This window comes from Cervus elaphus, chromosome 21 (assembly GCF_910594005.1).
Source record: "Cervus elaphus chromosome 21, mCerEla1.1, whole genome shotgun sequence".
Taxonomy (NCBI): Eukaryota; Metazoa; Chordata; class Mammalia; order Artiodactyla; family Cervidae; genus Cervus; species Cervus elaphus.
This window is the reverse complement of record NC_057835.1, coordinates 51,940,568-52,084,746: the sequence shown is the minus strand read 5'-3', so window position 1 is coordinate 52,084,746 and position 144,179 is coordinate 51,940,568.

Sequence of the window (144,179 nt, the reverse complement as noted above, 5' to 3'; positions counted from 1 at the left end):
CTACTTATTTAGGTTATATGCGGAGTACATCATGCAAAATGCTGGGCTGGATGAAGCACAAGGTGGAATCAAGATTGCCAGGAGAAATTTCAATAACCTCAGATATGCAGATGACACCACCCTTATGACAGAAAGTGAAGAAGAACTAAAGAGCCTCTTGATGAAAGTAAAAGAGGAGAGTGAAAAAGTTGGCTTAAAACTCAACATTCAAAAAACTAAGATCATGGCATCTGGTCCCATCACTTCATGGCAAATAGATGGGGAAACAATGAAAACACTGATTTTATTTTCTTGGGCTGCAGAATCACTGCGTATGGTAACTGCAGCCATGAAATTAAAAGACGCTTGCTCCTTGGAAGAAAAGCTATGATCAACCTAGACAGCATATTAAAAAGCAGACACATTGCTTTGTTGAAAAAGGTCTGTCTAGTCCAAACTATGATTTTTCCAATAGTCGTGTATGGATGTTTGGAGTTGGACTGTAAAGAAAGCTGAGCGCTGAAGAATTGATGCTTTTGAACCATGGTCTTGGAGAAGACTCTTGAGAGTCCTTTGGACTGCAAGGAGATCCAACCGGTCCATCCTAAAGGAAATCAGTCCTGAATACTTATTGGAAGGACATATGCTGAAGCTGAAACTCCAATACTTTGGCCATTTGATGCAAAGAACTGACTCATTGGAAAGGACCCTGATGATGGGAAAGATTCAAGGCTGGAGGAGAAGGGGACAACAGAGGATGAGATGGTTGGATAGCATCACTGACTCGATGGACATGAGTTTGAGCAAACTGCAGGAGTTGGTGATGGGCAGGAAGGCCTGGCGTGCTGCAGTCCATGGGATCACAAAGAGTTGGATACGACTGAGTGACTGAACTGAACTGGCTACTTATGAAATAAACTTACAAAATATATATTAACTTATGTTAAAGTAAATACACATGTAATTTTTACATTCTAATTAACATTCAAATTATAGCTGAAATTTTAATCCAAATACTGAGAGATTTTTAAAAATACCTTATCTAACATTTGAACTGTCTAAAAATATTCATATTTTGCTTTATTTAAAAAAAGTGCACCCTATAATTTAGAAATACTGGAATTAAGGTGTTCTCGAAATATTGATGCACTAATTACAATAATGTCATTTAAAACAGAGAATAATACTTTTTTTCTATATCTTCTGAATCCTATAATTTTAGGATGATGGAGAATTAATCAGGAGCAATTTTAGGTGTTTAAGGATGTGTCCAGAACACATCATTAATCCAATAATCAATTATAACAGAAACATAGGAGGCCATTAAAAGTTACAAAATTTTTTTCTTTTTTTTTTTGTACCTTATATTTCCTGTTTTTAGATTACTTGCTTAAAATAAATATTGGGGACAGCTTTAACTCAGAGAAGCAGAATTGGGAAAGTATATATCCTATCCTTATACCAAGAAAAAAGCTAGACAAAAGTGAATTAATGACTTTTTGTAAATCCATCAGAGCACTGAGATCATAGGATAAACTAGTGAGGAGGAGCAGGGATGTGCACTAGACCAACCACTGTAACAGGAAGAGGCTCAGAGCTCTTGTGATGATCACAGGACCAAGAATTAGGCTCACAATGCTATCACAAAACAGGTTTAATCTGAAGTCGCAGATCCCATGACCATGCTTACAATATAGAGTGAAAATAAGAGTGGAATGCAGCTATATGAGTACAAGAGACAGATCTTATTGGTGGAAGAGTGGAAAGGGAAACTAAGCAGGATGCAGAAATTAGAAAAACCCTCAGGCCAACTCACCCATCCTTATAAGTGAGGGTTTGTATTCTTCTATTTAGGAGCCCAGCTGGGTTTAAACATCGTGGTTGCTATGGTTACCTGCAGTGCATCATAGGCTCCAGGGCTTTTGAGGGAAATATCTGATTATAGGGGTAGGCACAATACAAGCCAAGCCTGGAGCACCCTTTAGGGCCAGGAAGAGAGAAAATACTAAAAAGATAAATGGATGGTCCAGGAGGGACACAGGAGACAACTTAAAAGAGTGGCTGAGGCTGAAACGATTTGAGCAATAAACAAGTGATGGCAGCTGGGCCATAAGCAAAAATTAGAAAAAATAAATGAATGAATAATTAAATAAACTGGAGAAAATAATTAAATGAGAATGAATAATCACATTAATATAAAAAGAAACAATTTTTTCTTGCAGAATAATTTTAGTTAACAAAATTGGAAGAAATGAAGGAAATAAAAATTACCATTAAAACAGCATAATAATCTCTGCAGGCACAATACATTGAAGAATGCCAAAACTGAAACAGAGAAACCTTAAGATGGATGATATTTGCATATCCACAGGTTATGTTTCACAAAATATTTATTAATCACTGTGGTGATTTTATCAAAGTCCACAAAATATTTGATACTTCTCCCTCCAGAAGGTGGGATTTAACATTCTTCTCTTGAGCCTGGGCTGGATTTAGTGATTACGTCACACTGCAACCTTAACAGTGGAGAAGCCTTATAGACACAAAGTTAGCCAGTGATTAACATTAAACTCACCAGTGATACCTCATGTTGATATGCACCCCTCTAACACAATATAATTTAGGAAGGCACATGACCTCTATAGTTCTTTTCCCAAATCCATAACCCCAGTCCAGTTAGGAGATAACACCAGAAAACACAAAATTCGCTGACATCCGATAAAATATTGGACTAGCAGTCTTCAGAAGTGTCAAAGTCAAGAAAGATGTTGTATGATCTAGAAACTGTCACATGTTGAAGGGTATTAGGAGATGTGACTGACAAATGCAACATGGGCCTTTGGATGGGACTCGAAAAGAAGAAGCCTACTAGTGGAAAAATTGAATCCAAATACAGTATCTAGTTTAGGTCATGAAATAGTATCACTGTTAATTTATCAGTTTTGATCTATTGTGTTAACGGTACATAGCCAACCTGTACTACCATTGCAATTCTTCCATACACCTAAAATCATTTCTAAATGTATTCTGTGTATGTTCTTTAATAAAATGAATTAATGGTTCTTTTGATAATGTGGCTGCCTTGAAAATTCTTAACAGTGATGTCTCTGATAAATATAAACGGAAATCTTAATTCACAGAAGTTGACCCTTGTGCTCAATGAGTTAGAGCTTTAGGAGGGATGAAAGTCTAGAAATTGTAGGAAGATATCACCTGGAGTAGAAATTGTAAGTTCAAGGTAATTAATGCATTGCTGATGGTGGGTTACACCCTAAGTCATGTCTGACACTTGTGACCCCATGGACTATAGCCCTTCATATTCCTTTGTCCATGGGATTTCACAGACAAGAATACTGGAGTCAGTTGCCATTTCTGTCTCCAAATCAATGCGTTACTTACATACTAATCACGAAACATTAGAATGCATTAGCTACTTGAAAATGATCAATATTTTTATGTAGTTATTTTTTTCATGCTAAGATATTCTCTAAAACCAGTTACTTTCAATAATCTTTCCAAGCCAAAAATACTTCATTAGACTAAATATTACATGAAAAGAAAAACATTAATGTATAAATATATGCATAATTTAGTTTCTATTAATTAAAAAATGCATTGTGATAGGCAGAATTCTAAGATCAGCCATAAGATTCTCTATACTCTAGAAAATACACACCTCTTTCAAGCTATTCAATGAAATGCTAATCTGGGTGCCATACGAGGGGATTTTGTAGGTATAATCAATCTCCCAAGTTATTTACCTTTAAATTAGGGAGATTACATTCACTGGATCTTATCTATGATCCTTAAAGAGATTGGTCTATCCTTGGAGGAAATTGTACCAGTTGTCCTATGTGGAGATTTGAAGTATAAAAGGGATTTGACTCAAGAAGGATTATCTATTGCTAGCTTGGATGATGGAGGAGACAAAAAATGCTGATAGTCCACAATGGCATAGGATTATTAAATCTACAATTTACAAGGAAGTGAGATCTGCAGAACAAGAATGACTTTGGAGGGACCTCCCTGGTGGTCCAGTGGCTAAGACTCCAACACAGAGGGGACTGTGTTCCATCCCTGTTTTTGCAGCTACACCCCACATGCCACAACTATGAGCTTGTATGCCATTACTAAGATCCAGTGTAGCCAAAATAAATAATCGCACATTTGATTTTGAAAAACTGCTTGGGAAGTGGATTCTCCCCAGATACTCTGCATGGGCACTCAGCCTGTTCTACACATTGATTTCAGCCTTCAGCAGTGACTTAGCAGCAGGAGCAGGAGCAGCAGAAAAACCAGGCATTCCACACTGTTTATGATGTACAGAACTTAAGCAAATAAGTAGGTGTTGTATGAAACCACAAAGTGTGGCAATTTGTTACACAGCAAAGGAAACAAACACAATAAATCGATGAGAATGAATCTGTATGGGAGCAAACATTTGATAAACAGTCTTCTTAATGAAGTTTTCAATCTTGTATCAACCTAAATAGCATTTCATATCTCTTTTCAGTTGCATCATTTTGAAAGAAATCCTGATTCATATACATAGGAAGTTTTGAATGCTTACTATTTTTAACTGTTTTTTTTAACAGTTCACATTGAAGTGTTTATGCTCGTCAATTAAACTGATCTGAACGTTCGGGGAAAAAAGCAGCAGCAGAATATTATTTCAAGCGCAGATCACTAAAAGTAGTTTAACAATGCTCATATCATTTAAGCAGATACACATCTTATAGATATTTACTGATATGTATCATTCATAGCTTACAATAAGCAGAAAACCTATGTAGTATAATACCATTTCCAATTATGCCTAAGTCTATTCTGCAAAGCTTATTTTTATGTCATTATGAACTGAAATGTTATTTCTAAATTGGCTTCACCACTCAAGATGTTAAAAATCAATCAGGTGATCTGAAGAGTTTGGAGTCATTTTGAAGAAATGCAGATCATGACAATAAGCATCATGTTGTATGACTGTACAACATGGATATACATCATGTATGGATGTGAGAGTTGGACTATAAAGAAAGCTGAGAGCAGAATTGATGCTTTTGAACTGTGGTGTTGGAGAAGACTCTTGAGAGTCCCTTGAACTGCAAGAATATCCAACCAGTCCATCCTAAAGGAAATCAGTCCTGAATATTCATTGGAAGGACTGATGCTGAAGCTGAAGCTCCAATACTTTGGCCACCTGATGCAAAGAACTGACTCATTGGAAAAGACCTTGATGCTGGGAAAGATTGAAGGCAGGAGGAAAAGGGGACAACAGAGGATGAGATGGTTGGATGGCATCACCGACTTGATTGACATGTGTTTGAGCAAGCTCCAGGAGTTGATGATGGACAGGAAGGCCTGGTGTACTGCAGTCCATGCGGTTGCAAAGAGTCGGACATGACTGAGTGACTGAACTGACTGAACGGTTGTACATTTTTACGCAAAAAGTTTTGCACGTCTGAGTTTTTTAAAAGTCAATATAGCAATACCAGCTCCATAGTCAGTTATTTATGAAAATGAAAGGCTTACATGTATGCACAGTCTTGGCTGAGAAATGTTTAATTCCAATGTAAGTGCACAAATGCATTGAATTAATTGCGTAGTAAAAAAAAAAAATTAACCATTCATGTCCTAAAACTTGGTATCTATAGTACAATTAAATGTACTTATTTTTTAATTACAACTTTTAATGAATAAAATATTTAAATGAAATTTGAATCAGGTATTGTGGATTCCCTGAATCTTCTCCTTGCAAATGCACTTTTAAAAATCATTGACTTAATCCATGCAGAATACAAACTCAAACACAATAGTTGAGGAGCCCTGGAATGAATTATTGACTAAACATGGATCACTAAACCAGAGCTGAAAAACCTCAAGGGACTAAAAAAAAAAGAAAATCCTTGTAGGTAGAAGATGTGTATCTAAACAACAACACAGATGGTTGCTCTTTTGCTGATTACTTTTAGAGACAATGCCTCTATAATCTTCATATCCCTAAAATTCACAAAGCCCTGCACTGTAGTCTAATTTAACCTCTTCTATTCCCACTCCAATATTCTTGCCTGGAGAATCTCATGGACAGTGGAGCCTGGTGGGCTGCACTGCATGGAGTTGCAAAGAGTTGGACACAACTGAGTGACTGAGCACACACACATGTAATTTACATGTGTACCATTTCTTGTCATTCAAAAAATTTTAAGTGCCTTTTCAAGTTTCTTCCAATAAAGCTGTTATTTTTTGAATTGGTTTTCATATTCTTCAGATAAATAACCAGAAGTGTTATAGTTGTGTAGCCAAAATATAAAAAAAAAAACTAAATGTCTATAAATATATGAATATGGATAAAGAATATGTAATATACATATATATACACACACATGTATATACATGTATATGATATACACACAATGGAATACTACTCATTCATTTAAAAGTATGAAATTTTGACATTTGAAACAATGTGGATAGACCTTGAAATAAACTTTCTATGGAGAAACAGATCCAAAATTTGACCACTTTCAAACCCCCACCACTACTAGCCTGGTTCAAGTGATTATCATCTCATATCTAGAGTTTGATAAATCTCTTTTCTCCCAGCTTCTGTTTATACAACATAGGGCATCTGCAGTACAGAAAGTAAGCTTTCCAAAAGTAAATCACATCCATTGTTATTCTGCTCAAAACTCAACATTCCTATTTTATTTAGCATAAAAGCTGAAATCTTCACAATGGCTACAAAACCCTATATGACCTGCTCCACTCCTTATTATCTCTCAGATATTCCCTCTTCACTCACTCTCCTCTAGTTAGGTCAGCTTTATTGCTGGTTCTCAAACAGTTTAGAAATTCTTCTGCCTTAGGTCTTTTGCACCATCTCCTCTTAGGACACACTTCTGTTAAATTTTAGTATATTCTTTTTTATTTTTTAAATTTTTTTTTTCCATTCATTTTCACTAGTTGGAGGCCAATCACTCCACAATACCACAGTGGGTCTTGTCATACATTGACATGAATCAGCCATGGAGTTACATGTATTCCCCATCCCGATCCCCCCTCCCACCTCCCTCTCTACCCAATCCCTCTGGGTCTTCCCAGTGCACCAGGGCCGAGCACTTGTCTCATGCATCCAACCTGGGCTGGTGATCTGTTTCACTATATATAATATACATGTTTCGATGCTATGCTCTTGAAACATCCCAACCTCGCTTTCTCCCACAGAGTCCAAAAGTCTGTTCTGTACATCTGTGTCTCTTTTTCTGTTTTGCATATAGGGTTATCATTACCATCTTTCTAAATTCCATATATATATGTGTTAGTATGCTGTAATGTTCTTTATCTTTCTGGCTTACTTCACTCTGTATAATGGGCTCCAGCTTCATCCATCTCATTAGAACTGATTCAAATTAATTCTTTTTAATGACTGAGTAATATTCCATGGTGTATATGTACCACAGCTTCCTTATCCATTCGTCTGCTGATGGGCATCTAGGTTGCTTCCATGTCCTGGCTATTATAAACAGTGCTGTGATGAACATTGGGGTGCACGTGTCTCTTTCAGATCTGGTTTCCTTGGTGTGTATGCCCAGAAGTGGGATTGCTGGGTCATATGGCAGTTCTATTTCCAGTTTTTTAAGAAATCTCCACACTGCTCTCCATAGCGGCTGTACTAGCTTGCATTCCTGCCAACAGCGTAAGAGGGTTCCCTTTTCTCCACACCCTCTCCAGCATTTATTGCTTGTAGACTTTTGGATAGCAGCCATCCTGACTGGCATGTAATGGTACCTCATTGTGGTTTTGATTCGCATTTCTCTGATGATGAGTGATGTTGAGCGTCTTTTCATGTGTTTGTTAGCCATCTGTATGTCTTCTTTGGAGAAATGTCTGCTTAGTTCTTTGGCCCATTTTTTGATTGGGTCATTTATTTTTCTGGAATTGAGCTTCAGGAGTTGCTTGTATATTTTTGAGATTAATCCTTTGTCTGTTGCTTCGTTTGCTATTATTTTCTCCCAATCTGAGGGCTGTCTTTCACCTTACTTATAGTTTCCTTTGTTGTGCAAAAGCTTTTAAGTTTCATTAGGTCCCATTTGTTTATTTTTGCTTTTATTTCCAATATTCTGGGAGGTGGGTCATAGAGGATCCTGCTGTGATTTATGTCAGAGAGTGTTTTGCCTATGTTCTCCTTTAGGAGTTTTATAGTTTCTGGTCTTACATTTAGATCTTTAATCCATTTTGAGTTTATTTTTGTGTATGGTGTTAGAAAGTGTTCTAGTTTCATTCTTTTATAAGTGGTTAACCAGTTTTCCCAGCACCACTTGTTAAACAGGTTGTCTTTTGTCCATTGTATATCCTTGCCTCCTTTGTCGAAGATAAGGTGTCCATAGACAATATAACAATTATAAATATATATGCACCCAACATAGGAGCACCGCAATATGTAAGGCAAACACTAACGAGTATGAAAGAGGAAATTAATAGTAACACAATAATAGTGGGAGACTTTAATACCCCACTCACAACTATGGATAGATCAACTAAACAGAAAATTAACAAGGAAACACAAACTTTAAATGACGCAATGGACCAGCTAGACCTAATTGATATCTATAGGACATTTCACCCCAAAACACTCAACTTCACCTTTTTCTCAAGTGCACATGGAACCTTCTCCAGAATAGATCACATCCTGGGCCATAAATCTAGTCTTGGTAAACTCAAAAAAATTGAAATCATTCCAGTCACCTTTTCTGACCACAGTGCAGTAAGATTAGATCTCAATTACAGGAAAAAAATTGTTAAAAATTCAAACATATGGAGGCTAAATAACACACTTCTGAATAACCAACAGATCATAGAAGAAATTAAAAAAGAAATCAAAATATGCATAGAAATGAATGAAAGTGAAAACACAATAATCCAAAACCTGTGGGACACTGTAAAAGCAGTGCTAAGGGGAAGGTTCATGGCATTACAGGCTTACCTCAAGAAACAAGAAAAAAGTCAAATAAATAACCTAACTCTACACCTAAAGCAATTAGAGAAGGAAGAAATGAAGAACCCCAGGGTTAGTAAAAGGAAGGAAATCTTAAAAATTAGGGCAGAAATAAATGCAAAAGAAACTAAAGAGACCATAGCAAAAATCAACAAAGCTAAAAGCTGGTTTTTTGAAAAAATAAACAAAATTGACAAACCATTAGCAAGATTCATTAAGAAACAAAGGGAGAAGAACCAAATTAACAAAATTAGAAATGAAAATGGAGAGATCACAACAGACAACACTGAAATACAAAGGATCATAAGAGACTACTACCAGCAGCTCTATGCCAATAAAATGGACAACTTGGAAGAAATGGACAAGTTCTTAGAAAAGTATAACTTTCCAAAACTGAACCAGGAATAGAAGATCTTAACAGACCCATCACAAGCAAGGAAATCGAAACTGTCATCAAAAATCTTCCAGCAAACAGAAGCCCAGGACCAGATGGCTCCACAGCTGAATTCTACCAAAAAGTTAGAGAAGAGCTAACACCTATCTTACTCAAACTCTTCCAGAAAATTTCAGAGGAAGGTAAACTTCCAAACTCATTCTATGAGGCCACCATCACCCTAATTCCAAAACCAGACAAAGATGCCACAAAAAAAGAAAACTACAGGCCAATGTCACTGATGAACATAGATGCAAAAATCCTTAACAAAATTCTAGCAAACAGAATCCAACAACATATTAAAAAAATCATACACCATGACCAAGTGGGCTTTATCCCAGGAATGCAAGGATTCTTTAATATCCGCAAATCAATCAATGTAATACACCACATTAACAAATTAAAAGATAAAAACCATATGATTATCTTAATAGATGCAGAGAAAGCCTTTGACAAAATTCAATACCCATTTATGATTAAAATTTTAGTATTCTTAACTCCATTATTTTTTAGGTCTTGGTTCAACTCAACATTCTAAATGAGGCCTGTTCTAATTTCCCCATTTAAAATTGTAAAATGTTCATCACATACTCATCTCTGGCATCTCAAATCCTTTTTTCTTTTCCTATATTTTAATTTTTTTTTCTTCCTTCTTTCCTTACTCTCTTCCTTTAAAAGTAGAACTTCTTATGTCCTACTATACTATGCAGTTAATCATGTTTTTTGTTGTTTACCTCCATTTACTAGAATTTAATTTCTACAAGGGTAGAGATAATAGCTACTAAAATAGTCTCTGGAATATAGTAGATGTGCAACAATAATCTGTGAATGAATAAGTAAATATTGGGGAGAATTTATGAGAAAAGGGCCACCTTTTCCCTGTCTGGAACAAGAAGGTAGTCATTTTGGGGATAAGAAGCTCTAAAAACTACTGCAAGTTTTATGGTGTCAACTGGGGGGAAAAAAAGTCTATTTATGTGAAATTTCCAAGCTTCCAGATAAGAGGTGCACAATGAGGTTGACAGATTGAATGAGAATAGATTCTACAACCATCAATAAACACAGTGGGGGAGCAAAATATGTAAGAATAGCTAGGACAATCCCACAGCAATCCATGAAGCGGGCAGTGTGCTATCTCAGACCTCCCTGAGACACCATGCTTCCCATTTGAACCAGAACTTTCTTGGAGGCAGAAAGAAGGCACTGACATTTTAATAAACACAAAAGACCAAGAAATTCTAGCTTATTCTTTCTTATTCTTCTTAGCCAATTGGTTATACTGAAAACAATGATAGAGAAGGAAAAGAAAAGATAGGCCAACCCATAGTGCATTTTCCTTTCAGTCATTCCTTACTCATTGGCAAGCCAAAAGAAGTGTGTTGGTATAAAGTGTGCAAATCAGGAAGTTAAAACAGTTTTCATCAGCATTTCTACCAGGCCACAGTCCATGGGGTCGCAAAGAGCTGGACAAGACTGAGCGACTAAACACTAGTGCTACTACTCTATCGGTAGGCATAGAATACATAATCAGATACACACTAAGAAAAACAAATTGTACAAGTTGGGTGATTCTGCATGCGTGTTAAATGCTCTTATACTTGCCTTTAAAACAGACATGACACAACATAAAAATGAAATAAAATGCATAGAACTATATTAAATAAAAGCACCATTAAAAGTCAAGACAGACCATGGAAGTGAGGGAAAAAATATATTTTAGTAAGATTAATGGCACTTTTATCTTGCTTTTTAAAACTAGGGGCTCCATATATTTCATATTTTATCTTGCTATTTAAAACAAGGGGCTTCAGCATTTTCAATGCTTCATGGAGAGCATGGGGCTCTACAAACTATGTAGCTGTCCCTGGTTGTAGAGGGAAGGAGTAGAGACATGATAAAGGTCACCAGAAAAAGCACAATAAAGAATGGATTATCTCTAAGAAGGCATTCGACTGTAATCCCACTGAGTGAACCAGGGAAAATGTCCTTAACATATGTGTAAATGTGTTCCTCTCTTTTCCTGCCATGAAGGCTATCAACATTCATCATTTTTGTTCATTATCCTCAAGTTATAGGGTCTCTCAAGGCATCTGCCTCAGCTGTTATAGCTAAAAATCTTTTAGTTAAAATTGCAAAATATACATATATATATAGCTTAAGAAAAATATCGATAAATAGTTTTAAGTTTATTTTTCACATATCTGGACAATCTAGATTCAAATGTTATTTTTCCAAAGTGAAACTGACTTTTCTCAAACTCTTGGCTGGGCTTTCTATCTTGACATTTTTATCAGGAATTCCCGTGTAAAAACTTAACTATGGAAACTCTTATCCCACAGACTCTTAGGTTCAAATAGAAAGATAAGACATACTTCTTCAAATATTCCAATACTTCTTCAAAAAGTTCTGACAGTCATTAGACTTTCTCAGTTTGTATGCTCATCTCTGAGGCAATCACAGTGAACAGGATGTAAAATGGACAGAAAGACAATATTGGAATGCTTTTCCATCCTGAGGGAGTAATGGGACCCCATGTTAAGTATTTTCACTATGCCCAATGGCCACACTATCTCAAAAACTACAGGGTATGCCAATTTTTGTATCTATTGTTTCTCTAGTCCATTCCTCCCCTTCTATGTAATGCTCTATGTATTGCAAGAGCTGGGACCATTAAAATCTATCATTCTAAGGCATAGTTGGCAACTGGCTTCCAGTTAAGATGATTAATGGATGGCATCAAGAAGGGCTTAGTAGTCAGGAGATGAGATCCAAGCTATGTTTTTCATCTCTTTACTTCTTAAAGACTCTCTGGCAAAAATAGGTTGCTAAGTCTCCAGAGACCCTTGGTGATTCTTTCCAAGACAGCAAATGATGCCTGATGGGGATGTAGGCCCCCAAACATGAGCATTTTGAGCATGGATTAAACAGTAGCAGCAGTCTCCAGTATATAATAAGGGCAGTTATATGTTATGAAATCATGACCCTGTTGCTTTTCATTTAGTCTTAAAACTGAAACGACTTCCTGAAATTTCTAATATTCCAGTTACCGTCTTTATTTCTGCCCCCCTCAGACCTGAAATACTTCTGTACCCAGCAACTGTTTCTGAAATGCATAGCACATTTTCACTCTTCACACCTGACTGGTGTAGTAGCCGCTCCTAGTTATCAGCATAATGATCATCAGGAGACCAACAACAAAAGTTCTTACCTTTGCTTTGAAGAAGATGTTGTAAGCTGATGGCTTCTCAGATTTTACAAATAAAGCATGAGAAGGTTGAATTTCAAAGAACTATTGGTATCTGTAATTATCATCTGTGTAATTCAGGGCATGATGAGACAGATCTAATACTGTCTATTGTGTGACTGTTTAATTGCAGGTTTTTAAGTATTACATTAGTGACAGGGCCAGCATACAACTTTATATTGCAAACAACTATGCTTTTATGTTGACAGAATATCAGAAAGACTGTGTTTGTGCATCTTTTCAGTTACATGCTTTCTCTTCAGGAGACTTGAAAATAAAAGCAAACTTGTAGAGAGTCAGTTTGAATCAATTACAGATAATGAAGGTAAGAAGATAGGTTTACCAATCTGTAACGAGAGTCCATGTTATCATTTAGCTGTGGTTAACATTTAGTTCTGACAGTATTAAATCTCATACAATTTTAACTATCCTGGTATTTAAAATTTTTGAAACTTAGATGTTTGGACAGATATGAGACTATACATTTTTTTTCATTATATAAAGAATGAATAATGTCACTCAGATAATTTTAATATTTTACAAAATATTTTTAATATATAGGTCATTATCACTTTTAATAAATATAGCAATAATAGCAACACTAATTTGATTAATTAGTAAGCAACAACAAAATTTTTCTATAAGACTGGCAGATTTCACCAATTAAGACACACTGTTTCCTTGTAAGGTCCAGTTTGCTACTTGCATTGACAGGAAAAGCAAGATGCAGTCAGGGATAGCTCCCTACTATATCCCTTGTCCTACAGGATAACACAAAAACAGAAGGGGCCAGGTAACACGGCAATGAAACACACACATGGTTGGGCCTGTATTGTTGAGGAATTAATTCTGTGCTATAGGTAAGCAGTTTTATAGCCTGCAGCTATACTGTAAGGTGGGCCAGGCAGAAAGTCTCATACCTCATCAGAACTCTAGAGGTGATAAGAAACTGTCATGACAGCTGTCTGGGAATGGAAGGAAGTGAGTAAGAAATGGCCTTGCAGCAGCTCCTCAAAATCTCCTGTTCTCAAGTTCTGGAAGAATTATGGGTATTCTGCTAAGGCTCATGTCAGCTTTGATTAAACATTGTCTAGATGGTCTATGTGGAGACATGAAACATCAATATAGTGACATAGAAAAGCCATTCTCCTACAAAAATTACAAATATACCAAATGAAATAGTGTGTTCTATGATTACAAATAATTGCACACAGGGAAAGATACAAGAACATGTCAATATGTAACAGATTTGGTAGTTAGTTAGAACAGGAAAAAGGAGTCCAAAATGCCAGTGACTGAAGAACGAGGAAGGGAGAAGCTCCCAAAAATGGAACAAAGGAAGGTCCAAGGACCGGAGTGAAAACCTCAGGTGAAACAAACAGCCCTCCTTGACTAGTCCAGCTTACACAGGGCAGACTCAGGGGGAGGAGTAAGAATATAAAAAGTGAGCCAAATTTGAGCCCCTCTCTTCTTTTGGGTTGAATTTTACTTGTTGTCATCTTGGACCCATTTGATTTTAATTGGTTTATGTTATGCCCTTGGGCTATGTCATTCTTTCAAAGGTTGTACCCTGCCCGCTTCCCTCCTATTTCATGATCTTCTGAGCCCTGTCTGGGCCCATAATGTCACCTTTACAATCTTCTGCAGGGACAGCCAGAAAATAACTGGCCCTTGGGAGGGAAATACTGTATAGTATCCAATCCCTCTAGCTATTCAGGCCTTCATCTTCCATGTTTCCTACAACATGTACAATAACAGCACCTCTCAGTGAACCTGCTAAGGTGGGTGACAGGCATACAATGCCTGCTAGAAGTCCATCTGTTGGTGGCATCTTTTCAAGGGCAACTGGGCTCCAAGAGATAATGTTTGCCACTTTGGGAGTAAGCCCTGCAGGCCATTTGGGCCCAAACTCTTACCACTCTTCTCTTAAAGATACAAACATAAGTGAGAAGTGAAAGTCGCTCAGTCATGTCCAGCTCTGCAACCCCATGGACTATACAATCAATAGAATCCTCCAGGCCAGAAATACTGGAGTGTGTAGCCTTTCCCTTCTCCACAGGATCTTCCCAACCCAGGTATTGAACCCAGTTCTCCTGCATTGCAGACAGTTTCTTTACCAGATGAGGCACAAGGGAAGCAAAGTTATAAACATATGCCTGGATCAAATCTCCATTCCACTTTTATGGAACATCTGGTCTTTTGCCTCTTATCAATTTGTTCTTAAACCACTTACTAACTTCTACAACCAGGATCCTGCCCCCTTGTAGGCAACAGCACTCCACCCAGCTTATTAAAATACTCTTAATGCCCCTAACAGGACCAGATAACCCACTCCTTTATCATTACTTCTGTTATTACCTAGTGGGTCTTTGACAATGAAATGTTTACCATTGGAAACACCCTAACCTGCTCTTATGGAGGACTAGGGGAGGAAATCAGTGACTTACATTCCCTCAGAGCAATAAGAAGATAAGGCTTATGGCTACTTCACCAGGTTCTCAGGGCACAGGCTTGGAATGCTTTACATCATGGTATCTGTTCCCATCCATGGTGGACAAACTGACAATGAGTTATGATTACAACCCTTAATCCTATCCAGCACTAGTCATGCTAGAGACCTTGGGCATGCCAAACTCCAGACTGGGGTCCCAGGAGTTCGACCTGCCTCAGCCTGTCTAGGGATATGGTCCTTGGGATGTTGTCATGCCTCAACCTGCTTACGGATCCACCAGTCCAGGGATCCCAAATCAACATGCCTCAACCTGCCCAGGGATTCAATCTCCAGTAGGTGGGCATGCTTCAACCTGCCTGGGGATCTGCACACTGACCTGGGGATGCCTGGCTCTCAGGTTGCAACAGTACTGGGTAGGATAAGTTTCAGAAAGACTCACCCTTAAGGAAGTCCACCGATGGAAATAAGAGGAAGCCTATTACTTGTGAGGACTGTGCCCGGTCTCAGCAATAACTCAGGAGCACAACGAGAATCCCATTGCCTTTCTGGAAAGGCTAAAAGAGGCCCTCCAAAAGTTTACCAATCTGGACTTAGACTCTTATGAGGGACAGGTGATTTTGAAAGACAAATTCCTGTCCCAATGCGCATCAGACATCAGGATAAAGTTACAACAGCTACAGCAGCAGGACCTTGCTGCCTCTTTAGATGAGATGGTCCAGACAGCCACCAATACCTTTTATAACAGAGAACAAGAGAGGGAGGCCAAGGCCCAGGAGAGGGAGAATAGGAAAGAGACAAGGCATGCCCTGATGCTGGCAAACCCCGAGTCCTTAAAGGAGAAGGCACGAGGCAAATGCCTAATCTATAGACAGGCAAGACATTGGGCCAAAGAATCTCCAAACCGTGACAAGTCTCCTAAAATGGCTTGCTACAAATGCCATCAATTGGGACATTGGGCAGCACTCTTCCCTCAGGACCCAAGAGCCTCAAGGTCAAGCACCAAGCCTTCCCTCATGATGGGTCAACAGGACTGAAGCGGCCTACTCCAGCCAGCCCGCCTGTCACAGATAACCACTACAGGGCTGGAGCCAAGGGTGCAACTGGATGTGGCAGGTAAGTGCGAGAATTCCTGGGTTGACCCAGGAGCTCCTACTCTGTCCTGACCTCCTACTCCAGAGCCGTGTCCTCCCAAACCTCTACCATTTTGAGTGCTACAGGAAAAACAAACATAAAGATTCACCTGAGCACTTCTTTGTTGCTGGGATGGACAAATATTTTCCCACCAGTTTCTGATAGTCCCTGAGTATCCTATGCCCTTATTGGGAAGAGATCTTCCCCTGCCTTTGAAATTTTGCAGCTATTGCAATCCTGGTAGAAGATGCTATAAAAAACTCCCTTTGGGGGGCAAACTAACTATTTTTACCAGTCACCAAGTGAAATAACTCCTGAATGGGAGAGGTCATTTATGGATGTCTGATCAAAGAATCCTCAGATTATCAAGTAGTGCTGATGGAAAATCCAGGCCTGACTATATCCCCTTCTGAGGTTCTTAACCCAGTTACCCTCCTGTCTACACCCGAGGGCTCTCTCCCCTTTCACTCTTGACTAGAAACCTTGGACCCCGGACAAAACCCTGAGAGGGATTGTCAGATCCTCTGAACAATCCTGAGGAAATCTAGTACACTGATGGAAGCAGCTTTGTCTTGGATGGAAAAAGAAGAGCCGGATATGCAGTAGTCTCCAATTTTGAGACCATAGATGCCACTAGGTATTTCAGCCCAATTAGCTGAGCTCATAGCCCTGACTCAAGCTTTAGAGCTGGGAAATGGAAAAAGAGTAGCCATTTACACTGACTCCAAGTATGCCTTTCTGGTGCTACATGCACATGCTGCTGTTTGGAAAGAAAGAGGCCACTTGACCACCCATGAGTTCCCAATCAAAAAAGTTGATCAAATTCCTAGGCTCTTGGAGGCAGACCATCTGCCCACTGAGGTTTCAGTCTCCTATTGTAAAGGACACCAAAAAGGGGGCATGGAAGTGGCACGAGGGAACCAAGCAGCCTACCAGGCAGCTAAGAGAGCAGAGTTACAGAATAATGACCTAATAGGGGTTGCCACTTTAGTTTCACAGGCTAATTTGCCAGAAACTCCTTCATATACTGAAGGTGAGACTCTTAAAGCTAAGAGTGATGGCTTTCAAGAAGATCACATGCAGTGGTTCCAAAATGAGGGACTGCTTTTTCTGCCTGGGAACTTCCGATGAAAGTTGGTTAACTCCTAACATGCCACCACTCATTTAGAGGAGCAGGCCCTCTAAAGATTACTAGAAAGGCCCTTCAGAAGAACAGCCCTCCAAGCAACCATAAGGCAAGTGGTCTCCTCTTGCCCCACTTGCCAATTAAATGACCTCCAAGAAGCTCAAAGACCCCAGTTGGCCCAGCCTGTCCAATGGCATGGGACCCACCCAGGAGAGGACTGGCAGATGGACTTCACCCAGATGCCAGTTTCTCAAGGGTATAAATACCTACTACTCATGATAGATACATTCACAGGATAGATTGAAGGCTTTCCTAGCTGGAATGAAAAGGTTGAAGAGATGGTAAAAAAAAAAAAAAAAAAAACTGCTCCATGAAATCATTCCAAGGTTTGGTTTGCCCAGGTCATTACAAAGTGACAAAGGGACATCATTTACTTCTAAGGTCACCCAAGGGGTCTCTAAAGGATTGAGCATGACTAATTATCTCCATTGTGCCTGGAGGCCTCAGTCTTCAGGAGAAGTCGAAAGAGCCAACCAATTCTTAAAATCAGCAATAAAAAGCATAACCCAGGAGACCTGGGATGGAAGGAGGCTTTACCAATAGCTCTCCTCCACACCCATCTTGCCCTTAAGGAACAGGTTGGTCTTAGTTCTTATGAGATGCTATATGGAAGCCTTTTTTTATGTCAATGACCTCTTCCTAGATCTAGAGGCTCAGACCTTCCAGTCTTATACCATGGCCATTGGTCAACTCCAATAAGATATACACTTGTGGGATATACACAAGTGTAAGATATACACTTATCAACCAGGACCCAAAAGATTCTAAAGAGCCACTACTATATGCTCCAGGGACTCAAGTCTTAATTAAAGTCTGGAAAGATGGGTCCCCAAAGGCTCAACTCCAGCCCACATTGGAGGGCCCCTACCCTGTAATACTTTCTACCCCATCAGCATTCAAGGTACCAGGACATAACTCCTGGATTCACTACTCACAAGTCAAGCTGTGGAAACAAAAGAGGACACTCAATATATCTGTGAGCCCTGGGAGATATCAGATATCTATTCAAGCCTACAAATGAGTGCCATTCTAATGAATACCCCCAAAATTAAGTTTCTGGGGATAAGATTTCTCAGGTTAGCTCTAAAGAACCAAAGCAGCTTGACACAGGTTGTACTCCAAAACAGACAGGAGATAGATCTCCTGATCCCTGAACATGAAGAAAACTGAGCTATCTTTAATGAGACATGTTGTTTCTGGGTAAACAGCTCCAACCAAGGTAAAGAAAGTCTCATGGTCCTCAAGAAAAACATTCAAATCCTACAGGATTTCAAAGAACAAGCTGGAGAGTTCTCAGGGTGGCTACAATCTCTCCTTGGGGAATCCTTCTCCTGGTGAGAGGGAATTTGGAGTTGGCTAATGCCCCTACTAATCCCTGTTATCACCATATTGATGCTGCTTATGATTGCTCCATGTAGTATCAATTGTCTAATCCATTTTGTCTGCCCAGGTCAACAAGCTACAAGAACCAATGCCAGTTCAACAAGGATATGTAAAACTACACCTGACCACTCACCTTAGATGGACACTGCTATAAAGGACTCTGAGGATTGAGACTAGCAAGAGGGGGAAGCCCAATGCCCCTTGCCATCCCAGCTCAGCAGGAAGTAGTCAGAGAGACCTTGACTCCTCTACTTCCAAAGAATTGGGTCTCCTATCTCTTGAGGGGGGAATGTTGCGTTGTTAGAATAGGAAAAAAAGAGTTCAAAATGGTGGTGGCTGAAGGACGATGAAGGGAGAAGCCCCCAAAAATGGAACAAAGGAAGGTCCAAGGACCAGAGTGAAAACCTCAGGTGAAACAAATAGCCCTCCTGTCTAGCCCAATTTACATAGGGCAGGCTCAGAGGAGGAGAAAAAACATAAAAAGAGGAGCCAAAATTGAGCCCCTCTCTTCTTTTTGGTCAGCCTGCCCACATGCCTCGAGGGTGTATTTTCCTTTGCTTTCCAAATAAAACTGAGCTGTAACCAAGCTGTAACACTGGTCTGCTGTTTCAAATTTTCACTGCAGTGAGACAGAACAGAGGAAATTACACACTCCCCCAAGGTATCTGTTCGGTGTAAGAGATAATCTGTTCTAGTTTCTCCTTATCTTTTTTATCTGGTTATGGGATGACTAGCATCAGTTACAACTTGCTGAAGTTAATTCTTTCCCTTGGTTTTGAGGAGGCACTATGAGGTTCTTAAAAGGGCTTTTTGGCTATGAAATGGTCAGAACTCACCGCTAAGTTCATCTTATGCCCAGTTTCTACTATGCCCCTGACTGTAGCCTCAAAATGTGCCACAAAGCTACAGTAATGTAAATAGCATGTTACTGGCATAAACACAGATATAGTTGAAATAAACAGAATAGAGCCAGAAATAAACCCATACATATATGAGCAGCTTATCTTTGACATGGGCTATAAGAACATACAGTGGGGAAATGATACTCTGTTCAACAAATGATATTAAGAATGCTAGACATCCATACTTTAAAATTTGAGAGGTTGAATCCTATTTGTTAACTCAGTTTGTTGTTTGGACTTTAGTAGAAACAGTTAACATTTTTATCTGAGATTTCTTCTAGTTAATATTAATTGATTAATATATAAGAAAATCAAAATATTTTACAAGTTTTGTTATTTCTTGCCATTTACTTAATTTCTCTAGATAACACTGACATTCTATTATGGCTTAAAATTGTAATGTATATATTCTGATTATTTATTCATAATTATAGATTAAGTAAATTTAATGAGCATTACAAGCATTGTATACTACATGAGATATTTAGTAGTGGAAAAAAGTCTTCCCTCTTTGTGAAATTTATGATTTATAAGGGAGAAAGACAATGAAAAGATATTAATAAAATTATGAATTGTGACACAATAAAATGGAAAGCATATTATAGAGTATATTAGATTAAGGATTTATGTAGTCAAAAATTTAATATTTTTGAGAGAGAGAATGCAACTAACAAGGATATATAGAAGAGGCAGACAAATGGTATCATGACTACCAAAATGAAATAGTGTATCATAAAGGAAATGATGCATAATTTTTCATTGCTGTAAACATAGCTTTTAACACAAAAGATAAACATTCATCATTAAATTGAGCAACAAGAAGCATCAGTTACCTTAAGATAAATACTCATTTTGGATGACAAAATGCATGTGAGAGTACTTAATAAAGAATGGATGGCAAGAAATTAAACAAATTTTTAGACAGCTTTGTTGAGAATCTTTCCTTTATGAAGGGGTGCAGAGATTTAAGGTGGTATCTGCAGAAAGAATCAAGGATCGTGAAAAATATTTTTTTAAAGATACACATTTTCACATCTAAAACTTAATTAGAATGGTTCATCAGAGGTGGAAAGGCAGTGCAACAATAATGTAGAGGAGCTAAGACTTGAAAAAGTAAGCAGGATGGGAATTGATAGCACACATGAAATGAATGGCCTTAAATAAGAGGAAGGAGATTTGTAGTGAGACAGTAAAAAAGATAATGGAACAGATTACTTTATATCTGTAGAACTGGGAAAATTAAGGATTTATTTTTAATGGGTTCTATTTTCTCAATAAACTATGAAGTCCTGGTTAAATTTACCCAGGTTTGAATTTTTCAGATAAATATATAGAAGTGAAATATAAGAAACTTCAATATTTTGGCCACCTGATAAGAACAGCTGACTCATTTGAAAAGACCCTGATGCTGGGAAAGATTGAGGGCAGGAGGAAAAGGGGACCACAGAGGATGAGATGGTTGGATAGCATTACCGATTGAATGGACATGGGTTTGGGTGAACTCCGGGAGTTGGTGATGGACAGGGAGGCCTGGTGTACGGCGGTTCATGGGGTCGCAAAGAGTCAGACATGACTGAGCGACTGAACTGAACTGAAAATATAAGAAAGGGAGCTGAGGTTTTTTGTAAGGCATTGTTTATAGTAATAGATTATTAAATATAAACTTGGCAAGGAAGAAGGTGTTCTGATTGATGGTGGAAAATTGAAAGAAACAACTAATCAGAGGTCTTGATAAAGTTAAAATATTGATGAATAAGGCAATTTATCCAAGTAAGCTTTAATTTAGGGTAATTGTGATGAAAATGTTTAACGATTACATTTATGATTTAAGATTGGTACCATTGCTTGTGATGACAGAGATTAAAGGCTGTGTGGGTGATTGGTATTAAAAAGAGAAACTTTTCATTGGATATGAAGGATTCTAGAAAATGAAAAGTGGATTAATCTTATTAAACAGCCTAAAGATCAACTGGGGTGTTGTCAATTTCCTGTGGTGAATCGAATGTGGTAAAATCTATGTACCAGTCCTCTACAGTAGGAACACATATAAAAGATGATGCTTAAAGTTAGTTTGCCAACTATAACCAGAGTTTGTGGAAATTTGATAATTTAAAGATACTATTAATAAAAGAAGGTTGGAAGAACACAGTTTCTATAAATTTGCATGACATTTAATAATTTGACAGTTATTTATTAATAAAGCGCATTTTATTTGATAGTGCATATTTGTAAAAAAAAGTCTGGGGAGGAGCCAAGATGGCAGAGGAATAGGACAGGGAGACCACTTTCTCCCCTACAAATTCATCAAAAGAGCAATTGAACGCTGAGCAAATTTCACAAAACAACTTTTGATTGCTAGCAGAGGACATCAGGCACCCAGAAAAGCAACCCATTGTCTTCAAAAGGAGTGCTGTATAGTTGGAGAAGTCTTGAGACTACTGGAAGAATAAAACTGAAATCCAAAGGCAGGAGACTTAAGCCCAAAACCTGAGAACACCAGAGAACTCCTGACTACACGGAACATTAAGCAATAAGAAACCATCCAAAAGCCTCCATACCTACACCGAAACCAACCACCACCCAAGAGCCAATAATCTCCAGAACAAGACATACCATGCAAATTCTTTAGCAACACAGGAACATAGACCTGAGTGTCAACATACAGGCTGCCCAAAGTCACACCAAACACATAGACCCATCTCAAAACTCATTACTGGACACTCCATTGCACTCCAGAGAGAAGAGATCCAATTCAATGCACCAGAACACTGACACAAGCTTCCCTAACCAGGAAACCTTGACAAACCAATCATCCAACCCCACCCACTGGATGAAACCTCCACAATAAAAAGGAACCACAGACCACCAGAATACAGAAAGCCCACTCCAGACACAGCAATCTAAACAAGATGAAAAGGCAGAGAAATACCCAATAGGTAAAGGAACATGAAAAATGCCCACCAAGTCAAACAAAAGAGGAGATAGGGAATCTACCTGAAAAAGAATTTAGAATAATGATAGTAAAAATGATCCAAAATCTTGGAAACAAAATGGAGTTACAGATAAATAGCCTGGAGACAAAGATTGAGAAGATGCAAGAAATGTTTAACAAGGACCTAGAAGAAATAAAAAAGTCAATTAAAAATGAATAATGCAATAAATGAGATCAAAAACACTCTGGAGGGAACCATGAGTAGAATAATGGAGACAGAAGATAGGATAAGTGAGGTAGAAGATAAAGTGGTGGAAATAAATGAAGCAGAGAGGAAAAAAGAAAAAAGAATCAAAAGAAATGAGGACAACCTCAGGGACTTCTGGGACAATGTGAAACGCCCCAACATTCGAATCATAGGAGTCCCAGAAGAAGAAGACAAAAGGAAAGGCCATGAGAAGATCCTCGAAGAGATAATAGCTGAAAACTTCCCTAAAATGGGGAAGGAAATAGCCACCCAAGTCCAAGAAACCCAGAGAGTCCCAAACAGGATAAACCCAAGGTGAAACACCCCAAGACACATATTAATCAAATTAACAAAGATCAAACACAAAGAACAAATATTAAAAGCAGCAAGGGAGAAACAACAAATAACACACAAAGGGATTCCCATAAGGATAACAGCTGATCTATCAATAGAAACCCTTCAGGCCAGAAGGGAATGGCAGGACATACTTAGAGTAATGAAAGAGAATAATCTACAACCTAGATTACTGTACCCAGCAAGGATCTCATTCAGATATGAAGGAGAACTCAAAAGCTTTACAGACAAGCAAAAGCTGAGAGAATTCAGCACCACCAAACCAGCTCTTCAACAAATGCTGAAGGATCTTCTCTAGACAGGAAACACAGAAAGGTTGTATAAACGTGAACCCAAAACAACAAAGTAAATGGCAACGGGACCATACTTATCAATAATTACCTTAAATGTAAATGGGTTGAATGCCCCAACCAAAAGACAAAGACTGGCTGAATGGATACAAAAACAAGACCCCTATATATGCTATCTACAAGAGACCCACCTCAAAACAAGGGACACATACAGACTAAAAGTGAAGGATTGGAAAAAAATATTTCACACAAACGGAGACCAAAAGAAAGCAGGAGTCGCGATACTCATATCAGATAAAATAGACTTTCAAATAAAGGCTGTGAAAAGAGACAAAGAAGAAACTACATAATGATCAAAGGATCAATCCAAGAAGAAGATATAACAATTATAAATATATATGCACCCAACATAGGAGCACCACAATATGTAAGGCAAATGCTAATTAGTATGAAAGAGGAAATTAATAGTAACACAACAATAGTGGGAGACTTTAATACCCCACTCACACCTATGGATAGATCAACTAAACAGAAAATTAACAAGGAAACACAAACTTTAAATGACATAATGGACCAGCTAGACCTAACTGACATCTATAGGACGTTTCACCCCAAAACACTCAACTTCACCTTTTTCTCAAGTGCACACGGAACCTTCTCCAGAATAGATCACATCCTGGGTCATAAATCTAGTCTTGGAAAATTCAAATAAAAAAATGAAATCATTCCAGTCACTGTTTCTGACCACAGTGCAGTAAGATTAGATCTCAATTACAGGAAAAAAAAATATTAAAAATTCAAACATATGGAGGCTAAACAACACGCTTCTGAATAACCAACAAATCATAGAAGAAATTAAAAAAGAAATCAAAATATGCATAGAAATGAATTGAAGTGAAAACAAAACAACCCAAAACCTATGGGACACTGTAAAAGCAGTGCTAAGGGGAAGATTCATAGCATTACAGGCCTACCTCAAGAAACAAGAAAAAAGTCAAATGAATAACTTAACTCTACACCTAAAGCAACTAGAGAAGGAAGAAGTGAAGAACCCCAGGGTTAGTAGAAGGAAAGAAATCTTAAAAATTAGGGCAGAAATAAATGCAAAAGAAACTAAAGAGACCATAGCAAAAATCAACAAAGCTAAAAGCTGGTTTTTTGAAAAAATAAACAAAATTGACAAACCATTAGCAAGATTCATTAAGAAACAAAGGGAGAAGAACCAAATTAACAAAATTAGAAATGAAAATGGAGAGATCACAACAGACAACACTGAAATACAAAGGATCATGAGAGACTACTACCAGGAGCTCTATGCCAATAAAATGGACAACTCGGAAGAAATGGACAAATTCTTAGAAAAGTATAACTTTCCAAAACTGGACCAGGAAGAAATAGAAGATCTTAACAGACCCATCACAAGCAAGGAAATCGAAACTGTAATCAGAAATCTTCCAGCAAACAAAAGCCCAGGACCAGATGGCTCCACAGCTGAATTCTACCAAAAAGTTAGAGAAGAGCTAACACCTATCTTACTCAAACTCTTCCAGAAAATTTCAGAGGAAGGTAAACTTCCAAACTCATTCTATGAGGCCACCATCACCCTAATTCCAAAACCAGACAAAGATGCCACAAAAAAAGAAAACTACATGCCAATATCACTGATGAACATAGATGCAAAAATCCTTAGCAAAATTCTAGCAACAGAATCCAACAACATATTAAAAAAATCATACACCATGACCAAGTGGGCTTTATCCCAGGAATGCAAGGATTCTTCAATATCCGCAAATCAATCAATGTAATACACCACATTAACAAATTGAAAAATAAAAACCATATGATTATCTTAATAGATGCAGAGAAAGCCTTTGACAAAATTCAACATCCATTTATGATTAAAACTCTCCAGAAAGCAGGAATAGAAGGAACATACCTCAACATAATAAAAGCTATGTATGACAAACCCACAGCAAGCATTACCCTCAATGGTGAAAAATTGAAAGCATTTCCCCTAAAATCAGGAACAAGACAAGGGTGCCCACTCTCACCACTACTATTCAACATAATTTCGGAAGTGTTGGCCACAGCAATCAGAGCAGAAAAAGAAGTAAAAGGAATCCAGATAGGAAAAGAAGAAGTGAAATTCTCTCTGTTTGCAGATGACATGATCCCCTACATAGAAAACCCTAAAGACTCTACCAGAAAATTACTAGAGCTAATCAATGAATATAGTAAAGTTGCAGGATATAAAATTAACACACAGAAATCCCTTGCATTCCTATATACTAACAATGAGAAAACAGAAAGAGAAATTAAGGAAACAATACCATTCACCATTGCAACAAAAAGAATAAAATACTTGGGAGTATATATACCTAAAGAAACAAAAGACCTATACATAGAAAACTATAAAACACTGATGAAAGAAATCAAACAGGACACAGATGGAGAAATACACCGTGTTCATGGATTGGAAGAATCAATATCGTCAAAATGTCTATACTACCCAAAGCAATCTATAGATTCAATGCAATCCCTATCAAGCTACCAACAGTATTTTTCACAGAACTAGAACAAATAATTTCACAATTTGTATGGAAATACAAAAAACCTCGAATAGCCAAAGAAATCTTGAGAAAGAAGAATGGAACTGGAGGAATCAACCTGCCTGACTTCAGACTATACTACAAAGCCACAGTCATCAAGACAGTATGGTACTGGCACAAAGACTGAAATATAGATCAATGGAACAGAATGGAAAGTCCAGAGATAAATCCACAAACCTATGGACACCTTATCTTCGACAAAGGAGGCAAGGATATACAATGGACAAAAGACAACCTCTTTAACAAGTGGTGCTGGGAAAACTGGTCAACCACTTGTAAAAGAATGAAACTAGAACACTTTCTAACACCATACACAAAAATAAACTCAAAATGGATTAAAGATCTAAATGTAAGACCAGAAACTATAAAACTCCTAGAGGAGAACATAGGCAAAACATTCTCTGACATAAATCACAGCAGGATCCTCTATGACCCACCTCCCAGAATATTGGAAATAAAAGCAAAAATAAACAAATGGGACCTAATGAAACTTAAAAGCTTTTGCACAACAAAGGAAACTATAAGAAAGGTGAAAAGACAGCCCTCAGATTGGGAGAAAATAATAGCAAATGAAGAAACAGACAAAGGATTAATCTCAAAAATATACAAGCAACTCCTGAAGCTCAATTCCAGAAAAAAATGACCCAATCAAAAAATGGGCCAAAGAACTAAACAGACATTTCTCCAAAGAAGACATACAGATGGCTAACAAACACATGAAAAGATGCTCCACATCATTCATTATCAGAGAAATGCAAATCAAAACCACAATGAGGTACCATTACACGCCAGTCAGGATGGCTGCTATCCAAAAGTCTACAAGCAATAAATGCTGGAGAGGGTGTGGAGAAAAGGGAACCCTCTTACACTGTTGGTGGGAATGCAAACTAGTACAGCCACTATGGAGAACAGTGTGGAGATTTCTTAAAAAACTGGAAATAGAACTGCCATATGACCCAGCAATCCCACTTCTGGGCATACACACTGAGGAAACCAGATCTGAAAGAGACAGGTGCACCCCAATATTCATCGCAGCACTATTTATAATAGCCAGGACATGGAAGCAACCTAGATGCCCATCAGCAGATGAATGGATAAGGAAGCTGTGGTGCATATACACCATGGAATATTACTCAGCCATTAAAAAGAATTCATTTGAATCAGTTCTAATGAGATGGATGAAACTGGAACCCATTATACAGAGTGAAGTAAGCCAGAAAGATAATGAACATTACAGTATACTAACACATATATATATGGAATTTAGAAAGATGGTAATGATAACCCTATATGCAAAACAGAAAAAGAGACACAGATGTACAGAACAGACTTTTAGACTCTGTGGGAGAAGGCGAGGGTGGGATGTTTCAAGAGCATAGCATCGAAACATGTATATTATCTATGGTGAAGGAGATCACCAGCCCAGGTTGGATAAATGAGACAAGTGCTCGGGCCTGGTGCACTAGGAAGACCCAGAGGGATCGGGTAGAGAGGGAGGTGGGAGGGGGGATCGGGATGGGGAATACATGTAAATCCATGGCTAATTCATGTCAATGTATGACAAAAACCACTATAATATTGTAAAGTAATTAGCCTCCAACTAATAAAAATAAATGAAAAAAAGTCTTTGATCACATATATTTAATAGAATATTTGACATCTATTTTCAAAAAAATGTTCAAGAATGAAGAATTCAGGAATCTAATATATTAATAAAGTGTAATTAAATTTAAGTATATATTTTAATATGTTAATTTAAATGTATAGTGATTTCAACTAGGGGTGATTTTACCCACAGATTGCATTTAGGAATGTCTGGAGGCAATTTTGGTTCTCATAATCGGGAGTATGCTACTGGGTATAGGCTAGGAATATGCTAAATATTCTACAACAAGCAGAACAACTCCTACAAGAAAAAATTACTGGTCAAATATGTCAGCAGTGTTAAGATAAACTCAAATAGAGTTTGGAATAAATTATCGAATGAGGCTATGCTGAAAGACTGAAAATAAATTTGAGAATATAATATCATCTTGCCCATTGTAGATAAAAGTTAAAAGTGAGTATCTTGAGCCTATTGCAATTTCTTTTAAATCTCTTCTTTCAAGACATCTTAGTAATAACTTTCTTTACATGAGTGTTTTTAACAATAAGGGAGTTTAGATATAAACAATTTCCCACAAATACCACTGATATTAATCCAAGTGTGATTAAATAAATTTTAAATATAATAATTTCAATTGGCATATTAAAATTTTGAATATCAGTATGTTCTGGAATCTTCAGCCAATGGCCAATGATTTAATCAAACATGACTGTGCAATGAAGCCTCCGTAGAAACACAGAAGGACTGAGTTCACAGAGTTTCCAGGTTTGGGAAGCAGAAAACTACCACACGCCTCTTGCTACCCGCACCCCCCCCCCCCCCCGCCAAACTCTGTGAGGACATAAGTTTCTTTATTTGGGACCTACCATTATGTATCTCTTTCTTTGGATGTTGAGTTTGCTTTCTCAGACTTCAATTTATAATTCCTGGGAGAGCTGAAAGAAAAACAGAACCCTGGAATCTAAATACCTTAGGTCATCCATTTTCTATTGACCCCAAAGCTACAGAGAATCTGAAGTGACCCATCTCTGCCACTGATTCCAGTGCCCGTGAGCACTGGACTACCAAGACCACTGGAACACAAGCTGCCACGGAACCCCTGGAACTGCACTGTCAGACGGAACCCAGAAGCCAAGGTCATCCAGTCTGCTTCAGACTTTCCCAGAAGCACTACAAGAAACCTAAGGGAGAAAAGAAAATGTGGGGCCCAGAGGGATGAGATGGCAGAGTCGAAGGACCTTGAGCTCACCTCCTCTCATGAACACACCTAAATCACAACTTACTACTGAACAACCATCCATTAAAAAAGCTTGGATCTAGGCTTCCCTGGTGGTCCAGTGGCAAAGAATCTGCCCTGCAATGCAGAGGACACTGGGCTGATTCCTGGTCAAGAAAGATACCACATGCCACACGGCAACTAAGTCCACCTGCCACAACTACTGAGCCCACACTCTAGAGCCCATGAGTTGAAACCACTGAGCCCTCACATGTCATAACAGCTGACGTCTGCGTGCCTAGAGCCTGTGCTCCGCAACAAGAGGAGCCTCTGCAGTGAGAAGCCTGAGCACTGCCACTGTGACAGAGTAGCCCCTGCGCATAGTAACAAAAGACCCATCACAGCCAAAATAAATTAAGATTTAATTTATTGGGGCTTACCAAATGATATTTTCTATGTTCAAAGACACAAAGAGGAAACCACAAGATGGTAGGAGGATCACAGTCACAACATAATCAAGCCCCATACCATCCGAATGGGCAACCCACAAAATGGAGAACATTATATTACAGAAATCCTCCTCTGAGCCCTACATCATGCTTCCCAGCAGGGGAAGAGCCCCTAAGTATTTGGCTTTGAAGGCCAGTAGGGCTTGATTGCAGGAGCTCCCCAAGACTGGGGGAAACAGAGACTCTTCTTTTGGAGGGTGCAGTAGGGTCTCACATGCACTGGAACCCTGGGCAAAAGCAGGTGACTTCATATGAGCTTGGGATAAACCTACCTGCTGGTCTTGGAGAATCTCTTGGGGAGAGTGGTACTTATCCACCCTGGGCCCTCAGGCTGTCATCTAAGCTCACATCAGATCATGGCCAAAAGCATGAAGAAATATCCCTTTGGTATGCTGATGTAGTTGAAAAGGTCTTGTGCAAGAGATATCCCAATAAACCACAAATGTGACAAGTACACATAGACACTCTGGAATCCTGCAGAATCACAGGTTGTTGGTCATAGTTCACATGGTCAGTGAGAAGCTCACCAACACAGGTTTGTAACAATACGTTAGTAGTGATAAAGTTGGAAAAAGTAGTTATTGGTAAGGCTGAGTCATGATTAAACTCAGGTGTGAATAGTTCATCAGATAGGCATTGTACCATACATCAGTTCTTTATACCGTGCATGAAAATCACCTGGGACTTTTTTTTTTTTTTTTAAACAATGTGGATTCTAACAACTGACATGAGGCCTGAGGCTTTGCATTTCCAACCAGCTTCCCTAATATTCTGAAACTACTGATCCTCAGATTGTACTCTGCATACCAATCCCATAGACCTCCTTGTCACAGGCTTAAAAAGGAAAAAATATAGTTAACTTACTTAGACCTAAGTTATGCATATAGCTGGCATTAGAACCTTCCAGAAAAGTTGCATGATTTTACCCAAAAAAGTAATTATTCATAGAGGAAAAAGATCCAGCACTGAGTCTCAGAGCATGTGGGAGATGGAGCCTAGCGTGGATGGGTCTGGAAACATATTGAAATCAAGAGAGGGAAAGAATGGGCAGTAGTCATAGAAATAGTAACAACATTTGTTCAACTGAATAAATGCTCCATATATGAAAAGCAGAGAAGGTAGCCTAAGGTATGTGAAGTCAGGCCAGGGAATGCCAGACCCTGGACACTCGACTCAATAGCACAGAAAAGGCAAATTTCAAAGTCTTAACAGTAAACAATAGAAATCAGTGCAGGCAAATCAAAAAACGCGGACTGTAGGGTCACAAATATCCAAAGGCAACAAGGTAGATTCCCAGAGGTGGGAAGTGAACTTACCTGCTCATCTTCAGTTTCCAGCATGAACTGGGCAAGGGAAATCCCGGTGTCCTAGTCTCAGAAGAAATAGTATGTCCAGTGAGGAATCCAGGAATGGGGAAGTCCAGGAGCTGGAAAATTCAGCAAAAGTTCAGCTCTGCTACCTGCATGAAATCTGTTGAAAAGTTACCTCCTATTGAACCAGTGAAAGACCTGTATTCCTCCTCCCTACATAGAGCAAAATCAACTTGTGAGTTAAGTGACTCTAGCTGTGAAAATTGGCAAGCAATATGAGTCAGGAGGCATGCTGGGAGAGCCCCGAGTCTCAAAGTGAGGTCCCAGATCAGTGGTATCAGCATCACCTGGGAACCTGTTAGGAAATGTAAATACTCAGCCCTGCTCCAAACCTATTAATCAGAAACTATGGGGGTGGATCCCACAGCCTGTGTTCCCACAAGTCCCCCCACCCCAGGTGATTCTCATGCATGCTCACTGCAGTAGTCTAGAGACAAGGCCAGGTATGGCAAATGACAGTAAAACCTGTTTAAAGAATACCCAGTAGAAAATGCATAAAGTTGCAATTAATAAAACATGCTCAATGATCAACAAAATTGGGCAATGATATTTCCTGATAAAGTTTCATCAATGTGAAGGAATTATGCAGCCATGTGTAAGACAGCAATGTTTTGCTGCCCATAATGAGAGACATCATGAGTGCCAAGAGGGGTCAATTCACAATATGTGTTTGAAAATTCTCTCATATTTTTAGTGTCTCATCAAGAAGTGCTATTTGGTGCCCAGGCTTATGAAGAGATCTTCTCAGAGGGGAAAAACACATTTGAGAAAAACAAACATGGTCTAATGGGATCTGTTTGACAAAAAGCATTGAGTAAGAACTTTGTTTTAAATAAGCACACAAGATACAAAACCCAAGAAAACATGTAAAGACTTTAATTACAGGCACGTTTTGTTTTACTGTGCTCTACTTCATCGTGTTTCACAGATCCTGCATTTTTTTCACAAATGGAACTGTTTGAGTTAACCTTGCGTCAAACAAGCCTGTTGGCACCATTTTCCACCAGCATTAGCTCGTTTTGTGTCTCTGTCTCACACTTTTGGGATTCTTGCAATATTTAATATTTTTTCATTATGGTAATATTTGACATGGTATGAGTGGTCTTTAATGTCACTATTGCTAAATAGACTGCAAGGAAATCAAACCAGTCAATGCTAAAGGAAATCAGTGCTGAATATTCATTGGAAGTACTGAAGCTCCAATATTTTGGCCACCTAATGTGAAGAACTGACTCAGTGGAAAAGACCCTGATGCTGGGAAAGACTGAAGGCAGGAGGAGAAGGGAACAGCAGAGGATGAGATGGTTGGATGACATCACCAACTCAATGGACATAAGTTTGAGCAAGCTACAGGAGTTGATGATGGACAGGGGAAGCCTGGCGTGCTGTGATCCATGGGGTCAGAAACAGTAGGACACAACTGAGCAACTGAACTGAACTGATTGCAAAATGATTGCACCTTGCTAAAAGCTCAGATGTTGGTGAGAATTTTTCAGCAATAAAGTAATTTTTAATTAAAAATATATTCCATGCTTTTTGAAAGTATGTGTGTTCAAAAGGCAGAATAGTTATTTTGCTCAGAAATATTTGGTCAGAACTGAGAAATGGCAAAACTACATTTTAATAGTGATTTTCTATTCTGTTAGCACCTAGCCACATTGACCATATTAATTTATTTTTTTTTAACTTCAGTTTCTTAGTCATACTGGTCATATTTTAAGTGTTCAATAATTACATGTGGCTAGCAGCTGCTGTACTGATCAGCACAGATATAGAATATTTCTATATTCTATATTGTCCAATATGCATTGGACAATACAGCTATATATTAATTATCCACACATATTTCAATACAAAAGATATATTATTCTTAAATTTATTTCTTTATCCTGTATTCTGTTTCTGCTATACTTAATGAAAAAAAAAATGTATCCTTTTTGAAATGAATAGAAACTGAAGTTGTAAATGATATATATTTTTTATTTCCTGATAATTTCTCTTTTTTGTGTTTTAAAATAGTATCAGTTTGCAGTGAATTGTAAGTTGAAAAGAGGGAAAGGAAGGAGAGAGGAGAGAGGTAGGAAAAAAGGGAGGAAGAAAGAAAACCCAAACCTAGTCTTTTGCCACAGACTGTAAGAAAATAGAAGCCCTAGTCTAGAATATCCTGGGCTCAGAAAGAACATACATAGAGATCCATTAATAAATCTAAATGAAATATGATGAGCTCCTAAAGGATAGAAACTTGGTGTTAGCACCCACATATAGTTGAAAATAATGGATGCTTGATGATGTTAAATTGCATTCCCAGTTTTTCGTTCTACAAATTCAGGTCCAATTGTGGTCATCAAATTGTCATTAATAAGCATCACTATGATTGCTTTTTATTAATCAATAAAATATTTTGTATTATACACAGAAAAATTCAATCAAATTATGGTCAAATCATATTCTCCATATCATAAAACAGATATATAAAGTCCTATTTATAGTGACATTATTAGTATAACAGCATCAAGCTGACATTTTATAGGAGTTTACTATATATGTCTCCTTGGAGTGAGGATATTCATTGATGTTTCATGAAGTTTACTGCTGTATCTGGAGGACAACCAAAACTCTTATTTGTGATCTGAGAGTTAGAAAGACACAGAGTAATGCAGGGCTTTCTCTTACTAGAGAAATGATGGGGAGTCAATGCTTGCTGCATTAATTGTTACAGTTAACATTAATACATTTCAGATAAAATAAAACAAATTATAGAAAAATTACAGTAAACATATGTGTATTAGAAATTGAAAATAGAGAAGTTTGATGCTATACTGGATCTCAACAACTTCTAACTTCTTATGCTACAAGGAAGCCCCAAATGTGAAAGTGTGTAGACTGGAAAAAACAGGAAATGGTGTTCTCTGCTGGGTATAGTTTTCTAAACAGTATGTGCGCATTTTGTTCAAATATGCCAATTTATTTTCCTGTTTGATTTATCTTATTATATTATGGTAACATGTTGATTATTCCACCAGCCAGGCAAGAGAACATTCTAAGCAACTTTGGGGAAAGGAAGCAAAGCATGAGGAGTAAATATTTAGACTACTTGAAAGTGAAAGTGTTAGTTGCTCAGTTGTGTCTGATTCTTTGTGACCCCATGGACTGTGAAGCCCAAGGGCTCCTCTGTCCGTGGAATTCTCCAGGCAAGAATACTGGAGTGGGTTGCCATTCCCTTCTCCAGGGGATCTTCCCCAGCCAGGGATTGAGCCTAGGTCTCTGGCATTGCAGGCAGATTCTCTACTGTCTGACCCACCAGGGAAGCCCTTTGGGGAGCAATTAAGATAGCAAAATTAGGATGTTTATTTTACTTTTTGAGCATGATAAATACACATTGAGGGTCTACTATGGCAAATTACTTATTTTTCAAAATACACAAGAAGGGTTCCCATATTTCTAGAAATTAATTAGTAGGATGAAATGATGCATATATTACTCTAGTAATAGACTGTAATAAACTAAGTGCTTTGTCAGAGGGACAGTTGGTATTTGGCAGACTATGATCAGAGTAAAATAGACAAACTAGAGTTTATCCTCAATTTTAGCTTTATGAACAGAATTTTGATACATGGACAAACAGTCTATAGAGATCTACATTCTTTTAAAGATATTTGGCAATTTAGAGTATTGTTAAATCACCAGCTTATCCTTATTTTTCACACATAAACTTGTACCACATACCTTTGATTTCATTCCCAAGAAGGAGATACACTGTATTGCACTGATCCAATTATAATACTTGAAAAATACATATTTTATATATATACAGTGTCAGCAGCACTGATACATACTTGATACACAAATAAATGTAATAACAATCAAGACATCTTTCCTATTCACCTCTATTTAAAATGCCTGCCTACCTATATATTTCCTTCATGAATTGCAGCCTTTTTGTGGCAAAGGGGTTTGTGTAACTCAATAAAGCTATTAAATATGAGTCATGCCATGCAGGGCCACCCAAAACTGATGGGTCATAGTGAAGAGTTCTGACAAAATGTGGTCCACTGTGTGAGGAAATGGTAACATATTCCAGTATTCTTCCTAGAGAACCCTATGAACAGTATGAAAAGGCACAAAAATATGATGCCAGAAGATGAGTCCCAGGTCAGAAGGTGTCCAGTATGCTAATGGAGAGGAGAGGAGGGCAATTATGAATAGCTCCAGAAAGAATAAAGTGGTTAGCAAAAGAGGAAATGATGATCAGTTGTGGATGTGTCTGGGGGTGAAAGTAAAGTCCAATGCTATAAAGAACAGTACTGCCTAGGAACCTGGAATGTTACATCCATGAATCAAGGTAAATTGAACAAGATCAAGCAGGAGATGGCAGGAGTGAACATTGACATTTTAGGAATCAGTGAACTAAAATGGAGAGGGATGGGCAAATTTATTTCATATGACCATCATATCTACTACTGTGGGCAAGAATCCCATAGAAGAAATGGAGTAGCGCTCAGAGTTAACAAAAGAGTCTGAAATGCAGTACTTGGATGCAGCCTCAAAAACAACAGAATGATCTCTGTTCATTTCCAAAGCAAACAATTCAACTTATCAGCAATCCAAGTCTACACTGCATCCACTGATGCTAAAGAAGTGGGAATTGAATGGTTCTATGAAGACTTACCAGAGAAGGCAACGGCAACGCACTTCAGTACGCTTGCCTGGAAAATTCCATGGCCAGAGGAGCCTGGTAAGCTGCAGTCCATGGGGTTACGAAGAGTCGGACACTTCTGAAGCGACTTAGCAGCAGCAGCAGTAGCATGAAGACCTACAACAATGTCTGGAACTAATACCAAAAATATGATGTCCTTTTCATCACAGGGGATTGGAATGCAAAAGTAGGAAGTCAAGAGTTACCTTGAATAACAGGCAAGTTTGGCCTTGCAGGGGCTTCCCTGGTGGCTCAGACAGTGAAGAATCTGCCTGCTATGTAGGAGACCCAGGTTCGATCCCTGTGTCAGGAAGATCCCCTGGAGAAGGAAATAGCAGCCCATTCCAGTAGTCCTGACTGGAGAATCCAATGGACAGAGGATCTTGGCAGACTACAGTCCATGGGATTGAAGAGTTTTGTCAAGAGAACACTGGTCACAGCAAAAACTCTTTCTCCAACAACCCAAGAGATGTCTCTGTATTTGGACATCATAAGATGGTCTATACATTAATCAGTTTGACTGTGTTCTTTGGAGCCAATGATGCAGAAGGTCTATACAGTCAACAAAAACAAGAACTGGACCTGAGTGTTGCTTAGATCATGAACTCCTTATTGCCAAATTCAGGCTTAAATTGAAGTAAGTAGGGAAAACCACAATGCCATTCAGATATGACATAAATCAAATCCCTTATAATTATATAGTGGAGGTGACAAATAGATTCAAGGGATGAGATTAGGTAGATAGAGTTCCTAAAGAAATATGGATAGAGGTTTGTAACCTTGTACAGGAGGGAGTGACCAAAAACTTCTCAAAGAAAAAGAAACGCAAGAAGGAAAACAAACTGATTGTCTGAGGAGTCTTTAAAAATAGCTAAGAAGAGAAGTGAAAGGCAAGAGGGAAAGGGAAACATATACTCACCTGTATGCAGAGTTCCAGAGAATAGCAAGGAGAGATAAGAAGGCCTTCTTAAATGAACACTGCAAAGAAATAGAGGAAAAGAATAGAATGGGAAAGACTAGAGATCTCTTTACAAAAATGGAGATATCGAGGGTAACTTTTACACAAGGGTGGGCACAATAAATGACTGAAATGGTAAGGATCTGATGGAAGCAGAAGCAATTAAGAAGAGGCGGTGAGAAGTTTCATTCCAAATCCCAAAGAAGGGCAATGCCAAAAAATGTTCATACGCAAGCAATGTAATGGTCAAAATATTCCAAGTCAGGCTTCAAGTGTACTTGAACTATGAATTTCTGGATGGTCAAGCTGGATTTAGAAAAGGCAGAGGAACCAGAGATCAAATTGCCAACATCCGTTGGATCATAGAAAAAGCAAGAGAGTTCCAGAAAGACATCTACGTCTGCTTTATTGATTATGCCAAAGCCTTTGACTATGTAGGTCACAACAAGCTATGGAAAATTCTTCAAGAGATGGGAATACCAGACCACCTAACCTGCCTCCTGAGAAATCTGCATGTAAGTCAAGAAGCAACAGTTAGAACTAGACATGGAAAAACTATTGTTTCCAGACTGGGAAAGGAGTACGTGCAGGCTGTATATTGTCACCCTGCTTATTTAACTTATTTGCAGAGTACATCATGTGAAATACCAGTCTGGATGAAGCACAAGCTGGAATCAGAATTGCTGCAAGAAATATCAATAACCTCAGATTCACAGATGACACCAGCCTTATGGCAGAAAGTGAAGAGGAACTAAAAAGCCTCTTGATGAAAGTGAAAAAGGAGGGTGAAAAACCTGGCTTAAAACTCAATATTCAAAAACCGAAGATCATGGCATCTGGTCCCATCAGTTCATGGCAAATAGGGAAACAATGGAAACAGTGACAGACTTTATTTTTTGGTTTCCAAAATCACTGCAAATGGTGACCCCAGTCATGATATAAAGGACACTTGCTCCTTGGAAGAAAAGTTATGACAAACCTAGACAGCATATTCAAAAACAGAGACATTACTTTGCCGACAAAAGTCCATCTAGTCAAAGCTATGGTTTTTCCAGTTTTCATTTATGGATGTGAAAGTTGGACAATAAAGAAAGCTGAGTGCCAAAGAATTGATGCTTTTAAACTGTGGTTATGGAGAAGACTCTTGAAAGTCCTTTGGACAGCGAGGAGATCAAACCAGTCAATCCTAAAGGAATTCAGTCCCAGATATTCATTGGAAGCACTGATGCTGAAGCTGAAACTCCAGTACCTTGGCCACCTGATGTGGAGAGCTGACTCATTTGAAAAGACCCTGATGTTGGGAAAGATTGAATGTGGGAGGAGAAGAGGATGACAGAGGATGAGATGGTTGAATGTCATCACTGACTCAATGGACATGAGTTTGAGCAAGCTCTGGGAGTTGGTGATGGACAGGGAAGCCTGGGTGTTGGTGATGGACAGGGAAGCCTGGCATGCTGCAGTCCATAGGGTCACAAAGAGTCAGACACTAAGAGGGACTGAACTGAACTGATACAAGAAAGATCTTAATGATCTGGATAACCACAATGGTGAGGTCACTGACCTAGAGCTGGATATTCTAGGGTGTGAGGTCAAATGGGCCTTAGGAAGCATTACTATGAACAAAGCTAGCAGAGGTAATGGAATTCCAACTGACCTATTTCAAATCCTAAAGATGATGCTGTGGAAGTGCTGCACTCAATATGCCAGCAAATTTGGAAAATTCAGCAGTGGCCACCAGACTGGAAAATGTCAGCCTTCATTCCAATCTCAAAGAAGGGCAATGCCAAAGAATGTTCAGACTATTGCACAATTGCAGTCATTTCACATGAGAGCAAGGTTGTTCTTAAAATCTGTCCAGCTAGGCTTCAGCAATATGTGAACTGAGAACTTTCAGATGTACAAGCTGGGCTTAGAAAATGTAAAGGAACTAGAGATCAAAGTGTCAACATTTTTTGGATCATGGTGAAGGCAAGAGAATTCCAGAAAAACATCTACTTTTGCTTCATTGACTATGCTAAGGCCTTTGACTGTGTTCAGCTCAGTTGCTCAGGCATGTCCGACTCTGCAATCCCATGGACTGTGGCACGCCAAGCTTCCCTGTCCATCACCAACTCCCAGAGCTTGCTCAAACTCATGTCCATTGAGTCAGTGATGACATCCAACCATCTCATCTTCTGTCATCCCCTTCTTCTCCTGTCTTCAATCTTTCCCAGCATCAGGGTCTTTTCCAATGAGTTGGTTCTTCACAACAGGTGGCCAAAGTATTAGTTTCAGCTTCAGCATCAGTCCTTCCAATACTCAGGACTTATTTCTTTATGATTGATTGGTTGGATATCCTTGCTGTAGAAGGGACTCTCAAGAGTCTTCTCCAACACTGTGTGGATCACAACAAACTCTGGAAAATTCTTAAAGAAATATGAGTACCAGACCACCTTAACTGTCCCTTGAAACCTGTATATGGGTTCAGAAACAACAGTTAGAACCTGACATGGAACACCTGACTGATTTAAAATCGGAAAAAGAGTATGACAAGGCTGTATATTGTCACCCTATTTGTTTAACTTCTATGCGAAATGCCAGGGTGGATGAATCACAAGCTAGAATCAAGATGGCCAGGAGAAATATCAACAACCTCATTTATGTAGATACCACTCTAATGGCAAAAAGTGAGGAAGAACAAAAGAGCCTCTTGATGAGGGTGAAAGAGAAGAGTGACAAAGCCAGCTTCAAACTCAACATTCAGAAAACTAAGATCATGTTACCTGGTCCCATCATTTCATGGCATATAGAAGGGGGAAAAGTGTATGCAGTGACAGATGTTATTTTCTTGGGCTCCAAAATTACTATGGACAGTGACTGTAGCCATGAAATTAAAGCTTATTCCTTGGAAGGAAAGCTATGACAAACCTAGACAATGTATTAAGAAGCAGAGACATCACTTTGCCAAGAAAAACTCACATAGTCAAAACTATGTTTTTTCCAGTATTCATGTACGGTTTTGAAAGTTGAACCATAAAGAAGGCTGAGCACTGAAGAATTGATGCTTTCTTATTTTGGTGGTGGAGACGTTTCTTGAAAGTCCTTTGGACTCCAAGGAGATCAAATCAGTCAATCCCAAAGGAAGTCAACCCTGAATATTCATTGGAAGGACTGATGCTGAAGCTGAAGCTCCAGTATTTTGACTACTGGATGTGAAGAACCAACTCTAGAAAATACTCTGATGCTGGGAAAGATTGAAGGCAGGAAAAGGGGATGACAGAGGATAAGCAAGTTGGATGGTTGACTCAATGCACATGAATTTGAGCAAACTCTGGGAGACAGTGGAAGACAGAGAAGCCTGTTGTGCTACAGACCATAGGGTCTCAAAGAGTTGGGCACAATTTAGTCACTGAACAATAGAAAACTTATATATCATCTTTATCTTTATATATTGTTTAATCAATTGTTTCAGTCATTATTTGCTACAGTAACGGGTAACCTATTATCTCAAAGACTTACAGCAAGACATTATTTATTGCTCTTGTTCCTTGAAAACTGCTGGTTGACTGAATGTCCCGTGAGTTGACATGTCTTACCTGAGGTCAACTCACCTTCTTCTCCTTCCAGAACACAGAAAAAAGGAGCTGATCTCATTTGAAGCATCATATTCTCTTATGAAAGTGAAGAAAAGAGGCAGAGCCAACTGTGAAAGCACAATTTAAGTTGCTTGCTTAAAAACGGAGTATACCACATTTGCTTATATTAATATTTCATTGGCCAAAGCTAGTCATTGACAGGGCTACACAGGTGATGTGAGAAACTATGTTTTCCTTAAGGGAATTGTGTTAAACATAGGAAGAGAGTAATCATGAATAAATAATAATATATTCCATATATCTTTATAAGTATTTTTTAAGTGATTCCTTATAGATTTTTACCTGCTTTTGAAAATTGCTTTTTTAAATGTGTCATGTACACTATTTCATATATATTTAATTTATACTTTAAGATCAGGCATCTCACAGTTTGTGTATGTATGTATGTGTGTGCACATATTTAATTGAATATCCACATATGATAAATAATTACGTTGCCTTAAAAATGTATTAGGGCAAATAGTGTAGCAGGAGACATCATTAAACATATATGTACTTTCCCGTATGACTGACATTACTAGAAGGATTCCTAAAGGAAAAATTGCTGGATTTAAAGAAGTACACATTTAGAAATACATTTTGAAATACAGCATATAATCCAAGTAGTGAATATAATAGAAATGTTGAAAAGTGGAAAATATAATAAAGCAAGCACCTATTTAACCAATACCTGACTAAACTATACTCTTCACATCTTGGAAATTTCCCCTACTTTTTGACCCTCCCAAAATACAATCCTCTCCATCCTAATTTTTAAATAGTTCTTTTTTTTTTCCTTATAGATTTAACTTAATAATGTCTATATCTCTAAATAATGTGTTGTTAAAATTGCCTGTTTAAAAATTTTTGTAAAATGGATGACTGTATTTTTGTGACTTGCACTTTCTTTGCAATAACATAATTAGAGATTTACTCACATTGAAACATGCACATGGCAGTCCCTTCTTTTCCACTATTGCACAGAAGTTAACTACATTAATATAACATGTTCTATGGGGCTTCCCTCGTAGTTCAGTTGGTAAAGAATCTGCCTGCAATGCAGGAGACTTAAGAGATATGGGTACAGTCCCTGGGTCAGGAAACGGCAACTCACTCCAGTATTCTTGCCTGGAGAATCCCATGGACAGAGGAGCCTGGCAGGCTACAGTCCGTGAGGTCACAAGAGTCAGACACAACTAAGTGACTAAACCACCAGCAACATGTTGTACATCTATATCACTCTTGTTGATTGTTTACATTATTTCTGTTAGTGACTATTAGCAACAATATTTGAACAACTATTTCTGTACATTTCTTCTGATATATACATATAAGACATACCCTATGCATATGTTTTGTTAATACCCAGTAGTTTTCCAAATAATAATGCCACTATATATGTTCAACAGCACTGTATGACAATTTACTTAGATCTGCATCCTTGATCATTGAGGTTATTATCAGACTAAAAAATATTAATCCAAGAAGGAGAATATTATGTTATTGTGGTTTTTACTTTGCATTTCCCCCAATGTTAGATTGTGTCTTTTATCATATATATGCCTTTAATGACCCTGTCCTGTGAAATGTCCTTTCATGTATTTTGCCCATTTTTATATTTTAATTATTCTGATGTGTTATTAATTATTCTGTTGTGTTGGAGAAGACTCTTGAAGAGTCCCTTGGACTGCAAGGAGATCAAACCAGTCAATCCTAAAGGAAATCAGTCCTGAATATCCATTGGAAGGACTGATGCTGAAGCTGAAACTCCAATAGTGTGGCCATGTGTTGTGAAGAGCTGACTCATTGGAAAAGACCTTGATGCTGGGAAAGATTGAAGGCAGGAAGAGAAGGGGATACAGAAGATAAGAGGGTTGGATGGCATGATTGACTCAATAGACATGAGTTTGAGCAAGCTCTGTGAGTTGGTGAAGGACAAGGAAGCCTGGCAGGCTGCAGTCCGTGGATTCGCAAAGAGTCAGACATGACTGAGTGACTGAATTATTCTGATATTTTAAAATTTATATTTCTGTCATTTTTTTCTGCTACACAATCATTCCTCAGTTATAGGTATTTAAATATAGTATTTCAATATTTTCACCCTATATGTCTTAAGAAACAGAACTCAAATAGATGATCTCAATTTGTTTCTATATCATGGCTATTATAAATAATGCTACAATAAACATAGAGATGTATTTTTAATTTTCTTTGGACAAATAGCCAGAAGTGAAATTGATAGATTATATGGTAGTTCTATTTTTAATCTTTTTGAGGAAACTTCATAATATTTTTCATAGTGGCTGCCCCATTATACATTCACCCAAACAGTGCAAAAACTTTTCCTTTTCTTTACACTCTCACAAACACTTGCTACCTCTTATCTTTTTGATGAAGTCATTCTAACAGGTATGAGATAATAGCACATAATAGTTTTAATTGACATTTAAAAATTTATTGAAGTATACCTGCTGTACAATATTATATAAATTGTAGGTGTATAATATCAGTTCAGTTCAGTTCAGTCGCTCAGTCGTGTCTGACTCTTTGCAATCCCATGAATCGCAGCACACCAGGCCTCCGTGTCCATCACAAACTCCCGGAGTTTACTCAAACTCACACCCATCGAGTCGGTGATGCCATCCAGCCATCTCATAATCTGTCGTCCCCTTCTCCTCCTGCCCCCAATCTCTCCCAGCATCAGGGTCTTTTCCAATGAGTCAACTCTTCGCATGAGGTGACCAAAGTATTGGAGTTTCAGCTTCAGCATCAGTCCTTCCAATGAACACCCAGGACTGATCTCCTTTAGGATGGACTGGTTGGATCTCCTTGCAGTCCAAGGGACTCTCAAGAGTCTTCTCCAACACCACAGTTCAAAAGCATCAATTTTTCGGCTCTCAGCTTTCTTCACAGTCCAACTCTCACATCCATACATGACCACTGGAAAAACCATAGCCTTGACTAGATGGACCTTTGTTGGCAAAGTAATGTCTCTGCTTTTTAATATGCTGTCTAGGCTGGTCATAACTTTCCTTCCAAGTAGTAAGCATCTTTTAATTTCATGGCTGCAGTCACCATCTGCAGTGATTTTGGAACCCAAGAAAATAAAGTCTGACACTGTTTCCACTGTCTCCCCATCTATTTCCCATGAGGTGATGGGACCAGATGCCATGATCTTAGTTTTCTGAATGTTAAGCTTTAAGCCAACTTTTTCACTCTCCTCTTTCACTTTCATCAAGAGGCTTTTTAGTTCCTCTTCACTCTCTGCCATAAGGGTGGTGTCATCTGCATATCTGAGGTTATTTCTCCCATCAATCCTGATTCCAGCTTGTGCTTCTTCCGGCCCAGTGTTTCTCATGATGTACTCTGCATAGAAGATAAATAATCAGGGTGAAAATATACAGCCTTGATGTACTCCTTTTCCTACTGGGAACCAGTCTGTTGGTCCATGTCCAGTTCTAACTGTTGCTTCCTGACCTGCATACAGGTTTCTCAAGAGGCAAGTCAGGTGGTATGGTATTCCCATCTCTTTCAGAATTTTCCACAGTTTATTGTGATCCACACAGTCGAAGGCTTTGGCGTAGTCAATAAAGCAGAAATAGATGTTTTTCTGGAACTCTCTTGCTTTTTTGATGACCAGCGGATATTGGCAATTTGATCTCTGGTTCCTCTGCCTTTTCTAAAACCAGCCTGAACATCTGGAAGTTCTCGGTTCACGTATTGCTGAAGCCTGGCTTGGAGAATTCTGGGCATTACTTTACTAGCGTGAGAGATGATTGCAATTGTGCAGTAGTTTGAGCATTTTTTGGGATTGCCTTTCTTAGAGATTGGAATGAAAACTGACCTTTTCCAGTCCTGTGGCCACTGCTGAGTTTTCCAAATTTGCTGGCATATTGAGTGCAGCACTTTCACACCATCATCTTTCAGGATTTGAAATAGTTCAACTGGAATTCCATCACCTCCACTAGCTTTGTTCATAGTTATGCTTTATAAGGCCTACTTGACTTCACATTCCAGGATGTCTGGCTCACAATTTTAAAGGTTATAGTTTATTTATAGTTCTTAGTATTAGTTATATATTCATATATATATCCCATATATCCTTGTAGCTTGTTTTATACTTAATAACTTGTACCTCTTAATCTTCTACCCCTTATATTCTCTCTCCTCTCTTCCTACTGCTAACCACTAATTTGGACTCTATCTTTAAGTCTGCTTCTTTTTTGTTATATTCACTTATTTGTTGTTGTTGTTTTTTTTTTTTTAGATTCTGCATATAATGATATGATACAACAGTTGTCTTTCTCTGTCTGACATATTTCACCTGGAAAAATGCTCTCCAAGTCCATCCATGTTGCTGCAAATGGAAAAACTTCATTATTTTTATGGATGAATAGTAGTCAGAACTTTCTAATTCCTTCTTGGTGGAATGATCCAACTCTCTATTCTAAAAGTAGAAAATAAAAACCATTAAGCAAATCATAGAAGAACAAAGTGGCTAGTGATTAAAATAGAGATATATATTGTGGACCTGATAGAAAATCAAATGTACATAATTTCCAAATATCTTTTTAAAAATAAGTTTCATAGGTGTTCTGCTTGGAAATTTTCTGGAAGTTTTCCCTTCAAGAATTACTTAATTATTTATATCTCCATAAGAAAGACTCACAATAGGTAAAATAAAAAAGGAAACAAACAGTAATAAAAAAAGATCTTGGGAAATACTAAACATCCATCAACTCCATTTTTCTCATTAATAAAAAAAGAAAATAACACATATCTAACAAAAAAGTAAAATGAAAAAAAAATAAAAATAAAGTGACATTATATAATTAAAGGACCTGGAATACAGTCTAATTATTAATTTTATTCCCTTCAGTATGTAGTCATGCAAACTTGGTGATGACATTTTCTTAATCAAAACTTAGGACATATTCTGACAACTTTTTCTTTTAATTGTGAGTATTGATATGAAAATTCTAGGAGAAAAGTTGAGCTGTTAATTATATTTAGTAATTAATATAACTGATCTATTCCAAGTTAATCATACACAATCATACACATACATAATCATACACATGTCTTTTCTAAATTATCTGTAGCTGCCAATTAATAGAGGTGGATTAGAGTTTGCCACTCCCACTAACTTCATTATCAGTTCAAAAGGAAAGAAACTTCAGATCTTATTCTGTTTCATTACAGACATTCATAACTAGATAGGTATAAACTGTCTCATATTTGTTTCTGTAATTTAGAATGAAATATCAGCTCTTATTCCTTGTGGTAATCTAAGAACATCCTCCTTGAAATAGTCACTTGATGTATATTATAAGAGTGTATGTAAGATTGGGCTGGAGAAAAAGAGGGGCTAAAAATTGCCTGAGTCAGTAACTGAGCTCAAAAACTTTTAGAGGCTAAGTCCTTTAGCATAAGGGTCAGGGTTCACTTGACTTTTATGCCCTGACCATGTAGGTGGCGCTAGTGGTAAAGAATCTGCCTGCCAATGCAGGAGACTTAAGAGATATGGGTACAGTCCCTGGGTCAGGAAACGGCAACTCACTCCAGTATTCTTGCCTGGAAAATTCCATGGGCACAGGAGCCTGATGGGCTACGTTCCACAGAGTTCCTCAGAGTTCCGCTGAGTTGTGTACAACTCAGCAACTGAGTACACATACACTTGTAGAAGTGTAGAGTTTCTAGGAACTATTAAAAAATAAAAACATAGTTTGAAAAATACTAGTGTTACCAATGGATTCATTTTCTCACACCCACTATGCTAATTTGCAAACTTTCTATTGCTGAGTCAAGAAACAGATTGTGGAAATTCTTGCGATACTATCTCTGTAATGCAGTCTTTCTGTTTAAATGCTAGCTGACAATCCCTGGAGAATAAATTCCAAACTAGAGCAAATGAAAGAACTTGTAGTACAAACAAAGGCACACACTTATTTCACATCATCCATTCTGAAATGTAAATTAGTGACATCATATAAATTTGTCCTTAATCATTTTTGTTTAAATAATCAAGTCATATAATCAGGACTGCCTTGGGACATACATTAGCTATGTGTCCATTGGCTATCCAATGGATATATAGAATTTGCAAGTGGCAAATCAACTTGGTTACCTAAATCAAATACTACTATAAACCTGGAGTATTGTAAACATGGCAACCAGTTGTCTGCTCTGATTTTCTCTCATGTCAGTGGTTCTCGAAGACACACATACAAAAAAATGGTTAGTGCCAAGCAAAAAATGCTATTTTATGGAAATGCTGTAATAAGGTATTGTTTATAGGAATTGACTGACCAATTATGTCTTTTTAAATAATTGCTCTATGTAAAAATAATAGTAGTTAAATTTTTGAAGCCTTACTTATGTCAGACATAATTGTATGAGCTTTTGTCTTACTTTACTCTTCAAAATAACTTCATAGATTAGATTCTATTATTATTGTATTGTGTAGATAATACACAAGGCAGAGAGATAGCAAGTAATTTGTCTAAGATCAATACACTATAAAATTATGATAAAATGGATGCAAACTTAGGCACATGGCTCCCATGGCCATAGTCTCAACTGGACAAGGTACTGACTCTGTCAGGGTATATGGTCAAAGTTCATTTCAGGGCATTGATCTGTGCAGTTGCACAGGGTCCTACCTGTATTAGGTTCAATGCTTACATTGCTAAATTCATGCTTAGTTTATAAACTTCACCCCTACCACCATGGATACACGTTCTTGAGTCCATTGTGTGAGAACAAGGGAGAATGTCAAAGGAAGTTGGCTGATACAAGCAAAAGATTGAACTTTCTGTCTGCTTCATGTAATCCCCCCGAAACTAAATCTTTGCCAGTTATTAATGCTACCTAATAAACTGTCCCAAAACTTGGTGGCAAGAAAAACATTATGTTCACTAATTCTTTAACTTGTCTAATATCCCTGAAGTCTGAGACTCAGTTTGTTAGGTTTGATCCAAGGGGACTACTTTACAAACAATGAAAGAAAACTCAGTCGTGTCTGACTCTTTGCAATTCCATGGATTGTAATCCCCCAGGCTTCTCTGTCCATGGAATTCTTCAGGGAAGAAGATTGGAGTGGGTTGCCACTCCCTTCTTCAGGGGATCTTCCCAACCCAGGGATCAAAATCAGATTTCTTGCATTGCAGGAAGTTTGTTTGTTTGTTTGTTTTTACCATCTGAGCCACCAGGTAAGCCCAAGCAGAGACTGATATAGTCCAGAGGTCTCTTTACTCATATATCTGGTTTTTGAAGCTGGAGGTCATCTGGAACTGATGTTGTTGGGGTTGTTGAGCATTTTCACATGGTCTCTCCCTATATCCTGGGATTCCTCACAGCATATATTGAATTCAAAATATTCAGATCTCTAACATCAGAGACTTCATAAAAACATCTTACATAAGCAAGTGCCCCAAGACAACCAGATAAGCTGCTGGCCTTCTCTTACCTAGACTCAGAAGTTATCTAGCATAATTTCTACTGTGCTTCATTGGTTAGAGCAGTGGCAAATTGAAGGGGAGAGTACAGAGTCTCAACCTGTCAATAGGAGAAGCATGAAAAAATTACACCTCAATGAGCATCCTAAACCATGTCTTATAAACTCAGAAAAGCAGGGGTATCAACCCACAATACATTTGGAAAACCTCATTTGGCTTTGCTAAGAATCTATTTTCTATAAATGGATCTGTATAAAGTTAGTGATATAAAATACTCTGACTTCAGAGCTGACATTCAAAACAGCACAGAGCTTGACATGTAATTGGTGCTGAGTAAATATTTGCTATTGTTGAATTAGCATCTCTATTTTCATTATTGCATTGAATATTTATAAGGGAATAATAATACAAGAAGAGTTATACCTGGAACACAGGTTACAAAGTTAACTAGAGGATCAGAAAATATAAGGTTGATTAGCAGAGATTTTTCCAGGAATCATAGATTTTAATAAAATCAAGGAAATAGATAGTAATAAAGGAAATTGGCCCCTGAAAATGTTATAGTGGAAATTGGAGTCAGAGGATGAGAGAATTATGGATTTATTAGACAATTATTTGACTTCTTTACAAAAGGCAAAGTGAATTGAGTTTTATTGGATGCAATTTAAGTTAATTCTGTTTTTAAATGCAGGCAGATACAAACTGTTTATAAAATCTGAAAGTATCGTAGCATGAGAAATGTTTACCATGGGCATGAGAAAATTTGGATTTTCCATCTGTTGTTTTAAATATAATAAATTAAATTAAGGCTTTCACAAAATAATTTAAAACTCAGTTTCATCAGGAAATGTCATTCCTATTCATAATTTATAAAGTATTTCAAATCTTGTTTATTTAAGTCAGATTGGCAAATTTAGCAAACTTACTAGCCATGTTTATGAAAGCAAAGGGAAGAATTGAGACAAGTTTTTCCATTACACATGTAATCTGATTGACCCCACAGTGATATCCATTTCAGGAGCTACTATTGAGACACAGTATTATAGTAATATTTCTAGACATTTTGTATACTATATAAAATAACAAATAGTCTCTATATTACCTGATTATCTTTTTTTTTTACTTTTCGTAGATTCTTTTTTTTATTCTAAAGAATGAATGGCAGTTCAATATTCTGTTTCCAAAAATATGTGTAAAATTAAAATATAAAATATAAGATATTCTTGGGAACTTCCCTGCATTCCACTGTCTAGGACTTTGCCTTCCAATGTGGAGGGTGCAGGTTCAATCCCTAGTCAGGGAGCTAAGACCCCACAGGCATTAGAGCCAAATAAGCAAAACATAAAAAAATTGTATTCTTCAAGTATAATTATTTTTATCAGAAGTTAGATGCAGAACTCATTAGTATATTATAATCAAATTAGAGAACTTGGAAAACATTCACTCCCTTTTTAGAGATTACTTATGAATTGTTTTTCATTTATTATGAATATAAATCTAGATATAGCAGACACTACTATATGTAAGACAGTCCAGATTTGCAAATTTTTTTTTGGGGGGGAAGCAAAACAAACAAACAACAACAAAGCAACAACCTGAATATAATGAGATGAATGATATAGTTTGGTAGAAGCTTGTAGAACACATAGGAAGGGCATTATAACCAGACAGAGGATTCCACATAAAAGCTTCCCAGAGGACAACTTTGAGCTGAGACATGAAGAATGTACAAAAGGACTTTCTTACAAAAATGATCTTAGATTTTTGAGTGAGACTATTTCCTGCTGATTCATAAATGACTGTAGAACATTTTCCTATGGAAATACTACACATAATGCATGTAGTCACTGAAGTAAGAATGAACAAGAATGTAATGCAAAATTTAACATTGATGCTTCCTGTATTTAAATTGGAAATTTTACACAAAGACTTTCAACTGAAGAGTCCATTCATCCTAAAATATTTGTTTCTCTTGGTTCTATATGTCAAAACGCTCATAGAATATTGGATCAAAAGGATTGCATAAGTTGTTGACACGTTTTTCTGATTTTAGACACTGCCTTTATGTCACAGTGACAGTCTTTGCTTTCCTTCTAGTGTTACACCCTCTAGCATTAGTTGACGTTGTGTTCTATAGAGAAACGAAGTCACTATACTTTTTCTCAGTCAGCGTTTAATATTGCCATCTTGACCTTGATACAATATAGTATGTGTAAGGTTCTTCAGTAAATAGGGACCCTGTGCTTCTGAATGTATATTGTATTTCTACAGGCATGGAAAAAGAACTCTATTTTCTTATCTCTCCTTTCATCTGAGTCCAAAGTTCTTCTGATAAATCTTCCTTTCCCACTGTCAGCTCCAAATGATGCCAAGCAACACTTTTCGTAACTGTGATTAAAAACTATGTGCATGCACTTGTGGTGAAAAAGGAAGAATGTTCCTCTTCCAACCTAATAATTCTTAGGTTCAGCTTGAACATTCTGCTAAGCATTTAAAGACAATTCTAAAATAATGAAAATATGTGACAATAGATGTACAAATGTAGAAAGTGATAGACAAACTAAACAAAAATTCCCCTCGTGTTTTAAATTTTGAAACTGTCAGAAGCACTTTTATTAAACATCAAAAAGATGAGATGACAAATTAGACTGCTTAAAAATCAGAAATTGCACTGAGATTTTTATAGCGTATGTGAAAAGCAAGCATAATTCTAGGACTGAGAACTCCAAGAGTTCACTATAAGTTCAGGTATAAGTAAAGTAATTAACAGTAAGTACAATTTCTGAATTATTACTAGCTGTTACATGTTACTAGTTGTTATATGTTAAACATTCTCATGTTTCATGAATTCCTACAGTTATCTAAGGCATTACCTACATTATCCAATTCATCTACATTTAAAAGCTTACAATGAAGTTGAATAAAAATCCCAGAAGTAAAAATAAATTTACAGAAAACAGAGACCTTATTATTTTGTATTAAATGACGCAAAAAGCATAACAATTATAATGGTGAACAAAGCATAAAAAATTTTAATTTTGCTGGAGATTGAATTGATTAATCCAAGATTATTTATTTAAACAACACTCATTAATTCAGCTTGCTTTAGTGCAAAGAATATGATATTTTACAGCGCAGCATCTAGATGACTGAAGTAATTTATTACACAGCTTTTATCTCTTTCAGTTTGTCCTGTATTTACTACAGGTTGCTCAGAATGAAAGTGGCTCAGTCATGTCCACCTCTTTGTGACCCCAAAGACTGTACAGTCCTTGCAATTCTCCAGGCTGGATACTGGAATGTGCACCTTCTCCAGGGGATCTTCCCATCCCAGGGATCGAACACAGGTCTCCCACATTGCAGGTGGATTTTTTTACCAGCTGAGCCACAAGAGAAGTCCAAGAATACTGAAGTGGGTAGCATATCCCTTCTCAAGTAGATCTTCCCAGCCCAGAAATCAAACCAGGGTCACCTGCATTGCAGGTGGATTCTTTACCAACTGGGCTATGAGGGGGGCCCACAGGGTTGCTCAGAGTTAGCGTCTATGATGCAAATTCTTCACGCTCAGGGAAACAGGGAAATGGGGCTGACTTTTCAGCATACCTGGGCTTGAATGAGAGTGTCTGCTCTCATTGCTACACCTAATGAACTACCAGCAAATACTGTTCTTTCTGTCCTCCAAGTTCTGAGCTTTGCTGAGTTTGAGGTTTCAGAATTAAAAGGAGAAATGTTTCCCAAAAGGGACCCAAGCATGTTACCATAGTATTAGAAGTTGAGATCACATCTCATTATTTTATGCTTATTGGGCCAGTGAAAGAGAGCAAACGAAAAAAAAAAAGGAAAGGAAATGCGCTAGAATGTTGGTAGGTGTTAAGATCCTGAAATTAATGAGGAAATAGAGTGGATGCTGTAAAATCGAGCTAGAAGTAAGGAATCAATAGGACTGAAATATTAATATCACATTGGTAAGTTTGTAAGATCTACAAATACTTAGATCCCTCAGGAAAGATTGTCAATTCATATGTATAAATACATACATACATAAATGGCAACTAAGATGGAATAAAGTATAAAGGGGATAAGGAAGGTGGTAGAGAACACAAATATTAGCTATAAAATCTCAAAATCAACAGCAAAAACAAGAAATGTAGTATTTACTCATTTTTCTATGCAGTGCTAGATATATATTGTATATATTAACTACTTCTGCAAAATTAGCACATAGATTATAAACTATTAAGGAAGAATTAAGAGATAACTCTACAAAGAAGCAGTAGTATCCAGAGAGTAGATTTTGAGCTCAATAAGAAATCTCATGAAACTGGTTCTCATTTGGATAGAATAAGGATAGGATGTTTTTAGTTACCAAAGAGATTTTTATATGATGTTAAGCAGAGGCACTACTGTACTGTTGCTATTATTGTTTTCATGGCTTGGATGTTTGAGTATGGAATAAAGATGTATATTGATGTTAAGCAATCAAAATGGTGGACCATAGCATATAATTTTTATAGTTTTGGAGTGTCTAGAATCTTGAAACACTCTGTACAAGTGTGATAAATGTCTAGATCTTTTTATTGTGTCTCTCTTTGTTTGAAATCAGAAATGTACTTTCCCAGCCTTTCCTGTAGGCACTTGACATGAACTCCATCACTGTAAACTGTTTATAATAACTTCAAAAGAGATGTGAGCCAAAGAAGTAGAGTTCTTTGAGTCTGGCAAATGTAATGTCATATCTAGCTTCACATTCTAAAAATATCAGAAGTTCTAGAAAAAGTATCTACTAGAAAGACTTAAGAGTATTAACTGTGATTATCTGTGCCCCATGATCCAGTGATGATAGCACAAGTGTCTTTGCTGAAGAAGTTATATGCTCTAGACTGGACAGTTCTAACTGTTTAATTTCCAGCTTGGTCGCTGGGTTTCTAGAAGATTCTAAGAGTTATCGAATATTCTTTCTTCTTTTTTTTAAAATAAAACTAGTCATAGTAAGTCACTCATTTTCAATTATGAACTTGCTGCACATGCCCCTTAAGTGACAAAGTGACTAAGCACAATGATGTATTTCATTTCTTGCATGAGAAAGGGATAAAAGCTATGAACAAAACAACACACATAAAAGATTTCATTATCTCTTACTCTTCCATAGTAGTGAACACAAAACATACATTAATATTTCAAAAAGGTATAACCTGGCCTATGAATGTAAGTTTTCATGTTATCAGGCAGGAGGTCTCATTTAAACCTAATCCCAAATCCCTCCATTTAATTTTTGAATAAAATGGGTAAATGTCAACATTTTCAGAAAAAAAGAAGCTGGAAGCACATGAAAGAAAAATAGTGCATAAAAGCAGTCTTTTCAAGACATGCAGTGATTTTAGATTTGAATGGCTGTTGTTGCAAGACAAAAGCAGCTAAGAAAACAACTTAGGGGCAAAAAATTCCCTCTTGTTAAAAAAAAAGAAGGTACCTTGGCAATTCAATAATTAGGTCTAAGGCAGAACAAAGTTTGAACCTGAAAAAAAAAAGAAAGAAAAACAAGATAAATAAGATGTTAACAAGGGAATAAGGAAAAAGATGGAGTGGACTTCAGTGGTTTTGGGTTGGGACCCAGTGTGTCAATTTGGGGGGTTTCCCATCTGGGGAATTGCTATGGCAACATAATTTCTAACAGTAGATGGGTATTTAGAGAAGGATATTACTGTTTTCCTGATCTCCAAAAGGCACAGTATGGACATTCTTCCAATTGTTGAGTAACTAGCAGAGAGAAAGTGTTCCCAGATATGAAGAGGTAGACACCCAGCAAATTTTAACATACAGAAGTTTCCTATAGGGTTCAGAAACTGATTCACAGATCCTGAGATTTAGAGATAATTGGGGAGAATTAATGAATAGGACTGTGGGCTACATTTGTCTTGCATGTTGGCTTTGAATCAGATTGTAGGGTCATGTTAGGATATAAGATTTCTCTGAGACGATTTCTTGCTCAGGTTCCTAAAGGACCAGAGTCAATGAGATCACCCTAAAAATAATCCAACTATTCCATGGCATTTGTTTCCTTCAGGAACACTAGGGTTTCAATAAACAGATCTAGGTTCCTACATATAACAGCCTTGTTTTTGTTTTTGAAATCTCACCACACCAGCTCCATCAGTGAAAGAAGACATACCAGAGGATGAGATGTTTGATTTTTAAAGAATAAGTCACCTCTCACATCTAGTAAAAAAAAAAAAAAGAATAATTTGTAAAAGAAAAAATATACTTTATATGATTTTATGTGCTATTTCAGGGAGACTTTAATTTTCTTTAAAAGCATTTAAATATTTGACTCCTTAAAATGTCTCCAAAGCTGCAAAACTTTACATTAGCATAGAGAAACATTTAAAGCAGTTTTGTTTCAAATTTATATTCATATATGCAAGAATGTCTTAAACTAAGTCTTTCTGTAGGATTTTGAGATATTCTAGCAGAGTGGAGAAAAATCAGTTTCTGAGTTAGTGAAGTTTCTTATTACCCAGAGAGTAGAAAATCATTTTGGTATAGTGAATTAAAAAGGAGCCCATACCTCCCAAAATTACTCACTTTAAGTGATATCTAGAATCATCTGCTTTCAAGATAGAATTGGTAATCTAGGTATTGGCAACAGGTAATTTCAAAATAATGCTACGACTTTGTATAAAATGTACATTTGATGGAGTCTACAATGGAAAATAGATCATTTTAAAGATCTCTTTCAGTTATTTACATATTTATTAAGAATTCATTTAATAAACTGTTGATGTGTGTGAGGTTCTATCTTAGCTAGCAAAGAAGATATAACATGTTATTATTTCAATATTTTCCTTCTCCTAGAATACAAACTAAAACATATACATAGATAATAATGCATGCTTTAGTGTATAATAGAAGAGTTAAACCTCTACTGTGATAAAAATAATAAAATTTCTCCTCTGGAATATGTGAGTTCTGTTAAGTAGGAAGGGGAACAGAATTCAGATGGACAATAATTAAAAAGTTCACTTAAAGGGAATTTTGTCTGCTTTCTAAAATCAATTCTAACTAACAATTCCAATTTTCATATGAGGAGGGATTGGAACCCACTATTAGGCCTGCACAGATGTAGAACACAGAATCTGGCCTAAGGCCATCAGTCGTTCCATTCATAGGTCTACATTGTTTGATTCAACGGTAGCTTGTGATCTAATGAATATCAGGAATGTTCTTAGGAAATTTACTCTTTTCCTGTGGATTCAAATTTCAGATTAAAAAAAAAAAGAATTAATTGTGAAAAAGAGTTGTAAGAAATATATGCAGAGAAAGTTGTTTGGGGAAATGTAGATTAAATCCTGCACTGAGCCATATGTAAAACTAAACTTACCTCTCTGTTCAGCTATATGAACCAATAAAGTCTCTTTAGTGCTATACCTAATTTTAATTGAAATTTTATTAATTGCAAAGAAAAGCAGAGGAAGAGGGTTCCTAATCGCCGCAATCTATACATTTTAAAACATAAAACCATTTTTGTTACCTAAAGTAAAAAACAAGAACTCTGATTCAGATGCTATTTCCTGACATTGTGATTTGGGGCACTTTACTTATTCCTTTCAACTACAATTTCTTCGCTTTAAATTTAAATAAAATAATTCCTTACCTATAGAGTCATTTTGTTTGAAATGATATAGTATATATCCAAAGCCTAATATATGCTAAGAATATTTAAAAAGCTATCAGAACTACTTTAAAGATTACAAGATTGAAATATAATCACATTTCAGCTAAGTAATGGCCCACATTATAGAAAAATTGATGATCTGGGTCAAATGACTTACATGATATGATTTTCCTATGCAGACTTTAGCAGTTTGTAGCACAGGCTGAATTTGAATCCAGATCTTTTGCGTGCAAATTCAGTGGCATCTCATTACTCAGACACTAAAACACTATTTTTTCTTTATTTACTTATTTAATATCCACAGTTTTCTATTTTCAGTTACCTATGTGAATACTTTTTCACAAAGTCAGATCACCTTGGAAATTATTTTTTAAATAAAGACCACCTGGAATTTCTCAAGGTGATATCTATTAACATTCAGATATGCTTCCTTAGCATTAAAAAAGCCTCTTCTTTTTCTTCTCCTAAAATTATCTGAACATTATGAGAGGAGGGGAAAAGATAAGGAAGAGAAATACAAAGATATGAAAAAAATTTCTCATGGAATATCACTTATATGAAATCAATATTAGCATAAATAATTCAAATAAAAGTAACATTGAAGAACATATGGACATTATTTTTGTAATCAAGAAGTCAATTCTGCAGTGTGTAATTTGTCAACATTCACAAAGCGCACAGGGAAAAGATGAGCATTCTCTCTTAATAAAGACAGAAGAGGAGAGTGACAATGTTATGGCCTGCAGCTCTTTGTTTATGCATGCTTCTTTTGGTGATTTATGTTTTTCACAGCAAAAGTCGAGAGTCACAGCTAATATATGAATATATTATAGGTGTCAAAAGTGAAATACATTCTTGCTGAAGAATAAAATAAAAAGCCATTAGTAAGGAAGAGTAAAGAGTGTTCAGAGCAGGCTGTTCACTTCTCACTCATAAAATCATCTCAAACAGAATGTGATGACTTGTAAACTTTCAAAATATTTGCAAGCTATTGTGCAGTTGTAACTTAGCAGTTTCAGAACCTATAATTATTCATTTTCCTTCTTAAATTTAAACATAAAGAAATCAGAAATATTTAAATATATGTATTTATGCATTATCATATACATATATCTCAGAAAAAGTTTAAATTTATGTTTCAAACAACAAGTAATTAAAAATTTATACAAAATTGTTACATAAGGTTTGGTTTCAACTAAAGGGGCAGGAAATCAGACAAGAGTCTACTCTTCAAAAATTAGGAGATAACAGATAAAGAAATCAAGTGGTGAGATAGAGAAAAGTTCAGTTCAGTTCAGTTCAGTTCAGTCGTGTCTGACTCTGCGACCCCATGAACTGCAGCATTCCAGGCCTCCCTGTCCATCACCAAATCCTGGAATCCACCCAAACCCATGTCCATCAAGTCAATGATACCATCCAACCATCTCATAATCTGTTGTCCCCTTCTCCTCCTGCCCCCAATCCCTCCCAGCATCAGGGTCCTTTCCAATGAGTCAGCTCTTCACATCAAGTGGCCAAAGTATTGGAGTTTCAGCTTCAGCATCAGTCCTTCCAATGAACACCCAGGACAGATCTCCTTTAGGGTGGACTGGTTGGATCTCCTTGCAGTCCAAGGGACTCTCAAGAGTCTTCTCCAACACCACAGTTCAAAAGCATCAATTCTTCAGCATTCAACTTTCTTTATTGTCCAACTCTCACATCCATACATGACCACTGTAAAAAACATAGCCTTGACTGGACAGACCTTTGTTGGCAAAGTAATGTCTCTGCTTTTTAATATGCTGTCTAGGTTGGTCATAACTTTCCTTCCAAGGAGTAAGCGGCTTTTAATTTCATGTCTGCAATCACCATCTGCAGTGATTTTGAAGCCCCCAAAAATTAAGTCTGACACTGTTTCCATTGTTTCCCCATCTATTTCCATGAACTGATGGGATCAGATGCCATGATCTCAGTTTTCTGAATGTTGAGCTTTAAGTCAACTTTTTCACTCTCCTCTTTCACTTTCATCAAGAGGCTCTTTAGTTCTTCTTCACTTCCTGCCATAAAGGTGGTGTCATCTGCATATCTGAGGTTATTGAAATTTCTCTCAGCAATCTTGATTCCACCTTGTGCTTCATCCAGCCCAGCGTTTCTCATGATGTACTCTGCATATAGCCCTGGGTTGGGAAGATTCCCCTGAAGAAAGAAGTGGCAACCCACTCCAGTATTCTTGCCTGGAGAATCCCATGAACAGAGAGCCTGGTGGGTTACAGTCCATGGGGTCGCAAAGAGTCGGACACAACTGAGCTACTGCACTTTTACTTACTCAGCATATAAGTTAAATAAGCAGGGTGACAATATACAGCCTTGACGTACTCCTTTTCCTATTGGGAACCAGTTTGTTTTTCCATGTCCAGTTCTAGCTGTTGCTTCCTGACCTGCATACAGGTTTCTCATGAGGCAGGTCAGGTGGTCTGTTATATCCATTTCTTTCAGAATTTTCCACAATTTATTGTGATCCACACAGTCAAAGGCTTTGGCATAGTCTATAAAGCAGAAATAGATGTTTTTCTGAGAAAAGGGACAGATTCAAAACTGTAATTATGAAACTCATTGATTCAATGTTATGCTGCCAGAAAGATCAGAGGAATGAATTAACAATAAAGTTAGCATGAAATATGTTGTGGTGTAATAATTCAATCAATTGGAAAAATAAGTGAAGAAGTTCAGTAAGGAAGAAGAGATATAGATGGTAGGAGTCATTAGCATTTATGTAATATTTAAACTCAAAAATGCAAATGAAATCAACTAAGTGGAACATACCTTCTTAAAAGAAAAGAGGATGGATTCCATGGGAAGTTATAAGCCAATATTCTGCATTTTCATCCTGAGATGTCTAGCTCCTATGATGATGCCTCACACAAATTTGGGATCCATATACCTACAAATGTTCATAGAACAAATGACTACCAAATTTATAAAACAGGCAGAAACAAGTGAATTAATTTAATACTGAAACAATGGTGTGGGAGATACTGGGGGGAAAGGTACAGTTTCTTGGCAATGAATGGCACTTGAGAATTTCAATAGAGTGAAAAACTGCAGAAAATTCATCAGGAAAGTATGATCAAATAAAGAATAAAGATAAGTTATTTGGTGGAAAACATTTGCAAAAGACACGTCTGATAAAGGAGTATTTTCCAAATATACAAAGGGCCCTTAAAGCTCAATAAAGACAAAACAACCTTATTAACAAGTGAGCATAAGACCTGAACAAAGACCTTGTTAGAAATACAGAAATGACAAAAAACATAAAAAGATAATAAATTCTTGTGTCATTAAGGGATTGCAAATTAAAACAATGAGACACTATTACACACCTATTAAAAAGATCAAAATCCAGAACACTGACAAAACCAAATATGTGCAAAGCTATGGAACAACAGGAGCTCTTATCCATGGCTGGCAGGTCTACAGGATGGCACAGCCATATTGAAATATGGTTGGACTGTTTTGTACAAAACATGCTTTTACCGTTGGATCTAAGAATTGTGCTTCTTGGGATTTACCAAAGGAATTGAAAACATATGACCCCTCAAAATCCTTAACACAAACATTTATACCAGAAATATTTATCATACCATCATGATTATCTGGGTCATGAAGATCTTTTTTGTACAGTTCTTCAGTATATTCTTTCCACCTCTTCTTAATATCTTCTGCTTCTGTTAGGTCCATACCATTTCTGTCCTTTATTGAGCCCATCTTTGCATGGAATATTCCCTTGTTATCTCTAATATTCTTGAAGAGATCTCTAGTCTTTCCTATTCTATTGTTTTCCTCTATTTTTTGCATTGATCGCTGAGGAAGGCTTTCTTATCTCTCCTTGCTATTCTTTGGAACTCTGCATTCAAATGGGAATATCTTTCCTTTTCTCCTTTGCTTTTCACTTCTCTTCTTTTCACAACTATTTGTAAAGCCATTTTGCTTTATTGCATTTCTTTTCCTTGGGGATGGTCTTGATTCCTGTCTCCTGTACAATGTCACGAACCTCCGTCCATAGTGCATCCACCACTCTGTCTATCAGATCTAGTCCCTTAAATCTATTTCTCAGTTCCACTGTATAGTCATGAGGGATTTGATTTAGGTCATACCTGAATGGTCTAGTGGTTTTCTCCACTTTCTTCAATTTAAGTCTGAATTTGGCAATAAGGAGTTCATGATCTGAGCCACAGTCAGCTCCTGGTCTTGTTTTTGCTGACTGTATAGAGCTTCTCCATCTTTGGCTGCAAAGAATATAATCAATCTGATTTCGGTGTTGACCATCTGGTGATGTCCATGTGTAGAGTCTTCTGTTGTGTTGCTGGAAGAGGGTGTTTGCTATGACCAGTGCATTCTCTTGGGAAAACTCTGTTAGCCTTTACCCTGCTTCATTCTGTACTCCAAGGCCAAATTTGCCTGTTACTCCAGGTATTTCTCGACTTCTTACTTTTGCATTCCAGTCCCCTCTAATGAAAAGGACATTTTTTGGGGTGTTAGTTCTAAAAGGTCTTGTAGGTCTTCATAGAACCTTTCAACTTCAGCTTCTTCAGCGTTACTGGTCAGGACACAGACTTGGATTACCGTGATATTGAATGGTTTGCCTTGGAAACAAGCAGAGATCATTCTGTCATTTTTGAGATTGCATCCAAGTACTGCATTCTGGACTCTTTTGTTGACTATGATGGCTACTCCATTTCTTCTAAGGGATTCCTGCCCACAGTAGTAGATATAATGGTCATCTGAGTTAAATTCACCCATGCCAGTCCGTCTTAGTTTGCTGATTCCTAGAATGTCGACATTCACTCTTGTCATCTCCTGTATGACCACTTCCCATTTGCCTTGATTCATGGACCTAACATTCCAGGTTCCTATGTAATATTGCTCTTTACAGCATTGGACCTTGCTTCTACCACTTGTCACATACACAAATGGGTGATGTTCTTGCTTTGGCTCCATCCCTTCATTCTGTCTAGTGTTATTTCTCTACTGATCTCCCGTAGCATACTGGGCACCTACTGACCTGGGGAATTCATCTTTAAGTGTCCTATCTTTTTGCCTTTTCACACTGTTGATGGACAGGTCATGGTGGAGAGGTCTGACAGAATGTGGTCCACAGGAGAAGGGAATGGCAAACCACTTCAGTATTCTTGCCTTGAGAACCCCATGAACAGTATGAACAGATAGACAAGGTGATGCCATTGGGAGAAACTGGATGAAGGAAATATAAAATCCTTCTGTATTAATTTTTGCAGTTGTTTATGAACCTACACCAGAGCTTCCTTGGTGGATCAGATAGTAAAAACCTTTCTTGCAATGCAGGCAGACTGGGTTCAAGCCCTGGGCCAGGAGGATTCCCTGGAGAATGGAATGGATATCCATTCTAGTATTCTTGCCTGAAGAATTCCATAGTTTGGCAAGCTACAGCCGATGGGGTCGCAAAGATTCAGACATGACTGAGTGACTAACACTTCCACTGCACTTTCATGAACCTACAGGTATCTCAAAATAAAAATTATATTTTAATTTCCATAGCTTAACACATTTATGTATGTCATTAAAGAATCATAGGTTGGTTTCAGTGTTTAAAATATTTCAATTGTTACATTCATTTTCCACTCTGCACACATTCTTTTTTTTTTTTTTTTTCACTTTTCTAGAAGCTTTGAGTCCAGGAAATGTTTTCTCCATAAACCAATGATCAACTTTAAATTCAAGAAATTTCTGAAAAAAAAAAAAAGAAATTTCTATTGTTTTTGCTCTTCATCTCCTCCTGTGTCTCTTAACTTCCATCTGACATAAGCCCAAAGGACAATTTTTTTTTTTTAGAAATTCCTCTTGCAGGGGTCTGCTAGTGGTGAATTAGCTTAGTCTTGATTTTATTCTTGAACAATAATTTTAATGGATATGAATCCTACAATGGGAGCTGCCTTTTTTAATATTTCAATGATATAATTTCATTAACTATCTTCCAATTTTCTGTTGAGAAGTAAGCCGCCAGACTGAGTTCACTTTTTGTTCCTTTAGGGTAATCTCTTTGGTCCCCACTGTGGTTACTATGTAGATTTGCTCTAGTTTTTTTTTTTTTTTTTTCTCCTTTAATTAGATTTACTATAATGTATTTAGGAGTGTTCTTTTCATTTATGTTTATTTGGTTTTGCTAGAATGAATTAAGATATTGCTGTTTTTTCAGCAATTTTGGAAAGTTCTGAATCTTTGTATTCAATATCTTTATTGTTTTTGCTAACATTGTTTTTTTGTTTGTTTTTTAGCTTCTTGAATTCAACCTTACAGACCTTGTTTATATCAGCTTTTGTTAGGCTATAACATATTTAAAAGTCCCAAACTCTCAGTTATTTAATTTTTTTTTTCTGTTAATATCAGCCTTTAGCTATGGCACTGCTCCATGTATCTTCGTTCTGATATCCAGACTAGTGGAGTCAGCTCCTATTACCAGAGAATACTTTTATTGTTTCAGAGGGAAAAATTGTACAACCATGTCCTGCCTCTTAAAGATTCTGCCAGAAGTGAGAAATTTTCATGCTGACAGCCTTCTATTGTCCAAAGCCAGTTTAACCAAGTTTGCATTGAGTAATAACAAAATGAAACCTGTAGGTGAACTGTAAAAATAATGCAATCTAAAACATACTTTCTCACAATATCCTTTATATCTTTTGGTGTTTTTCAGTCACTCAGTCGTGTCCAAATCTTTGCAACTCCATGGTCTGCAGCACACCAGGCTTCCCTATCCTTCATTATCTCCCGGAGTTTGGTCAAACTGAGGTCCATTGAGATGATGATGCCATCCAAGCATCTCATCCTCTCTTGTCCCCCTTCTCCTCATGCCCTCAATCTTTCCCAGCATCAGGGTCTTTTACTGTCTGCTACCTATTTTAATTCTTTAGTTTTTCCATACTTCTGTATGAATATTTTGACAGCTAATTTACTAATTCTCTCTTTAGTGGTGTCTGGTTTGCTTTCAACACATATTTTGAAATAATATGATTACCATATTTCCTAGATCTAGAATTTCATTTGTATATAAATAATTTTCTCATCGTCACTCATTCTTTTCCATTCTCAGCCCAAATTTTCAAGCTTGATTCTATCTCTTTGAACATGTTAAGCATCAATTTCACCATCTGTCTCTGATAATTCCACTGTCTGTGGTTCTAGGCATCTGTCTCTGTTGTTTGTTGTTTCTGGATGTTTTCAACTCTTATTGTCTTATCTCCTTGTGGGGCTGATTATCTTCAATTATGAACTTTGATTTAAAAGCTATTTATAGGAATAATTTCAAACCAAGAAAAATGTTATTTTTCTCAAGATGTTTGCTTCTGCCAGATGCATGGGAAATTTACTATCATCATTTAAATTCAATTATAGTAGTATAAGATTTTGGGAGGGAGGGCTCTGAAACAGCTTGAAGCTGATTAGCAGTTCACATGGGAGTACGTTGACTTCTTGCTTGTTTTACTCTGAGGACAAATCCTTGTAGCCTTCACTCTCAGTGTACCCTGGACTCCAATTTTTTTCTCTCTTCTCCTACAAGTTTATCAACATTAGTGCTCGTACTTCCGGGTCCTTATTCAGAACTGGCAAAAATGAACTTCCAAGACCAAACTTTTACATGTGCATTTTGGTTTTATCTCAGATCTAGTGAGTATTATTTTTAGCTTTCAAATGTTTTTAAGAAGTTTTTCATAAGTATTTTTATGAATCTTTTAGTTGTCTCCAATGAGAGAACTGATCTGAATTACATATTCTGACATTCTAAATTGTCAGTTTTGATCTACTAAACTGATTCATGCAAAACATTTGCTTGAAATATTTTGATGGTGAAATAGTTTCTTTATCTAAATGTGTTGCCTAAAATTATACAAAATATTATTTTAAAAATTAGCATCTTCTTCATGTAGATGAATGTTACTCTTCCAACTTACAGCCAGCTCAGCCTTTGGAAAATGCAATCTCAGTGCTCACATCACAGGGTCAACTGTTGTCTTTTAGGTGGCTTCTCCTGCACCTGGAGTCCAGACATTCTTTCTAGGCAAAAGCCAGCATGATCATAGGCTTCATTTTGTTCTCATTTTTTTAGGGTTCATAGCCTGTGCTACCTTTTATCCAATGTCTGAAAACAGGTCTTTCATGTACTTAGTTTGATATTCGAGTTATTTCTGGCTTAAAGTTAAATTCAATCCTATTTAGACATCATGGATCTTTTTCACTTAAAAATTATTTTGTTATTATTGACTTGTAAGAGATTTTATCTATTTTGGATATAAATTATTTGTTAAAAATATACACAAAAATATTTTTCAACCAATTTGCAGCTTGCCATCAATTTTCTTATGTTGAAGAGATTAAGAAATGAGTAGACTTTATAACATTAATAAGATTCAATGATTATTTATAGCTAAACTTTTAATTTTGCAATATATTCCATGATTCCCCCTCCTCCCTGGATTTCTAAAGCCAAATAAGTGAATGGATATAGAAGAAGCAACAAATGAAAATAACTCATATGGTTATACTAATTACACCAGCTGCTGACACCTAGTGCTAAATAAACACAGAATATTTCATTTCTGGAAAAAAGGCAGGGTGTTTAAGTAAAGCATTCACCCCAATACCAGCTCAAATTTGAACTTAAGTGCGTGTGTACATGTGTGTGCTTGTCCCAATACAGTACAGTACAGTATATATATGTAAGTACTGATACAATTTTATATTACCAACTTTTGACTGGGCAAGGTTACTTCCTGATTTTCATTTTCTTCACTTGTAAAATGGTAATATTATAATGTTGCTTACTTTTCAGATTGTTTTTAAACTATAAATTGCAAATATGTAGTGTAGTGTGTAGTGGATTATCAATATTGGATCTTAAGCTGAGTTTCCTAGGTAGCAAAGGTAGTCCTAACTTTTTTTACTTCATTCACTCAACTTTTAGCTGAATTGACTGAGACCACAAAAAAAAAAAACAAAAACAGAACACACAAATAGAAAAGCTAAACAAATCCATCAAAAAAAGAAATAAAACAGAACCTAACTTAAATCCCTCATTTGATAAACTCTATAGTTTACCAATTTGCTGACCCAATTCTAGACTTCTGCACATGCAAATTCATTGAAAAGTGCTTGAAACTCCAATTCACCCTTTGACTATACTTTTACTGACATAATCAATATACTTTACATTCTAATGTGATTGGTCTCAATGCTTGAAATACAAAATTCTCTCAATTTTTCTATGGATCCTTCTACCTACATGTGCCTCTCTGAGATCTTGCAACTTGTTACTGCCAGAAAGTTGGATCCATATTCCATTTATACTGTAATGTACAAATGCTCCTTCTCAATGCATTTCAAAGGCTTTTTATTAGTGGAACTGTTGAGTATAAACATATGCAAAACAAAACTCAATAAATAAAACATTTTTCATTGTTGCTTAGTCACTAAATCATGTCCAATTCTTGCAGCTCCATGGAGAATAGCCTGCCAGGCTCCTCTGTCCAGTGGTTTTCCCAGGCAGAATACTGGCAAAAATAGTGGGTTGCCATGCCCTTCTCCAGGGGATCTTCCCAACCCAAGGATCAAAACTACATCTCCCGCATTGGTAGGCAGACTCTTTACCACTCAGCCACTGATACATTCTGCCAAACTACCTGCCAAAAAGCTGCATCTATTTTTACTTCCATGTGCTGTTTATAAGCCTATAATGAACATATAATTAAAGTATACTCAAATAATGTATGAAATCTTTATTTTTAAATTTAAGTAATAATGAAAGCTCTTTTGTGAATTTTGAATAATACAAATTTATAAAAATAAAATGTGAACCATATAATTGCACCATTTTGAATGCTAAGGCTGCCAATATTTTGGTGTATTTCTTTCCAAACTTGCATTAAGTGTGAGTGTATATGTTGGTATGTAGGCATATAAAATATAACTAAGTATAAATTATTTATATTTCCTATTTTTCTTTTAAAATTAATATTATACCTTATATGCATATTTCTATTATGCTTTGAAAATTAAAGAATGCTTATATCAAAATAAATTTACTGAGAAGATTTTATAGATTTACTGAGAATTTTGCACTTTATTCTGAATACAATATTAATTTCACTAAACTGCCACTTAATAAATTCAACTTTTTGGGTTTTTAAAGTAAACCTTTATAAACACCACTGATGCCATCCCTTATATGTATATTTATGTTCAATTAAAAATGCCTAGTCAGCCAAACAAAAGCAAAAAATAAAATGTTTATTTATGAGTTCCTCACAAAGTGATCTATAGATTAACTTTAGACCTTTTAAAAATTCACAAATAAAAATGTTTCACGTCTTTGCAATATGCTTTAATAAAAATCAAAATGTCTAAACTATAACAGAAAAAAGATGATAATAGGGAAGGCAAACATTTCCAAATAAAATAGTTTCCACCTTTGAAACTTTGAAACAAATTCAAAGCAAATATTTTTATGATTAATAAAGTTTGATTTTAAATTAAAAACAATGTTCTTGGTAAAAGCATAAAGCTAGATTTCAGGAGTTCTGGGTTCTTTGCTTAGATCTGCTACTTGTTTTTTCCAAGTTTGGAGGATATTTTGGTTTCAAAATCTTTCAGGGTTGCAGCTCAGTTTCTACTACTTTCAAAAATCTAAACACCATGGAAAAATACAGGGCACATTGTCTACAATTTTTAAAAAGAGAACTTGTTTTAATTCAAGGCCAAAGAAATGGAGAAAAATAGCAATGTTTTACTCAAGAAAAATTATTTTATCTGACTTTAATCCAGAAGTGGTCACTATGTTTCCTCTTGTCTTAGTTTTGAAAATCTTAGTTTATCCCACTTGAGATGTTATGAGGGTCTTGGTACTAATCTCTCAGCACTTGACACTCAACAAATCAAAGACATTTTACTGGAAACACCTGGAAAGCTTGTTGCAGCATGTGGCCTGAGCAAGTTAAAGTTCTGCAAGGTCACTCATGATGAACTGGACTTGATGAACCAGTATGCTAGCTTTCTATCATGGCTGAGAAAACTCAGAAACATCATTTACATTTACATTTACATCATTTACATTGTTTCTTGGATGTCTGAAAAAGTGGCTTTACTTCTGTTTCTCACTCCTTCAGCTCCCTTCCCAATCCAAATTACTTTCATTTGAACTCCTGTTCCAAAATTGGTTTCTGAGGGAACCCAACCCAAGCTATTCCTGATGTGTTTTCAAAAAGATTTAAACACCCTGTTTATCATGCAGACTTTGAACAGCCACATTTGACCTGATAACATGATGAATATGAAAATTTTAATCAACTTTCTTACAATTCAAGAGTATCTCAACATCTCAAAATTTTATTAGGCTTATACTTACGATATCAATAAATAATTTTTAAAACAGAAAATCATATGTGTGTGTGCAGCTCAGTTGTGTCCATCTCTTTGTGACCCCATGGACTGTAGTGCACCAGGCTCCACTGTCCATGGAGTTTTCCAGGCAAGAATATCGGAGCAGGTTGTCATTTTCTACTCCAGGGGATCTTCCCGACCCAGGGATCAAACTCATAGTTCCTGTGTCTCCTGCATTGGCAGGCTAATTCTTTACCACAGAGCCACCTGGGAAGCCCTAGAAAGTTGTATATATAATATCTTCATTGTTGCCATACTGCCATTTGCATGAAAGGTTAAATAGAGTAGCAATTTGAAATAATGGAACACTTCTACTGTGTAATTTTCACCTCTGCCCAAAATACTGCTTGAGAATCAGCAAAAGTCATTGCGTTCCACCCCCCACTCCCCGCCCCCATTTGGTATTTAGTCATTCTAATGTGAATATTGAATAAAGTAGATAATCCAAACAATTTTGCTCTCAATCCCACTCTCATGATATTCAATTATTTGTTGAGCTGGTTCAAAGATATTAATCAAAGGCCACATTTAGAAGCTATCTTAAAGTATTTTTCTGGTTTTCCATTTTAATTTGTTCAGTGATGCTGTGATAACAGAAACAAATCCCTCAATAACATATTTCCTTCTACTTGTTTTAGTTGTAACTTTAAACATTCCCAAGGTTTTTACTAGACTGCTAATAAGCAAACTTTGAAAAGATATAACATTGAGTGTATCAATTTCATGGCATTTCATTCTGGCCCTTATTGAAAAAGTCAGTGGAGGAGGCTAAGAAACCCCAAGCAACTTAATTTAGATACTGTCAGCTCAGCCAACTTGATGCCACAGATGGGGGTAGGTCTTTGCTGATTAAGTTAGAACAAAGCTTCATGAAAGGATAAACTTTGCTTTTATTACTTACCACCATCCCCCTATCAGTTGAATAAATGAACATCTAAATTAATTAATGTATAGCTTGCTTATGACCAGAAAATAATTTTTATTTTGTTTTCTGTAATCTATATAATTCTGTTTAAATATTGCATTCTCCTTTTCTTTAGGCATATAACTAGTGAACTGTTATCTTCTTTCCAGATATATGTGACTACACGACAAAGTTCTCAATGGAATATTAGTAGGGATATGTATGGCAATTTCCACATCTGGTCTATGAAATTCTCCAACAAGACCTTCTTCAAGATAGGTTCAGGACAGCTGCCCCACTTGATCAGTCATCCAGAGAAGAAAAAAATTTTTTCTATAAACTAATAAATTTTAGAGTGTAGGGCTTCGGAGTTGGATCAAATGGTAAAGAATCTACCTGCCAATGCAGGAGACATGGATTCCATACCTCGGTGAGGAAGATACCCTGGAGTAGGAAGTGACAACCTGCCCCAGTATCTTTGCTTGGGAAATCCCATGGATAGAGAAGCCTGGTGGACTACAGTCCATGGGAACATAGAGAGTTGGACGCGACTGAGCACACATATCTTAATTCAGCTTAGACTATTTTAATGAATATATTAAGTAAGTATAAAAGCAGATTTAAATACAGTCCATTGAGACTACAGCTAGGGCTACATAAATCAATATAACATATTTACATATATATGTATATGTACTCATACATATTTTTTGAAAGTTATTTTTAGGGCCAAAGTGTTATTTTAGACTGATTTGCTATTTGTGGCTTATATCTGTTTCATTTTATTTTTGTATTTTATCAATTTTATAGGGATTTTAACTTCAAACTTTCTTCCTGCTGTGATGTGAACTTCTTTTAAGTCAAATATGCGCTGTGAACAAGTGGGTTTCTTTATTTGTAAAAATCATGTTAAGATCTTTTTTCCAGTACTTATCTACATTGCTCTTTAATAGATTGCACAAAGCAAAAGGATGGCAATTTTAAATTATCCCACAGATAATTTTTGGATAAAAATCTCTAAATTACTTATGAATGATGACATGAAGAATAATGGTAAACTTAAAAATTAGAGAAAGCTTAGCCTTGAGGAAGGTTGTTGCTTTATCTAATTATCAGCTCCAAATTATTTTACTGTCTACTTTAAAGCATTTCAGTTGAGTTCAGTTCAGTTCAGTTGCTCAGTCGGGTCACTCTTTGTGACCCCATGAATCACAGCACGCCAGGCCTCCCTGTCCATCACAAACTCCCAGAGTCTACTCAAACCCATGTCCATCGAGTTGGTGATGCCATCCAACAATCTCATAATCTGTTATCCCTTTCTCCACCTTCCCCCAAACCCTCCCAACATCAGGGTCTTTTCCAATGAGTCAGCTCTTCACATCAGGTGGCCAAAGTATTGGAGTTTCAGCTCCAGCATCAGTCCTTCCAATGAACACCCAGGACTGATCTCCTTTAGGATGGACTGGGTGGATCTCCTTGCACTCCAAGGGACTCTCAAGAGTCTTCTCCAACACCACAGTTCAAAAGCATCAATTTTTTGGCGCTCAGCTTTCTTCAAAGTCCAACTCTCACATCCATACATGACCACTGGAAAAACCATAGCCTTGACCAGATGGACCTTTGTTGACAAAATAATGTCTCCGCTTTTTAAAATGCTGTCTAGGTTGGTCATAACTTTCCTTCCAAGGAATAAGCATTTTTTAATTTCATGTCTGCAATCACCATCTGCAGTGATTTTGGAACCCAAGAAAATAAAGTCTGACACTGCTTCCACTGTTTCCCCATCTATTTCGCATGAGGTGATGGGACCAGATGCCATGATCTTAGTTTTCTGAATGTTAAGCTTTAAGCCAACTTTTTCACTCTCCTTTTTCACTTTCATCAAGAGGCTTTTTAGTTCCTCTTCACTTTCTGCCATAAAGGTGGTGTCATCTGCATATCTGAGGTTATTGATATTTCTCCCAGCAATCTTGATTCCAGCTTGTGCTTCTTCCAGCCCAGCGTTTCTCATGATGTACTCTGCATATAAGTTAAATAAGCAGGGTGACAATATACAGCCTTGACGTAACTCCTTTTCCTAACTGGAACCAGTCTGTTGTTCTATGTCCAGTTCTAACTGCTGCTTCCTGACCTGCATACAGGTTTCTCAAGAGGCAGGTCACGTGGTCTTGTATTCCCACCTCCTTCAGAATTTTCCGAAGTTTATTGTGATCCCCACAGTCAAAGGCTTTGGCACAATCAATAAAGCAGAAATAGATGTTTTTCTGGAACTCTCTTGCTTTTTTGATGATCCAGAGGATGTTGGCAATTTGATCTCTGGTTCCTCTGCCTTTTCTAAAACCAGCTTGAACATCTGGAAGTTCACGGTTCACGTATTGCTGAAGCCTGGCTTGGAGAATTTTGAGAATTAAAGCATTTAGGGATTTATAAAAATAGGTCTTTTCTGTAGAGGTTTATCTTTTTTTTTTTTTTTAAAGGCTTGTAACTGACTAACTTCCAGATACAGTAAATTTCATCAAACTACATGCATGGTATATGTAATTTTAAAATAATATCTATTCCTTCCACTGAAGAATTGTTTTATAAATTTTATTTTGATTAATGTCTTTAAATGCAACATGACCCTTCAACTGAAAATTACAGTAAATGGTGATTCATTCAATTTCTGAGACTCATACTGTATCTTCTAGAGAATATTAAAAAATACTATGAATGAATAAATCTGTATACCCATATGCCAAGGCAATAGGAGATCTCTACTGCTCTTTCTTATGAGTCTCTGTTGGTGCTTTGCGTTCCACTTTGGTACACCTTCTGTAAGAATAGGGCAATTTAACAGACTAAATCAAGTAAGCTTTGGCTCTTGCTTTTGGAATTAATTGTAGATTTGAGTAAGCATCATATGGCTGGAAGTTCTCAAACATAATGTGTCATATAAATGTCATCCCCTGGTATCTTAACTTCTATGAAAAATTGTCCACGTCAACTTGGGAAATTTAATAACCAAAATTGTATCTCTGTAGTCATCACCATGAAAGTCTTTAAGGGGAAAGATTTTGGCTGACACTTCAGATTGTAAAAAAGAAAAGAAGATAGCAGACAATATTAAAAAAAATTAAAGAGTTTTTGAAAACATAAAACTCTAATAATGGTATATATAAAGTATCCATAGGGCTTCCCTGGTGGCTCAGCCATAAGGAGTCTGCCTGCCAATGCAGGAGATGCATGTTCCATCAAGGGAATGACAAGCCACTAAGGTATTCTTGCCTGGGAAATCTCTTGATCTGAGGAGCCTAGCAGGCTATAATCCATGGAGTTGCAAAGAGTCAGACATGGCCTAGCAACTAAGCCACAACAATGATAAAGTATCCATATGTGTACACACCATATGTATACTATTTAATGTTATAATTAGTAAAATGTACACATCAAAATGTGGAAATTGAGACTAAATCTTCTCATTTTGCATTTCCTTCAGTCACCAAAAACTAAAAAGGAACTAATGTCATTCATCAAAATTAAACAGCCTTCTTTTATGTTTTTTAATTGAAAAACTAATATTCCTTTCATAAAAAACCAAAGAGCTTAACTCCTTATTATAACTACATAACATCAAAAAAGAAAGACCGTAACAAATAAAATACATAATGTGTCTGAAGACTATTGAGAAACTTTAAATGGAAAACTGAGATTTAGAAATCATTTAATTGATATAACCTATTCAAAATGTTAACGAAACTGTCAACCACACTACCAAATAAGGAATTTTTTTTTTTTTAAACAAACAATTTCCCTTCAAACTTTAAAGTCTGCATTATTTAATCAAATCTCACCTCAGTAGCAGGGAACTGAAAGCCACATGTTCTTCAAAACTGGTTGCATTTTATGTATGAATGTGTATACATGTGTATGTGTGAATAACCAGACCCAAACTAATCCAAATAAGTTACACATATTAATGCACTCATAGCAAGTTACCAGTTATAGAAAACTGAATGATTGCCTTTCAATTTTATACAAACTCAAATAAATCTAAAGTAGGTAGACTCATTACTGCCAAGAATAGTGCATGCCTTCATTCTCAGAACTGTAAAAGATGAAATACCATGCCCAGGAGTATGTTAATTTACCTAGTTAATGGCATATGCAGATATTTTAGCTGTTTATTAATTAGTTGACCTTAAGATAGATTCTCTTTGATTATCTGGGTGGGCCCAATGTAATCACATAAGCCCTTAAGAGCAGAAGAGAAAAACCATAGGGTGAAGTGGAAAATAGCAGAAAAGAAGTCAGAGAAACAAATTATGTCAGGGATTCTTTGTTGCAAGCCTGAAGATGGAGGAGGCCTTGTGCAAAGCATTAAAAACATCTAGAAGTAAAAACTGGCTCCACTAACAGCAAAGAAGCAGAGACCTCCATGCTACATTGCATAAAAATAAGTTCTACCAACAACTACATGAGCTTAGGAACAAAAAACTTTCCTAGAGCCTTTAGCAAGTAACTCAAGCTCTAACCTTGATCTTGGTCTCATGATTAATTTTTCACAAGGGTAAGGATGGAAATGGCTCTGTGGAAGTAATACTTTTCTTGGTAATGAGAAATGATAAAATGTCTCATAATTTGGTTATATTTAAATATTTAATTTATATCTTTTAAAATATTCTAGATAAAATTATTTAAAGAACCAGGTTGTATTAATGAAGTCTAGCATATGTCTATTTAATTGGTAATGATAAACATTCTTTTCTGTTGAGGTGATAAGTTACATTAAATTAGTAATGTGAAGTCTGTTCCCCAGGAATTAGCAGTTCAGGAAAACAATCAGAATTTTTTTTTTTTTAAATATAGGTGGGACAATATAATCTCCCATGACCTCAGGAATATATGCACAATAATGATAAAATATATGGCTAGGCATTTAACCTGTCCATAATTTAAAATAAGGAAAAGGAAAGTTACTCTAGTTAATACTGTGGATTTTAACTGCCAGTAGGTCAATATTTTTAATATTTAATACTTTTCAAAAAAAAAAAAGAAAATAGGTTTGTTTGTTTTTCTAATTTTAATTTTAGATTTTCTAATCTAAATCAACTCTGCTGAGTTAGGCTCAATTCAAAGATTTGTTTTGTTTTTACTCTGTAATTAGATTACTTCCTACAGCTTCACACACATGTTCTCATACCAGCTTGCAGGCCCCTTGTTGTTGTGTTCAGTAGGGCAAGGTTATAACTATGCAAGACTGACAGGATCAGAAAGGAATTGCATAATTCTAGAAGAAGTAAATACAACAACCAAGCTCTTATAACATTAAAGACTTATCTCATTTAACCCACATCAAAGATAAAAGGTATTTAACTACAACACGCGAGAAGGAAATGGCAACCTACTCCAGTATTCTTGCCTAGAGAATCCTGTGGACAGAGGAGTCTGGTGGGCTGCTGACCACGGGGTCACACAGAGTCGGACACGACTGAAGTGGCTTAGTATGCATGCATGCATTGGAGAAGGAAATGGCAACCCACTTCAGTATTCTTGCCTGGAGAATCCCAGGGACAGAGGAGCCTGGTGGGCTGTTGTCTATGGGGTCCCACAGAGTCGGACCCAATTGAAACTACTTAGCAGCAGCAGCAGCAACTACAATATTTTTTGAAGACATTCAAATGCAGAAGTTGTTTTGTGATTATATTTATAACCAGATCATATAAATAATCAACAAAAGAGAGCATTCAGGTATTTTAGAAGACAGTAAATTCAGGCTTAAAGTATTCCATTGACCTCAGTACAATGTTCAAAGTTTATACAAAATGACACATAACCCATTCTACTATGTTGGAGCAGAATTGATTCCTTAAACATTTTAGTCAATATCTATATTTCTTTAATAGTATTAGGCCCTAGGTTGGCTTTCTCAAGACTTACACTATAAAAATTTATTTTTCTTTGACCATTAGTGAAGCTTCTATTCATTACAGTGGTTATGTTAAAGACAGCTGATATGAAGTATGCAATTTTTCTGATAGAGGTTGCAAATGAACATAAACTTAAGATTTACTCATAAAAAGAGGTACGGCGACAGAGAAGAACCACTTAATCAACTGTATACTTAATTGTGTTGTTATTCTTTTGGCAATATATCAAATTAGTTTGGTTGTAAGTTAAATTGGAAATCATATATGTCAAGTTTTAACTATTTTTCTCAGTACATTCTTTGAATCTGGAGCCGTTTTTTTATCTAGCCTAGTTTATATCATAGAAATACTTAATACTTAAACAAAATGTGGGATATGATGTCCTAAATTGCAAACGTCTTCTACATTCTTGATGATACTGGGTATTGCCTTGAATGCCAGTAAAAGGTCAAAACATTTATTGTGCAATGTGCACATTTGTGAAATATCTAGGTAACTGGGTTTCAATCTTAGCCACATGTTGGAAATACCTAAAAAATTTTTTTAAATACAACCTTATGATCAGCTCATAAGCAGACTGGATCAGAATTGGGGGGAAGAGGTGATACTTAGGATCAGTTATTTGTTTTAAAATTCCTCTGATAATTCTAATGAGCAGATAAGAATAATGTATAGTGATGCTATCCCTGTTCTTTGATAATGTGTTGCCATGATAGATATTAAGTTACAGAACTATAGCCACTTATTTATGAGCAACTAAAATGATATGGTTTTACAGATTAGGTAAAGAATCATAAAAGCACAAATAATAAGATACTCCTCTGCAAACTTAGCCAGACAACTTGAATTATCACTGAAAGATAGTCCATTTGGGTAAGGCAATATGAATTCATTGTCCCCTGCTAAAGGCATATATCCTTTAGGAAACAACATATTTAATATCAATATTCATTTATTTATTCATATATTCAATATACTTCACCATATATTCATATGTGGTGTCCTAGTATGTCTCAACATGGTATGGGTATTCAATTGTAAATAAAATGTGGATATTGCCTTTAACATGACCAGGTATATTAATACTAATTATAAGTAAAACAATATATGTTCTTAAAAGACAAAGATGTGAGTGATCAATTCTCTTTTAAAATATAACTTTAACTGGTAATTTGTCCTTGAATAGAATGTATTCAATGGGTTATCCAGGAAAAAAAGAAGAGTGCCCACCAAAGCATGAAGACTCAAAAATGAATCTTATATTTGATGAAATCCATCTAAAAGAATTGGTCGAGATACTTTTGTATAAAGTAGGTTAAGTTATACATACACACATATATATGTATATTGTGCAGTATATCTATATATCTATATGTTTTTATTCAAAACTTTGAAGTTGTTTTTAGTCTGTAGACAATGCGATAGGCCCAGTATATGTTCACAAATAAGAAATCCATGGTATATATTGACATTATTGTAGCTTAAAAAAATCTACAAATAAAATGGAATAGAAATAATATAGGGGAGGAAGAGAATAGGATGTGACAACTAATGTAATACATTTTTGCTTGTTTGTTTGTTTATACTCAGGAACCTAAGTAAAAGGTAATAAAAGTCTGGACAAGGAGAGGGATGGTTGAGATGATGAAGTAGAGTGAAATCTGTAATTCTTTGGAAGATATATTGTATAGAAGTTAAATATAGGAGATGAACATAAAGATGTGGGAAAGAAGAGTTAGAAATGTATCCCATTATTCTAAGTAGATGAGTGCAAAATAGGGCTAACATTGAGATTAAAAAACTGCAAAACAAATTTGAAGAAAGACAGTGAGTAGTTTGGAATATTCTGAATTAGAGAAAAATTGTATGTCATACGGTAAATGGTAGATGGTGACCAATCTAAAATGTTACAAAACAGAGATAGCAGCAATAACTTTAAGAGAAAAATTAAATGTGTAACCTTTTCTCAGTAATGGAGTGAGACATTGTTGACAATAGAGTCAGATGAGAAGAAAGCTACCCCAGTTATTACATGGTGATTAAGATTGTAGCTATGAGGATTACAGTTCTACGAGAAAAAGTAAACTAAACTAAATCTCAAGTAAATTTACTCAGACTGACATTCAAACTCAATATATTTTAAACTGAATTCCTTATCTTCCGTTCCAAACCTCTTTTACATGCTTAGTATTCCAATTTCATTTTATGGTACTTCCTTCCTTCTTATTTCTTAGACCTAAACCTTTGAATCATATTTGACTCTCATTTTCCTTCTTCAATCAATAGCCAACCCATTCAGAAGTCCACAGGCTTCACATTCAGTATGTCTGTAGTCAGACTACTTCTCAGCACCCTCACAGTTAGCCCCTTGAGCTGGGTCACCGTCCTCTTGTCTGAACTATTGGAGTTGCCTTTGATTTCCCAGCTTCTCAACAAAACTGTCAAAGTGATCCCATTAAAATATGTCAGATTATCTCACTGATATTCTCAGAACCTTTCCGTGAAACACCTCTATGGTAAAAGCCAAAATCCTTACAGTGGTCCCCAGAGCCAACCAGTATGACCCTTTCTTCTCTCACAGCACCTCTTTCCCTCTGTTTTAGTGACAATTCGTTCTTTGCTTTCCTTTGTCCATCAAGGCACACTCACACTGCAGGATATTTGCACTGGCTCCTTTGCTTGTCTGGAATGCTTTTCTCCAAACATCAACACCGTTAGCTCATTTCCTTACTCTTTGCTCGCAGGTCACCTTTCCCACAGGCACTGCCTTATCTACCCTTTAATATTGCAAACTAAATTTTCGCTGCTCTCTCCTCTTTCAGTCCTGTTTACTCAATTTTCTCCATAACATCACTAACCGTATCACATTATTTATGTTGCTTATCATTATGGCCTGTCACTCTCACCAGAAAGTAAGTAAGTTCTCAATAAATATTTGTTAATAAATGCATCCTGCCAGCTTCTCTGGTAATTATCATAATTAGAGTAATACTTATAATGACCATGTTTATCCATAACAGCAATGTAGCAATGGGTAATGTCTATATTACACAGCTTATATTTTCCTACTTGTTAATTTCACATTTATTCCACTTCAAAAACTGTACTCATATAGTCATTGAATGGACCAGAATTTGTCTTTTCCTAAGCTTTGAATTCTGAAATTATTTTCTTGCAGACAAATTTTGTCTTTCATGGAAGTATTTTTTTGTGTTTTAGCAAATACTTCCCCAGTTCCTTCCACTTCTTGGTTCATGTTAAAATTTTACTTCCCTTCCCAATTGACCATATGACTTGCCTTGGTCAGCAAAGTGTGAAAAAAACATTGTATGTCACTTATGAATGGAAACTTTCTAAGCAGTGATTGATTTGCCACCCTGTCTCATTTTATTTGCCACAGCAACAAGAGATATGCCAGGCAGTGGCTGCTTCGTCAGCTTGGGTCTAAAAGAGAAAACAATGTGAAACAGAATCATAGCCAATTTTCCATCAATACATAGCATGAGTGAGGAAAATATTAATGTTTTAGCCACTAAGATTTTACAATTAATTATTATTTCAACATAAGTTATCATTGTGATTGATGTATGCTTTCATCTCACCAATGAGCTCATTCCCACTTAACTTGGTCTTCATCATGAGCCTTTTGGCTATATATCTTTCTCCATTGAGTCTGGAACCTGCAACTGATGCTTTCAACTGTGTTTTTTAAGTGATAATTTATTTACCCAAGGTTATTAACTTGGTGTGGATAGAATGGTTAAGGGAGTATACAAATAAACCTAAATGTTACTCTTTTAAATGTAATGAAGCATAAGTATGGAACATATAAGACCTAGAAAAGAGTGATTTGCCTTTGTCAAGGAAATCAGAGAATATTTCCTGGAAAAATTAAAATGGATTTGAGGAATGAATGAGAAGAATTAGCAAAAGAAGAGGAAAGAAAGCACATTAGAACAAGATAAACAGTGAGTGTGAGTTACCTGCCAGTTAACTGCAAACAAGAAAAATAGCTGAGTTTGGTACAAAATAAGATTAGGGGAAATCCAGTTTATATACTCTTATAGTCCCTGTTAAGGAGTTTTAGTTTAATTTCAGAAGAATGCAAAGCTCCTGGAGAATTATAAACTTGGAAGAAACACAAATTGATCTGAAATTTGAAACTGTCACTCTGGCTGCATGAAGGGAGAGAGTATAATTCAGCAAGAGTGAGTGCAAGTAGCCCTAAAAGGAGGTACTGGATTAATCCAGAAAAATTTGCATCAGCTGTGTAGTGGAGACTTACAGATGAGAAAATAGATCTGATGGGTATAAGGGAGGTAGACTTAGGGAGAGACTATCTATGACAGTGAAAGAGACAAATTACTTTGGGTTATTTTCCCGATTTCTAAAGTGTGTAAGTGAATAAATCTTATGGTACTTCATTGAAGTAGGAAAAATTAAAGGATCACCTTAAGAAAGACAATCAGATCACAGGACTCTCAAATGCTTCTAAATTTATATAATTACTTTTAACTCTATAGATTATTTTCCAACCAGACTGTGAAATCTTTATGCTTGGAACTATATGATTTACTTATTTCTTTATCCTAAAATAGCTAGTACCTCAATATACTCTTCGGTGTGCTGTGTTTAGTCGCTCAGTACTGTCTGACTCTGCAATCCCATGGACTGTAGACTGCCAGGCTCCTCTGTCCATGGGAATTCTCCAGGCCAGAATACTGGAGTGGGTTTCCATGCCTTTCTCCAGGGGATCTTCCCAACCCAGGAGTTGAACCCAGGTTTCCCACCTTGCAGGCGGATTTTTTACCATCTGAGCCACCGGGGAAGCCCACACTCCTTGGTAGTATGATATTGTTTTAAAGAATTTGCTACTCATTTTATTTAAATTTTTGCAACATTTATTCCTTTGTGCTCTTGTTTCTTCCCTTCAGATTATAGCATACAAGGAAGAAACAAGAGCATAAAGGAATAAATGCTGCAAACATTTAAATAAAGTGAGTAACAAAATACTTTAAAACTTGAATAAGGGAATAAAGCTAGATGGGAACATTTTACCTGGATGAGATCACTGGAGTTTAGCACTTGGTAAAAAATAAAAAATGTCATAATTGGAGGAAAACCTAAACTTTCCATTGTCATTTATGCATGCTGTTTCTGCTAAACAGTTTGCTATTTGATTTAATAATATTCATAATTATTATAGCAATTTCTTGACATATTTGTTCTGAAGATCATAGGAGGAAAAAAATCACTATTTAACAACCGGAGCCACACTGTGCCCTGGTTCTTGAATTGAAAGTTGACACTCAACCAAGAGTTAAATTTGTTGTTGTTCATTGGTCGGGGGTTTTAAAAGAAATCATTATTAATCATGTGATGTCTGCCTTAAAGCACTTATTTTAATTGCTATTTTTTTCTCCTAACTATTTGATAAAATATCAAGCATTTTATTGAAACATATGGCAATATAATACTTGAGTCTAAACACGGGCATCTGACAGATCTTGTTCCTTGCTGAGAAATAATTATTTCAACATAGTTTGACAATATGGCTTTTTCCTCAGACATTCTATGCTTCATTTTTTCCCCTGAAGTAAGCATGCTGTTAAGAAAATTTATTCACACAGGATTCTTTACTCAACCTACAGTCATAACAATAAACTGTCTTTCTCCTAAATCCCTCCCAGATTTCCCTCTAGTGACAATAAGGATACACTGCATCTACAGATTTAATAGATTGTTTTAAATTTTAAATGCTGAAATTCTTTCTTTGGTGTATTACCTCCTAAGAGTAGAATGAACCAAGCTTCTATTTCATCTAGTACATAGGCATCTTTCCATAATAATAACATCTGCAGTTAATCTATCCATCTTTTTATGTGCAAATGTTTTTGATTGTAGAGTGATTTTGATACAGGTTTTATCTTAGTTCTTTGAGCTTTCTCTCAAATGGCATGCCATGTTTTCCCTAAAACCTGGTTTAATAATATATTAATTGTACTTCTATTCAGTCAAGAAAACTATATCTAAACAATTAATGCAGCTTTAACTTTCAAATTGACTCAGAAAAAGATTAAAACATGTCCCTTGTTCACCTACCATAAAAAAATATAAACATCAAAGTTCTCTTTGTTCTGAATTTATCCTTATGCAACTTTGTGTCTCATATATTATCCTGATGCATTTTCTATTTTACTGTCCTTGTGCTTTAATTAATATATTTTTCTCAATATAAAATGCTTTACTCACTTTGAAAAAATACAGATATTCCTAAGTCTGTGCTCAAACCTCAATTTAGCAGATCTCAATATTCACTTTATGCATCCAATTCATAAAATAGGTCTGGTAGAAAATATCCACTTTTCCTAACATATTGAAAACCTATTTTATCCTGTCATCTCATCTGCCTTCCTTATTAAAGTGATTACTCCACTGCTGCAAAGGTCATAATTAAAACAATGAATACGCTAGATGTTCAATGAACAACTGTGAAATAGAACTAACCTACACAGGAAGTATCTGTAGCTTCCTTATTAATGATAAAAATTTGCCAAAAATAAAGATGTGTTTTTAGTGTCAATGGAGTACAGGTTATGTGAGTAAAGAAATAGAAGTAAACTGCATTATCTGTCACCTGACATCATTTAGTATCTCCATTTTGACTACTCAAATCCTTTAATATTATAGGAGAATACAGAGGTATTTCTCACATATGGTCAAAGGTAACCATTCTCTTAGTGGAATTTTGGATAAACACATGTTATTAATTTTAATGAAAACTCTTTACAGAGATTTTTGTTACAGTTAGTGTGGTATTTGTTCTGTTTAAGAAATCATTCCTATGTCAAAACCATAAAGAAGTCCCTTATGTTTTCTTCTAAAATATTTACCTTTACATTTAGCACCATAATACATCCAAATTTAAGTTTTCTATTATTTGAGAAATCATGTAAAGGTAAACTTTCTTGTCCTATATAGAACATCTAACTTAACATTACATAATGAAAATAGCACCCATTCTCCATGAAGGTGCAAGGTCTCCTTTGTAATAACAGGCAGACTAATAATTATTGATATTAGCTAATGTATAAATATAAACTTTGATATTTACAAGCTGGATTTAGAAAAGGCAGAGGAACCAGAGATCAAATTGCCAACACCAGTTGGATCATAGAAAAAACAAGGGAATTCCAGAAAAACATCTGCTTCATTGACTACACTAAATCCTGACTGTGTGAATCACAACAAACTGTGGAAACTTCTTAAAGAGATGGGAATACCAGACCACCTTACCTGCCTCCTGTGAAACCTGTATGCAGGTCAAGAAGCAACAGCTAGAACTGGGCATGGAACAATGGACTGGTTCCAAACTAGGGGAAAGGAGTATGTCAAGGCTATATATTGTCACCCTGCTTATTTAACTTATATGCAGTGCACATCATATGAAATACCAGACTGGATGAAGCACAAGATGGAATAAAGATTGCCTGGAGAAATATCAGTAATCTTGGATATGCAGATGACACCACTTAATGGCAGAAAGCAAAGAGGAAGTAAAGAGTCTCTTGATAAGGGTGAAAGAGGAAAATGAAAAAGCTGACTTAAAACTCAATATTCGGAAAACCAAGATCATGGCATCTGGTCCCATCTCTTCATGGCAAATAGTTGGGGAAACAATGGAAACAGTGACAGACTTTATCTTCTTGGGCTCCAAAATTCACCGCAGACAGTGACTGCAGCCATGAAATTAATAGACACTTGCCCCTAGGAAGAAAAGTTGCAATAAACCTAGACAATGTATTAAAAAACCAGAGACATCACTTTGCTAGCAAAGGTCCATACAGTCAAAGCTATGGTTTTTCCAGTAATCATGTATGGATGTGAGAGTTGGACCATAAAGAAGGCTGAGTGAAGAATGGGTGCTTTCTAAGTGTGGTGCTGGAAAAGACTCTTGAGAGTTCCTTGGACAGCAAGGAGATCAAACCATCAATCCCAAAGGAAATCAATCCTGCATATTCATTGGACGGACTGATGCTGAAGCTGAAGCTCCAATAGTTTGGCCACCTGATGAAAACAGCCAACTCTTTGGAAAAGACCCTGATGCTGGGAGCTTAAGGACAGGAGGAGAAGGGGGTGACAGATGATATGGTTGGATGGCATCATCGACTCAACAGACATGAATTTGAGCAAGCTCCGTGACACAGTGAAAGACAGGGAAGCCTGGCATGCTGCAGTCCATGGGTCTGCAAAGAGTCGGTCATGACTGACTGACTGAAAAATAGCAACAAATATGAAAGATCTGATTGCATTTCTGATCAGATTCTTTCAGTTGAAGAAAAAATTTAAAGTCTAGATTATTAGAGTAGGACTAGTAAAAGTCCAAACAGATAAAACTGAGGAACATGGACACACATATTTTCCTTCTCTAAAAATTGCTTCTTCTCTTGCTTTTGTTAAAAGTGTGAAATGTGTGCCATCATTATTCACGGATTTTAAGAGCATAATTTATCACATTTATTATTTCTGAAGTTGAGATTCACCAGTCTTTGACATCTTATAAGAAAATAGTATTTTTTTTCTTTCTTAGAGGCTTTTCTTTCTTATAGGTTCTTGAACTAGTGCTGAAGCTTAAATTTAACAGTTGTCATAGATTTGATGACATAGGTATGTGATTTCATCTCCCTGACCATAGATTACTAACTTGTTCATCTGACCCAAGACAATTCAGAAACTAGACATGGTCTCTCTCTAGAATCTATGCTAATATACATAAGACAGTAGCAAAGTTGGTGGCTAATAATATTGTAATATTATGTAGTCTCAGCAATAACATCAGTCTCACGGCCAGGGCATGAATATGAAGAAATCATTTGAGAGAACAGGAGAGAAAACTAGGAGAATGGTTGAGAAGAGAGATCATGAGGCCCATAAAAAAAAAATAGTGTGACTTTTCTTTTTCTTTCCAGAGGCTACCTGACTCCAGCTCTTACCATTCATGAATGTATTTCAGTACTCATAATATTGTCTACTGTATTATAGAAAAAAATCTTTATATTTAATTTAGTTTAAATGAATCTCTCTTTGTAATTCCAGGAGCTCAGGCTAACAGAGAGTATATCAATATTTCCAATTTCATTAGATCCATCTTTAAATAGGGCAAAGGTACAAATTACTTTTTAGTATAATAAGAACATACCACATATCATTGCATACTACTTCTATTCATTTTTTTTGCTTATAAAACTAGAGTGTAAAAATCAATAAAATATCAGCATGTCTGAAAGGGTTTGCACTTTGTATTTTCTTGAAAGTACTTCAAAAGATTAAAAATCAGGTTGTCAGTGTTACAGTTTTCATTTGCTGTTCCATTTGAAAAATAAAAGCCAACTTCTAAATTTTTCATTGAATATGCTTAATTAAATATCATGACTTTTCAACATTTTCAAGCCATATATAGTCAATGATTGAAATCTTTTATTAATAAGGCCAGCTTTTCTAATACTGTAAAACTAAATAAAATACCAAAGAATAGTTCTCTTAGTTCAGCATCTGTTATTGGTAAATAAAACCAAACATAAAAAACTTTGAAGAACCCAGAAAATGCTCTAAAGAAAATGCAAGATGATATAATTAGATGTATATGTCAGATTAATATGTATAATTGTTGGTTTACTATTAAGAAGTCCCTTGATATTTTTAACTGAGATACTTCTCACGAGCCTCAGAGCCACACATTCTACCAGGTGGGCATTAGTTCCATGAATGACATGCTTTCTGCCTAGTTGTACAATTGAAGAATTTAACATTGTCTCCAAGTTTCTCTATCACATTCAATCACCAAGTCCAATATTATCCACCTTCTGCATGTCTAATTTAACTATTTTTATTCAACTCCAATTTTCACTTATCCAATGTAAGCTATACTCTCTCAACTGTAACCATATTTTTTTCAGCTCTACTGTCCCAAAGATGTTCTTCAAACTATTGCCAGAGAAAGCTTTGTAAGCTTTAGATTGTATTCCAACACTTTCACCCTTAAAATGCTTTAGTGGACTCTTGTTATAATTAGGATAAAATCTAAATTATTTAATGTGGTTTATAAAGCTTCGTATAATCTTTATTTTGTATATTTCTAAAGACATATGTCTCATTATCTCCTTATTATGTATTGTTTTTTAACACATATATTGCTTCCCCAGGGATTTTTTCTTCCCTCACCTCTCAATTTTTGGTGTGCCATCATCCTGTGTCTTTCATAACATGCTATAAACTCTCCTTGCCCTGTATTTTGATAAAACACTGTTGTTATTATCTCTCTGCATTTCCTTATAGTTGAACATCTGTCTACATTATTCAACAGTGTGATTCAGCAGTGTTTGCAGAACATAGAACCATATAAAGTGTTTAATAAAAATGGTTTGAGTACATTAATAAATATCTTCTCTGCTTTAAAAACACTACTTGACTTGGATAAACATATTTCTGATACACCACACATTTGAAAAAATAAGGTTGAAAACAAATTTGTTTCACTGAACATTTATTTTTAAAATACTACTATTACTACTTAGAAGTGTGTGTTTTAAAACATGTTTTCTTCTAATTAGTATAAAGTAACATTGACTTTTATTTAAAGCTTACTCTTGCTTGTAATTAAATGTTAATGAACTCCTTGAGATAAACTTTTTCATATGACAAGCAAAGATTTGAAAGAATAGTGTTAAAATATGTGTGGTTGGTTGTCAGTTTGGCCTCACAAATTTTTTAAAAAAAAAATGAAAAAAGTGTTTGGGATTGCTGGAAAATGAAAGATCTCTAGCACATCCAAAGAGAATAAGAATGTTTTTGGTTCAGTTCACTTAGTTAGTTCAGTCACTCAGTCGTGTCCGACTCTTTGTGACCCCAATGAATCGCAGCGCGCCAGGCCTCCCTGTCCATCACCAGCTCCTGGAGTTGACTCAAACTCATGTCCATCGAGTTGGTGATGCCATCCAACCATCTCATCCTCTGTCGTCCCCTTCTCCTCCTACCCCCAATCCCTCCTAGCATCAGGGTCTTTTCCAATGAGTCAACTCTTCGTATGAGGTGGCCAAAGTATTGCAGTTTCAGCTTCAGCATCAGTCCCTCCAATGAACACCCAGGACCTATCTCCTTCAAATGGACTGGTTGGATCTCCCTGCAGTCCAAGGGACTCTCAAGAGTCTTCTCCAACACCACAGTTCAAAAGCATCAATTTTTCGGCACTCAGCTTTCTTCACTGTCCAACTCTCACATCCATACATGACCACTGGAAAAACCATAGCCTTGACCAGATGGACCTTTGTTGGCAAAGTAATGTCTCTGCTTTTTAATATGCTATCTAGGTTGGTCATAGCTTTCCTTCCAAGGAGTAAGCATCTTTTAATCTCATGGCTGCAATCACCATCTGCAGTGATTTTGGAGCCCCCAAAAATAAAGTCTGACACTGTTTCCACTGTTTCCCCATCTATTTCCCATGAAGTGATGGGACTAGATGCCATGATCTTAGTTTTCTTAATGTTAAGCTTTAAGCCAACTTTTTCACTTTCCTCTTTCACTTTCATCAAGGGGCTTTTTAGTTCCTCTTTACTTTCTGCCATAAGGGTGGTGTCATCTGCATGTCTTAGGTTATTGATATTTCTCCCAGAAATCTTGATTCCAGCTTGTGCTTCCTCCAGCCCAGCGTTTCTCATGATGTACTCTGCATATAAGTTAAATAAGCAGGGTGACAATATACAGCCTTGATGTACTCCTTTTCCTTTTTGGAACCAGTCTGTTGTTCTATGTCCAGTTCTAACTGTTGCTTTCTGACCTGCATACACGTTTCTCAAGAGGCAGGTCAGGAGGTCTGGTATTCCCACCTCCTTCAGAATTTTCTACAGTTTATTGTGATCCACACAGTCGAAGGTTTTGGTGTAGTCAATAAAGCAGAAATAGATGTTTTTCTGGAACTCTCTTTCTTTTTCGATGATCCAGTGGATATTGGCAATTTGATCTCTGGTTCCTCTGCCTTTTCTAAAACCAGCTTGAACATCTGGAAGTTCTCGGTTCACGTATTGTTGAACCCTGGCTTGGAGAATTTTGAGCATTACTTTACTAGTGTATGAGATGAGTGCAATTGTGCAGTAGTTTGAGCATTCTTTGGGATTGCCTTTCTTTGGGATTGGAATGAAAACTGACCTTTTCCAGTCCTGTGGCCACTGCTGAGTTTTCCAAATTTGCCGGCATATTGAGTGCAGCACTTTCACAGCATCATCTTTCAGGATTTGAAATAGCTCAATGGGAATTCCATCATCTCCACTAGCTTTGTTCATAGTGATGCTTTCTAAGGCCCACTTGACTCACATTCCAGGATGTCTGGCTCTAGGTGAGTGATCACACCATTGTGATTACCTGGGTCGTGAAGATCTTTTTTTGTACAATTCTTCTGTGTATTCTTGCCACCTGTTCTTAATATCTTCTGCTTCTGTTAGGTCCATACCATTTCTGCCCTTTATTGAGCCCATTTTTGCATGAAATGTTCCCTTGGTATCTCTAATTTTCTTGAAGGGATCTCTAGTCTTTCCCATTCTGTTGTTTTCCTCTATTACTTTGCACTGATCGCTGAGGAAGGCTTTCTTATCTCTCCTGGCTCTTCTTTGGAAACTCTGCATTCAGATGGGAATGTCTTTCCTTTTCTCCTTTGCTTTTCGCTTCTCTTCTTTTCACAGCTATTTGTAAGGCCTCCTCAGACAACCATTTTGCCTTTTTGTATTTCTTTTCCATGGGGATGGTCTTGATCCCTGTCTCCTGTACAATGTCACGAACCTCCGTCCATAATTCATCAGGCACTCTGTCTATCAGATCTAGTCCCTTAAATCTATTTCTCACTTCCACTGTATAGTCACAAGGGATTTGATTTAGGTCATACCTGAATAGTCTAGTGGTTATCCCTACCTTCTTCAGTTTAAGTCTGAATTTGGCAATAAGAAGTTCATGATCTGAGCCACAGTCAGCTCCTGGTCTTGTTTTTGCTGACTGTATAGAGCTTCTCCATCTTTGGCTGCAAAGAATATAATCAATCTGATTTCGGTGTTGACCATCTGGTAATGTCCACGTGTAGAGTCTTCTCTTGTGTTGTTGGAAGATACCCTTCATCCATGGTAAGGACCAGAGGCTACACTTTACTGGAACAGCTGTGAAGAGAAACCCCAAGTCCAAGGTAAGAGAAACCCAAGTAAGACTGTAGGTGTTGTGAGAGGGCATCAGAGGGCAGACACACTAAAACCATAATCACAGAAAACTAGCCAATCTGATCACAGGACCACAGTCTTGTCTAACTTAGTGAAACTAAGCCATGCCGTGTAGGGCCACCCAAGACAGTTGGGTCATGGTGGAGAGGTCTGACAGAATGTGGTCCACTGGAGAAGGGAATGGCAAACCACTTCAGTATTCTTGCCTTGAGAACCCCATGAACAGTATGAGAAGGCAAAATGATAGGATACTGAAAGAGGAACTCCCCAGGTTGGTAAGTGCCCAATATGCCACTGGAGATCAGTGGAGAAATAACTCCAGAAAGAATGAAGGGATGGAACCAAAGCAAAAACAATACCCAGTTGTGGATGGGATTGGTGATAGAAGCAAGGTCTGATGCCATAAAGAGCAATATTGCATAGGAACCTGGAATGTTAGGTCCATGAATCAAGGCAAATTGGAAGTGGTCAAACAGGAGATGGAAAGAGTGAATGTCGACATTCTAGGAATCAGCGAACTAAAATGGACTGGAATGGGTGAATTTTACTCAGATGACCATTATATCTACTACTGTGGGCAGGAATCCCTTAGAAGAAATGGAGTAGCCATCATAGTCAACAAAAGAGTCTGAAATGCAGTACTTGGATGCAATCTCAAAAATGACAGAATGATCTCTGTTTGTTTCCAAGGCAAACCATTCAATATCATGGTAATCCAAGACTATGCCCCAACCAGTAACACTGAAGAAGTCAAAGTTGAATGGTTCTATGAAGACCTACAAGACCTTTTAGAACTAGCACCCAAAAAAGATGTCCCTTTCATTATAGGGGACTGGAATGCAAAAGTAAGAAGTCGAGAAACACCTGGAGTAACAGGTGAATTTGGCCTTGGAGTACGGAATGAAGCAGGGCAAAGGCTAATAGCTTTGCCAAGAGAATGCACTGGTTTTTGGTTTACTGAAGTATAACTTAAAATTAAAATTTTATACATTTAAATTTATAATATGATAATTTGATATACATTGTGAAAAGTTTTCCACATAGGGTTAAATAAGTATCCATTCATCACCTCACATATTTCTTTTTTTTTTGGTGAGCATGTAAGAGTTACTCTCTTGACAGATTTAAGTTATATAAAACATTATATCAACTATAACCTTCACACTGTACATTAGATCCTCAGACAGACCTTATGTATCTTATAACTGACATTTATATACTTTTTATCAACTTTTATACATTCCCCTTTCCCCAACATCTACAACCACCATTCTACTCTAATAGTTCAACTTACATTTTTTTCATATTTCTGTATAAGTAATACATAGTATTTATCTCTATCAAGCTTATTTCACTTAGCATAATGCCTTCAAGTTTTATCCATGTTGTTGCAAATAGTGGAATTCCTTTCTATTTTAAGGTTGAATAGTATTTCATTATATATGTGTCTATAAACACATACTCACATATACTCCATTGGTAATATATTCAGATGTGAGATTGCTGGATCATGTGGTAGTTCTGTTTTTAATTTCTTCCAATTTGGCTGTTGCCATATCCTTCTCCAAAAGATCTTCCCCACTCAGGAATCAAACTGGAGTCTCCCACACTAGGGGCAGATTCTTTTCTGCCTGAGCCTCCTGGGAAGCCCATAATGGCTGTAGCAGTTTACATTCCCATTCAAATTGCAGAAGGATTCCCTTTTCTCTACATCCTCACCAGCACTAGATATTTCTTGTCTTTTTGATAACAATCACCTAACAGATGTGAGGTGATATTTCATTGTGGTTTTGATTTGTATTTCCCTGAAGATTAGTGATTTGGTTCCTTTGCCCATTTTTAAAAGGGTTATTTGGTTTATTTACCACTGGGTTATATGAGTTCTTTGTATGTTTTGAATATTAACTTCTTATCATGTATATGTTTTGCAAACATTGTCCTGTATTCCATAGGTTGCTTTTTCATTTTGATGATGGTTTCCTTTGCTATGCAGAAGCGTTTTAGTGTAATGCAGTCCCACTTATTTATTTTTGCTCTTGCTGTCTTTGTTTCTGATATCAAATTATTCCCCCAAAGTATTGCCAGGACCAGTATCAAAGAGATTACAAACTATATCTTCCACTAGAAGTTTAATAAATATCCAAATGAAAAATTGGGAAAAGGACCTGAGTAGACATTTTCCCAAAAAAGATATAAAAATGGCCAACATGTACATGAAAAGATCCTCAACATCATTAATCATGAGGGAAATACAATATGAACCCCTACATGCACACATACATATAGGATTTGAGACATACAAATTTGTATTCTTATATAGCACCATAGGTAACTTGTAGAATGACAATTTCTGGAATCCATAAGGCTCTATAGGTACACATTTGAAGACAGAAAATTTAGAAAGTCTATTATAAGCTTGGCCAGAGATCTAAGGTTTTATTTTTTCTCTTGTTCCCCAGGAAATTTCTTGCCCTTAATCCTGAGTCAAGAACCTCAGGAATTCAAATAAATTTTCCTAGTATCTTAATGGCCACGAATTGCTCTCTTCTCTCCCTCTGCTTACTCTCTAATAAAAGCACTTCTGAAGGGATTCCAAAATTAATCAGTGGTTTGAAAATGCATACCTCTTTCAACCTCATCAATACACTTCAGAGAGAAGTTAATGGAGTCCAAAGATAGAAGGGAAACTTCTATTCCTGGAAATATGAAAGATTAGATCACATGAAAAAAAACCACATGGTTAAAAAAAAAATCCAAAAAATGCTGAACAGGATAAGAAAAAAATTCTTTCTATTAAAATGTTATTTTTCAAAGTAAGGAGTAGAATATATACTCTCATAAATATATACAATGAACATGCATCAACAGGTAACTAACTGACAGAGAGGCAGTAAAATGCTAATGGTTCAAAGAACATTTGAGGAAGACAGACACAGTCAGACAGAAAATTCTTTAACATTAGAATAGTATTGCTAGCATTACATACAAAACTAGTTTAAGTACTATGTGGCAATAAATTATAGCCTCTGGAGTTATCTATTTTACTGAACAGAAATTATTTTTATTGCTATATGACAAGAATTCTTTTTATAGATTGACTTGCTGTAAGTTATCCTCTACTCTTGAAGAGTTGAAAAATATTTTATTCAATAATGAATAGAAAGCCAACCAGATAAATAGACACCCTGGAGAGTCAAATAATTTCTGTCAGACAACGCTCAGCACTATAATGAAAAAAACACTCCACCAGCCCATTTAGCCAACTTCAAAGTTTTCCATATTTTTCTCAACACTGTTTGTCCTTGGAATCCTAAGTAATTTTCAAAAAAATTATTATTCACCATAATAAGAAAATAAAATAGAAAGTACAGTCTCATTATATGTTGCCCTGATTCATTTATATAGGCATGAGAAGGGTTAATTAACTTGTACAAATCTTCTATTGCTCAACAAACATAGAACCATTTGGTGTTAAGCAACTATTAGAGCAGAAAATTAACGTCTGTCTGGAGTTTTAATAAGAAATCTAGGGTTATATTTTCAATGGGATTTATTATTTGCTCTTCTATATGAGGAAATCAAGTCCAAGAAACAAGACTCTGCTTCTTCTCAAGGTTCCCCAAATTCCCCAAGTTTCCTGGCTTGCAGAGAAATTACCTTTCTTACTATGAGACTTGGCTCCAAATTATTCCTGGAAGAGGTAATATGCCAGCTACCTCCAAGGGCTTTGTTGGCACTTGTTCCACATAAAAAGTGCAGCACATGATCCTTATAGGTGGGCTTATAACCTAGTGGCATTCTCAAATATGACACTCATGGCCTTGGTTACACAATTTATTGTCCAGCTGTTAGTCGTTCAGTCATTTGGACTCTTTGCAACACCGTGGATTGTAGCCTGCCAGGCTCCTCTGTCCACGTAATTCTCCAGGCAAGAATACTGGAGTAGCCATTCCCTTCTCCAGGGAATCTTCCCAACCCAGGGATCAAACCCCAGTCTCCTGCATTGCAGGCAGTTTCTTTACCATCTGAGCCACCAGGGAAGCCCATTGTCTAATCATATCCTGTTAAAAAGGAGGACACAGTCTAATTGAGACTAACTGAATAATTATATTGCCATGAAAGTGACAAAGGCTCAGAAAAAATACTTATTTTTCATTTTGAGTGTCAATGAGAGTCATATAACATTTTTATACATTTTATTTCAGTTTGTAAAATCTCGGTCTACTGATTTGTGGGTTAACAATAAAGAAGAAAACTAAATCATATCCTTATTTAACTCATCAGAAAATGGACCATAACAAATGATAACAGCTTTGCAAAACAATTATAAATTGAGTTTTCTAATCAGTTTACTCAATACTGTGTAATTCTTGTTTTGTTGAGTCTTGGGTCAGCAATCAGCTTATGAAGTTGTCTATGTCTGGACAAAAGAAATACAGAAATCATGATGCAGTTTCTTAATACAATCTGATAATTTTCTAAGAGAAGTTAACACACTAGCACACATGCACATATTCAAAATCATTATTTGAAGCATCAATTATTAAAAACCTTTCACTAATTTTTTTTTTCTCCAGAAGATCCAATTTCTAGCTTGTAGTGCATAGCAAAGTTTTCAGGCACTAATCAGAGGATAGAGAAAACCAGTTTGCTAAGATGTTCCAGTTGCAAAAGTCTGTTCTTTTCAATGGTCTTGATAGATTTTCTTAATTGCTTTATGCTAGCAAATAAACAAATAATATATATGGTAATCACAACAACCACACAAAAATTATTTAAAACCCTATTTCCTTTCCTCTCTCACTAAACCGAGAACAAAACCCCATTTCTACTAACAGATCACCAAACGGTCAGATTGCAAAGCTCAATTTCTAATCCTTGTTGCTGTTAATGCAGAAAAGGTCAAAAACAAACTGAAACCAGAATAAAACTTAGCAAAGAACCACAAGAAAATAAAGTCATAAAACCAGAAACTAGCAATCTCCCTCAGGAATCACTCAGGAGCCAAGAATTCTGGGGTTAATAGCACATAAGGTGTTCTCATTCTTCTTGGGCTGCATCTTAATCACCCTGAGTAGTCAGTCATCATGAGTAACTTGGTGGAAAAACCTGAAAACATTTAAAGTATAAGATTCAAAAATCTAAAAACATGATTCTCTAACACATGGAAAATTAATGCATGTCAAAGATTTATTAAATACATCAACAAGGGAACCAGCAAGATGACAAAGCTGGTTCAAAAGCATTTGTGAAGAGGGCAAAGTTTAAATAGAAACTTTTTAAATGGTAGGTTAAGATTGCCAAATGAGATACAAAATGGTAAATGCTTTTGAGAGGGAATATAGGATGACCTTTGAGATTATCTTTTCAACAGGACAACTATCATTTACATGGGTCTCAGACAAGAATAATTTGCATTGTAATAAGTCTTCCACAAGTTAACCTCTAGTCTTAGAAAGTTGTAGAATATCCTGCGTGTATGCCTGCCAAGGCAGGTCCAATTCTTTGTGACCCCATGGATTATAACCAGCCAGGCTCCTCTGTCCATGGGATTCTCCAGGCAAGAATACTGGGGTGGGTTGTTATGCCCTCCTCCAGGGGAATCTTCCTGACCCAGGGATCAAACCTGTGTCTCTTAGGTCTTCTGCATTGGCAAATGGGTTTTTTTTTACCACTAGTGCCACCTGGGAAGCCCATAGAATGTCCTAATCAATAAAAAGTCAAATAAACTCCATGGACCTAGAAAATTAGACATCCTCAGCACCGTGGTCATCAAGCATTCAGTAAACCCTTTCGATTATTTCCAAGTTGATATTTTTTTCTCAGTACTTCTCATACATATTTGAACTCAGAGTAAGTGAAAATCCCCAGGATCAACCCCCTCCAAAAAAAGACAGATGGTGTATCAGTTTGCTGGGGCCACAATAACAAAAAGACTGGGTGACTTAAACAACAAAGACTGACTTTCTTACATTTCTGGAAGGTGGAAGTCCATTATCAAGGCGCCAGCAGGTTTGGTTTTCCCTGAAGCCTCTCTGCTTGACTTGCAGATGGTCAGCTTTTCCTGTGTACTCACAGGGTCTTTTCTTCTTGAGCACACATCCCTGGAGTCTCTGTCTTTTCTCATAATAAGGACATCAGTCCATCTGGATAAGGACCCCACCCTCATGATCTCATTTAACCCTAATTATCTCCTTAAAGGCTCTATCTCTAGATATAGTCACTTTGAGAGTTAGAGTTTTAACATATGAATTCCAGGGGCAAATAATCTTTCTTTAACTGCTGGAGTTAAAAGCAGTAAAATAAAACTTAGGCTTTATCTGACTTATCATTTGGTCATCACATTATCAAAGAAATTTGCATTTTAATTTCCCTGAGAAAGGATTCAGGTCATGAGTCCTAACAAGATGTAAACTTGTAATGGAGAATGCTGCAGATAACCAATACTCTCAATGTTTTCACTATAAGGAAAAAAAAAAAAAAACTAAAAAATAATTGCTGGTAACAGAGACAGGAAAAGTCTGTTTGAGAATAGATTCTATGTTAAAAAAAAAAAATTTCACTCAGTCTCATATGTTCACAAGAATTTGGGATTTAGATATCTACTGACAGTGTAACTAAGAAAAGTTAAAGTGATTTGGAGTGGTATAAACTGATATAAAGTGATCCTAGTTTGGCAGCATCACTGGATACAAGGTCAAAACAAACACAAATCCTCAGGATTTGTATCTTAAACTAGATAGATTGCTAATCAGATAAACATAAACTCACATCTTTAAATTATAAAACGCACTAGCAAACAGTCTGTAACAATAACAACAACAACAACAAAAACCCAACAAAAACCAAGAAAATTATGGAAGACTTCCAGAAAATGTAATTATCTGGTGTAGATTATGACGAAAGCATGTTTAAGACATTTAAGAAGTATTCAAAAAATTTAAAAGGAAATGAGTTGCTACTTATAAAAAATCAAGATAAAAAATACGTAAATGAATGAGGTCCTAGAAATAAGAGTGAAATTAATTAGTAGTCCATTGAATTGTTAAACAGTATTATAGACAGGGCTTAAATGGCAACCCACTCCAGTATTCTTGCCTGGAAAATCCCATGGACGGAGGAACCTGGTAGACTACAGTCCATGGGGTAGAAAAGAGTCGGACACAACTGAGTGATTTCACTAAGGAGAATTAATAATTGTAAGAGAAACCTGAATAAATTAGTTCTACAAAAACTGGAATATAAAAACCCCAAGATGGAAAATCATTAAGTAAAAAAGAATCTGAAGGATAAACTAAAACTAATATTCACCCCACTAGAGTTCTTGAGAAAAGGAACAAGCAGTAATATTTGAAGATATGGTGCTTTAAAATATTTTAGAAATATTGAAAGAGATATATTCAGATTTGATAAGCAGAATGAATCTCAAACAAAATACATAAAAACGTGTTCATAGACACGTGACTCTAGAAGAGGGGAACACCAAAGACAACTAACTGAAAGCAGCTGGGAGAAGACAGCTTCCTTACAAAGCAGTTATGATTAGACTGTCAGCAGGCTCTCACAAAGTAAGCGTATAAGCCATAAAACCAATTAATAGTGTCATCAAATTTGAGAGGAAACTAACTGTCAACCTTCATTTCTGTATCCTAGAAAAACTTGATTATCCAAGTGTGGGCAACTGTAAAGTTATTTCTGCTAATGTGCCTCAAGGATGTAACACTTAGAAAGATTAAGGAAACTTTGCTCTTTGAAAACATACGAGAGACTATCATACCAGAGTAGGCCAGGTTTGAACTAGAGAAGTAGAACGTACTTTATTTCTATTATTATTACATCAACTCCAGCTTGGATCATCAAGCATTAGATACCAGAGGTTGGGAACCCTTGGTTTAATGGATGATGGAGTTACCTGTCAGAAGCAAGGTCCTGGAGAGACAATCCCCCTAGTGCAGCAGTCTGCGAACAGTACACAGTGACAGTCTTCCTCTGTGGCTGGGGGAAGGGGGAAGATTGCCAGTTATACGGGGAATTACAAATTACATAAAGCAGGCTCATTAGTTACCAGGGAAACCAGCAGAGGTGCGTGCACCTCATGGCCCCTTTGGTAAGAACAATATGCAGCTGGGTCCTGGGGTACTCACCTGAGCAGGCTATAGGTCAAGCAGTAGTTGAGCAGGGGATGCACAGAAAACAAGAGAACAGCCACCTTGACTAGACAGACCAAACAGCCACAAAATATGAAAGGATAATCTTGAACATTTTAATTAAATTTTATTTTATAATGTTTACTTTAAGCCCTTGAACCATCTCCTTGACTTTCCCCAAAGTTCCCATTTAACAGGTAATTATTATCATCCTGGCAATGCTTAGGTTTCACCCTGTGACTCTCACCCTTATTTTTTTTTAAAAAAGGATGTTCCTTCCTCATTCATGACATCCAAAAACTTAGCAGAGAGTGTGTGCTAGAATGAATTTACACTGTCTTACAGGATCTGACTTACTCATCTCTCTTCCAGGCTGCACCCACTGACATCATGTTGCTAAAATGAAATTGAGTATTGAAGGTATATAAATCAAACCTTTATAAAATGAAAGCTAGTTGTTAAACATAAATCACTATGCAAATAAAATACCAGATTATGTAGTTTGCTAAAGGCATCTTCCTATTAATTCTCTATTCTTGTCTTAAGACATAAACCATCAACAAACCATAATCAGTATGGAATTTCCACAAGGGTCTTTAAAGTCTGTGTCGTGAACAATTCTAGAACAGACGCTAAGCGGTAATAAGCTTTCCCCTCTTCTAATAATGAAAAGATAACAGCAGTTTTTTAAAAGTGTTATAATGTTATGTAAAAATGTATTGAGTGCTTCCCAGGGACTCAGCGGTAAATAATCCGCCTGCCAATGCAGAGGCAGTTCAATCCCTGGGTCAGGAAGATCCCCTGGAGAAGGAAATGGCAACCCATTTCAATATTCTTGACTGGAAAGTTCCATGGACAGAGGAGCCTGGTGGGCTACAGTCTGTCGGGTTCCAAAAGAATTGAACACAACTTAGTGACTAAATAACAACAATAAAATGAATTTGGGATAAAGTAATTGAATTTCATGTTTGTTTGTTTTTTTTTTACTAGCCATTTGCCTAGTAAACAGCTGGCATATTCAGTATGCAACGAAGTCTTCATGATTTCAGAGATCATCAAAGTTAAAAACCAAGTTTATATTAGGTCTCCACTCATTAATATGCAGTTCTTATTGCCCACTTATTCATAATCTGATGATGGTGGTTTAGTCTAATCATAGATAATTCAGACATTGATTTACCTGTATCCTTGTGTAAAAATCTAACCTAAATTGAAGATCTCCAGGAAGTACTAGATATTACTAATTTCTATTTATGTGTGTAGAATTAGTAGGATTCTTATCAAAGTTCTCAGCAAGGCTCAATAGAAAAAATGCTAATAATACCTTATCCTAGTTCTTGTAATAAGCTAATCCTCCAGTCAAGAAACCAAGTGGACAAGGATGTAGATTTATTCATAACTTCAGGACCACACACAAAAACAGTAATTCCTTATTTCCATACTTCTAAACACAAGTATTATTTTATCTTTTGTGCCACTTGTAGCTGTATCTTTTATAATCATTAATCTGTGACTATAAAAATTCAGCTTTCCTTAGTACCCTTCTAGACTGAGATTGTCAATACCCAGTACCTTTCCCAGAAAAATCATTGGCATAAGTAGACCAGCAACTGTTTACTTCAAAATTTTACTGAGGCACCCTCTAATTGTCATGAGACCTTACATAGGACTTAAGAGTCACAAATTTCCTTTTAATGTTTCTATTTTTTCAGTACATTGAATTCAATTACTTTTCACATTGTTATAAAATGAGAACAGCTCTAAAACAAATTCCATCTACTTGCTGATTTGGTCCAGTTTAAAAAAAAAAAAAATGTTTTTTTCCAAAGAGAAGTTAATTTGCCATAACAAAGTGCTTACACCACTTTTTATTTATCCCAATGACATAAATCCCTCACTTTTGACAGACTGTAAGCCATTCAAAAATTTCCCAGATCAGTCACTAAGAAAAATTGAAATTATTCCTCTATCTTCATGACTATCACTACAAATTAGAATTAGTAGTATTACTAATTTGAAGTATTTCTGAAATTATCACATGACTATATGACTTAACTAAGTTCCTGGTAAGCAAATCACTTCCTTTGAATGAAAATTTGAGCAGCCACTGTGATTTAAAATTACCTGTCCAATAACCACTCACATTTATTATCACAAACTGTGTTACCTATCCATACATGAGAAGTAAGGACCATTGATATTTTGGCTAACTGTCAAGGGCGTGGTCAGAGATTATGGGTTAATTAGTCTTTCTCTTCTCCTAAGGCCAGTTTTCTCCACTTTACATCAGGGCAGTAACAGCTGCATTTTAGCCTGTGGAGACCCAATACAAACTTTTTAGTTCAATGACCTTTTAAAATTGGCTGAACACTGAATATACAAAATAGTTATTATTCAAGTAGCCTTACTGCTTATAACACTGATTACTTTCTCCAACACACAATTTCATATAACATTAAAAAAATGAAACTTAAAAATTTGCTGTTGTTCTTTCACTGCTATTTAAAAGAGAGAAAATTTCATTACTGCCCAGACTCTGTTCTAAAATTGTTCATAATACAACCAGACTTTTTAAAGTCTCTTGTGGAAATCCCACATGTATTATTGCTTGTTGATAGATTATATCTTAAGAAGAAAAAGAGAATTACCAGGCTGTGACCACCTTTGCATATCTTAATTTCCTTGGTAGAATAATAGGAGCAAAATCAACTTGGATGATAATACTCCTTACACTTACAAGAGCTTGCAGATAAGCAAGAGATAGATGACTTAATATGTATAATGATAACATGTCTATGATTTTGGAATACTTCAAAAAATTGAGTGCTCTTCACCTCACAGGCCCTACAGTTAGAAAAGTTAAAGAGATGAAAGAACTCTTAATGTTTCCTGAGAATTTGACTATCATGGTACAAGCGGCACAAAAAGAGATGACAAAGAGACTAAGGAAAATCACCCCCACTGGTAATTATGCCAGACAGATAGCTTTTACTAAGACCTTCAGATTCATGTTGCTGCTGTCTAGTCAGTACGCTGTGTCTGCCTCTTTTGTGACCCCGTGGACTGTAGCCCATCAGGCTCCTCTGTCCACGGGATTTCCCAGGCAATAATACTGAAGGGGGTTGCCATTTCCTTCCCCAGGGGATCTTCCCAACTCAGGGACTGAAACTGCATCTCCTGCATTGGCATGTGGATTCTTTACCACTGAGCCATCAGTCCCTCTCCTTGAATCTGTAATGGCACTCAAAGGCTGAATCTTGGGAAAAGTGCAAAGAATCAATTATGGAATGACAGTGATTGGCTTTTGAAATAGAAAAAAAAAAAGATTAATGAAAATGTATAAAAATAAAATTATATGAAATAAATTTCCTACACCTAGGAGAAGTGATATATACTTAATATTTGAGAGGAAAACAAAAAATGCTGAGCAATTTTCTGGTGCACAGTTCACTTGTTACCAATATAGTCCTTCTAAAGGTGACAATATCGCACATGGACAAGATCTTAAACTTCAGGATTCTTGATCATCTCTAAACAAACTTAATACTCTACTCCCATTCCCATAATGGATTTTGAAAATGAGCCACTCACTGCTTGATTATTCACAGAGTGGTCTAAAGTTCTGCCTGGCCAGAGAGTTACACAAAAATACTAGATTCAGTGTTACTAACCTTGATAATTTCAACCCACCCAGTGATGAGGATGCACATTATGTTGATACTCTTATTAAGCTTTGAAAACTTTGCCACTTTCTCAGAAACTTCACTATCATGTCACCTCTAAAGTTTGGGAAAGGTGCAAAAAACAAGCAGACTACTAAAATTAGTGATATTCTCCTAAGATTCTTGACCTTCCCTTACTAGGATATGCTACTGGCTCTGAGGATGGGATTGACTCCTTTGATGTTCACCAACTCTCTCTCTATTGAGTTAGTTACAGTCAAAATCAAATAACCACTAATTCCACTTTCCTCTTAGAATGCTTGCTGCAAACAGATATGACAAATATTGCAAGGGGTTTATCTAATAAACCTAGTTTTATGCAAAGGACACACCATGAACAAACAGCTTTTGCCCACTATATTCCTAAACAATTTCAGGTTGTAAAACCTAAGAGGTAATATCCAGTCTTCTAGAAGAGACATCAGGAAAAGATAGCATTCAAACTTTAAGAAAAAAGCATGTTTTTGATGTACTAGTACACCAATGGATGTACTAGTCACATGGTCACACCTTGGATCCACATCTTTCTAAGAGATACAATTAACACATTTCATTTCTTTGGTGCACTTTTATATTTTTTGACCAATTCTGGAAGTAAAATTTAAATAACTTAAATAAAGTTATAGAAGAAATAGCTCACCACGGGAATGTTGACCTTGCTTCCTTTTGAGAGAATCTAGATATACAACATGACCTAAATCAAAGCCCTTATGATTATACAATGGAAGTGAGAAATAGATTTAAGGGACTAGATCTGATAGACAGAGTGCCTGATGAACTATGGACGGAGGTTTGTGACATTGTACAGGAGACAGGGATCAAGACCATCCCAGTGGAAAGGAAATGCAAAAAAGCAAAATGGCTGTCTGAGGAGGCCTTACATACAAGAGAAACGAAAAGCAAAGGATAAAAGGAAAGATATACTCATTTGAATACAGAGTTTCAAAGAATAGCAAGGAGATATAAGAAAGCCTTCCTTAGCAATCAATGCAAAGAAATAGAGGAAAACAATAGAATGGGAAAGACTAGAGATCTCTTCAAGAAAAAAAGAGATACCAAGGGAACATTTCATGCAAAGATGGGCTCGATAAAGGACAGAAATGGTATGGACCTAACAGAAGCAGAAGATATTAAGATGAGGTGGTAAGAATACACAGAAGAACTGTACTAAAAAGAACTTCATGACCCAGATAATCATGATGGTGTGATCACTCACCTAGAGCCAGACATCCTGGAATGTGAGTCAAGTGGGCCTTAGAAAGCATCACTATGAACAAAGCTAGTGGAAGTGATGGAATGCCAGTTGAGCTATTTCAAATCCTGAAAGATGATGGTGTGAAAGTGCTGCACTCAATACGCCAGCAAATTTGGAAAACTCACCAGTGGCCACAGGACTAGAAAAGGTCAGTTTTCATTCCAATCCCAAAGAAAGGCAATGCCAAAGAATGCTCAAACTACTGCACAATTGCACTCATCTCATACACTAGTAAAGTAATGCTCAAAATTCTCCAAGCCAGGCTTCAGCAATCTGTGAACCAAGAACTTCGAGATGTTCAAGCTGGTTTTAGAAAAGGCAGAGGAACCAGAGATCAAATTGCCAATATCCACTGGATCATCGAAAAAGCAAGAGAGTTCCAGAAAAACATCTATTTCTGCTTTATTGACTATGCCAAAGCCTTCGACTGTGTGGATCACAATAAACTGTGGGAAATTCTGAAAGAGATGGGAATACCAGAAATGCCTCTTGAGAAGCCTATATGCAGGTCAGAAAGCAACAGTTAGAACTGGACATGGAACAACAGACTGGTACCAAATAGGAAAAGGAGTATGTCAAGGCTGTATACTGTTATCCTGCTTATTTAACTTATATGCAGAGTACATCATGAGAAACGCTGGGCTGGAGGAAGCACAAGCTGGAATCAAGATTGCTGGGAGAAATACCAGTGACCTCAGATATGCAGATGACACCACCCTTATGGCAGAAAGTGAAGAGGAACTAAAAAGCCTCTTGATGAAAGTGAAAGAGGAGAGCGAAAAAGTTGGCTTATAGTTCAACATTCAGAAAACTAAGATCATGGCATCTGGTCCCATCACTTCATGGGAAATAGATGGGGAAACAGTGTCAGACTTTATTTTTGGGGGGGCTCCAACATCACTGCAGATGGTGATTGCAGCCATGAAATTAAAAGATGCTTACTCCTTGGAAGGAAAGTTATGACCAACCTAGGTAGCATATTAAAAAGCAGAGACATTACTTTGCCAACAAAAGTCCATGTGGTCAAGGCTATGGTTTTTCCAGTGGTCATGTATGGATGTAAGAGTTGGACTGTGAAGAAAGCTGAGTGCCAAAAAATTGATGCTTTTGAACTGTGGTGTTGGAGAAGACTCTTGAGAGTCCCTTGGACTGCAAGGAGATCCAACCAGTCCATCCTAAAGGAGATCAGCCCTGGGTGTTCATTGGAAGGACTGATGCTGAAGCTGAAACTCCAATATTTTGCCACCTCATGTGAAGAGTTGACTCTTTGGAGAAGTCCCTGATGCTGGGAGGGATTGGGGGCAGGAGGAGAAGGGGACGACAGAGGATGAGATGGCTGGATGGCATCACCGACTCTATGGACATGAGTTTGAGTCAACTCCAGGAGTTGGTGATGGACAGGGAGGCCTGGCGTGCCATGATTCATGGGGTCGCAAAGAGTCGGACACGACTGAGCGACTGAACTGAACTGAACTGAGATATACAGCTAGAGGAAATTAGTGAACACAGTCACTAAAGAAATGAGGAAAATGGTTGCGAGCGAAAGAATGAAGAGGTTGTAGAGGAAGTGACATCAGCAAAAACATTTGTGTTTAAAACAACGTTGTAGCTGTTTCACACCTGAAAGCACACAGGAGAAATGTCAGAAGCAGACTGAAATAGGAAGAAGCATGACAGTTTCAAAGACAGTAAAGCTGTTTTAAACTGTTTCATAAGCCACATGATGAGACAAAGGCAAGTGCTGTTGCAAACTTGTTATTGTCAAAAAATAAAGCAATTTATTATCAATGTTTCTATTATTTTATTTAAGGCACTAAATAAATAGTTTTGCTAGCTATTTTTCACTTTATATATTTGTCACTGGTAGTAGGAAAAAATTTTAATATTTTGACAATTTTTGGAAGGTCTTGGAAAAATGTAACTTTTCCCATTGATTATTAAGATCCCTTGATCCAGTTTCAGCTGGGAGTCATTATTATGGTATCACACTATCACACAAAGACTGCACGTATACATACATATATACGTGCACACATAAATATGTTCGTGTATCACATATATACATGTCATATGTATACATATATTCAATATGCATAAAAGCTTTAAAATATCATAGGTAACATCCAATTCAGAATAACAGATATGTGCAAGTTGTTTAGGTGGGCAGGAAACAGTAATTTTCACTGAGAAGAGAAATAGCTTCTATTGCATTTTAAATTTACTTTTCTTATACTGGGTTGTGTTCATTATACTGTTCATTATACTGTTCATATACATGTTCATTATACTGTTCTTTATAAATGGTTGAATATCCAAACTATTTTGTAATTTTTGTTAAGAAAATTAATAAAGAGGAGGAGTTATCTTCTTTTAGCCATTTTACTCCCTACATATACACCATTAATACAAGGACCTAATTACTTTGTTCTACATTTTAAGTGGTGATCTCATCTAAAAATCACTGATAATAATTGCTTCTTATAAAAATCTGCAAATATATTTCTGTAAGTAAAATATGTACTAGTTTGATATCTTGAATTGAGTCCTACTTAGTACATGCACATTCTTAGAGCCCCCACAATAATAGTATTTAAAATAAAGAAGCTAAAGAAGATTAAAGAAGTGGAGAACCTTAGTATTATGAAGAGTTTTTAATTTCTTGGACTGTAATAAAGAACACACCAGTGGCATTATCACAAATCCACAGCCTAATTAAAAATTAAACCAATCTATACTTACAACTCTAAAATTCTAGGATCACACTTAGTCAAAGACAGAGGAAAAACTATCTGTGGGAGGATGTTTTTGGTTATCTGAATGTATTATTGATTTGGCTTTGGAAGGAGTATATCAGAAATTGTAAAATATACATTTTTGATTATGTGATGTTCTTGGTAGGACAAAATCTGTGAGAAAGAAAAATTCAAGGAAGACACTGGAATGTAATAAAAAGGTCATCCATGTACATGGTGGAAGAGAACAAGAACCCACCTAACAAGCTATATGGTGGTAAAAATTGGACCATCCCATCATTAAAGTTACAGACCACTTCTCCAGAGAGAGAAATACAGAGTACAAGAGAGATGTGCAAATCACAGGAGGGCAGTGACATGCAACAGCAGAACAAGTACTGACAGGAATAGCTGCTGTGTAAAAGGAGCTAATAAAAAACTTTTTAGTTTTCTTGTCACTGTGGCTAACTTTGCTCAAATCTCAAGGGTAATTCCAAACCTAGCAAAGGAAAAGTATTCATGAGGGATTACTAAGTAGTGGATATATCTATTTTATTGGGGACACTGGAATAGTAGCTTCAGTAAAACAAAAAGCAACAGTGAGATTCAGAACTAACAAAATATTCTTCACTTTGGTAACAATGGGATGGGATGGGACAATCTATCTGGCTGTCAGGGATTAGGGGAGGATTTCTGAAGAGTAGATGGGGAGAGAAGACATGATGGCAAGAAAGACAAGTCAGACGAATAAGACTTGGAGATCATTTAAGGGTTAAAGATATATGAAGATAAAATCAGGAGCGACATTGAAAAATGAAAATCAGATAGTATATGTTATTATATGTATACTCTGACATGTATGCCAGTCCATCCTGAAGGAGATAAGTCCTGGGTATTCATTGGAAGGACTGATGCTGAAGCTGAAACTCTAATACTTTGGCCACCTCATGCGAAGAGATGACTCATTGGAAAAGATCCTGATGCTGGGAGGGATTGGGGGCAGGAGGAGAAGGGGACGACAGAGGATGAGATGGTTGGATGGCATCACCGACTCAATGGGCATGAGTTTGAGTCAACTCCGGGAGTTGGTGATGGACAGGGAGGCCTGGCGTGCTGCGATTCATGGGGTCGCAAAGAGTCGGACATGACTGAGCAACTGAACTGAACTGAACTGACATGTATGCATATACTATAATATGTTGTTGTTCAGTTGCCTAGTCATGTCTGACTCTTTGCGACTCCATTGACTGCAGCACACCAGGTTTCACTGTCCCTTACCATCTCTCAGAGTTTGCCCAAATTCATGTCCATTGCATCAGTGATGCCATCCAGCCATTGTATCCTCTGTTGTCCTCTATACTCCATACTAAATGCCTCTATATACTATATATATATACTATGCACCTCTATATACACTATACCTATACATACTATATGCATATATATATATATATATATATCTTGTTTTAAATATATTTGCCACTATTAAAGAAAATATAGACTGAGCTTCTAAGCACGTCTAGAATTCAGCCCTGCAATTGGGAGAGCACAGTGACTTTCCCATAATAAAAGTAAATTAATACACAGTATATACATTTAGTAGATATAAAGAAGAAGGGAAATTCCAGAAAAGTCAAAGACTTGGAGATCCCACCTTAAAAAAAAGAAAAATTGAGATGTAATTCTTAAAATCAAATATAAAATGGTAACTGGTCTTGTACATTCCCTGAGCAGATAAAACCAATTAAGCCATACAACTGAAACTTATTTTAGATTTTTTGCAGAACAAATGAAACTCAACTTAGGCTGCTTCTTATAAATACCTCTGAAAATAATAAACAAAATATAAACTGTTCCCCAAAATTGATATAAATTACTTCCGACTGTGACTGCAGCCATGAAATTAAAAGATGCTTGCTCCTTGGATGGAAAACCATGACAAAACTGGACAGCATATTAAGAAGCAGAGACATCACCTTGCTGACAAAGGTCTGAATAGTCAAAGCTATGGTTTTTCCAGTAGTAGTGTACAGATGTGAAGGTAGGACCAAAAAGAAGGCTCAGTTCTGAAGAACTGATGTTTTAAATTATGCTGGAGAAGACTCTTGAGAGCCCGTTGGACAGCAAGAAGATCAAACCAGTCTATCCTAAAGTGTATCAACCCCGAATATTCATTGGAAGGACTGATGATGAAGCTGAAGCTGAATCTCCAATACTTTGGCCACCTGACATGAAGACCTGATTCCCTTAGAAGACCCTGATGCTGAGAAAGATGGAAGGCAAAAGGAGAAGGGTGCAGCAGAGGATGAGATGATTAGATAGCAATACCAACTCAATGGACATAAATCTTAGCAAACTCTGGGAGATAGTGAAGGACAGGGGAGCCTGCTGTGCTGGAGGCTCTGAGGTTGCAAAGAGTGGGACACAACTTAGCAACTGAACAACAACAACAAGAAACCCACTTTTTACCAATCCTCTGTAACTAGGGACAACTCTAATGTTATAAGCCATCACTTTAAATTATAAACAGCCTCAGTGTCTCACTGTATAAAACCATCTTATAAACAATATTCCTCTGAGCACCATTCCACTGTCAGTTTGAGAGCTCCCAGTTTGCAAATGTTTTTAATGTGCAGAGTAGACTCTTACAATTACTCTTTAGTAATCAAGTGGCTTTACTTCTACTATTTCTGAATTTTTGCCTTTATTAACATATATCATTGGGGAAGTTTAAAATGAAAAACATGTTGATTTGATACATTTATACCACATGTGATTGTCATTACAACTTTAGCTAACACTTTTATCACATCACACAATTACTTATTTTTGTTATGTATCTTAACTTATTAAGATCTAGTCTCTTAGCATTTTTGAAACATATATACAGGAATACCTGAGAAATACTATGGGTTTGGTCCCAGACCATCGCACTAACACCAATATAGCAATCAAGCTAATCATACAAATATTTTGATTTCCTAATGCATATGAAAGTTATATTTGGGCTGATGGCAGCAATACGGCAGAGTGAAAAACTACCTTTCTCTATCCTCTTTAATCTACAACCAGTAAAACATCCACAACTGAACAAAGGTTCCTCTGCCCAACACAACAGGATGCTGGAGAATTCCATGCATCTGTTACCTCTGAAGGTGAGCAGACTAGGAGACACAGAGGAGAAAGAACCTAGGGAGCCATGGGGTCTGTGACTGCAATCCTGGCCCTCTGACAGTAGCAACTAAGCCAGCAACTTAGAACCCAGCAGCAACAGGGGAGGCAGTACACTCAACTCCAGTCTCTTGAGCAATGGTCCTTGTGGCCACAGGCAGCTGGGCAGCCGTGGCCGTGGGTGTGGAACCCCATGCACCCATCATCCTGGCTCAAGTTCTCCATCTGTGGCGGTTGACTGCATGAACCCTACAAAACCATACAAGACAGAGGCACCTTCACAACAGACCCCAGTTCCACACCTCCCCACCAAGACCCTCCCCAGACAGAAGTGGAGTCTTAGGACTTAGGGGATACCAAACACGAGGGAAGAGCCCTCAATCCCAGTGATAACTGCAGCACTGGCAGAAGCAAGGCAGCAGTGACCCTGGAGGCACAAGAATTGACAGGGAAAGCACAGAATTCTATCCCTTAGAAAGGCATGGAGACTGGAAAGTGCCATCTCTCAAATAGAACCAGAGGCAGTTCATGTAAGAGAATCTAAAAACTTGTGCTATAGTGCCACCTACCAGAGAACAAAAGAAAGGACTCTAACCTGTCATTTAACTTCAAATGTGCCAGCAGAGGAATCATTGATAAAACATAGTGAAGAAGGACAGCTGCACTATACCACAAGAAGAAAAGGACAGTCCAGAAAGCAAATGTAAAGTCATGGAGTTTTGTGACCTAACAAATAAAGGATTCAAAATAGCTCTCATGAAAAGCCTCAGTGAGATACAAGAAAACTCAGAAAGGCAGTTTAATGAATAGAAGGAATATTTTGCCAAAGAGATGGAAATTCTCTAAAAGAATCTAACTGAAATTCTGGAGCTGAAGAATTTTTACTGAGTCTACTGACTTGTTTACTGAAAAGACGAAGAATGCATAAGAAAGTGTCAGAAATATAGCAGACCACATGGAAGACAGACTTAGCAAGCTCAAAGATAGAAATCTAGAAATGAAATAAATAGAAGAGAGACATGTTTTAAAAATGAGGAAATTCTATGAGAACTTTCTTACTCAAGAAGGACATCATTAGGGTAATGGGTATCATAGAGAAAGAAGAGAGGGGAAGCGAACAGAGAGACTAAAGAATTATAGCTGAGAAATTCCCAAACCTGGGAAAGGAACTGGATATACAAGTCCATGAAGCTAGGAGACCACCTAACTACCTCACCACAAAAAAATTTTCTCCATGATGCATAATATTAAGATTGCCAAGAGTCAATGACAGAGAAAGAACTGTAATGGCCTCCAGAGGAAAAAAGGATGATAATCTACAAAGGAACCCCCAATAATCTATTAGCAGATTTTCTGCAGAAACCCTATGGGCCAGGAAGAAGTGGAATGATGTTCTCAAAATACTGAAAGATAAAAACTCATCCAAGAATACTGTATCCAGAAAAGTTGTCATTCAGATATGAAGGAGAAATAAAGACTTCCCCAAACAAAAGCTGAGAGAGTTCATCAACACTGAACCTGCTGAGAGGTGTTCTTCTACCATAGACAAATCAGCAAAATTACACAAAACCCTAAGCAAGATAAAAATAGATAGAACCGGAAAATTTCAACTCTTGGTCAGAACAGGTTCTTAAACATTTATTAAAGCATAATGATTAAAGGTAGAAAAAAATAGAAAAATAATGACAGCTATTTCAGTTTGGTAACAAACTCACAACATAAAAAGGAATAATTTAAGATGATGAAGAAATAAAAGGGGGAAAGAAAAAAATGGAACTCATATAAGTAAGTTAAGATGCTATCAGTGGAAAAGGGGATACTTTATCTATGGAATTTTTTATACAAACCTCAGGGTAATATCAAAACAGAAACATGAAAGGCAAAAATAAAAGAAACTGAGACAAAGGTCATAGACAATCACTGAATCAAATGAGACAGAAAACAATGAAAGAGAAACAATGGATATAAAGAAATAAGAAAACAAAGATAAAAAGGCAGTACTAAGTCCTCATCTTTCAATAATTACCCTAAAAATAAATGGGCTGAATTGATCAAATCATCCATTCATCAATCAAAAGACACAGTACTTGTGTGGATTAAAAACCAAGATCCAACTATATCATGCTTTCAGGAGATACAATTCAGTTCTAAAGACAAACATAAAGTGAAGAAATGGAAGATGACACTCCAGTTTCCAAAAGGAAGGTGTGACAATTTCTTAAAATATACAGCAATACATTTTGCCACATTGATTGACTCTTCCGTTCAAGAATGATATCTCTGGAGCAGGCAATACTGTTTGATAGCTTTTTATTCATGGTAGAACTTCTTTTCAAAATTAGAGTTAATTCTCTCAAACCCTGCCACTGCTTTATCAACTAAGTTGATGACATATTCAATCCTGTGTTGTCACTCTACCAGTCTTTACAGCATCATTACCAGTGGATTTTATTTCAAGAAACAACTTTCTTTGCTCATCCATAAGAAGCAACTCTTCATCCATTTAGTTTTATCATGAAATTGCCACAATTCAGTCTCATCTTAGACTTTGCTTCTAATTCAAGTTCTCTTGCTATTTCCACCACATCTGTAGTGATTTCCTCCACTCAAGTCTTGAACCCCTCAAAGTCACCTATGAGGGTTCAGATTAACTTCTTCCAAATTTCTGTTAATGTTTGTATTCTGACCTCTTCCAATCAATCACAAAAGTTCTTAATGACATTTAGAATGGTGAATCCTTTCCAGAAGTTTTCTGTTTAGTTTGCCTAGATCCAACAGAGGATTCACTCTCTATGATAGCTACAGCCTTACAAAATATATTTCTTAAATACTGAGGCTTTAAAATAAAAATAACTCTTGGATCTATTAATAGTTGCAGAATGGATGTTATGTTAGCAAGCATTAAAACACATTAAATTCCTTAATTATTCATCTCCATCAGAGATGTTTGGTGACCAGTTGCATCGTCAGTGAGCAGCAATATTTTGAAAGCAATCATTTATTTATTTTTTGAACAGTAGTTTTCAACAATGGATTTAAAACATTCAGGAAACCAAATTGTAAACAGATGTGTTGTCCTCCAGGCCTTGTTGTTCCATTTATAGTGCAGAGCAGATTAAGCATAATCCTTAAGGGTCCTAGGATTTGGGGAATGGTAAATGAGCATTGGCTTCAACTTTAAGTAACCAGCTGCGTCTCTTCCTAACATGAGTCAGCCTGTCCTTTGAAGCTTTGAAGCCAAGCATTCAGGCTATGAAAGTCTTAAATGGCATCTTTTCCCAACATACAGCTGCTCCATTGGAGGAGGAAATGGCAACCCACTCCAGTGTTCTTGCCTGGGAAATCCGATGGACAGAGGAGCCTAGCTGGCTACAGTCTAGGGGGTCGGAAAAAGTCAGACACGACGACTTAGCGACTAAACCCCGCCCCCCCCACCACCAGCTTCTTCATATACATTGAAAATGTGTTGTTTAGTGTAGCCACCTTCATTAATCATCTCAGTTATATCTTCTGGATAACTTACTACAGCTTCTACATCAACACCTGCTGTTTCACCTTGCACTTTTATGTTACAGAGACTATTTCTATCCTTAAACCTCATGAATCAAACTCTACTAGCCACAGAGGTTTCTTCTGCATCTTCTTCACCTCTCTCAGCCTTCTTATTACTCTAAGTAACCCTCTAAGACTAAGGTTTTTGGCTTAAGGCAAAACTGTGGTTGGTTTGCTTATATTCAGACCACAAAAAACTTTCTCCATAGCAGCTGTTAAATTTCCTATCATTTGTGTGTTGACTGAAATTCCACTTTGAATTTTCTTTAAGAACCTTTCCTTTGCCTTCTCAACTTGGCTAACTGGTGCCAGAAGCCTCGTTTTCAGCCTCTCTCAGCTTTCAACATGCAGCCTCACTACGCTTAATCATTTCCGGCTTTTGAAATGAGAGGCATAGTACTTTTTATAATGAGAGACATGGTACTTTTCCTTTCACTTGAATATTTAGAGACCATTATAAGGTTTTTAACTGGTCTAATTTCAATATTGCTTTGTTTCAGGGAATAGGGAGGCCAGAGGAGAGGGAGAAAGGCAGGGGGACTACAGTCAGAACACAAGTATTAAGTTCACTGTCTAATACGGGCATGGTTCATGATGCCCCAAAACAATTATGATAGGAACATCAAATATCACTGATCCTAGGTCATCATAAATATAACAATGATGAAAATATCTGAAATAGCAGGAGACTTACCAAATTGTAACACAGAGACACCAAGTGAGCAAATGCTGTTAGAAAGATGGCATCGATAGACTTGCTCCAGGCAAAGTTGACACAAACCTTGACTTTGTAAAAAAAAGAAAGAAAGAAACCACAATATCTGCAAAAACAAAGTATTCTTGTAATAATGTATTGTTGACTGTAATCATAATGCCATGCATTAGGTCTCCTGAACATATTATTTATCCACTAGTTGCAAGTTTATAATTAGAAAAAAAAATTACAAGGTAAGACTGTTTCTTATTTGCCTCTAAGGAGAACAGTTAAATTGTGTGTGGGTTTTTTTGTTGCCCAAGGTATGGCAATTTTAGTGAGATAATTACCCTCTTGATGGGGAATTTCTCCCTAATGAGATTTAAATATACACAGAGTAGACTCAGGCTGGAATATTTTAATTTTGTTCTTCTGTTCTCTCTGTCTCATTATATATCTTATAGATTTTATTCCTTTTTTCTCCATATAGATGTTTACCCCAATCTTTTAACAGCAATTTGGGCTAGAATATAATTAATGCCTTTAATTTTGAGAGCAACTCTTTTGTTAGTGAAATACAGTTGTAAAAGACAATTGATTAAATAACTGTGTAGTTCCTATGTTTGGTTTGAGAACTTGCTTCTGTTTTTTGAATTTGGTGAAAATTGTTATGTATATTATTTTGTGTGTTCTTTGTGTTCTGAAACATTTTACATAAAGAACACATGAGATAGGGACACTCCCATTAGAAATCACTGGAGCATGGTTCTAGGACAAACACTGCAAACTCCTCTGGTGATGGAGAAATCTATTCTGAAAAAAACACTCCTGAATAAATTACCTTTGGCTGGAAGAGAAAAAAAAAGAAGGAAGTAAGGAAATGCAGATAGTGATTTTATTTTTGAAAATTAAATTCTTTGTGTGATGATGCACTCTGCTGTGCTTAGTTGCTTAGTTGTGTCTGATGTTGGGACCCCATGGACTTTGTAGCCTGCCAGACTCCTCTGTTCATGGGGATTCTCCAGACAAGAATACTGGAGTGGGTAGCCATGCCTTCCTCCCAGGGAACTTCCCGACCCAGGGGTCAAACCCAGGTCTTCTGCGTTGCAGGCAGATTCTTAACCAGTTGAGCCACCAGAGAAGAACCTGTGTGATGTTCAGAGAGGTTAATTGTATCAGTTCTGAGGGGATACAGAATTTGGCAATGGAAGGATATTTGCAGTGATCAAGTGTTTCCTATCCTATTAACTTGAGAATTTTATATAACTGACTTTTTATTATTTAATTTATATTGATATTAATTATATAACATATCATGTAAAGTTATCTAGTGAGTTTAGTAGAACCATTCATTGGAATAACGTACAAGACAGAAAACAAACTAGGAATCGACTTTCAGCTGAATGTGTTTTATATTCCCAGAGGAAGCTGAGAGCGTTAAATTATATTAATAGCAGCAAATGTAAACTACGGATAGACTGACTATGTTGCTTATCCCCATGGATGACCCTATACCCCATACCAGGATGGACACAGAGCCAAGCACTTATTCAGTATGCCCAGAGGCTTCAGTGGATCTAAGGGAGTGTAAGCCCTGCATAACTTCACTGTTGTCTGTTAGGAGAGAGATGATGAAAGAGGCATTAGATATGCTTTTTTTCTATAGTCTGAGCCACCCTCTATGTTGTCCATTGCCTTTAAAAAAATTTTTTTTTTCATCAGCTTCACAAATTCCAACTTATTTTTCAAAAAATAAGCTGCATTATTTCAACAACAATTTTTTATTTTCTTTGTTTTTTATTCTTGTCTTTTTTAAAGTTTATTTTTAATTGGAGGATAATTGCTCTACAATATTGTGTTGGCTTCTGCTATACAACAGCATGAATTAGCCATAAGCATACATATTCTGCTCCCTCTTGAAACTGGTCTCCTATCCCCTACCCCATCCCACCCCTCTAGGTTTTCACAGAGTACTATGCTGAGTTCTCTGTGTTATCACAGGGGCATCTTCCATTGACTGTCTATTTTACACATGGTAATATGTATGTTTCAATGCTACTTTCTCAATCCAATCTGTCCCACTCTCTCCCTCTGCAGTGTCCACAAGTCTGTTCTTGAAGTCTGCATGTCCATTCCTGCTCTGCAAATAGATTCATCAGTACCATATTACTAGGTTCCATATAGACATATGTATTAATATTTGTTTTTCTCTTTTGACTTACTTCACTCTGTTTAACAGGCTCTAGGTTCATCCACCTCACTAGAATTAAATACATTGTTTTTTATGGCTGAGTAATATTTCATCGCATATATGTACAACTTCTTTATTCATTCATCTATCAGTGGACATCTAGATTACTTCCATGATCTAGCTATTGTAAATACTGCTGCAATGAACATGGGTGTACATGTGTCCTTTTCAATTATGGTTTACTCAGAGTATACGCTCAGTAGTGGGACTTCTGGGTGATATAGTAGTTTTATTCCTAGTTTTTTAAGGAATCCCCAGGAGCTCAGATGGTAAAGAATCCACCTGCAGTGCTGGAGACCTGGGTTCGATCTCTGGGTTGGAAAGATTCCCCTGGAGAAAGGCATGGCAACCCACTCCAGTATTCTTGCCTGGGGAATTCCCATGGACAGAGGAGCCTGGCTGGCTACGGTCCATAGTGTTGCAAAAAGTCAGACATAATCGAGTGACTAAGCACAGCACAACACACACTCTTCTCCCTCATGGCTGTATCGATTTACATTCCCACCAACAGTACAAGAGGGTTCCCTCTTCTCCACACCCTCTCCAGCATTTATTGTTTGTAGAATTTTTGATGATAGTCATTCTGACCAGCGTGAGGTGATACTCATTATAGTTTTGATTTGCATTTCTCGAATAATGGTCAGTGATGAGCATCTTTTCATCGTGTTTGCTGGCCATCTGTATATCTTCTTTGGAGAAATGTCTGTTAAGGTTTTCTGCCCATTTTTTGATTGGGTTGTTTGCTTTTCTGATATTGAGTTGCATGAACTGCTTGAATGTTTTGGAGATTAATCCTTTGTCAGTTGTTTCAGTTGCAAGAATTTTTTTTTCCCATTCTGAGGATTGTCTTTTCATCTTGTTCATAGTTCCCTTTGCTGTGCAAAAGCTTTTAGATATAATTAGATCCCACTTGTTTATTTTTATCTTATTTCCATTACTCTAGGAGCTGGGTCATAGAATTTATGTGTTTAAATTTTTATTATGCTATGAATTATGTCAAGGAGTATACTACCTATGTTTTCCTCTAAGAGCTTTATAGTTTATGGCCTTACATTTAAGTCTTTAATCCACTTTGAGTTTATTTTTGTGCTTGGTATTAGGAAGTGTTCTAACTTCACTATTTGATGCGTAGCTCTCCAGTTTTCCCAGCACCGCTTATTGAAGAGCTGGTTTTCCTCCATTGTATACTCTTGCCTCCTTTGTCAAAGATAAGGTGCCCGTAAGCGCATGGGTGTATCTCCAGGATTTCTATCTTGTTACATTGATCTGTATTTCAGTTTTTGTGCCAGTACCACACTGTCTTGTTTCCTGGAGCTTTGTAGTATAGTCTGAAGTCAGGGAAGTTGGTTCCACCAGCTCCATTCTTTTTTCTCAGGATTGCTTTGGTTAGGTTATTCAGGGTCTTTTGTGTTTCCATACAAATTGTGAATATTTTTGTTCTAGTTCTGGGAAAAGACATCATTGGCAATTTGATAGGGATTGCATTGACTCTATAGGTTGCTTTGGGTTGTATAGTCATTTTAACAGTACTGATTCTTCCAATCCAAGAACATGATATATCTCTCCATCTGTTTGTATTGTCTTTTTTTTTTTTTTTTTTCCATCAGTGTCTTATAGCTTTTCTGTGTACAGGTCTTTTGAGGTAGGTTTATTCCTAGGTATTTTATTATTTTTGTTGCCATGGCGAATGAGATTGTTTCCTTAATTTCTCTTTCGGATTTTTTTGTTGTTAGTGTATAGGAATGCAATGTATTTCTGTGTATTAAGTTAGTACCCTGCAACTTTACTAAATTCATTGATTAGCTCAAGTAATTTTCTGATGGCACCTTTAGTGTTTTTTATGTATAGTATCATGTTGTCTGAAAACAGTGAGAGTTTTACATCTTTTTTTCCAATTTGCATTACTTTTCTTTTACTCCTCCCATTGTTGTGGCTAGGACTTCCAAAACTATATTAAATGATAGGAGGAGAATGGGCACCCTTGTCTTGTTCCTGATCTTAGAGGATATGCTTTCAGTTTTTCACCATTGAGAATAATGTTTGCTGTGGGTTTGTCACATATGGCCTTCATTATGTTGAGATAGGTTTCTTCTATGCTCATTTTCTGGAGAGTGTTTATCATAAATTGGTGTTAAATTTTCCTGCATCTATTAAGATTATCATTTTTTTATCTTTCAATTGATTTATATGCTGTATTACATTGACTGATTTGCATATGTTGAAGAATACTTGCATCTCTGGGATAAACCCCACTTGATCATGCTGTATGATTCTTTTAATGTGTTAAAAACAATCTTTTAATTTAGTTTCCAAGAATTCAACCAAAAGCAGGCTTTATTTTATCTCATCAACAATTGGGCTTTGCACACTGAACTCAGTGTCACATAAGTAAGTAAAACACAAGTAAACTTTAACGTTATGTGCTTTCCTTCTTTGATCCTGTGAAGGGGTAAAAAATGGTACTCCAGCACAATAGCTGGATTTTAATATCTCAAATCTGCAAATAAGGGTGGGCCACATGCTGAGGATGGATAGGGAAGAGAGCTAGGCTTAATATTGAAAGCCAGTGAACCCCCCAGGATCTGAAACTCATCCTGTGTATTCAAATGAAGAACAATAATTTGAACAAAAATTTATATAATAACAAAAAAATCTTATGGCATAAAGTAGATGAATTTCTTGCTTCCTCAAGCAACCTTAAAAAGATAATCAATGGATGTAAATTTCAAGTTTTGACTAAGTATAGTCCAGATATTCACTGAGCTGACATGATTTAGAAACCATGATCTTTCCTTGTAAAATTCAGCTTTCTATTTCAAATGTATTGTGAAAAGTCAATTGGGTTCTTACATTTCAAATATGGCAATTGTACATAACCAAACTGCTACAATAAACAAGTTGCCATTACTTGTTTTATCTGTAAGTCCTAAAACCTTAAGCCAACAGATTAGACAATCTAGCAACAACACAAAATGCCTCACTCACTACTCAGTAACAAGTGAAGGAAAAGCCTGGATTCTCAACAAGTTTTTCCAAGGAAAACCCAGCCTGTTCAGGATTTGGGAAATTTCACCTGATTAAATGTTTGAAATGAGCACTTGAGAATTGTGCTTACTTCATTCATCTTAACTATGAAGACTGAAAGTTGAAACCAGGTTTCAACATTTGTTAAATATTTGCTATTAAAAAATTCTTGCCCAAGATGGTAAGCCTGGAATAAATAACTTAAGTATTTACTTCAGGAGTCTCTATAAAACTATTTTGGGGGCAAATAGTTTCCTCATTTGGGAAGACAGTTTATTTTCAAGACATTAGATTGGCAACTTGGCCATAAAGCTTGCTTTTCAAACAAATGTTCTACTTATCAAAATTTGTTTCAAGATCCTTGCAATACTCATGTCTTATGGCATGAAATTTACCCAACTCTAATCAGTTCCCTGTATTTAATATGTCTTAAAGTATTTACTATCAGATTCCAAAGCCAAAAAATATAATACTAGTTTTCCTTTTTTACCTAACATATTACTCAGACTTTATCAAGCTGCTGTTATTCCTTGCTGTAGTAGTTTTAATAACCTCAGTTTTGCTTGAATCACAGGTAAATTCTGGTGGATTTATTTTTGGGAAGATGGGGACTAACCAGTTGACACAGTAAAAAAAAATAACAATAATATAATTGGTTTATTAGATAAACAACCAGTAATGCTGTTGGCATATAAATAGATAAATGAAAATGATGAATACTTAGTTTCATTCACTAACAATGCTTTTTCAATTTTTTCTGATTTATTATAAATATTTCTCCTGAGGTTTCATAGTAAACAATACAACTTAATTTTATTTATTCTTAATTTGGCTATTCTCTGTAATCCTAAAAAGCAAATTCCTACTTTTCTGCATTTAACTGTATTTTTAGTATATGAAAACCAAAATTATATTTACATTGAATGTATTAAATATATTAATAACAACAGTGTATTTTAAACCTTTATTTAAGTTCAATAACCTGAAAACCAGATCGAAAAAGAGTACCCAATGGGCTTAATTTGTAAAAGGAAGGATTTAGGTTGCAAAAAAATCAACAATTTTCTGACTTAGAGACAAAAAGTATACAGAATTATTGGAGACTCTCCCTTTCTAGAAATGCCAATTATCCTGGATGTTCTGAGTGTACTAACGAGGTTTCCTGAGGGGTGAAAAATATTTTCTAAGGTTTTTCAAATTTTGCATTTCTGTTGTTTTCAATAAAGCTTAATTTTGATATCCTTGGACAAAATATGCATGTGAGAAAATGCAGATATATATTTCACATATTGAAACTCTCAAAATTCTTGCTGAGATAATCTTTTCCAAATGAACCACACTTTTGTGTTTGCTTATAAGTCTGAATTCTTTTATTATTCTTATTAATTTAAAATGAAATCAATGAAGGAAGGTGTCTTAGTTCAGGTTACTCTAAAAGAATACCATAGACTCATTGCTTAAGAGATCTCTTCCTGGCTTGAGAAGAGTTGCCTGTTTGCTATGTCCTTAAATGTGGCAAGGGAGGAAGAGAAGAGAGAGCACAGATCTCTAGTTCCTCATCCTCTGCTTACAATGACATTTATCCCCTCATGGGAGCCAAATCCTTATGACCTCATCTGAGCCTAAATACCTCCTAAGATCTCTACCTCTAAAACCATAACATTGGGGATCAGGGCTTCAACATATGACTTGGGCTGTGGGAACAAACCTTAAGGCTGTAATAAATGGGTTACATGGGTATCATCTCAACAATTTTCAGGAACTGCTGCTTTCATAATTGTAGCCATATTTCACATCTCCTCAGCACACTTGTTCCATAGATCACACCCTCATCATTATCTTTGTTTCTATATCTTCCTCTCAAGGTCTTTTTGTTTGTTTGTTTCAGTGTGTGATAATGTTTGATTTATTACCTTACAAAATATATGTTCTATTCTAACTGCTATCTAAGTGATATTTCTATTTTAGAGCAAATTTTAAAATGCAAAGTCACTTCAAAACATAATGAAATCTAGTGTAAAGACCTCAACTTCTTCTTCTTTTTTTTTTTTTTTTGGTATTTCCAGTGCTTAACAAAATACCAAATCTTTAGACAATATTGAATATATAGAGTAAATATTGAATACATAATATAAATATACAGTGAATATGTGAATGAATAAATGGGTAGATGTCTCACTCATTTTTTAATTTCTTAATGCAAGTTTTACCTACTACACTACATATCCACTGAATCTGATCTCATTTAGGTTATAAATTAATTCAAAGAAAGAGTTTAAGAAGATAGGTTCTGGAATGACCCAGTGAGCCACTGAAGAAATCAAAGAATAAATACCAATTTTTAAAAAATCTGAAAAAAAATAAAAAATTAAAAAAAAAAAATCTGGAGGCAATGGAAATGAGAACACAGTAATTCAAAATCTAGGACATGCAGCAAAGCAGTTCTAAAAGGGAAATTTATAGTGATACAAGCCTATCTCAGAAATGTAGAAAAATCTCAAATAAACAACCTATCCTTACACCTAAAAAAGCTAGGAAAAGAACTAACAAAACCCAAAGATCAGAACAAAAAAACCTAAAATAGAGCCAAAAAATAGAAAAGAACAGTAAGAGTTGGTTTCTTAAAAAAATGAACAAAATTGATGACACTTTAACCAGACTCATAAAAGAGAGCCCAAACAAATAAAATCAGAAATGAAAAAGAAATTACAATCAACACCACAGAAGTACAAAGGATCATAAGCGATTACTATGAACAACTGTACACCAATAAATGAACAACCTATAAGAAATGGACAAATTCCTAGAAACATACAATCTCTCAAGTTTGAACAGACACATAACCAGTAATAAAAATAGAATCAGCAATAATAAAATCTCCCAGAGAGGTGATCAAAATGGCAAAGTAGGAGGATGTTGATGTCACTTGCCCCCATGAACACATAAAAAATACATCTATGTGTGGACCAATTCTGACTGAAAACAAACTGGAGATTGGCAGACTCTTCTCAATCAAGGCTATAAAGAAAGACACACATAGAATCAGATAGGAAGGGAAGACAAGGGATCAAGTAGGGACCTATACTCCTAGGAGAGAACACAGAGGAGGAGGGGAATTACACAGGCTCTGAGATATTCCCTGGAGAGATAGCAGTTCAAGCCACATGTTATCAAGTGTTGGCAAGGTTGTGGAGAAAGGGAAATCCTCATCCATTGTTGGTTGGAAAGTTAATTGGTACAACCACTATAGAAAACAGTAAAGAGTTATTCAAAATTTAAAAGTAAAACTGCCATACAATTCACCGATTCTATTCCTGGATATTCATTCTAAGAAAACGAAAACACTAATTTGAAATGATATATGTAACCCTATGTTCATTGCAGTGTTATCTGCAATAGCCAAAATACTAAAGAAATGTAAGAACCCACCCGTAGATGATTGGGTAAAGAATATGTGGTGTGTGTGTTTGCTTATTCACTCAGTCGTGTCCAACTCTTGCAACCCAGAGACTGTAGCCCACTAGGCTCTTCTGTCCATGGGATTCTCCAGGTAGGAATCCTGGAGTGGGTTGCCATTTCCTTCTCCATATATATATATCATGTGCTGTGTGTTTGTGTGTCTATATCTATATCTATATCTATATCTATATATCTATACATAAGGGCTTCCCTTGTGGCTCAGCTGGTAAAGAATCTGCCTACAATGCAGGAGACATGGGTTCGATCCCGGGGTTGGGAAGATCCCCTGGAGAAGGGAAAGGCTACACACTCCAGTGTTCTTGCCTAGAGAATCCCATGGGCTGTATAGTCCATGAGGTCCCAAAAAGTCAGACACAACTGAGTGACTTTCCCCTTCATATATATGTGTGTGTGTGTGTGTGTGTATGTATCTCAAAAACTAGAATGAAATATTCACATTTGCAAAAATAAAATCTCAAATATACAGTATACAGCCTTGACGTACTCCTTTTCCTATTTGGAACCAGTCTGTTGTTCCATGTCCAGTTCTAACTGTTGCTTCCTGACCTGCATACAGGTTTCTCAAGAGGCAGGTCTTGAGACCAGTGAACCTAGAGGGTTATTATGCTAAATTAAATGTCAGACAAAGATAAATACCATATGGCTTCATTTGTATGTGGAATCTAAAAAAAATAAAACAAGCATAACAAAACAAAAACAGAATCACAAATACAGAACAAACGGGTTGCCAGAGGGGAGGAGGGCGGGGAGATGAGAGAAATGAAAGTCGCTCAGTCATGTCCTACACACTGAGATCCCATGGACTCTACAGTCCGCAGAATTCTCTAGGCCAGAATACTGGATGTGCAGCTATTCCCCTTTCCAGGGGATGTTTCCAACCCAGGAATTGAATCCAGGTCTCCCACATTGCAGGTTCATTTTTTTTTTTTAACCAGCTGAGCCACCAGGGAAGCCCAAGAATACTAGAGTGGGTAGCCTATTCCCTTCTCCAGAGGATCTTCCTGATCCAGGAATCAAACCAGTGTCTCCGACATTGCAGGCGGATTCCCAGCTGAGCTACCAGGGAAGTCCAGATGGAGGTTAAGGGGTGCAAACTTTCAGTAGAAAAATAAACAAGTCATCATTATGAAAGAGTCAGTGTGGGAAATATAGTCAATAGTAAAGTAATATCTTTATTTTGTGACAGACGGTAATTAGACTTCGAAGATAAAAGAAAAAACGTTCTGGAGTCAACCTATTAGATATTAGATACTCTGTCACTTAAGAGCTGCCTAACTGTGAGAAATTTTCATAAATTTTCTGAGCCTTAGTTTCCTGATGCATGGAGTTAATTGGGGGACTTAAAGGATAAACAGCAAATAATACTAACGCTGATACTAATAGATAAAGTGCATCTGGAAACTAGAAAAGATAATTGCTTCATAGAAAGTTCTATAGGGTCTTTTACATTTTTTCCAATAACAGATAATTTGAGATCTCTGTCATCACAACTCCTTGTAGGAATTGGTATTATCGACCACTTCTAATTTCTAAAACCATTTTTCTCCATTGTCTTTAGTGACACTCTTTAATTCACAGGTAATTACTAAGTTTCATTTCCAGACTTCTAATATTGTCTGCTTAAATACTAGAAACACCATTTTCAATCTTCAGAATTCACTCTTTTCACTTCTTTGATGATTACAACCACAATCTCTGCTTTCAATTATTAAATGCTAATGAACCAATTAACTTTAAATAAGTAAATAACACCCAGGACTGATCTCCTTCAGGATGGACTGATTGGATCTCCTTGCAGTCCAAGGGACTCTCAAGAGTCTTCTCCAACACCATAGTTCAAAAGCATCAATTTTTCAGCACTCAGCTTTCTTCACAGTCCATCTCTCACATCCATACATGACCACTGGAAAAACCATAACCTTGACCAGACGGACCTTTGTTGGCAAAGTAATGTCTCTGCTTTTTAATATGCTACCTAGGTTGGTCATAACTTTCCTTCCAAGGAGTAAGCGTCTTTTAATTTCATGGCTGCAATCACCATCTGCAGTGATTTTGGAGCCCCCCAAAATAAAGTCTGACACTGTTTCCACTGTCTCCCCATCTATTTCCCACGACGTGATGGGACCAGATGCCATGATCTTAGTTTTCTGAATGTTAAGCTTTAAGCCAACTTTTTCACTCTCCTCTTTCACTTTCATCAAGAGGCTTTTTAGTTCCTCTTCATCTTCTGCCATAAGGGTGGTGTCATCTGCATATCTGAGGTTATTGATATTTCTCCCGGCAATCTTGATTCCAGCTTGTGCTTCTTCCAGCCAGTGGTTCTCATGATGTACTCTGCATATAAGTTAAATAAGCAGGGTGACAATATACAGCCTTGACGTGCTCCTTTTCCTATTTGGAACCAGTCTGTTCCATGTCCAGTTCTAACTGTTGCTTCCTGACCTGCATACAGGTTTCTCAAGAGGTAGGTCTCTAGGAGCCCATTAAGGGTTCATTAGTACTCTATACACATATACATCTGATTATAACAGACTGAATTATGAGAAGACATACACAACAGAGCCTGTTGTTATGTAAGTTGCAACTGTCAATCGGCCTTGAGCATATGCCTATTTGCATTTCCTTTCTTGATTGGTGTCCATTTTTCAAATTTTTGTAGCGGTGAGACAAGAACTGAGGGGAAATAAACCAACCTGACAAAAGAAAACAAAATCACCATTTCTCTCATAACTGCTCGTCCTGTTTTCCCCAACTGGACAAATAGTTGGGCTTCCCTGGTGGCTCAGTGATCCCCTTGAGATGCAGAAGATTCAGGATACCTGGGTTCAATCCCTGGTTGGGGACGATTCCTTGGAGGAGGGCATGGCAACCTATTCGGGTATTCTTGCCTGGAGAATCCCAAGGACAGAGGGGCTTGGCAGGCTACAGTCCATAGGGTCACACAGAGTCAGACACAAAGGAAGCAACTGAGCAGGAGCAGGACAAATAATTGTCTTCGCTTATCTGGCAGGGTTTTTTGGTTTTTTTGTTTTTTGTTCATTTTTTCTCTCTCTGATTTATGACACATTTTGGGAGAGATAGAAGCTCTCTTGTCTACCCTTAACTTTCCTTCTGGTAAATGGTGCCATAAATTCCTGGCTCATTCACAGGTCCTTCCCATTTGTCTCTGGTGTATAATGAGTCTGTTAAGTGAGAATTATTGTAATTTTCTTAAATAATTTTTGGTTCTCTCTTTTCCAGTCCACTTCCATATAGAGCATGTTAGTTCATGTCTCAAATTTTATCTTACTGTGTCTTGATAGTAAGTCTGGGAATGAGTACTGTGTTTTCTCTAATTTTGTCTTTTTTTTTTTTTTTTTTTAAGTTGCCTTGGCTATTCTAGCTCCTTGAATTCCTATATAAATATTAGAAACACCTTGTTAATTTCTACCAAAAGAAAAGCCTACTAAAATTGTCCTTGAAATTGAATTTAATTTATAGAACAGCTTAGAAAGCACCAACATCTTAACAATATTGAGAATTAAGATCCATGACCAGGATATGTATTTCCATTTTTCACAAGTCTTTATTTGTCTCAGAAATGTTATAGTTTTCAGAGTAGAGATTTCAAAGTATCTACTGCCAAATTTATTTCTAAGTATAACACCTTGGTTGTTATTGTCAGTGACATTATTTTATTTGGATTTGTGATTTTTTTCATCCTAGTATTTAGATATACAATTAATTTTTGTATGTTATTATTGTTTAGTTGCTAAGTCATGTCCACCTCTTTTGCAACCCCATGCACTGTAGCCCACCAAGCTCCTCTGTTCATGGGAGTTCCCAGGCAAGAATACTGGAGTGGATTGTCATTTCCTTCTCCAGGAAATCTTCCCAACCCAGGGACTGAACCCATAATCTCCTGCATTGGCAGGTGGCTTCTTTACTGCTGAGTGACCTAAATATACTTTACAATTATAGAAGCTTTCCACTGTTTTTAGGGCTTCCTACATCGCTGACAATGATATTTAAAAATAGACTTTTTACTTTTCAATCTGTGTGCCTGTAAATTCTTTATCTCACCTTATAGCACTGCCAGAAGTGCCAATACAATATTTACAATATCTTGTGGAGAGGACTTCCCTTGCCTTGTTCTAAAATGGAGGGAAAACTATTGAGTCTTTCACTATTAAGAATGATGTTAGTTGTAGGTTTTTCATAAATACCTTTGTCAGGTTTAGGAAGATTCCATATATTTCTAGTTTACTGAAAATTTTTGTTATGAATGGGTGCTGAGTTTTGTCATTTTTTCTTCATATATTAAGATGGTCACAAGTTTAAGTTTGTAAATATAGTGAAATATATTGATGGATTGTTAAATGTTAAGTTTTTCTTGTATAACAGAATAAATTAAATTGGTCATGATATATTATTGTTTTTATACATTGTCAGATATAATGAACTAAAATCTTAAATAATACTTGTCTCTGTTCATGAGGAATATGTGTCTATGGTTTCTTTATACTGATGTTTCTGGTTTCTTGTCAGTGAAATACTAGTCTCATAAAATGAACTGGGAAGTGACCCCTTCCCTTCAATTTTCCTGAGGATTTTGTGTAGAATTGGTATTATTGCTATAAAGGTGGATTCTTCAATGTTTCACCAGTGATGACATCTGAGTCTGTCATATCCTACAGGAATAGGAATTTAACTAAAAATTAAATTTCTTTAGTAGATAGTGGGCTATTCAGGTTATTTTTCTTCTTCAATGAACATTGATAGTTTGAAAATTGTTAGAGAATATTCCATTTCACATAAATTTTCAGAATAAAAGACAAAAATTTGATTCTCTTATTAACCTTCAAATTTCTATAATATCTGTGGTTATCTTTCTCACATAGCCCCAATATAGGTAATTTTATTTTTATTCTTTCTATTTAGAGTTTTATCAGCTTCATTGATCCACTCAAGTGTTCATTTTCTGGTTTTATCTATGTAATTTAAAAATCATTTTTCTGTTTTCCACTTTGATTTCTGATTTTATCTCTATTATTTCCTTGTTCTGCTTACTTCATACATGTTATTCAACTATTTTAAGGCAGAAGCTTAAACCAATCATGTGATAACCTGTCTTCTTTTCTGCTTTAGGAATTCTAATGCTGTAAATTTCTTTTCTAGCACTGCTTCAGTTGAAGTACACAGGTCTGATATGTCATGTTTCTATTATATTTCATTCTGTACAAAATGCTTTCTATTTTCCCTTTTGATATTCTGTTTTGTCCATGCACTGTTGAGACAAGTGTTATTTAGTTTTGAAAACACTTGAAGATAATTCAGATATTATTCTGATCTTGATTTCTAATTTAAGTCCATTATGGCCAAAGGAAAATTCTTAGTTTTACTTCATTTAAATGCATTGAGAATATTTCATTGCTCGAATATGATCCATCTTGATAATTGCTGTGTGTGCCCTTCAAAAGAATGTGAATTCTGCTGTTACTGGTTTGAGTGTTCTATAAATATCAATTAGTTGAAGTTGTCTAACAATACTGTTCAAGTTTAAACATCTTAATAATTTTCTGCCTGTTTTTCCTTTTGATTATTGAAACAGTAGTATTAAAATTATAGCTATAATTGTAATTTTTTTGGCTTTTCTTTTCAGCATCACTAGCTAACACTTCTTGCATCACTATTCTGTCAGTATACTAACATAAGTTTAAGATGTTTACACGTGTTGGGCTGTGCTTAGCTGCTCAGTCATGTCTGACTCCTTGCAACCCCATGGACTGTAGCCCTCCAGGCTCCTCTGTCCAAGGGGATTCTCCAGGCAAGAATACTGGAGTGGGTTGCCATGCCCTCCTACAGGGGATCTTGGTAGCCCAGGGATTGAACCCGGGCATCCCACATTGCAGGCAGATTCTTTATTGGGCAAGCCACCAGGGAAGTCCAAGAATACTGGAGTGGGTAGCCTATCCCTTCTCCAGGGGATCTTCCCAACCCAGGGATTGAACTGGGGTCTCCTGCATTACAGGTGGATTCTTTACCAGCTGAGTTACCAGGGAAGGCCAAGATGTTTACATATGCTTAATGAATAGACTCTGCTGACATTATTTAATGATCCACTTTGTTCCTAGTAATACAATTTGTTTGAAATTATGTGGTAACTCCAGCCTGAGTTTGATTAGCATTGGCATAGTATATTTTTTCATCCATTTATATTAAACATATATTTCTTTATTTTTAATGTTTTATTTTTTAATGACAGCATACAGTTGTATCATACTTCAAAATTCATTCTAGTAATTGATGACTTTTGATTTAAGCATGTTGACCTTTTACATTTAATTTAATGAGTAACATGCTTGATTTAAAAAATCTACTTTCTATTTGTTTTATAAATGTCTTATCTGTTCTTCGTTCACCTTGTCTTCATTCTTATGAGTTAATTGAATATATTTTATGATTCTATCTCATAACATTTTTTGGTTTATTAGCAATATCTTTGTTTATTCTTGTTGATTGTGTTTATAGTATGAATATCTCCTCTCCTGCCCTTTGTGGTATTGTTGACATATATTTTAGTTTTTGTATATTATGAACCCGATAGTACATTGCTATTATTGTGATTTCAAAGATCAATTTTGAGGGGACTTTCATTTTTGAAAAGATGGGATAGATAATGCTTTTCCATAATCCTCTTATTAAATACACCTAAAAACCCTGGCTATGTACGGTATATATGTGTATAACAATGTATGTATGTATATAAATATGTGTGTGTAAAATATAATACAAAAGTGACCACTGACCTTATACAAATAGTTCTCACAGTGGATCACAGATTTAAATGCAGAACAAAAATCACTAAAACATTCAAAAGAAAATATTGAAGAAAAATCTGGGATCTAAGGCTTGGTCAAGAGTTCTTAGACCAGATGCAACACAAGTATGATTCACATAAGAAAAAATTGATAAACTGAACTCATTGAAATTGATTATTTTTCTGCCAAGACATCCTTGTTAAGAAGATGAAAAGACAAACTATAGAGTAGGAAGGTTTATTTCAAACCATATATCTTACAAAAGACTTTATTTACATAACAATATTTAAAGAACTCTCAAATTTTAAGAATTTAAAAAAAAAAGAGATAACCCAATTAGAAAATGGGCTAAATATATGGAACAGATATCAGACCATATGCAGATAGAAAATAAACACATTAAAAGATGTTCAACATCACTAGCCATCAAAGAAATTCCAGTTAAAACTATGATGAGATATCACTATACAAATCTTAGAACATGTGAATTTATTTTCTTAATGACAATATCAAATGCTGGTGAGGATTCAAAGAAACTGGATCACTTGTACACGTTGATTGTTAGGAATACACTCTGATTCATCCATTCTGGAAAAAGCTTTGCCAATTTCTTTAAAAAACAATAAACAAAGCCAAAATGCATTTAATTTATGCCCTGTCAACTGCAGTCCTGAATATTTTCCTACAGAAATAAAAATTTTTGTCCACATAAAAATCTATACATGCTTGTTCAAAACGGTGTGGCACAACTATACCATACAATACTACTCAACAATATCACAACAAATGACTGATACATGTGACAACTTAGATGGATATCAAGTGTATTAAGCTACTTTTTTAAAAAGCCAGTATCAAAAGATCACATCCTATATGATTTTATTTATATGTGTGTGCTCTGTCACTCAGTCATGTCTGACTCTTTGCAACCCCATGGACTGCAGCCTGCCAGGCTCTTCTGTCCACAAAATTTCCCAAGCAAGAGTACTGGAGCGGGTTGCCATTTCCTACTCCATTTACTTATATAGCATTTTTGAAATGATAAAATTATAGGAACAAAGACAATCAGCGATTGCCAAGAGTGAGGCAAGGCAAAGGGGAAGAAATCATTGTGACTATAAAGGCAAGGTACAACAAAGATCTTTGTAGTGATAAAATGGTCCTACACTCCATTGTGGTTACATAATTTCACACATGTGATAAAATGACATGTGTGTGTGTGTGTGTGTGTGTGTGTGCGTGCTAAGTGACTTCAGTCGTGTCCGACTCTTTGCCACCCTACGGAGTGTAGTCCGCCAGGCTTCTCTGTCCATTGGGATTTTCCAGGCGAGGATACTGGAGTGGGTCACCATGCCCTCCTCTAGAGGATCTTCCTAACCCAGGGATCAGACTCGCATTTCCTGTGGCTGCTGCATTGTACGTGGATTCTTTACCCCTGAGCTACGAAGGAAGCTCCAAAATGACATGTACTAAAGTTAATTTCTGGGCTTCCTTGGTAGCTCAGCTGGTAAAGAATCGCCTGCAATGCAGGTGACCCTGGTTGGATTCCTGGGTTGGGAAGATCCCCTGGAGAAGGGACAGGCTCCCCACTGCAGTATTCTCGGGCTACTCTGGTGGTTCAGATGGTGAAGAATCCACCTGCAATGTGAGAGACCTGGGTGCGATCCCTGAGTTGGGAAGCTCTCCTGGAGGAGGGCATGGTAACCCACTCTAGTATTCTTGCCTGGAGAAGCACCATGGACAGAGGAGCCTGGCGGGCTACAACCCATGGAGTCACAGAGTCAGACACAGCAGAGCACAAAGTCAATTTCTAGGTTTTGATATTGTGCTATAGTTATATAGGACGTATCCACTCTGGGAAACTGGGTAAAGAATACTGGGTATCTTTACTATCTTTGTCTGAATTTATGATGACTTTAAAATTAAAAAATAATTAAATTAAAAAATTGATTATCTTTAAAGAGATTTACATAATATTGATTACAGGGAACCATGAAGAAATTATTGAGTTGATGTATATGCTCACTGTATTGATTTTACTGTTGGTTTCACAGGTATATAGATATATTAATCCTAAACTAAAAAAAATAAGTACACTTAAAAATATTTGAAGTTTATTGTATACATTATATTCAATGAAGCTATATTTCTGTCTTATGAAAATAATTAATATGCTCAAATTAGGTTAAGTATATTCTCTGAGATTTATGCTACCATTACACCTATACTGAACTTTAGAAAGTTTTCATAGTTATCCAAAATTATAGGATTGGCATATGAAGGGCCTGGAATCTGAAAAGTCTGACGCCAGCTTCTACTTTTTGAACAAGTGAAGTTTACCTCCTTTATCACTTCTTAGCAGCCCTAGAGTAAAATTCTTTTTTGCTCCTTGTTTCATACTGTGGTCCTTACAAATCAATCCTGAGACAGTTACCACTGGGTAACTGGCAACTCTCTAAAACATAAATCCTCATATTATTATTAATTTTCCCCAGTACCTTTGGTAACTTCTAATAACATTCCAGCAAGAAAGCTTTAGAATGCCATACAAACATCAAAGCCATTCTTTTCTACTTTAGCATGCATGCACACACACACAAACACACACACACATTGAGATACATATATACATATAATTTAAAAATTTGTTCATAAAATATATTTGTATCACAATATATGTAACTTAATATATAAATAACATATAAGTCCTATAATATATAACATATACTTATAAACATATATAACTTTATAAATATGTAAAACATACACAATTTACTTTCTTACAGTACTGAGCAATCACAAATCTTAGTACTTTTCCCACTTTTGACAAGAACTTGCTGTCTGTAATTGTGATTTTTCTCAGGGTGTATGACCGATAGTGAAATTGCTGGTTATATTGCAGCTTTAGGGCTTCCCAGGTGGTGCTAGTGGTAAAGTACCTGCCTGCCAATGCAAGAGACAAAATGGAGGCTGGTTCAATCCCTGGGTTGGGGAGATCCCCTGGAGAAGGGCATGGCAACCCACTCCAGTATTCTTGCCTGGGAAATCCCATGGACAGAGGAGCCTGACAGGCTAAAGTCCAGAGTGTCGCAAAGAGCTGGACACGACTGAAGTGACTTACCACAGCACCGCACACGTGGTAGATGCATTCCTGTATTTTTTTAAGAAATCTTCCTACTGTTCTGCACAATGGCTATATCACTTTATACCACCAGCAGTGCAGGAGGGTCCTCTTTTCTCCACATCTCTGCAACATTTACTGTTTGTAGATTTTTTCATGATGGCCATTCTGACTGGTGCAAGGTGAGACCTCATTGTAGTTTTGATTTGCATCTCTCTAATAAAGAACACTGCTGAACATTGTTTCATGAGTTTATTGACCATCTGTATGTCTTCTTTGGAGAAATGTTTGCTTAGGCCTCCTGTCCATTTTTTGATTGGGTTGTTTGCTTTTGTTTTTTCTGATTTTGAGTTGTCTGAGCTGCTTATATATTTTGGAGATTAATCCTTTGTCAGTTTATTTGTTTGTAATTATTTTCTTCCATTCTGAGGTTTGTTTATTTATCTTGTTTATCATTTTCTTTGCTGTGCAGAAAATTTTAAGTTTAATTAGGTCCCATTTGTTTATTTTTGTTTTTATTTCTGTTACAATAGGTAGTGGGTCAGAGGGAACCTTGCTGCAATTGATGTCAAATTGTGTACTGCCTATATTTTCCTTTAGAAAGCTATAGTTTCTGGCCTTACATTTAAATTTTTAATCCATTGTGAATTTATTTTTGTGTATGGTGTTAGAAAGTATTCTAATTTCATTGTTTTACACTTAGCTCTCCAGTTTTCCCAGCACTACTTATTGAAGATCCCAAAGTTTATTGCGGCACTATTTACAATAGCCAGGACACGGAAGTGAGAGAGTCAATTCCTAGGCATGTTGATAAGAAGTCTGGGGTCCCCGAGGAGGAGAGACAGGTCTGGAATCCTCAAGGAGGAGGAAAGGACAAATGTCTTTTTTTTTTTTTCTCTCTACATTCCTTAATCTTAGTCACATAAAACATTTTTTATCTTTAAGCCAGGAACTGATCATTACACAAGAAACAACTCAGTTTAAACTCTGTACTAAAGATTATATAACAGCAATGTATTCTGCTTGAGGACAGTTTCTCCTTCCTGAAAACCTTCTGGCTAATCCTTTTATCTTAAAATGGAAATTACGGGAGTGGGTCTAGTTATATCTTTACAACCTTGAGACATTCTTTTGATTTGTTATAATAACCAATTAAAAACATATATAACTCCCTTGCTTAGACTAGCGAGGGGGGCACTCTCCATCCCCGCTCTGATGTCTAAGTCAGAAGCATTCTATGTCCCTTTCACTTTAATAAAACTCTGCTATACAAAAGCTCTTGTTGATCAAGCCTGGTCCCTGGTCCCGAAGCTAAATCTTCTTCAGAAATCAAGAATCAGACACCCTTCACCATAAGCTATCAGAAGCAACTCAGATGTCCATCAACAGATGAATGGATAAAGATGAAGTGGTACATATATACAACGGAATATCACTTAGCCATAAAAAGAATGAAATTGAGTCAGTTGTAATGAGATGAATGAACCTAGAGCCTGTTATACAGAGTGAAGTTAAGTCAGAAACAGAAAAACAAATATTATATATTAATACATATGTATGAATCTAGAAAAAATGATATTAATGAACCTATTTTCAAGGAAGGAATGGAGATGCTCCCCTGGTAACTCAGCGGAAAGAATCTGCCTGCAATTCAAGAGAACCGGGTTTGATCCCTGGGTCAGGAAGGTCCCCTGGAGAAGGGAATAGCAACTGACTCCAGTGTTCTTGCCTGGAGAATTCCATGGACAGAGGAGCCTAGTGGACTTCAGTCCATAGGGTTGCAAAGAATTGGACACATCTGAGCAGGTAACACACAATGGATATTTATTTGCAGGTATAGAGACTGGACTTGTGGACACAGTAGGGGAAGGAAAGGGTGGGAGGAACTGACAAAGTAGCATTAACATACACACTATCATGGCTAAAACAGATAGAGAGGGGGAAGTTGCCTATGTAACACTGGGAGATCTAGAGGGATGGGATGGCGGGAGAGGAAGGAAGCTCAAGAGGGTGGGGATGTGTATACTTACAACTGATCTGCATTGTTGTGGAAAACCAACACATTTTAAAGCAATTTCCTTCTTTTATCTCTCTTCTTTTTATCTCTCAGCTGACTCTTTCTCTTCCTACTCTTCATCTCAGGCATCATGTCCCATTTATCTAGGAAAACTCCTTGTGCTTTCAAAGCATCCTTTGTCACCATATTCACAAAAAGGGTAATAAACTTTCACTTTACTTCTTTCCAAAGCCTCCTGTGCACAGAGACTGTGTCTTTCTCTCCCCTCAACCTCACAGCCATCCAGAATGCCTGTAGGCATTTATTTAATTTGCTTACTGAGAGCCTGCAGTTCATTTCATTTACATATAAAAAGCAGAACAAACAGCTATTACTTCTATGGCATCTTCTTACCTATTTCAAAAAGAAAACTGTATAAAGTACACATAAACAAGAACCAGGTCAGCCTTAAGAGACAGAGGTAAGCTATTCAGTGCAGTCACGTGGAGTCCCACCTTCCGGGTTTCAGTGCTACTCTCAGTGGGAACACAATTGCTCAGCTTGACCTGGGGTAAAGAGCCCTTCTGCACCTGTCTTCACTGATTCCAAGCATTGCACTCTTTGGAAACACAGCATTAGACTAATTATTATTATTTTTTTTTCTTTTAGTCACTGAATTATTTTATTCTTTCCTTGGCTTTGTGGTGTTTTCTTTGTTACTTTTGCTGTATATATAACTCATCAAATACTCCAGGGATCTTCTAAAGGTGATTATGCTAAAGGCCCAAAATACTTCAGAGTGATTAAGGGAAATCAATTCATACTTTTTCCCCTTTATTATCCTTAAAATAAAATTAACTTTCAGGGTTCCTTTTGATCTTTCATCATTTACATGTTAGGGTTTAATTTTTTTCTTATGTGAATATTTTTTTTTTCCCCTAGACAATGTATCTTCCCTTAACCAGGCTTTACTTTTCAAATCAACATTCTGCAAAAGTAATGTTTTTAATCAGATGCAATATTAAAGACAGGACTAGCATTAATTTTTAAAAGACTTTTTTTTAAAGATTTTTCAAGTTACAGAAAAATGTTTCATGTGGGTTAAAATTCGATTTTAAACGAAATGAAATCCAGAGATGGTGAATTATTTTGTACATTTAAAAATTACAGTGAAATTCAGGTTGAAGCAATCATGAGCACTCATACAAGTACAAAATGAAAGTTTTGTGTTGGTTTTTTTTTTCACATTATTGCTATACAAGAGCAAGAAAAACATTTCCAAGAATAATTAGGACACATTGTCATAGGATTCCTGTCATATGAATAATTTTCAAACCATAGATATTCATTGTTTAATAGAGTTAAGACTGAAATATTTACTATAAATGAAGGAGAATCAGACGGAACAGGCTCCATCTTGAAAGCAGGATGCCATCTTGGGCCGGACTGTGGACTTTGAGCTCTATGTCCAGTGTCTATGGGAAGCACATACCAACTGGAAAACCAGCCCCCCAGATGGAAGAGACCCAGGGCTCATACCTAGTCTCTCCCACGCCTAAAAGAATACCCTAATTATCTGTGTAACCAGATAGAATCATAAATTCTATTATGCTTATTGGAGTATGACCACAGGCCTATTGATAATCGTCCACTGTTAACTACCTAGGCTTAAGGCATAAGAATTCACAGGTTAACTTTGATTGTATCTTTCTTTTCCTTTGTTCAGACTAGTTTCAGAGAATTTGAGGAGGTGGGTTTGAGCACGTACACTTATGGTATATAAGGTTTTCAAAAAAACTGGTCAAAGGAGACTCTGCCTTGGGCCTGCTGGAGTAATAAACTGCGCTCCACTATCTGCATTGTCCTTCTGAATGAGTTTGTTTCCTGTAACGCGTGGCTGCAACATAAACTGAGCAAGGTTTGTTTTAAAGTAATGTTCCCCATGATCTATTAATTGGGCATTATATAGAGAAATAGTACATTAAAGAAAAATAGCCTCTGAAGAGGGTTTGACATTTTGGTAAGGATTTATCACACTATCAACTTACTGAATTTTTGATAAATTTCAGTAGAAAGTGTTGGAAATACTGAAAAATATCTATGAATTTTTAATTATTATTCTAAAGATGTGCTATGTGAGTTATCAAATTGAAATTGGACTTTTGAATTTGCTCTCTTTTGTTCTTTTGTTGTTGTTGTTCAGTCACTATGCCCTATTTGACTATTTGTGACCCCATGGACTGCAACATGCCAGGCTTCCCTGTCTTTCACAATCTCCTAGAGCCTGTTCAAATTCATGTCCATTGTGTCAAGTATGCAATCTAACCATCTCATCCTCTGTCATCCCCTACTCTTCCTGTTCTCAGCCTTTCTCAGCCTCAGGGTCTTTTCCAGTGAGTCAGCTCTTTGCATCAAGTGGCCAAAGTATTGAAGCTTCAGTTTCAGCATCAGCCCTTCCAAAGCATATTAAGGTTTGATTTTCTTTAGGATTGACTTGTTGTACTCCTTGATGCCCAAGGGACCCTCAAGAGTCTTCTCAGCCCCACAATTCAAAAACATCAGTTCTTCAGTGCTCAGTCTTCTTTACAGTCCAACTCTCACATTCAAACATGACCACTAGAAAAATGTGCCAAGTATCTGACTCTGTGCCACCCTAAGAACTGCAGCCTGCCAGGCTCCTCTCTCCATAGGATTCTCCAAGCAAGAATGCTGGAGTGGATCGCAATTTCCTACTTCAGGGGCTCTTCCCAACCCAAGGATCGAACCCACATCTCTTATATCTACCTGCATTGGCAGGCAGGTTCCTTACTACGAGCAACACCTGGGAAACCTGGTAGAAAAATATAGCTTTGACTATATGGATCTTTGTCACTAAAATGATGTCTCTGCTTTTTAATATGCTGTCTAGGTTTGTCACAGCTCTCCTTCCAAGGAGCAAGTGTTTTTTTAATTTTGTGGCTGTAGTCCTAATCCACAGTGATTTTGGAGCCCAAGAAAATAAGGTCTGTCACTGTTTCCACTTTCTCCCCTTCAATTTGCCATAAAGTGATGGGACTAGATGCCATGATCTTAGTTTTTTGAATGTTGAGTTTCAAGCAGGCTTTGTCACTCACTCTCCTCTTTCACCATCATCAAGATGAAAGGCTCTTTAGCTCCTCTTTGCATTCACCCATTAGGGTGGTGTGATTTGCATATCTGAGGGCTGTTGATATTTCTGGCATACTTGATTCCACCTTCTCATTCATCCATCCTGGCATTTCGCATAATGTACTCGGTATATAAGTTAAACAGAATGACGATATATAGCTTTGTCATTCTCCTTTCACACTTTTAAACCAGTCCACTGTTCCATGTCTGGTTCTACTGTTACTTCTTGACCTGTATACAGGTTTCTCAGGAGACAGGTAAAGTGGTCTGGTATTCCCTTCTCCTTAAGAATTTTCCATAGTTTGTTGGATCCACACAGTAGAAGGCTTTAGTGTAGTCAATGAGGCAGATATTTTTCTGGAATTTACCTGATTTCTCTGTGATCCAATGGATAGTAGAAATTTGATCTATGGTTCCTCTGCCTTTTCTCAATCCAGCTTGTACATCTGGAAGTTCTCAGTTCACGTACTGTTGAAGTCTAGCATGAAAGATTTCAAGAATTACCTTGCTAGCACGTGAAATAAGCACAATTGTGTGATAGTTCGAACATTCTTTGGCATTGCCCTTCTTTAGGATTGGAATGAAAACTGAACTCTTTCAGTCCTATAGCCACAGCTGAGTTTTCCAAATTTACTGACAAATTGAATGTAGCACTTTAACAGCATCACTTTTTAGGATTTTAAATAACTCATATTTAATTCCATCACCTCCACTAGCTTTGTTCATAGTAATACTTACTAAGGCCCACTTGATTTCAGGATGTCTGGCTCTGGGTGAATGGTCACACACTGTGGTTACTCGAGTCATTAAGAGCTGGAGTACAAAATGAAACAGGGCAAATGTTAACAGAGTTTTGTCAAAAGAGTAAACTGGTCATAGCAAACACTCTCTTGCAATAATACAAGAGACAATTCTACACATGTACATCACCAGATGGTCAATATTGAAATCAGATTGATTGTATTCTTTGCAGATGAAGTTGGAGAAGTGCTCTACAGTCAGCAAAAGTAAGACCTTGAGCTGAATGTGGCTCAGATCATGAGCTCCTTATTGCAAAATTCAGGCTTAAGTTGAAGAAAGTAGGAAAAAAACACTAGGCCATTCAGATATGACCTAAATCAAATCCCTTATTATTATACAGATATACAGATGACACCACCCTTAAGGCAGAAAGTGAAGAAGAACTAAAGAGCCTCTTGATGAAAGTGAAAGAAGAGAGTGACAAAGTTGGCTTTTTCACTCTCAACATTTAGAAAACAAAGATCATGACATCTGGTCCCAACATGTCATGGCAAATAGATGGGGAAACAGAGGAAACAGTGACAGACTTTATTTTGGGGGGCTCCAAAATCACTGCAGATGGTGATTGCAGCCATGAAATTAAAAGACGCTTACTCCTTGGAAGAAAATTTATGACCAACCTAGGCAGCACTTTAAAAAGCAGAGACATTACTTTGCCAGCAAAGGTCCGTCTAGTCAAAGCAATGGTTTTTCCAGTAGTCATGTATGGATGTGAGAGTTGGACTACAAAGAAAGCTGAGCACTAAAGAATTGATGCTTCTGACTTGTGGTGTTGGAGAAGACTCTTGAGAGTCCCTTGGGCAGCAAGGAGATCCAACCAGTCCATCTTAAACGAAATCTGTCCTGAATGTTTATTGGAAGGACTGATGTTGAAGCTGAAACTCCAATGCTTTGGCCACCTGATGCGAAGAACTGCCTCATTTGAAAAGACCCGGATGCTGGGAAGATTGAAGGCGAGAGGAGAAGGGTACGACAGAGGATGAGATGGTTGGATGGCATCACCAACTCAATGGACATGAGTTTGAGTAAACTCTGGGAGTTGGCAATGGACAGGGAGGCCTGGCGTGCTGCAGTCCATGAGGTCACAAAGAGTTGGACACAACTGAGCAACTGAACTGACCTGAACTGATTATTATACAGTGGAGGTGATGAATATATTCAAGGGGTTAGACCTAGTAAACACAGTGTCTGAAGAACTACAGATGGAGGTTCGTAACATTGTACAGGAGGCAGTGACCAAAACTATCCCAAAGAAAAAGAAATGTGAGAAGGCAAAGTGGTTGTCTGAGGTCTTACAAATAACTCAGAAAAGAAGAGAAGCGAAGCAAAGGAGAGAGGGAACGATATACCCAAATGAACGCAGAGTTCCAGAGAATAGCAAAGAGATATAAGAAAGCCTTTTTTACCCAATGCAAGGAAATAAGGAAAACAGTAGAGTGGTAAGGACTAGAGATCTCCTCAAGAAAACTGGAGATACCACGCAAACATTTTACGCAAAGATGGGCACAATAAAGGACAGAAATGGCGAAAACCTAACAGAAACAGAAGAGATTAAGAAGAGGTGGCAAGAATCACAGAAGAACTATACAAAAAAGCTTCTAATAACCCAGATAACCACTATAATATGGTCACTCACCTAGACCCAGTCATTTTGGAGTGTGAAGTCAAGTGGGCCTTTGGAAGTGTTACCTAAGAACAAAGCTAGTGGAAGTGATGGAATTTCAGCTGAGCTATTTAAAATCCTAAGAGATGATGCTTTTAAACTGCTGCACTCAAATTTTCAACAAATTTGGAAAACTCAGCAGTGGCCACAGGACTGGAAAAGTTCAGTTTTCATTTCAATCCCAAAGAAGGGCAATGCCAAAGAATGTTCAATCTACTATACAATTTGTCCTGTAGGGTCCTATTTTAAATCCTTCCAACAGTATGAAATGGAGATTACTGCAGGTATTCCAAGTTTGGGTTTTATGTTTTTTTGCTTTCAATCTTATTTTACATTGTTTTTACTTTTTACACTCTCCTAAGTTTCTCTTTTCCTTATTTTTTGAATATGTATGACATTAACAATGCATTCATGATTTTTAAAATTTTAAAATAGAATATATAAGAAGATATTACACATATGAAAAATTTTTGCTATTTTCTAATAAACGTTTAAGTGGCAGATAAGCATACTGTCACATAATGTTTATAAAAGTTTTTGGTTGTCAAAGCAAATATTTAAAATATGTTAAATATATCAATTGCTTCTTTTCAAATCCATTTTTTTTACTATGCAGTCTTCTGTGGATGTTCAGAGTGTGAAATCCAGAGTTAGGTAGACTTGAGATACTCAGAGTTAGATACTCAGAGTTAGACTTGAGTTAAGATGTTGAGAGTGTGACACTCAGAGTTAGGTAGACTTCAAATGCATTTCTTCAATAACCATCTCAATGTTATTATGTCCCACACAGTAGGGATCTAGCTACAGACTAAAAACCTTGTCCTTTAGCAAGTTTATATTCCTGTTTATGCTAAAAGCAATTTTAGGGTTGATACACTATTTGAGATTATTCCCTGCTGAATTCTTAAGACATGTGAGATCATAGGTAAGATAATTAACTGCTCTGAATGTCAGTCTCTGTTATCTGAAAACTATGGATAATGACAATAGAAATTCATGGAATTATTGTGAGAATATTTGAGATAATGTATACAAAATGAATATCCAAACATCTAGGAAAAATAAGCAAAATATCAAATAATGTTATGGTGATGATTAACAAAATGTCAGTTATTTTCCCTGCTATACCCCATGTATTGCCTAATGGTTTCATGTAAGCCATATCAGTATTAGAAGAAAAACTACTTTTATTCTTTCCATTTTTGTATATTTCACAATGTGCAATCATTAGTAATGTTTTTAGTACTGAGATGCAGTCCATACAAAAACCTACTGTGTTTTAAAAGTACATTAAAAATAGCAATGATCTATCTCAATGTCTAGAGTTTATATTCCTGGATATTAGTGAATTAGTGATTAAAAGGTCTTTCCTTCAGAAGCATTGTCTACTGTAGGCATTGTCAATTATGATGGGTTCAAAGAGCAGTTGTGGTTCCTGACTATTAAAACTATCCTCATCTCCATAGCATAACCCAAAGAACAACAAATTGTGTTTTTGCCACAGCTAAATCTGGTAGCCATAATATTCAAACATATAAGTATTTTTGGCTTTTCATTTTGGCTTTAAAATAAATAATCAATTTACTAGGGAAACTTTAATGCTAAAATCAATTTTTGATAATATGAATGGTAAACTAAATGTAAACTACACATATGCTTTCTGAATTAACAGTTTTTGGTCCTTGAAAAACATTTGATTACTGTACTGTGATTAGCTACTTTTAAGACACTATGACTATTTATGCTCACATGCATTCTTTCATGAGCTAGTTTTAATTTTCCATGACTTACATGTCATTTACAATAATAAAGATATATGAATTTTATAATTTCCTTGACAGTAATCTACTATGAGAAATCAAAGTAAGAAAATAGCTACTGAAACCATCTAAAATATAATAAGATCTAATAAATAATTAATTGCACACAATGATTAATTTATGAGTTCTACTGTTAATACTGGAAGCAAACATAGAGCCTCTATTCCACACGTGTTTCTGATTCTCCATTTGCCACCATCACAGCCCCATCTTCAGATTCTTTCTCTGCCTTTCTCAGCCTTGTTATGGGTTGAACCTGTGAGCTAAGTTGGCCTGGCCCCCTTCACTTCTGACTTTTAATTGTGTTTAGAGCATGGTATGATTGGCAAGAGATAGATGAACAGGAGGAGAGGGGTCAGCGTATTTCTATCCCTATTCCCTTCCTATCCTGTCACCACAATTCGGCCAAGTGCTGAGTCCCTCTAGGAAAAAAGAGGCCAACTCTGACTGTAGCTTCCTTATCACAATTCTTATCTTTGCTATTCCAGACAGGAGTGGCATTGGCTTTCTTCTTCTGGTTAGTTTCCAGTTGTCTCAACATCCCTTTTATGATTTCTTTAAACTTACCCATACCTCTGTAATTATCTTCATTAACTACTCTTCAGTCAGTCTTTTTAAGAAGTCCATTTCTTGTTGAACTTTTTATTACCAGACACTGCAAGTTGATGTTTGTACTGTTGCTTTGGAAAATAATACAACATTGGGTTAAGGGCAGAGTCTAGAGGCAGATTATTTGGATTTGAGTCCCAGCTCCCCCATCAGCAAATGCCTTAACTTCACTGCAACTCGGTTTCCTTAAAATGGACAAAACAACTTTGTATCTGTGGCAGAGGGTTGCTTTGCAATTAGTAAACATGTCATCTTGCATGAATCATTTTAACCCATGAATTATAGAGAATGCACAATAAGTGTTACTTATTTTATTCATAATAAAAATGTTATTCAGTGAGTTAAAAGGACAATGAACTCATTCTTGACAAGGTATAAAATATTTTCTGAGAAACTGACATAATGCTACTAAAATGTTAATACAAATAATTGCTTTTTCTACAGGGCGGTTCACATACCCATGTTAGATCAGGTTATGTTTGTTAAATAAAAGCTTTTCAATTTTGCACAATGAAGGAAACTATAAGCAAGGTGAAAAGATTGCCCTCAGAATAGAGAAAATAATAGCAAGCAAAAAAACTGACAAAGAATTAATCTCTAAAATATAAAAATAACCCATGTAGCTCAATACCAAAAAAGCAAACAACCTGATCAAAAAGTTGGGCAAAAGACCTAAACAGACAAGTCTCTAAAAACGACATAAAGTTAAGTTGCTCAGTTGTGCCTGACTCTTTGCGATCCCATGGACTGCAGCAAGCTAGGCTTCCCTGTCCATCACCAACTCCCGGAGTTTACCCAAACTCATATCCATTGAGTCAGTGACGCCATCCATCCATCTTATCTTCGGTCGTCCTCTTCTTCTCCTGCCTTCAATCTTTCCCAGCATCAGGGTCTTTTCAAATGAGTCAGCTCTTCGCATCAGGTGGTCAAAGTATTGGAGTTTCAGCTTCAGCAGCAGTCCTTCCAATATATATTCAGTACTGATTTCCTTTAGGATGGACTGGTTGGATTTCCTTGCTGTCCAAGGGACTCTCAAGAGTCTTCTCCAACACCGCAGTTCAAAAGCATCAGTTCTTTAGCACTCAGATTTCTCTGTAGTCTAACTCTCACATCCATAATTGAATACTGGAAAAAACCTAGCCTTAACTAGATGGACCTTTGTTGGCAAAGTAATGTCTCTGCTTTTTAATATGCTGTCTAGGTTGGTCATAAGTTTTCTTCCAAGGAGTAAGTGTCATTTAATTTCTTGGATGCAGTCACCATCTGCAGTGTTTTTGGAGCCCCCGAAAATAAAGTCTGTCACTGTTTCCACTGTTTCCCATCTATTTGCCATGAAGTGATAGGACCAGATGCCATGATCTTAGTTTTCTGAATGTTGAGTTTTAAGCCAACTTTTTCACTCTCCTCTTTCACTTTCATCAAGAGGCTCTCTAGTTCTTCTTCACTTTCTGCCATAAGGGTGGTGTCATCTGCATATCTGAGGTTATTGATATTTCTCCCGGAAATCTTGATTCCAGCTTGTGCCTAATTCAGCCCAGCGTTTCTCATGATGTACTCTGCACATAAGTTAAACAAGCAGAGTGACAATATACAGCCTTGACATACTCCTTTTCCTCTTTGGAACCAGTCTATTGTTCCATGTCCAGTTCTAACTGTTGCCTCTTGACCTGCATACAGATTTCTCAGGAGGCAGGTCAGGTGGTCTGGTATTCCCATCTCTTTCAAAATTTTCCACAGTTTATTGTGATCCACACAGTCAAAGAGTTTGGCATAGTCAATAAAGCAGAAATATATGTTTTTCTGGAACTCTCGTGCTTTTTTGATGATCCAACAGATGTTGGCAATTTGATCTCTGGTTTCTCTGCCTTTTCTAAAACCAGCTTGAACATCTGGAAGTTCACGGTTCACGTATTGTTGAAGCCTGGCTTAGAGAATTTTGAGCATTACTTGACTAGCGTGTGAGAGGAGTACAATTGTGTGGTAGTTTGAGCATTCTTTGGGATTGCCTTTCTTTGCAATTGAAATGAAAACTGACCTTTTCCAGTCCTGTGGCCACTGTAGAGTTTTCCATATTTGCTGGCATATTGACTACAGCACTTTCATAACATCATCTTTTAGGATTTGAAGTAGCTCAACTGGAATTCCATCACTTTCATCAGCTTTGTTCATAGTGATGCTTCCTAAGGTCCACTTGACTTCACATTCCAGGATGTCTGGCTCTAGGTAGTGATCACACCATCATGATTATCTGGGTTGTGAAGATCTTTTTAGTATAGTTCTTCTGTGTTATTCTTGCCACCTCTTCTTAATATCTTTTGCTGTTAGGTGCATATGATTTCTGTCCTTTATTGAGCCCATCTTTGCATGAAATATTCCCTTGATATCTCAAATTTTCTTAAAGAGATCTCTAGTCTTTCCCATTGTATTTTTTTCTCTATATCTTTGCACTGATCACTGAGGAAGGCTTTCTTATCTCTCCTTGCTTTTCTTGGAACTCTGCATTCAAATGGGTATATCTTTCCTTTTCTCCTTTGCTTTTCACTTTTCTTTTCTCAGCTATTTGTAAGGCCTCCTCAGACAGCCATTTTGCTTTTTTGCATTTTTTTTTCCCTTGGGAATGGTCTTGATCCCCGTCTCCTGTACAATGTCACGAACCTCTACCCATAATTCATCAGGCACTCTATCTCTCAGATCTAATACCTTGAATCTATTTCTCCCTTCCACTGTATAATTGTAAGGGATTTGATTTAGGTCATACCTGAACGGTCTAGTGGTTTTCCTACTTTCTTCAATTTAAGTCTGAATTGAGCAATAAGGAGTTTTGATCTGAGCCACAGTCAACTCCTGGTCTTGTTTTTGCTGACTGTATAGAGCTTCTCCATCTTTGGCCACAAAGAATATAATCAATCTGATTTTGATATGACCATCTGGTGATGTCTGTGTGTAGAGACTTCTGTTGTGTTGTTGGAAGAGGGTGTGTTATGACCAGTGTGTTCTCTTGGCAAAACTCTACTAGCCTTTGCCCTGCTTCATTCTGTACTCCAAGGCCAAATTTGCCTGTTACTCCAGAGATTTCTTGATTTCCTACTTTTGCATTCAAATCTATGAAATATAGCCATTCCCTATGTGGACTACCTGAGAGATGTTATATAAGAAGGAAGTTTCTAAAGCATGGGTAAGCCACAGTCAGGTTTAGTCCACATAGCTTCTGAGGACAAAGAAAATGAAAGTATCTGTTTAACCATAAGCATTTAACCATAAGCACTTAACCATAAGCACAGATAAAGCAGAGGTAAGGATGTGGCTAGAAAGGAACTCTGTAAATGGGGAAAAGAGAAAAATCCTAGAAAACACTAGAGAATTTGAAAGATGAATGGTTGTCTCCAGTGAGAAAAACAATGATTATCACCAGACTGACCTTTGACTGAGGAGTTTAAGTACCAGTGTGGATCCTTCATCCAAAAAATTTAAAACCCCTTGAATAAATGCAAAATTTTTCAAAGTATATATCTATCAATGGCTAGAAATGTAAGAAAACATGAGGCAAGAAACTTGTGAAGGTGGGGACCTACAGATACAATGAGAACACTGTGACCAGCTTTCTCCATGAAGAACATTTGCAAATATGGTTAATTAATGTGAGCTTAGTTTTTCATACAGTCACTAGAGTCACTAGGAATAGGGAAGAGAAAACTAGAGTAGTCATTCAAGATTTTCTGTTGGTCTTTAATATGTTTTTACTGTGTTTTACTATGAATAGTTTACTTTGCATCTCTAGATGAGGATATCTTTGTGATTATCCTACTTGGAGTTTAAGAGTATTTAGGTTTAGGGGACATTCTTTTTGCTCAAGCAGTTAACAGTGAAAGCCAGAATAATGTAATCCAAATATAATTTACTAAATAGTATACAAAGATATTCTTTCAAATGAATCAACACATCTTCAGTCACCTTTGATTCGCATACACTCTGCTGGATGCAGTAGATTAGGGATTCTCTACCTTCAAACTATTGACATTGTACAGTGAGCAGTTATTTGCTATGGAACATTTTTGTGCATTTTAAGATGTTTAACAGTAACCCTGGTCCCTATCAACTAGATACTAACAGTACCCCCTTCCCAGTTTTGATAACCAAAATTGCCTTTGAGACATTGCCAAATGTCTGTTGGGTGATAAAATCATACCTTGTTGAGAATTATTGCTGTTGATGAAACTGTGGATAAGACTAATCAGGTCCCTGAGTTGCATCTAGTGGGAGACACTAATAACAAACAAGATGAATAAGGACTTCCCTGGTAGCTCAGTGGTAAAGAATCTGCCTGCCAATGCTAGAGACACAGGTTCAATTTCTGGGTCAGGAGAAAGAAATGGTAAGCCACTCCAGTATTCTTGCCTGGGAAATCCCATGGACAGAGGAGCCTGGCAGAGCTACAGTCCTTGGGGTCACAAAAGAGTCAGACATGACTGAGCAACTAAACAGCAACAACAAAAGATGAATAAACTGGCTCAATATTGATTGTATTAAATGGTTTAAAGGTACTATATGTGATTATTGGTAGGTAATGAGGGATGCCAAATTCAAATAATATGTTTAGAGAGTACTTCTTGAGAAGGTGGCTCTTGAATTTAGCTGTGAAGAATAAAAAGGAAAGATCTGTAAGATGAGATTAACAAAGTGTCAATATCTTTTAGATGATAAGATGCCAAAATCTGTCTGGAAAATCCAGACAAATCTTTGCCTAGAAGGCTTTATATTTAAAGTAGAGGTATAACAAATTTGCCAGAGAATTGAAAGAAATTTTCTTTCTTCACTCTCCCATGGAATGGAAATCAAATATTCTAAGAAATGAAGGAAATAGAAGATGGTGTCAAAAATCATGAAGAGTCTGGGTTTACAGACTCTTATCACAACCCTATTACAAGTTGATGAGTTAGCCTACCAGTTTCATGGATGCTGGCAGAAGTTTTGAGACTCCTGAGTTTGGGACAAGGGAGAATAATTACTTATAACAATGATAGTGCTCAAACTGTTGGCATTTTCTTCTGCTAGCCCCAGAACCTCAATTCCTACAGGGTGATGTAACAAGGACAAGGTACCAGGGATTGGAGTGGGTTACATAACAGGAGGGAGACCAAAGCTTAAGAAACCCAAATCTTTTATAATGGCAATAAATATGTCTACCTTAGATTTATCTAAGTAGAAAATATTGTTTTTGTAATATTGTGCTATAAACCAACTTTCCATGAGCAAGACACTTCACCCATATCAGAGTATGGGATAAAAGGTTAGCTGGTGTCTGTTTGCAAGAAATGAGAGACTTATGGAGAACTGTGTTAAAACATATGAGAAGAGTGCTGTGGACTGAATTGTGTCCTTCAAAAAGCCATTTTGAAATCTTAGCCCCCAACATGGCTGCATTTGAAGTTAAGGAACTTAGAGCAGCAATTAAGG